The sequence below is a fragment of the Phocoena phocoena genome, chromosome 18, assembly GCF_963924675.1.
Source record: "Phocoena phocoena chromosome 18, mPhoPho1.1, whole genome shotgun sequence".
Lineage (NCBI taxonomy): Eukaryota > Metazoa > Chordata > Mammalia > Artiodactyla > Phocoenidae > Phocoena > Phocoena phocoena.
The window spans coordinates 9,049,608-9,193,786 of NC_089236.1; the positions used below are offsets into that span (position 1 = coordinate 9,049,608).

At 35.0% G+C, this 144,179-nt stretch overlaps 1 protein-coding gene across 2 annotated transcripts; it reads left to right on the forward strand.

Moving 5' to 3' along the window:
• The first annotated feature begins 1,550 nt into the window (after positions 1-1,550).
• Positions 1,551-121,188, forward strand: PDS5B (PDS5 cohesin associated factor B). Of its 2 annotated transcripts, none has more exons than XM_065895882.1 (34): positions 1,551-1,658; positions 4,682-4,885; positions 7,846-7,932; positions 8,042-8,139; positions 8,964-9,090; positions 15,817-15,897; positions 20,614-20,754; positions 22,939-23,054; positions 26,298-26,392; positions 30,850-30,995; positions 33,455-33,606; positions 34,854-34,967; positions 40,968-41,049; positions 44,381-44,429; positions 46,696-46,835; positions 48,593-48,708; positions 54,147-54,252; positions 56,669-56,829; positions 70,624-70,747; positions 73,532-73,690; positions 84,805-84,873; positions 86,292-86,428; positions 95,620-95,743; positions 102,524-102,728; positions 105,061-105,175; positions 106,963-107,095; positions 107,431-107,550; positions 108,571-108,633; positions 109,206-109,351; positions 111,324-111,429; positions 116,355-116,794; positions 116,888-116,995; positions 119,560-119,695; positions 121,153-121,188. In XM_065895882.1, exons 1-34 carry the CDS (start codon positions 1,551-1,553, stop codon positions 121,186-121,188), a joined length of 4,344 nt encoding a protein of 1,447 aa, XP_065751954.1. The 2 variants fall into 2 exon arrangements, with proteins under 2 accessions (XP_065751954.1, XP_065751955.1); XM_065895883.1 differs by having other exon boundaries at positions 111,324-111,423.
• The last annotated feature ends 22,991 nt before the right edge of the window (positions 121,189-144,179 follow it).

Here is a 144,179-nt window from a genome sequence, read left to right on the forward strand (position 1 = left end):
TTATTTCTCTTCTTCTGGTACTCCCATGAATCATAAGTTAAGCTATTTTACTTTTTCTTTTGTGTATTACAGTTTTATGTTTCTCTGTTCTGTATTTTTGGATAATTTCTTCGGACATCTTTTGTAGCTCATTAAGTCTCATAGCTTTTCTTAATCTGCTAATAAACTCATCCATTAAGTTTTTACTTTCAATTTTTGTATTTTTTCATTTTTAGTAGGTCTTTTTTGTTCATATCTTTTAATTTACTGTATAATTTTTTTATTCCTTGTAGATTTTTAAACTTATCTTTTATTTCTTTAAAATTATAAATGCATTTGACCCTTGAACTAATGGAGGTTAGGAGTGCTGATCCCCCCCCAACCACAGTTCAAAATCCATGTGTAACTTTATACTTAACCCTTTGTATTCACTGTTATAAACATCCATGGATTCAACCAACCATAGACTGTGTAGTGTAGTATTTATTGAAAAAGTTCTGTGTATAAGTGGACCCATGCATTTCAAACCGATGTTGTTCAAGGGCTACTATACAGTTGTATAGTAGTTTTATAATCCATTTGATGATTGTAATATTTGAAGTTTTGGGGGGTCTGGTATTTCTGCTGGTTCTTGCTCATTGTGCCTTGCTTGCTTAGATGCTTGGTTATTTTTGACTTGATAATGCTTATTGTCCTAGAAACATCATATGGGGATTATTTGAAGTGTAGCATGAAGGTGCCCTCCTCTAGGAGGGCTTGAATGTACTTATATTATGGGGGTGTTACCAGTTGAGGGTCACTGAGTTCTTGTATTGAGGTTCTCTGGACTACATAGGCAGCGTGAACCTCAGCAAATGTGTAGGCTTATGGCCAAACCTAATTAGCTGTTCCTCTCTTGTATCTGCTATTTGCTCTGCTTAATACCAAGGCAACCTTCTCTGCTGTCCCTGTGGGTGGTAATGGCAGCATGGGCACATGTTGACTTGGTTTAATTCTTTCCTTTGCAGGTATTACCTTTTTTGGGTTGGGGTAGTATTCTACATTAATGTCAGGAGGGTCTCTGATGTTCTTCCTTGACAGGACTCTGTCCTTCTTTTTCCATAAGATCACCAAAACTGAACTCTGGATTTGACAGGGTTGGCAGGTGCCTTCAGGGTGTAAGTGGATATAAAGTTCCATTTAGTTCTCTGGGTTCCTGAATTCCCTTAGATTTTGGCCCAAGTAATTTGTGGTGCTATTAAAAAAAATGCTGTGTGTATTTTATATATTTGTAAATAAGTAAGTAAATAAATAAATAAAATCACTTAAAGTTTTTTTGTTGGAGGGTCAGTGCAAATAACCTAGCTTGCCACTAATGGAAATGAAAGTAAAAATAAAATTTTAAAAATTGGGGAAATATTCAGTAAAATGATTTTCATTAATTAGATAAGTGAATTACTATAAATTAGGAAGTAGTTATAATTTTTTGTAGGGAGAGATTCCTTTTCATGTTTATTATGAATGTTGTTGATACTTATTTTTTGGTTTGCATCTAATAGTTTTCTCATTTTAGGGGTAAAGATATTTCCATCATGGCTCATTCAAAGACAAGGACCAATGATGGAAAAATTACCTATCCTCCTGGTGTCAAGGAAATCTCAGATAAAATATCTAAAGAGGAAATGGTGAGACGGTTAAAGGTGAGTAAAATTGGGTTATGTCCTTTGGACATCCGTTTAGGATAAGCAGAGCTGGGGGAGGACACCTGTGGAAATCACATAGGGCTGTATCTTGTTAGGGCAACTTCAAGCAAATCAAAGCAGAAAATGTCTCATGGCCAAAACTAATTAGCTGTAATTAGGAGTTAAGAGAGTGGAGTAGATAAAGAACTGTAGGGTTTCCTTAGCTATTGTTAACGGGAGTGCAATTAGAAAGGTGAAGCTTACATTTTCTAGGGCTGTTTATACTTGGGTATAAAGAACAAACCCACAATACACTTATACTCATTATTATCTTTAGAAAGTTGTCTCCTTCTCCTATATCTCATTTATCTTATAAAAGCAACCACTTTAATTTGAGAAAAGAGATTTTAATTCTACTGAATACTAAGGCTGTATTTTACTTTCTTGTATTTTGAAAGTAGGTTAAAGAGCTTTACTTTTAGCTCTCTGCTTCTGATGTACAGCAGTGAGTCAAGACTGATGGTGAACTTCCCATTCGTGAGGCAGTTACTGTATGGTTAGACTCTCTTCACATTTGTTTGAATAATATTTCATCTTTGTCTTCAAGGCAGTGATAGTCTCCGTGATTAAAATGGTTAAAAGAGCAGAGTGGCCAAGAAGATTGTTAAGCTGATTAGTTCAGATGGTCTTTATTTTTGAGCATTTTTTTCCGTTCAATGTTGTATCTACCTAGACATGTTGCTTGTTATATTATTATCAATATTTACCAGTATTTCAAGTGTAAAAGACTTACCTTAATTAATCATTGAAGGCCCAGGAGCCTTGAAGTACTACTTTATTGTTGCATGGTTTATTTATTAGAGGAAAAAGACCCTAATACTATTGTAAGTTTCACATAAAGTCTTAGTATTATATCCTGTGCATAAAGTATTAGAATGTCAGATATAAGGTGTTTGTTATTCAAAGCAAAAGACATCTTTGAGCAGATTAAATTTACCAATATGTGGATATTATATCTAGTTGGGAACTGTGTATATTTTATTAAAAATGGTTAAGCTACAGGGCTTCCCTGTTGGCGCAGTGGTTGAGAGTCCGCCTGCCGATGCGGGGGACACGGGTTCGTGCCCCGGTCCAGGAAGGTCCCACCTGCCGCAGAGCTGCTGGGCCCGTGAGCCGTGGCCGCTGAGCCTGCGCGTCCGGAGCCTGTGCTCTGCAATGGGAGAGGCCACAACAGTGAGAGGCCCGTATACTGCAAAAAAAAAAAAAAAAAAAAAAAAAATGGTTAAGCTACAAACTCTAGATATGAAATTTTTCATTTCTATGTATTTAGATTTTCTTGACCTATTAAGTTTTTAGAGAAAGAATACATTTATTTCCTCAGATTTGTTTATATTTCAGCAATGATATCATCCTTATTGTTTGCTAAGAAATGAACATTAAACACAGAGATATACTTACAAGCATTTAGCATTTAGTGTCTTTTATGGATGTTATTTTCTCAGACATCTTTTTTAATTTAGAGGACTCATATATGAGTTATTCGTGAGTTTTATAACACCATTTGAGTTGGTCACAGTATTGAGGAATTCCCATTATCTAGCCTTTGAATAAACTTTATTGATAGTTTTGGTGGAATGATTTCCACAGTGCTCACATTTAGTGCTTGTAGTAAGCTTTCATTATTTTGTAGACATTTCTGCTCGGCAATAATCTGGTTACTTTTCTTCTCTTTCTTTTTTCCTGATTTACACTGCCCACTGTTTATAGCAACCGTCTTGGAGAAATATAGGAAGGATTTAATGTGGGATGATGGTAATTTTTGATATGTACAAGTACAGGTATAAGTTTTATAAGTTATAAAAACTTGCTAATATGTAAAGTGTCATTGTTTATGTAATTTCTAGAATTTCTTATAACATTTTATTCAAAATATACTGAATCTCTCACTCTTGTGAAGCGATTCCAGGGAAAGAAAGAGTTCCTTGCATATAGCTTTTTTTTTTGTCTTTTTTCATAATACATCAAAGCCATCAAAGCATATATCTTAAAAGTAATAAAATCAAAAAGTTAGGAGAGTAGCCCTGGACATTGTACCCTTAAACTAATTGTAGTGTCAGACTGGAAAGATTAGTCTACTGATGGTTCTGGCCTCTGGTGTAGTAGAACTGAGGGTCTGTTCTGTGAGGAACACTGTTACCCACAGCTGCTCTGAGAATTCAGTAATACATTGGACAATTCATTACTCAGAAGTCTAACTCTACAGCAGAGTGGAAATCCATGCAGTTATGTCTCAAAGACCAAGTCCAGCCCTACTTGTTGATTAGTATTTGTAGCGCCACCTAGTGGATGCCAGGTTGTCACCTTTGCATTAGAGTTGTGTTTAAATGTCCCTGACGAGTTCAGCAATTTTGTCAAGTCTTATGTGAAGTAGGAATAGTACAGACTGAGCCTTCCTTGTGACTGCTGATACTAAAATTAGAGAAAGCTCTTCACAGAATTCAAACTATATGATTTTTCACCATTGTTGTTTCCATCCCACTTCTTTTATGTAAATGTTTGTTTTCTTCTGCTCACTCCATACATGCCATTGAGTCCTACTAATGAATTGTCCACCTCATATTGTCTTTAACTGTGGTACAAGAAATATTTAATTGGATGCTACAGTAGTTACTTCATGGTAGCTTTTTAATGTTTAGGGATTCATCTTTGTCATCCTTTCTTGAATCTGTTTATATATTCTTTTTTAGCTCAGTGTTGTAAAAGTGAGACTAGAAGTACTATGTTAAGCTACTTTTAAACTTTTAAAATCTGGTTAGCAGGTGTGATGGGTAAATGAAAAGTATTTTATTTAGTCTTTTAAAGAAAAGTTGTATTCGCCCTATAGTTCAGAAAGGTCTTGTTCTCTCAGATAGATACTTTTAGGGGAAACATGAAAGTGTATTTATTGGAAGTTAACCTTTGTAATTAATATGGCTTTTATTTCAAATGAATATATTTTTACATGGAGGATTTCATTATTTGATTATTTTGTTTTTATATAGATGGTTGTGAAAACTTTCATGGATATGGACCAGGACTCTGAAGAAGAAAAGGAGCTCTATTTAAACCTAGCTTTACATCTTGCTTCAGATTTTTTCCTCAAGCATCCTGATAAAGATGTTCGATTACTGGTAGCCTGCTGCCTTGCTGATATTTTTAGGATTTATGCTCCTGAAGCTCCTTACACATCCCCTGATAAATTAAAGGCAAGTACTGATTAAAAGAACTGCCAAGATTGACTGATACTTTATCTTTCTAAAATGGGAATTAAAGTATTTAGATTATTTCCTTAGATTCTTTGACATTAGCTGCAGCAGTCTTTTGTTAAACTATTGTACTTCTGTTTTCTGTAGAATTTCCTACCCCCCATTAGTATTTAATTTTGTAAAACAATTTCTGATATTCAAAATAAGAAGTTGATTAGTAAAGTGTTTTCTATACTTTTTTTTTTTTTTTTTGGCCATGCCACACAGCTTATGGCATCTGAATTCCCTGATCAGGGACTGAACCTGGGCCACAGTAGTGAAAGTGCCGAGTCTTAACCACTGGCCCGCTAGGGAATTCCCTATACTTTTTGTATTATGTCATCATTAGTGGTATTTCAGTATCAGTTGGGGACACTTGCTTTTCCTTTTTAAAAATTCATATTGAAGACCATGTTCATTATTTAAAACACAGTATCTAGTGTAAGTCTGAATTTATAATATATGAATCCTAATTCACTTAATGTAAGGTGTGATGTGAATTGTTTTGAAGAAAATACGATGAACAAAATTTTAATGAAAGGTAGAAAGCACACTTAGTACTTGGTTATGGTAGTTGTAAGTAAAGGCATGTGAATGAAATAATTTTTAAAAGATGAGAAAAGAAGGAGAATAGCATGATTAATCCAGTGGGTAGAAAGCATGAAAATAAGTAGAGCTGTGCAAAAATTTTTTGAATGAGGCAAGTTATAAGAAAATTAGAAAAGCCAACAATAATAAAAGATAATTGTGGAAACTGTTGGTTAGGAAATGAGTCCCTAGGAAGATTACCCAGTATGGAACAAAAAGACAATTTAGGTTTATTTCATTTAACAAATATTGATGTTAGTTATTATATGTCAGGAACTGGGTTTACCTTGGTGAAAAACAACCCAGACTCGGTTCTTGAACTCAGGGAGTTGCTTCTTAAAAACTGGAGCGAGGAACCTGCTCATTTGATTAAGTCAGCCAAGACTCCAGTAAGGAATGCCCAAACTGCTGTGGACATGCTTGTTTCATATATCTTAGGATGGGGGAGGTAGGGGACAATATTTGTCATCTAAAAGTAAAATTGAATTGTAAGATTTGAGAATGGTTAGAGACTTAAAGTAGATAATATGAGCTGGCCTGTGGAGTTGTGTACCCAGGTGTATATCCTGATTTCTAATTGTGAACCTTTAATTTGAGGTACTTAATTGGTTTAAGGAGTAATTGTATTTGGTTGACTGTGGGCTGTGGCTCTTCCTCACTAGATGTTTTGTTGGCATTCGCATGAAGAGGGAAGTCTAACTTAAGAGTGCTGCTACATGATTTCTTCTACTTCTCTTGTGGATTTCTCAGTTTGCGTTATCAGTGATCTGTCTCAAGCCTTTGGGGTAATGAAAGTCCTCCCAAAAGAATAGCTACAAATCTTTTCTATTAATAATAGGACAGTTTTTGAGAAGAATATTGAAGAGGTATGATTAAATTAGAGTTTTTAGAATCTAGTTAAAATTTTTAAGTATTTTATTTTTTCTGGTCAGTTTTTTTAAAAAATTAAATTAATTTATTTGTATACAGCAGATTCTCATTAGTTACCCATTTTATACATATCAGTGTATATATGTCAATCTCAATCTTCCAATTCATCCCACCACCCCTCCTCCCCCCACCCACTTTCCCCCTCTGGTCAGTTTTTTTGGTTCTTATTTTAAGTGCCACTTTTTTCTTTTATTGGGGTAGTATTAATTATTTGAGGGTGTTTCTGAATACTTATAGAATAGTTTTCACTCTGTTTTGGTTAGTATCAAGTTTGTATTTTTCTTTGTCTACAGTAGTAATAATAGAAAATTGTGACACTTTGATCCTTACCTTTCCACTGTCAGTTTGTTATTGTCATCAGAAAACTCTTTTTATATACCCAGCTTCATGTTTAGGTCAGTGCTTGTTAGAGAGATGATCAATGAATATTGTCTTTCCATCTCCAGGTGGATTCAGTACAGCAGTTGTTCTCTCTTAGTCGAACCAGAAAGGGTTCGTTCATGGAGGACATATTTTATACAGTACTACTAACAAAGTAACTGTACCTTTTTTTAAAGTAACCATTTTTGAAGGATGTACTTGTGATAGTATTTTTCTTGAAAAGCTACTCAGTAATCTGCATATTCTGTTTCTTCCCTTTTAAGAAACGCTTGTTTATCGTTTTACTTATGAGGGAAACATCTTTTTCTTTTTGATTGATTAGCATGCTTCCTTTGTAGAATTAGCTTTAATTTTAACCTTTTCCAAATTTTTCAAAAACGATCATCATAAAAATTTGACTCAAAGTGATATTGAACTTATCTTTACCCAGGTATAAAGGGGTGTGCAGTAAAACACCGAAAGCAAGAGATGGGGATAGATTGATAAATGGTAGGGAAGAGCAAGTAGTTATAATGCCAAGGTAGGAAGCTTGACGAGTTAACTTCTGTGGGTCTTTTTAAAATTTCTAAGCTTCTGCAATCTATTGTCTTCTCACTTGGTGATTTTATTTTGGAATTTCAAGTTTCCTAAACCATGTTCTTGCTATATAATTACCATATATAGTGCTATTCCAGCAAACCTGACCAGTTCAGCTCTCAGTCATTGCAACCTGTTTGTTTTAATGACAGCATAAATTTTAGTTTACTCCATTTTCAGGTCTTTTTTTTTTAACCTACAGTAAGGTGTTTTTCTTTCTCTACTTTAAGATCATAGTAAATGATTTACCGTTTTCCTTTAAAGGGCAGTAAGATATTTGGTGTTTTCATGATGATGCACATTTTAAAAATTCCAGCCAAGTAGAATTTTTTTAAACTGGTTCTTTACAATTTATCATGATAGATACACATGAGTGCTGAATTATCTTTAGGAATTTAGTGGATATTTTCATAATCTAAACAAAACTTTGTCTTTTTTTTTTAAAGGATATATTTATGTTTATAACAAGGCAGTTGAAGGGGCTAGAGGATACAAAGAGTCCACAATTCAATAGGTATTTTTATTTACTTGAGGTAAGCAATATATTCTATCTTGAGATGACATTTTAAACTGGGTTTTGTGCTTGTATATTTTTAGTAATTAAAATTTTACCCTTTTCCTTTTTTATATCTTATTTTTTAGAACATTGCTTGGGTCAAATCATATAACATATGCTTTGAGTTGGAAGACAGCAATGAAATTTTTACCCAATTATACAGAACATTATTTTCAGTTATAAAGTAAGTTTACTTTACAAAGAATATAATCTTTTTTTAAATGTAAAGAATTTTTAACTTACAGGTGAATCTGCATAAACTGTTAACTATGATGAATATTGGAAGGCTAAGAGTTATAACTTAAGAGCTCATTAACATAATTTTTATAGATGTTTGGACAGTGAATACAGCTTAATTCTGTACTGTAGAGAATAATATAAGAGTGGCATAAGGTGATCTATAGCCTCATATAATATATATTATATATATAAAATATTTAAAGCCTTATATAATATATAAACCTTATATAATATATAAGCCTTATAATATATAAGCCTTATATAATATATAAAATATTTTATATATAAAATATAAATAAATAATTATATATAAAATATTTTATTATAAATAAAATATTTATAAAATATATAAAATATTTTTTGGCTTATGTTATTTTCTTTTATTTAAATCACATATTACTGACTCCTTAATTCACGTGAATAGTTGAGTTCTTTGTGTATTCCTTAAATTTATCTACTAGAATTAACTTCCACAAAGTAGTTTGATTTTCTGAATTTAAGGCAAAACTAAAGTTGCATTTGATTTAATTACTTTTGATTGTGAGACTGGTAAAAATTAGGAAAAAGTAATCCTGGAAATGTAATTTAAAAAATATTTTGGATGCTATTGTAAGATTTGGAAGAGAGGGAAGCTTTAAATGAATATGTAGAATTTGATTTAATTAATACCTGAGTATCAGTTTGAAATAAAGTGTAGTGTTCTATGTTATGATTAAATCTTATAAATTTCAGATATACTTTAAATGAAATATCAATTTTGAATTTCAGCAATGGCCACAATCAGAAAGTTCATATGCATATGGTGGATCTCATGAGTTCTATTATTTGTGAAGGTGATACAGTATCTCAGGAGCTTTTGGATACCGTTTTGGTAAATCTGGTACCTGCGCATAAGGTAAGTAGCAATATATTTTGAAATGTATCGAAAGCTTGTTAATATTAGGGTCCAGAATTTGCTTACGTTTAAAATGCAATTTATCCTGCTTTATAGTTTTGGAGACTTTTGTTTTATCTTATTATTACTATGTTTTTTTCCGGTACGCAGGCCTCTCACTGTTGTGGCCTCTCCCGTTGCGGAGCACAGGCTCCGGATGTGCAAGCTCAGCGGCCACGGCTCACGGGCCCAGCCGCTCGGCGGCACGTGGGATCCTCCTGGACCGGAGCACGAACCCGTGTCCCCTGCATTGGCAGGCGGACTCTCAACCACTGCACCACCAGGGAAGCCCTGGAGACTTTTATTGATTAATATTAATGTACATCACTTGTGTTTAATAAAACATGATACACTTATTAGTCACTAAATGAAGAAATAACAGAGTTAGTACATGTGATAAAGTATCTGTAATAACTCAGTTTTGTATAGGATTATGTTTCAAGGAACACATTAATAGCTACTTTGATGCTGTTATATAACTTTATATGTTGGGAGATACACAACCAAATAAGGCCTTAGGTAAAAGACAGTGATAGTGTAGATGGCAGGGAGGGGTGAAATTAAAAGGGAAGTCTTGGGCTTCCCTGGTGACGCAGTGGTTGAGAGTCTGCCTGCTGATGCAGGGGACACGGGTTCGTGCCCCGGTCCGGGAAAATCCCACATGCCGCGGAGCGGCTAGGCCCGTGAGCCATGGCCGCTGAGCCTGCGTGTCTGGAGCCTGTGCTTCGCAACGGGAGAGGCCACAACAATGAGAGGCCTGCGTACTGCAAAAAAACACACAAAAAAAGGGGAAGTCTTTACTAACTTGGAGAAAAGGATATGTTGATGACACAAGTATTTTTTGCCTGGGTGATATTAATCAAGTTGTGTGTGTGTTGTGTGTGTTTTTGTATGTTTCGTTCTTCGAAAATGACTAACACTCGAGTAAGCAGTTGGAAATATGGTTCTGTGATTCACCAGTATAAAGGTCTCTGCAAAATTAAGACCTTTCTGGAAAGATATAACTTAAATTTATAGCTACACAGCATTCACAAATATAATGCTTCATTAAAAATGACCTCATAATCCAAAATTTCCAAACTTTTAAGAAGTCCGTCAATACTGAAAATCAGACACAAAGTAAAAATTCAGATAATATATTTATTGGATAAAAATATTAAATACCTTTAAAAGGATTAAAGATAACAATTTTATGTTTTAATCTCTAGAAGCATAAGAGTTAAAAAGTATGATAGGGCTTCCCTGGTGGTACAGTGGTTGGGAGTCCGCCTGCCAATGCAGGGGACACGGGTTCGTGCCCTGGTCCAGGAGGATCCCACGTGCCGCGGAGCGGCTGGGCCCGTGAGCCATGGCCACTGAGCCTGAGCGTCCGGAGCCTGTGCTCCGCAACGGGAGAGGCCACAACAGTGAGAGGCCCGCGTACCGCAAAAAAAAAAAAAAAAAAAAAAAGTATGATAGCTAGACATCTGAAAGGAGAAGAAGGTATGGTTAGGAAAAGTAGAAATGAAAAATGTTCATAGACATCAAAATATTTTTTGGATTATAAAAGATATTTAGAGAACTAGGAGATAGAGCTGAGGAAGTTGTACAGATACAGTGAGGTAAAGTTAAGGAAAACATAAACGATAGAATGAAAAGGTCCAGTATATTTAAAAGTGATGCAGAACCCTGAGTAAGAATGGAGAAGAGATGATATTCAAGTAGATATTTGCTTAAAATTTTCTAGAACTGACGAAAAGCGTAAATTTATGAGTTAGGTAACAAAAGTGTCATGAACAGAATAAATAAAAATAAATCCCAGTGTAGGCATATCCTGGAGAATTTGTAGAATGACAAAATAGAAATAATCTATAAAGCATCCAGAGGGAAAAGACATAGCCCTTAACAAGGAATAAACATTAAACTGATTGCTGACTTCTCAGTAGCAAGGATAGATGCCAGAACATAATGGACCTATATTTCCAAAGTACTGAGATAAAAACTGTATATGCTGGCACACAGTTGCTATCCAATATGAGTGAAATTAAGACATTAAATATACAACTTGTCAATAGATCCTCCCTGAAAGAACTACTGTTTGAGTACTTCAGAATAATGGAAATTGAACTTGAAAGAAGTGAAATGTAAGAAGTATTGGTGAACAATGAAATGCTCTAAATAAGAACTGATGTATAAAACAAGAACAGTAGCAATAATAATTATAATGATTAATTAAAGGGATTTTAACAAAATGGTCCTAAACCACTGGATAAAAATAACATGTAAGATTGAATGGCCTAATAGAGTCAAGGAGTGATATGATCTTGCTGATGATTAGGAGTATAGAGCTATTGATTTACTTTGAACTTTATTATTTTTTTTAACTTAATTTATTTTTGGCTGTGTTGGGTCTTCATTGCTGTGTGCGGCCTTTCTCTAGTTGAGGTGAGCGGGGGCTACTCTTCATTGCAGTGCGTGGGCTTCTCACTGTGGTGGCTTCTCGTTGTGGAGCACGGGCTCTAGGTGCGCGGTCTTCAGTAGTTGTGGCTCACGGGCTCTAGAGCGCAGGCTCAGTAGTTGTGGCACATGGGCTTAGTTGCTCCGCGGCATGTGGGATCTTCCCGGACCAGGGCTCGAACCCGTGTCCCCTGCATTGGCAGGTGGATTCTTAACCACTGTGCCACCAGGGAAGCCCTACTTTGAACTTTAAATGAAGTATTCATGTTAAAATTTTAAGGATTACAATGCAAGGAAGAATTACAATAAATGTAAATGGCACAAATTTACTACTTCAGGTTGTCAGATTAGATTAAAAATAATTCAACTGGTCATTGTTAATAAGAGATAACAAAAATACTGTCACAAAAAGGTTGTCACTAAAAAGATGGAGAAAAGATTTGCCATGCCAGGCACATAATAACTGAAGGAAAACTGAAATAACTTGTATTGATTTTAGATGTTATAGTCTTTACCAGGTAAAGAAGGGAGTTATACAATGATAAGTTTTAGTTCTCAGGAAGATGCCTAAACTTGTATTCACATAGGCTCAAAATATATAAAGCATACATTGGAAGAATTATAAGGAGAAACAAACTCACAATTTGGTGGCCATTTTAATACATTTCCAATTGATTATAAGTCAAATAGACCAACAGTTCTTGAGGATTTTAAAACAAAAAACTAACAAGCCTCTAGCGCACATAATTAATCTGTCAAAAGAGTAAATCATGATGGCTGTTATAAGAACTTTAGAAATAATAATTAAAATGATACATATTAAAACCTGTGGGATTCAACTTAAATGTTGTTTTAATCTAACTTTAGTTTTTTGTTGTTGTTTTTTTTTTTTTGTGGTGCGCGGGCCTCTCACTGTTGTGGCCTCTCCTGTTGTGGAGCACAGGCTCCGGATGCACAGGCTCAGCGGCCATGGCTCACGGGCCCAGCCGCTCCACGGCATGTGGGATCTTCCCGGACCGGGGCATGAACCCGCGTCCCCCGCATCGGCAGGTGGACTCTCAGCCACTGTGCCACCAGGGAAGCCCTAATCTAACTTTATAGTTAAAGTGTCCAGTTCAAGAAATTATAAAAGTATCGTTAGAATATACAGTCCGTACAAGAAAGTAAACCATGAAGAACAGAAATGAATGAAATAGAAAACATAGTGACATTTCAGAAAAACCTAAAGTTGGTAATTCAAAAAGTATATTAAATAGGCATACCCTTGGCAGTTTGAATCAGAAAAAGGGAGATGGTATTAATATACAGTTTTAGAATGAAATGAGGAACAGCACGCATTAAAAAGATCAAAAAACAATTCCATGAACAGTATTTTATGCTAACATATTTGGAGTTGGACAAAACAAATTTCTAGAAAATAAAACTTGCCAATTTTTCTCAAGAGAGAAAATCCTGAATAACCTTTAACCAATAAAAGAAATTTAATTGGTTTTAAAAACTATATCCATAAAACAAACAAAAATATTTTCTCCTAAACAACGATGACAGTAATAATAGCAACAGCAGCAGAACTCAAACCAACTATGAAGGAATTTAAACACATCACCAGGAGATTTCTATTAATCATTTAAGTGCCATATAATCCTGATATTCAGCAAACTTTTTCAGATTATAGAAGAGGAAGGCGTGCTCCACAATTCACATTATGAGCAGAATATAGTCTTCATAGGGAAAACTAGAGAAAACCAAGTTCAAGAAAGGAGGATAATAGGCTAATTTAATTTATAATACATTCATGTAAATCCAATATAAAATAATAGTGGACACTATCCAGAATGATATAAAGTAATATTGGTAATGAGCAAATTGGCTAAATTTTAGGAATTCAAAGATGGATTAACATTAAAAAATATTTGTGGAAATTAACAGAATAAAGAGAAAAAATAATCAGTAGATGTATAAGAAAACCATTTGATAAAATTCAGTATAACTTATGATAAAAAATATTATTAGCATATTTGAAATAGAAAGGAACTTCCTTAAATTGATAAGGTTATGTATGATAACTGCACTTAATGGTGAAATGCTGAAGGATTTTCTTTGAAGTTAGGAACTTTGTCAAGATGTCACTTCTACTCAGAAAAAAGTCAAGTATGCTATTTCGAATCGGCATTAAACTAGAAGCCTTAAGTTAGTGGAGTAAAACAAGAGAAAAGATAAAAGGATTAGAAAGAAGAGACAAAACTGAAATTATTTGCAGATGTTATGACTGCCTGTGCAGAAAACACAAAACAATGTACAGATTAGTTTCTGGACCAAATAAGAAAATTCTGCAAAGTTGCTAGATACAAGATCAATATATAAAAATCTGTTAGTATAATTTCAAAAAATTTTTATTTGTATCTTTAACAAAGACTTGAGCTACTTAGAAATTTATTAACAATGTGCATGACCTTAATGTTCAAAGTTATTACAGTTGTTGGAGAAGTGTAAGAGACGACTTAAATATGTTGCATGATTTGTTATAATTGTTTATGTGATGGGAAACTCAGTATCACAATAATTTCATTCCTCTACATACTAATAGATAACCTAATCAAAATAGAAATTGTGAATGTGTATTGCGTGTGTATATGTGCATGTGTGTGTAGTTTGACAAATTGGTTTTTGAAGAATAAGAAAGTGGGGACTTATCTTACCTGGTGTTAAGACATTATTTCCATATGTCTCTTTGACTGTAATCAGGCAGTAATAGACAAAGGGACATACGGAAGTAATGGAAAATTTACAAATGGTACATGGTTGTATAGAAACTTGAGAGTGTGAGTATTACAGGGAAGTCATTGGAGGGAATAATGGACTTGAATATCCATATGGAAAATAGTATAAGATTCTTATTTCACACCATGCATAAAAATAAATTACAGGCAGAATAAAGATCTAAATCTGAAAAGCAAATCTTTGAAATTTTATTTGAAAATATAAAACAACGAATTAACCTCAATATAGAAAAGAATTTAAAAAATATAGAGTGCACAAGCCAAATAGGAAAAGATTAATATATTTGGTTATATTAAAATGAAAACTTTTGTATGTCTTAGGATACCATAAGCATTGTAAAAACATAGGTATAGGCTCTAAGATATGTTGTGCATGTAATTGGCAAATGTTTAGTGTATAGAGAAACTCTACAAATAAGAACAAGACAAAACAGCTCATTTGAAAAATGGCAAAGGTAGTATTTATAGAAAATTATTTCTTATATGCACAAGGAGGCATGTATCAATACAAGACAGCTTAATGTCTATGAATAGGAGAATGAGTAAATAAGCTGTAGCATATTATATATGAAAATACTAAACAGCAGTTAGATATTAATGAAATGATACAATACAAAGCATCAATGCAGATAAATCTAAAAATACGCTGAATGTGAGTTTCAGGATATATACAATTTTCCTGCTGTCTGTAATATGTTTGAACTGGAATAGTGATTCCATTTCAGACCTTTGGTCATGATTCTTTCCATCATCAAAATCTCTTAGAAACATATATTCTTAAGATATTGTTTCTTGTACTTTTTTTCTTTTCATACTTGACTATGTTTCTTTGGGTTTTTTTTGGCAGTGCTGCATGGCTTGTGGTTTCTTAGTTCCTTGACCAGGGCTCAAACCCGGGGCCCCGGCAGTGAGAACGCTGAGTCCTAATCACTGGACGGCCAGGGGATTCCCTTGTTATGTTTCTTATATCCCTGGGCTTCCCTATGCTCTGAGATGTGCTTTGGGAAAATCTTCTTTCCCATAGCTGCCCCAAACTCTTGTCTTTCGCCACCTGAGGATTCCCCATTTCTGCCCGTACTAGGACCCATGATGTTTGGTTCTTTTGGTCTTGGAGTGAAATAGCCTGTATTTGTACTCAGCTGAACTGATTTGACTTTACAACTAGCTTTACAGTGACTCAGTATCTCCATTTCTGTCTAATAAACATTTGTTGACCTTTTCTATGTGGTTTACCTTATGCTGTGAATAAGATATGAAGAGAATATAATTATCCTTGCTTGGAAGGGATCTTAAGATCTACTAGACCAGTTAGTCTTAGGAGAAAAGTGGCTTTGCCGTCACCCTTTTATTCGAATTGAATCTTAAACAGTTTTCTCATTCATTGACTTAACAGTAGCTTTTTGAATACAGGTAATATTTCCTTTTTCATATTTAGTGGTGTATAATATAGATACTATTTTTTTTTCTTCAGAATTTAAACAAGCAAGCATATGATTTGGCAAAGGCTTTACTGAAGAGGACAGCTCAAGCTATTGAACCATATATTACCAATGTAAGTATTACTTGTCCAATTGGTTGTCAGAAAGATTAGCCAAAATTTTAAACACTGCTAGAAGCAGAATTTCGGCAAGTGATTCATACTTTAACATTTCGTATTGTTTTAATAATTAAGTGTATTTTCTTTCTCCTTATTTAAAATTATTATTGGTTAATACTTTCTAGAAAATTAGCTCTCATATTTGTTCATTCATTTCTCTCTTTCAAATTGCCTAGGAACTAAAACAGTTTTTATTTTGGTTAGCAAGATATACTGTTTCTATTCTTGGAAATGGAGTTAAATGTAATTAGATAAATCTTATGGAACTTATCATTATTCAGAGAAGTTGCTTACAGCTTTTTGGAAATTAAATTGATTTGTATAAGAAGATATGAACTAATATCAAGACATAAAAGTTAAAGGCAAGTATGAATAACAGCGGTGTGGTGAAAGTTGCCTATCTTGCTCTCCCTGGGGTAGATTCCATATAAATCTACCTTTTCTGAGAAGGGGGAAGAATTGCAATGAAATGAGCCCTTTCATTATCATCTCAAATCTACTTATTTATGGTTAACGATCTTCTATTTATTTTCAGAAGAAATGTATTTTATCTGATAGATTCACTGATAGAAGCTTATTATAAGTTTTAATTTTTCCCCCATAGTTCTGTTGAGTTGCACAACTCTAGGTGGCACCATTCACATTGTTTTCCATGTGAATGATACCTACTGGAACAAATCTAGAATGCAGTCTTGATGTTGGCCTCTGGAATTGTGTAGCTGGTCTGTCTCTCCACCTGCTTTCCAGTTTTACCCACATCTAAACATGTAAATCTGTCTTCTTGAAAAAAGTGAGAAAGAAAGCCTTTTATAATTACTTATGTACTTAATTTTCCTGAAGTTTATTGGAGAATTTTTCTTGAAGAAATACAAAATTTAATTTAGTATATAAAAATACATCATGAAAAGATGTACTTTGAAAATTAACATACTTTATGGAACAGTACTATGGTAAATTCCAGTTTTTGTTACTGGCTTATGACCTTAAATAGTTGTGAGCACATGATAATTTGGAAAAACGTATTTAATTTGTAAAGAAATTGTTTTGGAGGGTGGACTTTCAGAATCTGGAGAATTAAATTGTGTAACCTGTCTTAATAGCTCCAGTCAGATTGCCAGGGAATTCTAAATATTGATTTCTGCAAGTTTTGTGAGTCTTGGGTATTGGCTGCAGTAAATTGGTTAGATTGAGTGGATTGAGTTCTTTCTGTTATGATATAATGGCACTTGAAATCTGTAGAACCAGATTTAAGCATTCTGTTATTAAGTGCCCCTTCCCTTTTCCTTTGCTTCAAGTGCCTGTGAACGACTGTTTTCTGTGGCCATTAGATACACTTAGGTGAGCTCCTCCTGGTGGTCATTTATTTAAGTTGATATTGCTGAGCCAGATGTTTTTTAGGGGAACACTTGCCTTTTTCTGGCATAAAAATAAGAAATTAACACTATACTACGTTGATATATTTTCTAGGATTGGGAAAATAAATATTTGATTGGGTAATAAAAGAAAAAAAATCAAGATAGAATGAGGTGATTAGGTTCATTATACTATTCTCTCAACATCTGTGTATGTCTGAAAGTATTTATAATAAAAGTTAAAAGAAAGAAGGATGAAGGAAATACTTTTAGCATTCCCAGGTAAATCAAGGTAAAAACATTTCACTGTCACTTAAACCTCATGTTAATTTCCTGCCTTACCTACAGAAATAGACAGCCCCATCCATACTTGGTTATGTCTTTATCAGAAGCTGGGGCTGGGGGCAAGAGGCACAGGATTAGTAGAATAGTCTGAGCACTTTCAGTTATATATTTATTTATTCCCATTACTTGGTCATTATTTTCTTATCTCTCTCTGTTGCCCCTATTTTCTTGTCCCTTGACTTATTTGAGAGTTAGCTAAGAAGTCATTAAGAATTGCTTTTTTTTTTCTCCTCTTCTCCCTTATAAATCTACAGTTACATGTAAAATGCTTTCTGGTGAGCTTAATTCCTTGTGGGATTTTAGTACAGTGTAAAAATCATTCTCAGCCTTTTTGCATTTGTACATGTAATAGCCATTATTCATATATCTTCCTAGTAGAGAATTAGCAAGCAGAAATAGAGGTAGGATGTCAAGGTAATAATAACCCCACTTCTGTCTCTTTTTTACTTGTGTCTTTTTTCAGTCTCATGCATATAGACACATTCAAGTTTCCACTTCATATACAGTGTTGTTTACATATATAGAACTTAAGAAGTCACTGTGGCGTTACAGATTACTTTTTTTTTTTTTTTTGCGGTATGCGGGCCTCTCACTGTTGTGGCCTCTCCCGTTGCGGAGCACAGGCTCCAGACGCGCAGGCTCAGCGGCCATGGCTCACGGGCCCAGCCGCTCCGCGGCATGTGGGATCTTCCCGGACCGGGGCACAAACCCGTGTCCCCTGCATCGGCAGGGGGACTTTCAACCACTGCACCACCAGGGAAGCCCTAGATTACTTTTTAAAATAAATTTTTTTGTAACTTGATAACTCATGAAACTAAAGTGTGTGTGTGTGTGTGTCTCTCCCTCTCTCTCTCTCTTTCCCTCTCTCTCTCTCTCTCTCTCTCTCTCTCTCTCTCTCTCTCTCTCTCTCTCTCTATATATATATATATATATATATATATATATATATATATAAAAGGTACAACAGTATCAAAAGGAAAAAGTATATAGTGACAATTCAAAAAATTTCCTACATGGATCACTTCTTGGTAATATTATTTTTTACCAGATCTTTTTAATCACAAGTTTTAGGGGATAGCACAAAAGTATTTTGTTGGATTGAAAAAATGTATCAAGCTTGTCTTGATGTAGGTAAAATTTGGTTAATTTGCTTAATCTCACTTAGCCTTAGTTATTGGAGTTAATAACGCTTGGGGTGATGGTAGAGAATGTGTTAACTGATGTGAAAGCACTTTTGTAATTAAAATTGATCATTTAAATCTAAGGTAGAATTTCTTATCGACCTTTAACTTACTCCTCTTACTCTTTTCATTAGGAGGCAGTTGTTATAATTTAATTTGTTATGTGAAAATTAGTTACCATTTGTAAGTAAAAGACTAATGTTTTTTGGTAGGAAATACTTTATTCAAATCTATATCTGCTTCTTCACTGAATTGTATACCCTCAAGAAGGTTGTTTCACCTATAGTTGTATTATAGTACCTGTTACATATCATTCATTCATTTATTGAATCTATTCTGGATACCTCTGTCAGGCAGTGTACCATGTTCTTGTTGTACAGTGAAGACTGATTTGGAGATAGATGGAGATTATAAGTGTCAAATAAATGTTTTTGATGGAATTTGTAGGATGTTACACTGGGTTTTTGTTGTTGTTTTGTTTTTTTCCATTTTCAAATGAGTTTTCCCCAGACTGATAGAAGAAGAGGATGGTTTGATCACCAAGATGGCCAGATAGGAAAGGATTATTTTCTGTTAAGAAAGGTAGATTTATCATTTTTAAGCAGGAGAAAATTTTCAAATGGAAACAACGAAGCCACTTTATCTTCAACTTGAATGAGAATTTAACCTTTGGTGTCATGAAATTCTTTTCCCACAAAATTGATGAACATGGAGGACAGACGAGTTATTTTTAAAACCAATAAAGAAAGAATAGTAGAATAGAATTTTTTTCTTTTTATCCCTTCATGGCTAGGTGGTTGGTACAGGTTCATAGATCTAAAAAACTTAAGAACAACACAGGAACTAAAAGTAATCAGAGGAGACATTGAAATGTAAAGTCCTGACTGTACTTTCCAGATAGAAAACCTGATTAAGCCAAGTTGTTTGTTAACTGTCACAGAAAGAAGAGATCAGGGCAGCTTGTGTGGTGTAAAGAATCCTTAATTCCTTCTTCAAGGAGATAAAAGATACTGTGGAGAATATGTGGGATCTGCTCTGGGTTAATTTTTTACATATTTGGAAGACTTTAAATAGAAAGGAACTTGATCATTATGCCATGTATTTTTACCATTTTCAGTAGTAATATGATGAATGATCTGAGTGTGGAAACTAGTTAGTGCTGGCTGCTTATAGAAGAACATTGTTCACATTTGGATTTTCCTTGTGTTTGTATGTGCTTTTAATTGGACTTTAGTTAGTGCTATAATCTTTGTATGTATGTATACATTATCAGAATATAAAAGAAGATAAAGTATTAGAAAGATATTGTTTTGCCTTGTAAATATAAAATTACGTATTTTAAAAATGGAATTGGTTTCTACTATGAAGGTGTAAGGCTTTGTCTTCCATACTGTTGTCTCCCATACTGCTGTGGTGAACAAAATGTGATCCCTTGCCCTTAAGAAATTTATCTAGTAGAGAAACTAAGACATGTGTACAAATAACTGTAATATAGGATAAAATATGGTAAGTACCATAATGTGGAATAAAGTGTATTTGGTAGGTAGGGTATTTATTGATATGCTAATTGATGAGTCAGTACAAATTGCTTGTCTTTTAATATGTATGAGGTGAATTCCATGTTTTATGTTTTTATGTACCCAGTAGTGATTTCCCACCTTCTTAGAAAATGTTTTGGTATGCCTGTTTTGACTCTGTATAGAACGATAATGAACTTAATTGAATAATAAAATTTCAGAAAATTCACTTTATCTATGTTGTTTCTATTAATGATAAATTTTCTTTCTCAAAAGTTTTTTAATCAGGTTCTGATGCTTGGGAAAACATCTATCAGCGATTTGTCAGAGCATGTCTTTGACTTAATTTTGGAGCTCTATAATATTGATAGTCATTTGCTGCTCTCAGTTTTACCCCAGCTTGAATTTAAATTGAAGGTAACTATTCTAAAAATAATATGGTTTTATCAACCAGATTAGCAAAGCACATTACTTGTGGATTTTTAATCCTTACAGTGGTTTTAACTGAATGTTACCCATGTGGTGGTATTACTGTTATTTATTTACATGTTTGTGCCTTGCATATTTGTGTATCTCCAGTGCCTGGCATGGTGCCTAGCAGATAAAATCTGATGAATTAATGATTAGCAGAATGATATTTTCTTTCAGATGTTTTCCAGATAAATTCTGGGTTGTGACTAACTTTTGAGGTCATGGGTATACATCAAACTTTTACATTTTTAAGGCATAGTTTATAGTGGTTCCCAAGACCCCTTGATGTGCCATAAAAATAGTTTAGGATCTGTTATCCACATAGGGTGAAATATTTTCCCTTTATGAATATTATCTTGTACTTGCCTAGCCTATCTTGAAAGCTCCTTTGCTTTTCACATGGCTTTCTGGAATCTTTCGGTAATGTCCTTATTGCCTTGCCATTAAATTATGCCATAAAATTGAGTTTCATTTGCAGATTTGGGGCATGTTTTCTCTTTCAAATTATTACATAAAGATTAAATAAATCTGGTTATAATTAATACTGTTTGATGAGCCCCACTGTACCACCCAGAAAAGTTTTTAAATGATTTCTGTGTTGTATTTCTTGTTTCTAAAAATTTGAATTTGTCTCTTTGAAAACTACAAAATAAACAGTTTATGTTGGTAGTGTAAATACCCCCAAAATGCAGCAAATAATTATTCTCATTTTATGCTGGGGCATATTTTTGGTGTATTTCTCAAGTGAGACATTTGATTCACTGGCCTTCCTCTACCCCCTTTTTTCATGTAGTTAGCAATTTTGATGAGGCAAAAGGCAGTCATACCTTTAATTATTTGTTGCTTTGATTTTCTCTAATAAAAATGTTGAATACTGTAAGAAATACAAAAATAAGAATTATCATCCCTGCTTTCAGCAAATTTAACATCTATTATGGGAGGAAGAGGAAAAAATCCATATCTAATAAGAGGCCAAATATTATAAATATCATAAAAGATACAGACAGCATACAATTGAAGCAAAGGAAACAGCATGCAGAATCATATAGAGGTAGGAAGGTGCTGGGTGAATTTGCAGAACACAAAGAATTACAGTTGCATGGTAGCATAAACTAAGTTTAAATCATTCCTGGCTGCCCATTAGAATCTTCATCTGTGGAGCCTTAATAAACAAACAGATGTCCAGGCATTAACCCAGATCAGAATTTCTGGCAGTGGAGTCCAGACATGAGTGTTTGTTTGTTTGTTTGTTGTTTCTTAAAAGCCTTATAGGTCATTCTAACGTGCAGCCAGGGGTAAAACGTACTTTTTTAGAGGAATAATCAAATAATAGAGATGAGTCGGGTCATATCATGGGGGCTTTAAATGCTGGGCTTTGGCATTGGTTTAAAATTTAAAAGATCTGTACAGTGCCATCCAAGTACCTTGAATATTAGTGCTTTTAACAATCTCTGTCACATTTTGTGTTCAAGTCTAGTATTGTAGCTGGCTCATTCATTTAAATATTGTCATTTGTTGGAGGTACCAAAAGCAGTAATAAATGAGTTCTCATCCCCAGAGTACCCATTTTCTCTATAAAGTGGAAACTTTAGTTTTTGCATGTGTAAGGCTTCCTCATGTCGTTGAACTCCATTATGAATCTGGTGTATGTAGATGAATGGACTCTCCTGTTGGGAGATTTAGTGCATATTTATTTCTACAAAGGGCTTAACAAGTACCTTCATACATAAGTCTCTGTTTACTGTAGGATTGGCCTCTATCAGTGTCTATTCTTAAAGACCACGAATAGTTTTTCAAGGGTCCCAAGTAGGTTTGATGCAAGTTAGTTTTTGATTTTGATTTTGAATGGAAACAAGCCTCAGTTGTAGGAGAGGCCACTAAATTTTAATCAGACTTTGGGATGAATTTTCATGTAGGAGAGTACTCCTTTAACGTAATTTGAAATGATTAGAATATTTAAGGTAACATTTAATTTTATGAAAAATATATTAAACATTTTTATGTATAATTTTTCAGCTGAAGTTCATAAAAAGTTTTCTGTGGAATTGGAGATTAAGGGAAATCAGGGGAAAAATTATTCTCAGTGTATCTACCTCATGGTTTTAAAGCTGTGGTTATGTTTTGTTTTAGAGCAATGATAATGAGGAACGCCTTCAAGTTGTTAAACTACTGGCAAAAATGTTTGGGGCAAAGGATTCAGAATTGGCTTCTCAAAACAAACCACTTTGGCAGTGTTACTTGGGCAGGTATATGATTTTGGTGTCCTGTTTAAAAGTAATATGTGTTTATATCTACTTACTATTTTAAAACAGCACCCACATTTAAGATTGTTTTCTGAAATCATAAAAATGAGGGGTTTTATATTTTGAAATTCTTGAATGCTGATGGCGATTGGCCATATTTACAGTTTCCCCTTCTTATTTTGTCTTCAGTGATTTTTAAAAGATTATACATTTTAAAAATTATCTCACAAAGTATTATAATCATGAAATTGAGGTGTATTGTTACATAGCAGTGATTGATTAATTCCAACCAGAAATACATCATGGTGAGATACAGCCTCTCCACAAAGAAATTATATTTAATTAGATTATTTGGAGACATTGTAAAGATAAAAGGGTATCTATAGAATGAATAAATAAATGATTATGTATATTCCTCCTACTAATCTCCTTTCTACGTTTCTTATGATAATGAGGAAATGATAACCTGGGCTTCTTATATGCTTTTAATGATCCACAAACCTCCTGAAATCGGTTGCAAAATTTTGAATGTGTTTCTGTATTTTTTCTGTGAGAGGGGTTTATTTTATTACTTTTCTAAAGATACCCCGACCTTGAATATGTTAAAACCACTTCCAAGTGCCCTGGCTGAAACCTACTTTGACCCTGAGGATAGAGGAGGATTTTTTTCTCCCTTTTATAATTATGCTTATAACAAATCATGCAATTAAGTCGTAAATAAACAAGTAAATAGGATTGAGATTCTTACTCTATTTTCTTTGTATTGAAACATTTGCATTGTCATCACCACTTTTCTTTCCATTTTGTTACCAGAACTATCAATGATTATGATAAAGATAATCTCTTCTGGTCTTGTTTTTCTAATTTGTCAAATCATATAAGCCTTCATATGTTAAGCCCTAAATTCTTGCTCTGTTTTCTTATCTCTTATGTAGCTCAATAATATTTAACAAGGTGTGTTAAACTAATAAATATTAGCCCATTGTCATTTTGAGTTTGATTTCTAGACTTTTCCCCCTTAAATACAATGAGCAAGAGGGCAAAATAGTTTAATTAAACTGTGCAACTAAAATCAAAATCTGTTTTATTTAATGTGCTAAAACAAATACAGTTTTACATATAGACATTTAATATATCTTTAAATCAGGACTTGGATTAGCCAGAATTTATAGGATTTTAGGAGGAAAAATTCTAATTTAAACTTATTACCTTTTGATTACATTGTAATTTTTCCTTGTTTTATTAATGACATAAAACTTGCACATTATTACCAATTTTAGGGAGCTAGAGTATTTTTTAAAAGTATTTTAAAGTATTTTTTTAACTTTTAATGGTTATTTGGTACATGTTTAGTTGAGAAAGGTTAAAGTGTATAGGGATTGAGTACTTGGGTTCAGAACACTCAGGAAACTATATGAGACCAGAGACTAGATTTTTTTTTTTTTTTTTTTGCGGTACGCGGGCCTCTCACTGTTGTGGCCTCTCCCGTTGCGGAACACAGGCTCCGGATGCGCAGGCTCAGCGGCCATGGCTCACGGGTGCAGCTGCTCCGTGGCATGTGGGATCTTCCCGGACCGGGGCACGAACCCGTGTCCCCTGCATCAGCAGGCAGACTCTCAACCACTGCGCCACCAGGGAAACCTCAGAGACTAGATTTTATAGACTAGATTTTTTTGAGTGTACTTCATAAAGCAGTTTGTTTCCTAATAATAATCTTTTATGAGTAATTTGTTGCTCCTTCAGAAGACTTTTCTTCTTTTTGATGCTAAATTTTGTTTCTTATGGTATTAGGTGATACAAGATTTGGAGACTTTTTGGTCTTCGAGAATTAAGACATGAAAATGTCAAATGGAAAATTCTTGCTTCACTTTAACGTTCTTGTTGTTACTTAAGATTTAAAAAAAAAACCACTGCTTTGTAGTCCACAGTGAACTTATGTGTATAGGCTTTGAACATCAATGGTTTAGAGACAACTAGGCATCATGTGCTTCCTGGTGGAGGAGCACAATGCCGTTATCAAGTAGTCTTGCTAAAAAATGAACCTGAATATGATCAAGTCTATAGACCTGATTCCTAATGTGCAGGATTTAGGAGAGAGGGGAACCTGTTAATTGACATCAGAATGATAAAATTATCAAAATCTAAACTGTGGAAAAACACTACACACACAAACACAAAACAGGTGCTTCACCAGATTACAAAGGAAAAGAAAAAGATAGAGAGGGAAGATATGAGTAAAAGATACTTAAATGACTTACCAACCAAAGAGTTTTAACTTTTTAGAGATACATACTAAGGTATTTACATATACATGTAAAAATTTGCTTTGATATTAGTGGAAATAATTATGATAGATAGGAGTAATTTTGGCACAATTTTAGAGTCATATAAAGTAATACAGGGTTTAGTGCAAGATCTACCAAACATTTGTGAATGTTCTGTATTTAAGAAAGAATAATTTGAGGAAAAGCTTTCTTTTCAGTGTGGGATTTAATAATGTATATGTGTATTATGTATACACAATATACTTGCATAAACAGATACATTTGAAATTACAGGGCTTCCCTGGTGGCGCAGTGGTTAAGAATCTGCCTGCCAGTGCAGGGGACACAGGTTTGAGCCCTGGTCCGGGAAGATCCCACATGCTGCGGAGAAACTAAGCCATATGCCACAACTACTGAGCCTGTGCTCTAGAGCCCTCGAGCCACAACTACTGAGCTTGCATGCCACAATTACGGAAGCCCGTATGCTTAGAGCCCATGCTCCACAACAAGAGAAGGCACCGCAATAAGAAGCCTGCACTCCACAATGAAGGAGTAGCCCCTGCTCGCCTGAGCTAGAGAAAGTCCGTGCACAGCAGCAAAGACCCAACACAGCCAAAAATAATAATAAATAAAATAAAATAAATAAATTTATATATAACAAAAAAGAAAGTATACTATTTATAGGAAAAATTTTGTCATTCCAGTTCTTGTATTTGAGGCAAATGTGTACTGTTTAAACATCCTCATTAAAAGTACATAGTTCTCACAGGAGATTGACCTAGTATAGTACAGAGGTTCCAAAGCATTCTTACATACATAGTATATCAAAAACTTTGTTAAAATAGTCTGGTTCTGCTTTGAATTATCCTGTATAAATTGTTTTTTCTTTTAATTAGAGAAATAAATATAAATTAAGTGCAGGGTAAACACTTATCTCTCTCTCTTATTTTAAAGATCACTCTGTGACTTTATATTTTATCAGGTTTAATGATATCCATGTACCAATCCGCCTGGAATGTGTGAAATTTGCTAGCCATTGTCTCATGAACCATCCTGATTTAGCAAAGGACTTAACAGGTACTGTATACCCATAATGGCAAACATTCCTAGATGCTCTTTGGTGAAAAAAATTGGTTTTATATATAGGAAAAAAAACCTTTTTATTTTTGGTTGTTTTTTGTGATTATTCTCAGTGAAGTCTTCTTGTTTCAGTTCATCATCATGGTGAAGCTACAGTTTTTACCTCCTAGTACCTACATAGTACCTAGAAGCACTTACATAAAAAGTAGCATTATCAGAGACAATATTGGTTTCTTAATTTAAGAACAATTCTACAAGTATTTCAGGCATTTGGATTTGAACAGGTCTTGACTTTGCATAGATTATGGGACTTCAGTTGTCTTTAATATTTTGAGAACTTAGGTGAGAGTCATTAATTTATGAACTAATTTAACCATGCTTAATGGAGGTAACTTTTCTGAAATCTGTATATTGATGAGGTATTTCAGAACTTTGCATTTTTATAGTAATGAGAATACTGTGTATCTGACTGTTGCTGCTCTGTTAAGGTTTTTAAAGTTATGAAATAGTTTAGAGAATATGGATGAATACAGCAGCCACTGTCTTCCTCAGAAATGTTAGCATTTTGCTGTATTAGCTTAGGAGTTTAAAAAAAGAAAGTAAATTGTAGATACAGTTGAAATGCTGTTCACAAACTCCTCTCATTCCTACTTCTGTAGAGGGTGACCTCTCTATTGTTGTGCATTCTGTTCATGTTTTTCTATCTATGTCACATGTGTATCGGTACATAAGTTATATATAGTATTCTTATGTGATTTGAAAATTTTATTGAAATAATTTGAATTTGATATAGTTGAACTTATTCCCGCTATCTTATTTTGTGTTTTCTATTTTGCATGCCTATTCTTTGCTTCTTTTATTTCTGTTTTTCTTCTCTTCTGCCCAACTGATTAGTTTTCTTCTCATTTTTCCTTTTTTATCCATATGGGCTTGGAAGTTACATTCTCCTTCATGCTTTTACTGCATAGTCGATTAATAAAGTCTGAAATTAATCAGAACACTAGCTTCTTTCTGAGCAATCCAGGACCCTTGAAAGGTTTACCTCTGAGCACTACCTTCCCATCTTTCATATTATTGCTTGTTATTATTTAGTTATTTACTCTTTTTAAAATTTTACCAACTTATAGTACATTTTAAACTGCTTTTTCTGGGAGATATCCTGCTTGGAGAACCCTCTGTCTACCTGCTGACACTGTCTGGACTGCTCGCTGTGTGTGAGCTTCTGATTTACAGCATTCATCTTAAGATGATCCGTTCTTCCTCTCTCTTTTGCCTTCCCCCTCTCCTTCCCTTCTTTTCTCCCCCCTTCTGTGTGACCCTGAGTGTGTGTGTGCGCGTGCGTGCATGGGTGTGTCTGTGTATGTCTGTCTGTTTCTTCCTTTTCTCTTCCTCCTTCTCTTTTATCCTGGATGTTTCTTTTACTCTGGAGCACCCTTTTCTTGTGTTATGGGTGCAGTATTCTCTGAGAATACTAATGATAGTATTTTGGAGTTTTCTTTTTCTTAAAAATGTCTGTTTCACCCACTTGTTTTTCCCACTTTTTATTTGCTTTTGTCTGTATTTTCCATGTTAGAGGCTTTCCTCAAATGCTTGGCAATCCATGGCTGTCGGCTTTTATTAAGAGTGGGGGACTAAATTAAAAGCTGTTCAGAAAGCCCTGAGCGTATGGATGGGATTGTTCACTCTGAACTTCACTGTAGGGTGATCAGGGTGGGTTGTTTGTTGGAAAACCTTTAGTTTAGATACTTTCTCTTTGGCTATTCAGATTCCCCAGAAAAGAGTATCCTACCAGGAGTTTAATTTTAATTGCTTGTGTCTTTGGGACACCAGGTATTATTACTTTATTTTTTATTATAGAGTGGTATTTCATTGTATGAATACACCATAATTTGCTTACATCCATTTTTTTTTCTTTTGATGGATATCTGGGTTGTTTTTGGTCTGGGGTGATTATGATTAAGATTACAGTGAGTATTCTTGTATAAGTGTTTCTGTGGATTTATGTTTTTATTTCTCTTTGGAACTACTTAGGAGTAAAATTGCTGGTCATAGGGTAAATGTATGTTTAACTTTATAAGAAATGACCACGTTCTTCATAGTAGTTATACTATTTCCCACTTGCACCAGAAATGTTTGAGGGTGCAGTTGTTCAGCATCCTTGCCAACATTTTGTATGGTCAGTCTTTTTGGTTTTAGCCATTCTCATAGGTCTTGATGTTTGTTGTGATTTTAATTTGCATTCTCCTGATGACTAATGAGATTAGTCATCTTTTTATGTGCATATTGATACATATGTTCTTTTATGAAGTATCTGTTTAAATTTTAAACCCATTCTTTTTTAATTGGCTTGTTCGTCTTTTTTTTTTATTGTTGATTTGTAGTAGTTCTGTACATAGTCTGTATCTTTTTAAAGTATTTTTTCCATAGTCAGAACTTCAATGCATTGTTTACTCTTGGCTAAATAATAGATATTTTGTTTTTTTATAGCTGTCTGAAATATACTTTAGATGTGAATAATTTCACCAATAACCTTTTTAGTCCTTCTCATTGTTTTGAATGTTTTGCTTTATCAAAGGATAGTGTACAGTTTCATTTTTTATGAAACATTTATCTTGTTATGTATTTCCTAGTCTCTAGCCTCCTGGCACATTTTAATTTTTAGAGTAGGCTAAAAGACAGATTTGAAAAATCTAGGGGTCTAACTATTAACGCAGATTTTCAACCACTCCACTCCATATTTTCAGCTGCTGTCTTCATCTCTGCCTTTCTCATTGCTTGGTGCCTTGAATTTCAGGGTTCTTCTACCCTGGAAATGAGCTTGTCTATGGCTTTTCTTTCCCTTTTAGGTTTCATCCTTCTCTTTTGTCTCTGGGCATTTACCAGTCATCCATCTGCCAAAATTTTGGTGAGAAATCTCTTCTGCTATGATCTCTTCTCTTGTTACTTGTCCCTTTTAAAAGACATTTTCTTAGGGTTTCAGGAGTGAGTTGAAATAAATATGTTAAAAACATACATTTATCTTCTTTTCTCCATAGTGTGTTTGTGAGCTTCATCCTGTGCCTTCAGCCAAGTTTTGAGGGACGTAGCCATATTGGGAAGAGTATTGTTAGATGCTGCATCATGCTAACTGTTGAGAATTTCTTCTTTGTCCTGTTTTCTCTTCCTCTGCACAGTTAATATCTACAAGTTAATAGCTCTTGTGTATACCTGTTTAATATGAATGATTTGTTTTAGTGAAATGAGGATGTATCTGAAAATTGATGGTGTGTCATTGGTTTTTCCATTTTTTAGTGACACCTGAAATAATAATACATATTACATTTGAAACAAGTGCAGCGAAAGATAAAAACTCCTGTCTTTATCTTGAGGGGTAAATGAATTTGAGATATATTTAGCATGGGGCATTTGAAATCAATACTAAAAATAACCTTGTTTTCTGTGATACATAAAATAATATTTCCATTTCTTCAGAAGTTTTTTAGCGACATATTGTCTTAAACACTTTTTGAAATAGTTCCTGTTAGTAGAGAATGCTCAAGGTGGAGGGGCTTAGGACCTGGGCATTGATTTTATGAGCTTTTGCATTATATTGTTAACTGTTAATTTATTGAGAAGTAAATCCATTCACAATCATAAGCTCTGTTTGTTGTTTGTAGACATGGCTATGTATGTTACTCCAGATCCAAACAACGAAATTTTATCTTACTGGTCATATAATTAAAAAGCTGAATAATAATTTATGTTCACTTGTGGTACCTCTTCTTTAAACCTAATATATCATTACTGAAGATTGTTAATTTTTTTCTTTCAGCTTTCTCAGTGCCAGATCTGAACTTCATGTTTTTGACTTTAAGATTCTCCTCTAGTCACTCGTAATTGTTAAGTGTTTCATTTCTTCTGTCTTCCCTTTGGCCTTCCTTTTAGTTCAGTTAAACAGAATTGCCTTACGGTCTTTCCTGTAATCCTATTTCTTGGCTGCCATTACCTTAATTATACTCTTTCAATAACCTCACTAAGGGTTTACATAGTTAAGGGATAGAAACTTGAATTCTCTAGCCTTTTCCGATTAGAACCACTTGACTTGAATATTTTAACCATTTAAAAAACAAAAGTGAAATATTTAGCATTGATATACTTCTTGGTTCATTTATATGGTTTGTTGAATTAATGAGTTTAGGAACTCCTTAGTTAACTATCCTGTCTCACAAATGGGGAGGGGATTTACTACTCAGTTGCATGTAAACTACTGTATTTTGCCTGAAGGACTGACCTTCTTTCCTTCTTCCTTCTCTCTCTCCCTTTCTCTCTTACCTACTCCTAATGTTTTTGAAATACTGAACCTTCTACTTAGGTTTTGTTTTTGTTGTGGTTTACTTTCAAAGATCTTGTGCAATCTTTTCAAACGTTTTAGTTGTCAAAGTTTCATTTTAATCAAATAAAATTTTATCTTTCAGAGTATCTTAAAGTGAGGTCACATGACCCTGAGGAAGCTATTAGACATGATGTTATTGTGTCTATAGTTACAGCTGCTAAAAAGGATATTCTTCTGGTCAATGATCACTTACTTAATTTTGTGAGAGAGAGAACATTAGACAAACGGGTAAGTAGGGTTAATAATTATTAGTAGGTTTGCATTTTGAATACTTGAAGTTTAATAGTATTTCATTTGAAAAAATTGAGATTTAAATGTAATTAGCCCTTTTTGGGGGGGAGACATTTTAATATCTACAATAATGTTTATGAGAAGATTTTACTTTTTGTTACATTAAATTTTATTAGTTTTTCTTTATTAGGATTATTTGTTCTCATCCTCAAAATGGGTCAGCTCTAAATGGTAGAGTAATCAGATGTTTAACCTGTACACTAATTTTAGTAAGTGACTTTTGAAAAGGCCTCTGAACACAACTTCTCTTTTCTCTTTTTCCTTTCATATGGGTATCAGTTCATAGTCCTCTAGCTGATTGTATTATAATTTCTATGGAATGGAAAATACAAGATGTTTTCTTTTTTCTTTTAATTAATTAATTAATGGCTGTGTTGGGTCTTTGTTGCTACATGCATGCTTTCTCTAGTTGTGGCGAGTGGGGGCTACTCTTTGTTGTGGTGTGCAATGCTCTCATTGCAGCGGCTTCTCTTGTTGCGGAGCATGGGCTCTAGGAGCGTGGGCTTCAGTAGTTGTGGTGCACGGGCTCAGTTGCTCAGTTGCATGTGGGATCTTCCCGGACCAGGGATCGAGCCTGTGTCCCCTGCATTGGTAGGCGGATTCTTAACCACTGTGCCACCAGGGAAGTCCCCAAAACGTTTTCAACATGGCAAAGCTAAACCCAGCAGAGCAGCATGCTTCGAGCCTATCTCCCGTGACCCCAAATCTTCCTTCTAGAGCACTGAACAGCTCCACTCTTTAGTTAGTGGCTTCTGAAGAGGGCACTGTGTCTTACATTTGTATTCCATGTTGCCTAGAATGTATTAGGCACTCAGTAAGTGTTTCGGTGAATATTTATTCTCCCCTCCTCCCCTTTGCCTTTCCTTGATGGCATGGATTTTACAGACTTAGACTTAAGAGTAATTTTGGTGAAGGATGAAGATCTTTGGTGTATTTAGGGGTTAATAAGCAAAGAAAGTGGGAGGTCTCTTGGTAGATATGAATAGCTCTAACTAGGTAAAAACTTCACAACATTTTGAAAGTCACTTGTATGGTCAATTGTGCTATCTCCATCATTTAATTCTCTCTTTGATCATGTGGGTTGTGGATGGAGAATACATGGACAGGAATCGCATGGTTTTCCCTCCAAATCTATAGGTATTCAGAGCAACTTATTTTAGTTGATAAATTTAGACTTGTTGTTATTGGATATTTCAGTACGGTATTAAACAATGAAAAGGCCAAAAGCTCTAAAGAAGGAAAAGGAGGTTTGCATCATGGTAGGATAACAGCCTTCTAAGTGTTCAAGTAAACTTTTTCATAGTTAAACTTAGAATTTAAGCTAAGTATTTGTGTATTATTGGGATCATAATTCATGTATGTTTTTGATCATCATGGTGTGTTCATCATAGGACTGCTTGGTTCATTCATATAAATATTAATTGAGTACCAAAAAATAATTAAATATATTTACGTACTGACAGTATTAGAATATGCTCTATATCTTTAAATTTTCCCTAAAGTAGCACTTTCGGGAATTAGAGATAAGATAGGGAATTGGAGATAAAGTTTTTACAAACATATTGAATTCTTATTTTATGAGTAAAGCTTTTGAAGTCTTTTATTTCAATATGTATGCAGTGGATGGATGAAATAAGGACTATTGTTTACTGTAATTAATTGAAAGAGAAACCAAGAGAAAAATGTTGCTGTGAGTGACAGACTGCAAAGGAAAACTTAATAATCTTCGCAGATTCATGAAGTTCTTAATATTACTTCCTCCCTACTGATTATAGTGCTGTGTTTATGTAAAATTTAAGATTAAACTCATACCAAGATAATGTTAGGTATACTATAACAGATATGTATTTAATTTAGAAAATAGTTGAATATCTTTATACCTGAACGTCTTTGCCAGATATACAAAATGAACCACTGATGTGTCTTTGCATTCAGCATCTGATAAAGCCATTGTCATGTATACCTTTAATACAGGTATGCTTAATATAGACCATAATTTGGAAAAAACTCTATAAGGAATAGCTCACAGTTTATCCACTTAACTGTCTTTGCCTTTTTACAATTTGGTAGCATGCTTTCCCTCACTCATTCTAAGTGACATTAAGTAGATTGTGATTGAGTTTTGCTTTTTAGGGATTGGTAGTGGGTATAAGATATCAAAGCATTAAAATTCTTTATACACGTTAATAGATGTCTGTGCTTGACATAGTAGATATATTAAAATGATAGTTGTGTTTTTTCATACAGTCATTACAGATTGACATCCAGGAACTGAGGTATGATGAAAATAAATTGTGTAAAGTGAATAAAAAAACTGGGAAACTAGACTTTACTGAATTAATATAACGGAGGCATTTTTAAATTATGAGAAAAAAATTTTTTTTTTTTTTTTTAAGTGGAGAGTGCGCAAAGAAGCCATGATGGGACTTGCGCAGATCTATAAGAAGTATGCTTTACAATCAGCAGCTGGGAAAGATGCTGCAAAACAGATTTCATGGATCAAAGACAAATTGCTACATATATATTATCAAAACAGTATTGATGATAGGTAAGTTAAAGACACCACATGTAAAATGTTTAGTGCTTTTGGTATTATATAACTGTTGTTGAGCTATTGTTTTAGGCTATTTTCTTTATAACTTTAAACTCCCTCCTCAGTTTTTACTGCAAATTAAAGGTAGTGAGTGACTAGTTGCTTTCCTACCAAAGCCATAAATGAAGTAGTAATGTACGTATAACTTTAGGGATGGATACATCTTTTATGGTCATTTTCGTATACTATGTTTTAACAGAGTAATATTTGAAAGTAGGAGTGTATGTAATTATGATTTAAATTCTGTTTCATAGATAATTGTGTTATAAGGATTCACATTCATTTTTTCAAATAAAATAAGTATACAACCTTTGGATTTAGACATTTTAAATACAAACAATTCCTACTCAAGGCTAAAAAAACTAGTTTATACATTTTTATAAAGACACATTATCTGAATATAATCTTTGTATTTTTCTATTCCAGTGTGTAAGGTTAGACCTTATATGGAACCTAGCGATTTAGTAGTTAGTAGAACTGTAAATTCTGCTTGCAGTCTGCATTGATTTGATGAATTTTTAGTGGGGTCCAAATGATCTTGCTTATTAACAGGTGAGAATGAGAAAATTAAGAACCAGTAGGACATCTTACAATTTTAAGAGGTATGGGAAGCAGAAACTGAGTATCTTAGGTTGATATTATCTAAGAGACTTTATAGTTATTATTTTTAGAAAATTGACGTTTTTAAGCTTTTTGAGCGTGTGGCATCAGTGCACAGAGATTTGCATTATGGTTTCATAGCCCACCCCCCACCATTTAATTTTTCTTTTCTCCTTTTTTTCTTTTTTTTACTTTTATCTAGGTCTCTTTTCATGATATCACTACAAAAAGTCAAGAATCTTAAGCATTTCTTTATGGTTAACTTATAGATGTTTAGAATATGTCACTTGGAAGGTTCTGGTGTAGTTTTTTAACCCTTTATTGTTTAGCCAATGAAATTGAGTCCCTGGTATATAACTTTCCCAAGGTCATGCAGAAGTAGTTAATCTTAGTTAGGTATAGGACTGTTTCCAGTACATCCAGCTAAAATTTTTTCTTTGGCTCTTCTTCTTATAGAAAGAAATCTTTGATTTGGAAATCTCATCTCTACTCAGAAAGAAGAAGCTCTTTTATATGTGTTCTTTATGTGTTTTGGAAATTTACATACATATTTAATATGTACATTTAAAGAAATTAATACAGTACTTTATGTTTTTTCGTAGATTGCTTGTTGAACGGATCTTTGCTCAATACATGGTCCCCCACAATTTGGAAACTACAGAACGGATGAAATGCTTATATTATTTGTATGCCACACTGGATTTAAATGCTGTGAAGTATGTTTCAAATGTTAAACTCTGTTCTTTCCATCTTTTGCAGTATGTTGGATTTTATGGAAAAGAAAACTGTATTTTTAAATGTCAACAATTTATGTAATGCAAACATTGTTTAAGTGGTCAGACACAATAAAATACTGGGATAGGATATTTTTTCAGAAAGTACTGCTATTAACATGAGATTAACAAGGATTTTTGTAACTAATTAAAAAACAGAGCTGATTGACATGGAATCTTTTAGGATTTAGTTTTTCTCTCTCCAGATTTTCATATTGTTGTCTCAAGAAATGCTGATGTACCTTTTGTTTTTGTTTGTATTCCTTAAGGCATTAGAAAGGTCCATATTGTGAAATTAGTACTTTCTTATTTTCACCTGATACTGATTTGAATTATAGAGTAGGGCAGTAGGATACATATTTTTGTGCTGCATAGCCTCAACATGGTGTTATAGTTTGATATAAAGGTAAGCACAAATACATTTTTATGACCATGTTTCATTCAAAAAGTGCTTTTGTATGGCTTTGTAGGGAATTGGCATTTTATGGGAGAGGCATTACTAATTGAATCGTACTGAGGCTTAGGAAATTGAGGCCTAGAGATGGATATGCTCTAGGTTTCAGAAAGTTTAGATCATCAGTATTCCAGTGAATGTGTAACTTAATCCCCAGCTAATGGGGATTAAATATTCAGAAATTAGAAGTCTTTGGAGCTGTATATAATTTTCATTCCTACCACAGCTTAATGAGACTTTTAACTGCACTTCCCACGTGGAAATTATTATGTATGCTATTTATATCTTTCATAGGAATGTTGAGAAAAAGGGTTGTAGGGGGAGAAATGTACATTTCTTGATACCCACTGTACTTCAGGCACAGGAATATGTGTTAACTGTGGCTGCTTTTCTGCTACAATTGGCAGAGTTGAGTAGTTTCATCAGGGACCTTATGACCCACAAAGCTTATAATATTTACTTTCTGGCCTTTTATAGGAAAAGCTTGGAAACTCCCAGTATAAATGATTTTTTTTTTCTGTTTTACACATGATGAGCTGAATCCCACAGAGATCAATGAACTTGCACAAAATTACACAAGTAATAAGAGACAAAGCCAGAATATTTTTTTTTTTTTGCGGTACGTGGGCATCTCACTGCTGTGGCCTCTCCCGTTGCAGAGCACAGGCTCCGGACGCACAGGCTCAGCGGCCATGGCTCATGGGCCCAGCCGCTCCGCAGCATGTGGGATCTTCCCAGACTGAGGGCACGAACCCGTGTCCCCTGCATCGGCAGGCGGACTCTCAACCACTGCGCCACCAGGGAAGCCCCAAAGCCAGAATTTGAACTCAGTTCTTCCTGGTTCCAAAGCTCATTCTTTTTCCACTGCGTATAGTAAAATATGTTACCTCTATAATTCATTGTAAAACATAAAATTTTCATATGCTAGCATCTGGAATTGTAATGCATCCTTTTCTTCATGGTGCAGTTGATGGCCTCTTAGAATGGATGAGATAGGATATGTATATATCCCATTTGAAACAACCTATTTAAATCACACCCAATCTGGACTCCTTGACTCAGTTCAACTGTCATTCAGGAGTAAAAATGAATTAAAGACACTTGCAAGCAAAAAATGAGAGTTCACCACTCATAAATCCTACTTTAAAAAAATACTAAAGAATAAAAAAGGAAAATGAATCCAGAAAGAAGGAATAGGATAAAGTTTTCTTTACAAGGGGTTGGGGTCTGGATTAAAAAGTAGGTTATCATCTAGGCTGATATTGTGCCAGTGTACACCACTGCAATGATATGTGAACTCTCTTGAGAGTCCCTGGGATACCCTGCCCCATGCCAGGGTAGACCCTGTCAGATAACAACATGTTAAGATGGCAGGTAAAGTGTTCTAATGTTCTTTTGTCATATAAGAGTGAGGACAGACATGTTGATTAATTAGACCATGAATCAAGTGTGCATATTAAAACTTTGAGTCACCCCTAAAAAAATAGAATTCGAATGTATAACTTCTAAACCCATAGGAGCAAAAAATTAATGAAAACCATAATACCAGAAGTGGAAAAGAAAATAAAAAATAATTGAAAATAGAATACACAAAACATAAATAGCAGTTTCAAAACTAAATATTTTTATCAGATATCATTCATCACTTAAATGACAAGTCCATTTGATTGAATTAAAAAGAAAAAATGGTGACATAGCAGATATACTGGAAGATATGTCATGGAAAAGTTGAAAGTAATTTCCAATCTGTGGATCAATTGATTCTACAGAAATGGTTGGTGAGTGAATGAGTATTTATCTCTTTTAAGTTAAAATACTTGAGAGAGAGAGAGAGATAATGTTTTTAAAATTACTTTTTATTTTAATCAACTTCTTGGAATTAAGTGACCAACTATACACCTAATGCTTCTTAATATTTTATTACACTTTAACTTTACATTTATCTGTGATTATTTTCTCCAAAAGTCTTTACACTTATTATCATGAAGTATTTAATGCACACAAATCATGAGTTTTGAAGCATAGTAATAAAATAAAACTGTGTATGAATCTACCACCCAACTTGTGAACACTTCTCTCTTTCATCCTCCTATCCTCCTCCCAGAGGAAACCACTAGCTTTAATTTTGTGTTTCTCATTTCCTTTTAAAAAAGTTTTATCATATGTATCCCTTAATAATATATTTTTAATTTTTGCTTGTTTTTGAACTTTATGAAAACAGAATAATTGTGGGTATACTCTTCTGTGACTTGTTTTTTCACGCCACTCTATTACGTTCCTAAGCTTCATCTACTCTATATGTATAGCTTGTGGGTCATTCATTTTCACTGTGGTACTGAATTACTTTGTCATTAAACCACAGTTTTATTCCATCATCTTGGCATTGCAAATCTGAGTCAGTGCAAAGAATGGACATTTGTGTCTTTCCATTTTTTTAATAATACAAATAGTACTACTGTGAACATTTTTCAATTTAGCGTACACATGCAAGGGTTTCTCTAACGTATGGTTATGAATGGTTCTCAAATTTGGCTGCACGTTGGAATCACGTGGAGAGGTTTAAAAAATACTGACACATGAATCTCATCCTCAGAGTTCGTCATTTAATTTGTCTGGAGTGTAGTGTGGGCATTGGGGTTTTTAGGAAAGCGTTTCTGGAGATTGTAATGGGTAACCAGGGTTTAGGATCATTGGTATACAGCTATGACTGGAATTGCTGAGAATGCACATTTTCAGCATTATAAACTAGTCAAATTATTTCCCAATATGATTATACTAAATTATACTCTTACTCCAAAACATTATCAGGCATCTTATTTTTTGCCAATCTTTTGGGGGTCAAATTTTTTTCATTGGCCTGAATACTAATAATATTGATGTTTTACTTAATGTTTCTAATTTCACCACAGTCCTCTGTATATAATACTCTGTATTATAACACCTGTCCTACTTCATTCATTTACATTACCATTCTAGCCCAGAAAGTCATTTGAATTTTTGTGACCTCTAATTAGTTTGAAAAGTATTTTAAAATAGCTGCTTAGGGGGCTTCCCTGGTGGCGCAGTGGTTGAGAGTCCACCTGCCAATGCAGGGGACACGGGTTCGTGCCCCAGTCCGGGAAGATCCCACATGCTGCAGAGCGGCTAGGCCCGTGAGCCATGGCCGCTGAGCCTGCGCATCTGGAGCCTGTGCTCCGCGACGGGAGAGGCCACAACGGTGAGAGGCCCACGTACAGCAAAAAAAAAAAAAATTAGCTGCTTGGCAGGCAGTTCCTGCTAAGAACTTGTTTGGTAAGGATTTTTCTTATTTACTGAAAGAGCCATATATTTTATTCTATATCTGTCTTCTTTTGGGGAAGACAAAATACTTCCTATATTTTAGACTTTTTGATGTGTACTCACTTTTGGGTAAGTCCCTAGGTTAACTGTAAGTATACTGATTACTGGAAAGGAGAATAGAGGCAAGCTTGGGTACTGTCTGATCATGGTGTGTATTTCCACCTCCCCCAAGTTCCCCAGAACAACTGTCAGTGACAAGAGTAAGTGGTAGTATCAGGTGTCCTGGTTGTGATCTTCTCTTTCATTGATCAGGCTCTTATCTAATAAGACAGTTTTGAACTGTGGAGTCTGATGGGTAATTTGCCAGTTGGGAGTAGAAGGTTGGAGGAGAGTTTCTCTTCAACATTTGGACAGGTTTCTGACTGCAGCCCAATGGTAGTCGTCTGTTTCTTTGAACTGACGCAAACCTATGGTATGTTGGTGCAAACAAGGAGAAGCCATAGTGAGGGAACTAGTTGTCTACTTAAAATGTCACTTAACAAATGGAAGAGTATCCAGGCTCTATCCAGATTTTTCACGTTTATTTAGTGACAGCTGGAATTCAGGCTAATGTTAAATAAATGGATATTTGTCTTCCTATTGTAGTAATACTGCTTCTACTAGTACAACTTTTTTTCCTTAAGTACTGTTTAGAAAGGCAAAGCACAAGGACAAATTGTCTTTGCTGCTTAATATGACTTAATTGAAATGCTCAAGAGGATGCTCCCCCTGAATGTTATAATACAAATTCTTAGTCAGTGATGGTCACTTTTTGATTTAAGCTATAGCCATGATAGTTTATAATAAGCTTTAGAATTGCTTAAGATTTCATCTTTAAGTTAATAAACAAGATAATTTCTGCTTTATTTTTCTGCTTTAAGTGAAAGCAAGTTTCAAAATCCAGGGCTTTCAGAAGTTTTAAGTAGTGATAAAATGTATAGGTAAGGAGAGAATTCATTGACCTTGGAGTTCACAAGTAATTTCACAGATGACTACTCTGTTTCTTTGAAAATTATTTACAGTCCTCTGGATAATGGTCATTTTTGTTTTAATGTTTACATTCTTAAAGTGTGCCAGTTAAACTTTATGGAACTTTAGTAACTGGAAGACAGTAAAGTTTAGCTATTTCAAGATGAAAATGCCCCAGTACTGTTGTTTTGCCAGTACCATGTTGAAGGGACTACTATGAAGGAATTGTCCAAATCTAAGCTAATTTGTCTCCTTTAAAAAATGCAAAGATATTTTTAAAACATACTGCTGAGGAGGGTGAAAATATTAAACAATTGCCTTGTCTGTCAAAAGAAAGAGTGTGTTTTTATATGGTTTTATATGCTTCTATATTAAATTACTCTTATGGCAGTGCTTCATATGTGTGATAATGGAGGTTAATAGAAGTATGGATAATTGAAAACAATGAGAAGTATTATTTGGTTTTGGAAAATTTCCTTTTTAAAATTTTAAATGTGTGTGGTTCTGATATTCTATAACTTAATATTTAAATAACATTAACTGCTGTCTGTGATTTATGTATATTTTTTTGAGTACCTATATAATTTTTTTTAGATTTAAATTTCTGCCTGAGAACAATAGAAGTGTTATGGTGATCAAAATTTTTGCCATATAAAATGAATGTTCACTTATATACATATAATGTAATTTATAAATATTACTTATAAATAAAAGTATATAATATAATGTAAAATTATAATATTTTTGTTTCAGGAAAAAGTATCTCCATTCTCTCAGGGCTCAGTCTTTTCCGTTTGTGTCTTTTATTCCTTTTCATCCGGCCTGCTATTGAATACAGGACCTTACTCCATTAAATATTGCTTTATTTCTTAAGTTTGTAATCTCTGCAGTTCATTGCTATGCCCTTGCCTACAAACATGTTCCAGTTAATGATAGATTTTCACTATTTTTATACAAAAGAAAAAACAACCACCGCTAATCCCTTTCTTTTGATATAGCCATCTCCTCAAATGTTATTATCTCTTATATTTGACTTCTCTCTTTCTCTTCATGTATCATCAGTTGCTTAGTCCTGTAAATTTTACCCTTCTCTGTCATCTCCATTTGTAATTTGAACTTTTAGAAAAAATTAACATGGTTGGGATATTCTGGAAGGATGTTTATCCTGTTTTGTTATTTAAATTTATGTATGTGTTTTTCAGAGCACTGAATGAAATGTGGAAATGTCAAAATCTGCTCCGACATCAAGTAAAGGATTTGCTTGACTTAATTAAGCAACCCAAAGTAAGTTATCAACATTTTTGCTATGTGTTGAACAACTATTTCTGTGTGGAACACTTCTGACTCTAGAACCTATGATCTCTAACTTAGAACACTGAAATTTTTAAGAAACTTATTGCTTAGAAAAATTTAAATTTACTATATCTGCAAAAGGTGATACCCAATAGGAAGGAGAATGTGCTTCTGTGTACACAGAATGAAGCCTTTTTGGGTAGCTTTAAAATTAAAAAAATAAAACCAAACAATAGCTCAGCATTATTGAAAGCATAGAAAACAGTAAAATTACACTTAATGTTGCTACACTGAAATGCTGCCATCATCTTTACATAGTCTTGTGGTTATAGAAAGTTTTAATATCATGTAATTATAGTTTAGTATCATATATTTACTTACAATTAATATGGTAATTTTAATGTATTACCTGGTCTTCATAATTATAATTTAATGGTGGTTATTCATCCAGTTGATGTTGTTTGAGAATGTTGTATGTAGGCCTATAAAAAGTATAATTCATCTAAAAATCAGTGTGCCTGGTCATTTTAAATTGCATCCAGGGAAAACAGTGTAGTGTTTTTTTTTGTTTCTTTTTCAAGCACAGTGGACCACCACCACCCCCACCCCCCAACATACACCTCATGTTCATAGGACAGAGGTCAACAGAATGGAGTTGTTTCATCTAAGGGGAGAAAATTTCCAGTTTTCCTAGGTGTCAATCTTGCCGTTTGCTCTAAAAATCAGTAAGCTAACAGTAGTTGTTTGAGTGGTTTATAGTGACCTCACTTTTTTCTTAACCTCTAAATCACTAGTAATAAGGCATTTCATACCACTTGTTTGCCTGATTGAAGCTTACAGCTGAGTAGTATTTTTGTTTTATAGGCGGACAATGACCTCTTTGTTTATGGTTTATTGAACATAATTTAACCTTCTGTGATTCCTGAGTATATTGAACCTGCTAGAAGAAGTTGTTCCTTACAGTCAATGACTTAAAACTAATTTTAGAGATTCTGCTATTTCAGTACGTTCTGTGCGAAGGAGGAAAATTGGAAAATCCCAGTTAAGTTAGTGTGTTTTAACCAAATAGACGTGTGTTAGTCAGTGTTATAATGCAGTGTTGATGTGTTTCAGATAATAAGCTCTGGATAAAGTGCCCTTTTTTGCCACCTAGAGACTTGTTAATTTACTTCCTTTAGGTAAAGTTGCAAGAATGTTCTTATTTGCATGTGTATAAAATTATTCCTGATTTTAGGCATTATTGAAGTCATTAGCAGCCGAATAGCATAAGTGTGTAGATCATATGTTGAACAGTGTGATGTATGAGACGGTAACCAAAAATAACTTTGTTTTTGACTCTCACTGTCCCTTTAAATTTTATTTAGTGGGGGCTTCTGTCCTTTGCCTGTTCATAAAAACTTGGGAGGGTCTCATGACATTCCTGTTCAGTCTACATGAAATAAAATACAATCTCAATTCAGTTACAATGTTTTATTCCCTTCCACTTTGTGGTATTTTCCTTTAAATTATCTTAAAATAATTAACAAGTTTCCAAATCAAAGAGGGAATTCTCATTCATGTGTGGTGAGGGATGAAGAAGAAACAGAATGGAGGAGGATAGTACTCTAAAGTGGAATTCTAGTGAAAGGAGAATTCATAGTCTCTTATTAATATTCACTTTATACTGAGAATTGTAGTAGATATTATAAAGTTAGAAAGAAAATACAAAGCTGTGTTTAACTTTTGGCTGTTTATAATTCTGCCTATTTTACCAGGAAGACTCTTAGATATAATAATCAGTACATGTTTCATTGGCTTCCTCATTATTCCTTCTAATTAAGATAGTTTTTATTCTTTCTTAGTAATGTAGCCCTTCTACTTCATGTAACTAAATTGATTTGCTCAGTGTCACTCAAAGTGACTCTGTAGTTTGCAGTATTGTACTTTTCTTTTCTTTTTTTTTTTTTTTTTTTTTTTTTGCGGTACGCGGGCCTCTCACTGTTGTGGCCTCTCCTGTTGCGGAGCACAGGCTCCGGACGCGCAGGCTCAGCGGCCATGGCTCACGGGCCCAGCTGCTCCGTGGCATGTGGGATCTTCCCGGACTGGGGCACGAACCCGCGTCCCCTGCATCTGCAGGTGGACTCCCAACCACTGTGCCGCCACCAGGGAAACCCTGCAGTATTGTACTTTGTTGGTGATGTTTCTTTTTCATGTGGATCAACTTCTAGTAAGGCCAGCACCGCCTCTTTCCCCCCAAATTGAAAAACAATAGAAATCTTATGTTTCTAGTCAGATCTATTAAGTTCCAAATATTTGAGAATTAGCTCTTGTACGCTATTCTATTATTCTTTGTCTCTCCTTCCTTTTCGAAAGCTCCTTCTCAATAGGGACAGTTTATTTGTTTATTTTTTGATTTGTTGCTTTCACCCCACTGTTTCTCTAGCTCAGTATTTTATGTAGAGTTGCTCAGGGACTTTTTTTTTAATAACACCTGATGGAATGAATAACTAGTATTCTTAGAAACATCCTTTATACATGTGACTTTACAGAGTGTATTACGTGCACCACGATGTGATGAACACATTCATTCACTGAAATACTACCCTGATGCAACAAATAACTAGCACTCTTGGAAAATTTTTGTACCTGTCAGTGGCATCTTCATTGTCTTCATCCAGTGTCTTCCCAGTGGCTTCATGACTATGCCTTATAATCCTCAGGGTTAACGATTTTAGGAATACCTCAGTTCAATCAGAATTATATACTTAATTGTCAACTTTTTGTTTGAGATAGGCTAAACATGTGAAAACCAACATTTCCAGATTAGTTTCCTTTTTTAAACTTAGTTGTCCTGTTCTTTGAGTACTTAAGAGAAACAAAATATCTCTGTGTCCCAAAAGGTTGGTGTAGCAGTCATCTGTTTTTGTTTTGGAGGCTGACAAAACAGGACAAGGGAAGAGGCAACGACAGTGGAGTATGACTTCACTTCTACCTTTCATTTGGTTCATCTGGAGTTTAAACATGGCTAAAGAAGGAGCATATAGTGGTGGTCAGGGCGTGGGCCGAGAGCATGAATGGGTTATGATTACTTAACTTTCTAAAGAATACAGTGAAGATTATTGTTAGGAGATTTCTTTTTTTTTTTTTGCTATTTACTAATTGTTTAAAATTAAAAGACTTTTTTAAAAGAGTAGTTTTGGGTTTACAGAAAAATGAGCAGAAAGTACAGAGTTTACATATACCCTTACCCTCTCCCCATTTCCCTTATTATTTACATCTTGTTTTAGTGTGGTATACTTGGTACAGGAGGTTCTAATTTTGCATGTTTTTGTGTGATTTACAGACAGATGCCAGTGTCAAGGCCATATTTTCAAAAGTGATGGTTATAACAAGTAAGTTATTTCAAATATTATATGTAAACTTTAAGGTTTATTTGAAACATTTCTTTCAGATAATATAAAGTGTTTCTTGGAGTTCCATTTTAGGCTATGATAATATAGGAAAATATTAAAGTTTTTTGATTGATTTTTTTTTTTTCCCCCAACACGCTCAGCTTTCCTTTTTTTTTCTGATTTTCATTTATTTTGCATACTATACAGGATTATTTTGTGTGTTGATACGAGCAAAAGCTGGGTTTTATTACATAAATTTATTTTTGAGAATACATTCAAATTACTGTGTAACCTTGCTGTTAAAAACTGCATGTGTGCTTTGGTATTGCTTGGTCTAATGTGACTCTATCTGAAGCTAATTTCATCCTGAGCTGAATTTTACAGTGAAAGATGTACCTAATAACTACAAGAGAGCTTCTTTGAAAAAAAAGTTAATTTGCTTTTTTACTTTCAGTGATTTTAAATAAAATGTTATTTAATTGCCTTTAACAGTAAATACTAAAGTATTGTGTAGCACATCTCCTTTGTTCAGGGCAGGGGTAGGAAAAAGTAGCGGTTTTTGTAGGTTAATTGCTTTTCCTGTCACCTCAGGGATCACTGTGTATAGCATATGGATGGAGGGAAAATCAGGAACACCTGGAGGAATGCTTCTACTGAGCTTCCATGTGGTAGTAATGAAGAGTTCTTAGACGGATTTTTGAGACGTTAACAAATATTCCGAGATGTGTGTGGAAGTAATGCTAAGACACCAAAGAGAACAGTAACCTAATTCACTGGGTATTAGACTAAGTGATAGAAGTTTTAGCATGAGTAGAAATTTCCCCAAAAGACCAAAATGTCTTTTAGTCCTGAGCAGTTAAACATAAATTAGTTTTCAGTCCCTTTGGATAACTTAAAGCAAGTGATTTTGTGCTATTGCTTTTTAACAACTATTTCTCTGGTTGTTTGGCTGCAGACACTGTCCCCTAAAGGAGATCGTCTCCTATATTCTTTCTTTTTTTTAACCCCCTATCCATTTTCTTCCAACAAGTACAGTATTTCCCAAATTCTGTTGTGAAGAATGCCAGTATCCTGCAGGTGTTAATAGTATCATCAGAAAAAAGAGTTCCATGGTCTAGTACGTTTGTAGAATCCTGAATTAAAGGGGTTTTCTGTTGTTGTTTTTCCCTTCCTCCCTGTCTCCATCTCTGTCCTTCCCTCCTTTCTCTCCCTCCCCCTCCCTCTATCCCCATTTCACTTTCTTTTTGTTTTGTTTCTTAAATGGTATGCTTTATTGTAGCCTTTAATATGATGCCTATATGTTATGGAGGGGCTGTAAAGTGACATTTTCCAAAACTGTTGACAAACAGTACAGTAGAATTTTTGTATTCTAGAAATATGGAAATGTCATACAGTCAAGTAGTTAGGAGGAAAATTTGTTCTTACTGTATTCAGTCATCTAGCCAAGACTTAAAATGGAATTTCAGAGTTGTATATGAACTTGAAGACTGCATTTACTGTATTCATATTTTAAGATTCAACACATTTCTACTACTTTTATTAGAGTCCATAGTTCTATATTATAATTTCTGTTATTAGAAGGATCCTACCTAGTCTTGTTCTCCCTCACAGTTGTGAGTAGCCAGAAAAAAAAGATTCTAGGATGAATATTTTATTAGCTTTCATAAGTGTTTTGATACATGATGTATTAGGAGAGTAGTATAAAACTCATCTATGATTCTACAAGAACTCATCCTTTCTCATGTGATAATGGCCTACCGAGCAGTAACACCTGGAACGTGTTGCTCAGTATGTGTTGGTGCCAAGTAGCATGCGTGCGTGTGTGCATTATCTCTGGATGGTTTAACAGTAAACAGTGCAGTACAGGAAAATGGTTTCTTCTAGGTAAAACTGATTGATCTTCATCTCTTACTCTGAATTGCAAAAGAACAATGTATACAACAAGCTCAAGGGATAGTAATAAAATTGGTATTACTCAGGTAGACATGTAATGCCTTTAAGTATTATAAGGAGTTATTTAGAAATAGCCGGTTTGGTCTTTCTCTGCATAGATGGTCCTTCACAATGATCTTATTTTATGTTTCTAGGAAACAGATTTTTATTTGTTATTGAAGGTGCTCTACAATTTTTATCACATTAAATTAAATGAATTTGTAAGTTAGGATTATTCATCAAAGTAATAAAAAGAATGAAAAATGTTGATCTCATTTATTATTTTGATAAATTTCTAAAATTGTATTTTAATTGAATTTTAATTTAATTTAAGGAAATTTGCCAGATCCTGGTAAGGCTCAGGATTTCATGAAGAAATTCACACAGGTGTTAGAAGATGATGAGAAAATAAGAAAACAGTTAGAAGTACTTGTTAGTCCAACATGCTCCTGCAAACAGGCTGAAGGTTGTGTGGTAAGGAGAGAAATTTAAAAAGAGCTCATGTTTGGAGAAACCTCCAAATCTTTTTTTGTCCCCTTTTGTAATTCGTTACGTAAAATTTAGAAAATATCACAAAAATAACAATACAATTAAACTGTAATTCCTCTATAGAGACAGTGGTTAATATTATGGTGTATGTTTATATTATACATGTATCTTTGTACATTTTACTTTCTCGTTAATTAGTCTTTTGCAGTATTATATTTGTAGCAACATAGCACACCATTGAATACGTGTACCATAATTTATTGAACGGCCCACTTGCGTTACACATTTAAATTTTTTCCCAGTTTTTGATTAATGTAAAGAATACTTAATCTTTATAGCTAAGTAATTTTACACAGTCTTGATTTCATTTCTTTAGGATAAATTCGTTATTGGCCAGTTATCACTGTTGGGAACAAGCAAAACTCAAAACAAAAACATGATTATTTTGATAGGATTTGTAAAATTGGTTGCTAGTCATCTGACCATTTTTTCTCCTTCAGTATATTAGCTATTCTTATTTCTCTTGTAAATTGTGTGTTTTTTAGTCTTTGCCTGTTTTTCTGGAATATTTATCTTTATCTCATTTGTTAGTATGTCATGGCACTGTATGTTAATTAAGCTGCAGATATAGTTTTCTGTCTGTTGTAGTTTTCCCTTTTCATTTTATTTATGATGTCCTTTACATACTATAGTTTTGTTATCTCGCTAAGTCTATCAGCAGTCTCCTCAGGGTTTTTGCCTTTGGAGTCCTGCTTATGAAATCCCATGCTATTGCAGGTCAATGAAAATGTTAACTGATGTCAGTATTTTTTTTTTTAATATTTATTTATTTATTTACGTTGTGCTCAGTCTTAGTTGCAGCACGTGGGCTCCTTAGTTGCGGCTTGAAGGCCCCTTAGATGTGGCATGCGAACTTTTAGTTGCGGCATGCATGTAGGATCTAGTTCCCTGACCAGGGATTGAACCTGGGCCCCCTGCATTGGGAGCACGAAGTCTTAACCACTGCGCCACCAGGGAAGTCCCTGATGTCAGTATTTCTTAATTTTTTTTATTTTTTGCGGTACGCGGGCCTCTCACTGTTGTGGCCTCTCCCGTTGCGGAGCACAGGCTCTGGACGCGCAGGCTCAGCGGCCATGGCTCACGGAGCCTAGCCGCTCCGCGGCATGTGGGATCTTCCTGGACCGGGGCACGAACCCATGTCCCCTGCATCGGCAGGCGGACTCTCAACCACTGCGCCACCAGGGAAGCCCAGTATTTCTTAATCTGTTGCCCATGCATCGTCCTAAATTCTTTTTTAAAAAAGATGATTTTTGGCTCTACGCCAGGTTGACTAAATGAGAATCTTCACAGTGAGACCCAGGAATCTGTAGTTTTAATGGGCTCCCCTAATAATTTTGCTTGTTGAAGTTTGTGTATCCACTGACCCTTGGTTTTATTCTTTCGTATTTGTTTTCATCGTTTTGGAATATTTTTGGTGTAAGGTGTGAGATAGGGATTAACTCTGCTTTTATTCTAAATGTCTGTTCAGGTATTTCAATATAACAATATATTGAATAATCTACCTTTTTCCTACTTACTTGAAATATTACCTTTCTTCTATGCTAAATTCTTAGTCTATTCCTATTGATTTGTTTATTCCAGCACCAATACTATGTGGTTTTAATTATTATAGGTTCTTAACATTTTAATGTAATGAATTATTTAAAAATACTTTTTTAATATTTTAAAAATCTACATTACAGCGAGAAATAACTAAGAAGTTGGGCAACCCCAAACAGCCTACAAATCCTTTTCTGGAAATGATCAAGTTTCTCTTGGAGAGGATAGCACCTGTGCACATAGATACTGAATCTATCAGGTATTTGTATATTAAAATATTGAATTTTCATTACTATTAATTCATTCATGCTTTAGTAGTCAATCATTATTGGGTACCTGCGCTCATTATTGAGTAAGGCACTCATAGTATAGGTTTATGGATATACATAATGACTATACCCTAATCTGTAGATATCTGTAAATAGATCTATTCATATATATGTATATGTTTGTATATATACATACACTCCTCTGTATATATATATGTATGTATTTAGTTTTTCTTGTTATATATTTTAATTTAGGTACTCTTTCAACTTGGATGAGAATTTGTCAATCCAAGCCTAGTTTTTGTCTATTACTAGTATACTAGTTAGTTAGCTTGCATAGGTTAACTAATAGAAACAAATTGCAGTTCTGTTCTCAGGAAAAGAAAACTAAGTGAATATGTTGTAAAACAGCATATGATGCATTTTCACAGATATCTGAGAACTGAAAATGTTATTTTTAAAACAACCTTCATTTAAAGTTTCAGGTTTGAAACTTTATCACCTGAGTGTGATATCTTGGAAAATACTTTCTATTTATATCTGTACTTGGTTTTGTAAAATGTGGGAAGAGCTCTTTTCTTTTCTATTTATTTATTTCTTTTTAGTTTTTATTTTATTTTATTTTATTTTATTTTATTTTAATTAATTAATTAATTTATTTTTGGCTGCACCATGTGGCATGCGGGATCTTAGTTCCCTGTCCAGGGATCGAACCTGTGCCCCTTGCATTGGGAGTACAGAGTCTTAACCACTGGACCGCCAGCGAAGTCCCCGTTTCTTTTTTTTATTTTTTTTTTATAGCTTTTCCTTAAATCTTTCAACTGGTTGAAAAAAGAAAGTACTTATAAAATATATATATATAGCATACTGATTTATTAGTGATCAGTAGTACCTTTCAGAGCTTTATTGGATTCTAAAATAATAATAATGGTACACTCTATACTCAGTAAAGCCCCTTTGGGTTTTTTTTTTTTTTTTTTTGAGGAGGGCATAGGGTGTAGCTTTTCACTTGTGACCCTCCATAGAGTAGGGAGACAGACCCTACTTTGGATGCCCATTTGTCACTTTGGACTCCTCTTGCATCATTTTTCATTTGAAGAAAGGGTTCTTCAGTTTGAAAAACAAAAGGAAACAGAACAAAAAACCAGAACCTCTATATTAGTACAAGGAAGAATCTGAATCAGACTGAAATTCATTAATTAAATAAATAATCCCATGCCTGCTACAATATATTTGAAGTGATGCTAGTTAGATATTGGCAAAGCATATTTTCTGCTTTTCATCAGCCTTCTGTTGAGTAAGGGAATAGAGTTTTAATCAGGAAATTATATTATAGTTCTATAAAATTGGTGCAGATAGTGCTCAGAGGACTGAAAGATTTCTCAAAGGGGGTAGTATTTGACCTAAGAGGAAGAATGGGGTAAGATTGTATTTCTACAGAAAAGGGAGGAGTATTCTAGGTATTGAGATTAATATAAGCCAAGCTAACTGGCATAGGAAAGAACAAAGATATTTAGAAAATGATTGCCATCTATTTAAAGTACAATATGGAGAAGTGTAAAAGTGTTATGAGGTGATTCTGAAAAAGCATTTGGGGGGCTTCCCTGGTGGCGCAGTGGTTGAGAGTCCACCTGCCGATGCAGGGGACGCGGGTTCGTGCCCCGGTCTGGGAAGATCCCACATGCCGCGGAGCGGCTGGGCCCATGAGCCATGGCCGCTGAGCCTGCGCGTCCAGAGCCTGTGCTCCGCAACGGGAGAGGCCACAACAGTGAGAGGCCCGTGTACCACAAAAAAAAAAAAAAAAAAAAAAAGCATTTGGGATCAGATTGTGGAAAGGCTATAAGATCTAACTTTAGAGCTTTTACTTTGTTCTTGCTTTGTTGAGAGCCAGGAATGATTGATGATGGATAGGAGGAGGGAAGTCAAAAAGGTAGACTGCTAAGGTGTTGTTATAGTTGTCTGTGGATGGTGGTAGTGGGATGGAAGGGAAAGAACATATTTGAGGAAGGTTTTAAAAGAACAATGTAAAAAATGGGTCATCTTACTGGAAATGGGGAATAAAAGGGAGGAGTCACAAGTATACGGGGTCAAGTCCAGATGATGAATAGTATTACCATGAAAAGAATGAAAGGAGCTGGTAAGAAAGGATGCGCTGCTTATTTAGTTTTTTTTTAATCAAGGCAAATTAAATTTAAAGTGAAACTGTGAGAATAGATAGTTCCCTGAGCAAGATTATGTAGAAAAAAGCTAAAAAGATCAAAAGATCATGGACAGAACCTTGAAATTTTTTTTTAACAGTAGAAAAATTACAGAAAGGTAAGAAAACCAGGTTATTGCAGTATTTTGAAACTTAAGATAGAAAAAGTTTCCAGCAGTAATATGTGCGATGAACAGAAAGACTGAGGACCAAAACAGGTCTTTGACTTTAGCAGTTAGTAGGTCATGGTGTTACAGAAGAAGTGTTCAAACATAAATAATAGTAACAGGTAGTAGCTATTAGTGCTTATAATGTGCCTGGGCTGATTCTCTGTGTTTTACGTGTTTTAACTTACTTCTTAACTTTATAAGGCAAGAAATATTTTTATTCCCATTTTACAGGTAAGGAACAGTGAGCTACACAGGTGTTTGAGTAACTTTCCCACTGCTGGGAAATAGCTAGTGGCATTTAAACTGAGGAAGTCTGGCTCCAGCACCCTCTTGCTTTAGCCACCACACTGCAGAAAAATTCCACTTTTGTTCCCCACCAGTAGTCAATGAGTGTCCAATTCACCTAACTCTTCCTGATAGTGACTTAACCTTTTTAGTCTTTGCCTTTTTATAGGTGAATGATGGTACTACTTTTTACAAAAAACAGTGAATAAAATTGAACATTTTTTCCCTATGTGTTTTTTGGCTAATTGTGTTTCTTCTTATTCTTCTGTGAGTGGCTTAGAGGAATTGTCTTATTGATTATATGAATGCTTTATAAAGTAAGGCTAGTAACACAGTTTGATTACCTTCTAATTTGTGCTTGACATTAATAAATATTAAATTATATAATCTATTATTTGTTTCCTTTATGATTTCTTTCTGCCTTTGGTATCATATCAGATGGTTATGTTTTTTACATTCAGTCTTTAATTGGTCTGGAACTCATTTCGTTGTAAGGTGGAGATAGAGATCCATCCTTTTTTAAAATCCTGATAAAAGTATCAGCTCCATTTATTGAAAAATTGATTCCTTCCCATTTGATTCGAGATGTTCCCTCATTATAGCATAAATTCTTATATTTGGGGTCTTACTGGATTTTTGCCTTGGTTTCTTTGTCTTTTGAGGCTTTTATGATACATTTTTATCTCATTGAGAAAATTCTTTCATCCCTCCTCCCCTAAAATGTACTAGATGTTCCCAAACATTAATTAATTTTTCCAGATGAGCTATAGAATGTGTCTGTTGAATCTTGTCCTACACCAAGTTGTGTTCCTCTGAGATGTAGTGAAAAATACCATTTGTGTAATACTGTGTTTCCATGCTTGTCTTGATTTTTTCAAATCTTTATGCTCCCTTAATATAATTTCAGAAGTTATGTACAGATTCTGTGCATTTAAAACTTTTAAAAATAAGTTTATTCATTCATTTATTTATTGGCTGTGTTGGGTCTTCGTTGCTGCACGTGGGCTTTCTCTAGTTGTGGTGAGCGGGGACTACTCTTTGTTGCCATGCGCGGGCTTCTCATTGCGGTGGCTTCTTTTGTTGTGGAGCACTGGCTCTAGGTGTGCAGGGTTCAGTAGTTGTGGCTCGCAGGCTCTAGAGCACAGGCTCAGTAGTTGTGGTGCACGGGCTTAGTTACTCTGCGGCATGTGGGATCTTCCTGGACCAGGGCTTGAACCCGTGTCCCCTGCATTGGCAGGCAGATTCTTAACCACTATGCCATCAGAGAAGCCCCTAAAACTTTTTATTCCTAGTTATTTTGTATATTTTGGCTTATCATTATAAATAGATTTCTTCTACCTCTCACCCGCCTGTATTTTTTAGGTGGCTTTGGCTAATACAGAACAGCACAGTCGATATTTAGTGTTTTATTGGTGTCACCTCACTGAACTATCAGTATTTTGTAATAGTTTTTCAGTTGATTCTCTTTGGTTTTCCAGGTGGATGCTTTTTCTCATAGATTTTTTTACATCACTGGCTCTTGTTCTTTGGTTACTAGCTCAGTTGTACCTCTTCAGGAATGCCTTTCCTGACTGCCCTGGTTAACCAAGAGTCTTGTCTTCTTGTCTTGGCCTTCTTTCTAGTCCTATTGTTCCCTGATTTTAATGTATTTGTTTGCTTATTTTTGGCCTTTGGCCTTCCCTTGCTAGACTTGAGAGCTTCATGCTCTTACTCATGGAAGAAAATAATGAATTTAATTTTGGGTATATGGTATTTTTCATTCCTATGGGACATCTAGGTAAAAATAAAACCTTGGGACTGATGAAAATATGGAAGAGGATTCAGGCTGAAGATTTTTATTTGGGGTGGTTGGAGCTATGAGAATCAGTTAATCAGGGAAAATGGGCAGAAAAGAACAAAACATCCTCAGAGATACTAATTGTTAAGGGAATGATAAATTTAAGAGGACGCTGCAAGGAAGACAGGTATATTTGACTTGTAGCTTGACCTTAGATTTGAGTACATAATGTTTTTGTAGAAATGTAGATCTACTAAACATTTTAAGGAACATTGAATAATTGAATTTTCTTATATTTTGATATGTATTATGTCTCTAACCTGGTGTCTATTACTTGTTTTTTTGTAAAAAGAACAAATACCTACCAGAGTGAATGATTATTTTCGATAATAGAAAGTGCATTACAAATAATTATTTTAAAATTACATAAGCTTGTTTTTAGAAGAAAATTTCAAAACATTGTGTTTCCTTTTTGATATATTCTGAATGTTCTAGTGAGGATTTATTGTGTGTCTGTTATGTGGCATTTTTACACCTTTCAGGAGGAGGCCTTTCTGGCTTTTATAACAGTCCCAGACACGGTAATATTTGCTAGATGGTTTGAAAGTGCTTAATGTTGCATTTATCCTTTATTTCAATATACGTTTTTCTACTTACTGGAGTAATAATGAACTTTAGATAGTTAGAAAACATCTATTATCATTCACATGTTTAGGCATAAACTTTACACGGAAAATACAAGAATAAAAATATAGCATTAATAAACAGTAAATCAGATAACATTTTGACCTCATTTGAATGGACAAAGGAAAATATCATTTCAAAAAGAAGCTATATTTACTATAGCTTTCTGTTTTGCCATAATGGTTGGGCAACAGCTGTATCAAATTTTATGTGGTTTAGTTGTGGTCTATATAGAAAATATTCAGGATTATTTTTCTTAGACATTGCTAATAGAAGAGTTAAAAAAATGAAAAAAAAATTTTTTTTTCATGTTAGTGCTCTTATAAAGCAAGTGAACAAGTCAATAGATGGAACAGCAGATGATGAAGATGAGGGTGTTCCAACTGATCAAGCCATCAGGGCAGGTCTTGAACTGCTCAAGGTAAATATACTTAAGGTAAAATTAAGTGCCTAATTAGACAGTTGTTAAACATATATAGTTTGGATTTTTTAGACTTGAGATTTGCTTCTTTAGGTTTATAGAACCTGAAGTAAAATTTTCTTAATCATTTTTAGGTAATTTTGAAATTGCATGTTTATTCTAACATGTAAGCTAAATATTCTCAGGTTTAAATTGTATAATATAACCTAGTATTAATTATATTAAGGATTATAATTTGAAGCTTTCATTAGTAAACAAAGAACTTGCTTACCCCTACCACAGGAAGAACCAAAATTTTAAAGTCTGTTTTATGTGTTATTTTGTTAGCTAAAATATACTACTACCTTTTACTGATTACAAAGATATCAGTTAATTGTTGATAACATTGAAAATATAAACTAATAAAGAAGGAAACATTGAGAAGCCTATCATTCATAAATATCTTTTGTTTCCTTTTAATCTTTAGAAAAATGTACACTTTTATATAGTTGAGATCAGACTGAAAATACAATTTCGTATCTTGACTGTTTTCCCATAATAAATTATAAGCATTTTTCTCAGTGTTTTTTGACAGTATTTTTAAGTGTCAAAAAACAGATCTTATTTTAGATGTATGCTTTAAGTTAATTGCCTCTGTTTCCTCATCTATAATGGAGTTAGTAACAGTACTTCCTTCACAGGGACTAAATTAAATCATGTACTTAATGTCTTAGCAGAGTGTCTGGCTCATACTAAAAATAATAATAAACATTTTTTGATTAGTTCATTTTGGAGATATCATAGTGTTCCCAACTACTTTCATATTGTTGGATATTTAGATTTTTCTAATTTTATTACTACTAAGGTAAATAAGATCTCCTGCTAATGTCTTTCTTTCTTTTTTTTTTTTTTTTTTTTTTAAATACTAGAAGGACATTACTGGGTCAAAGAGAATGACCACTTTCAAAATTCTTGGATATATGTGTATTCAAATTCCTTTACAGAGAAATCGTACTCATACAGTATATGTAATTCAGTCAAGAGTGTATGAAGGTGCCTATCTCCTATCTTCACAAATTTGGAATAGTATAAAATTTTAAGAGTTTTACTAATCTGATAAGCGAAAAATAATGCTTTAATTTATGTAATTATTGCTAGTGAGATCCACCTTTCATATGTTGATCATTAGTATCTTCTCTATAGTGAATTCATTGCTTTTATCCTGTGTTCATTTTCTACTGACATCTCAATATTTTGTTTTTTTAACTGACTTAAAGTGTGCTTTTAACTTCCTTGGCTTTTTTATAGGACATATTTGATATATAAAAAAATAAAATGTATTCTGTTTAAGTTATAAAGTATAGTAATAAAATGAATACTAATAGAAAGTAAAAGGAATGCGAACTCAAATTAAATAGAATATTAATACTGTTGAAGTTCACTGAGTGGCTTTTTACCCCACATCTCCCAGGTCTGATTTTCCTGAATTTGGAGTTTATTATTCTCTTAACTATTCTGTATAGATTTTCCATTTATGGCTATATCTCTAAATAACATCACTTATTTTGCTTGTTTCTCAGTCTTATAAATATGGCATTATGCTCATACGTTTTTCTACTACTTGCTTGTTTTTACATTCGAGTCTAATTGTTTATTTTAAGCTTAAAAGTCCTGTCATGTTCAGAGGGGTTTTTATTGTTTGTGATTTTTAAATTTGAAACAACGCAGCTAAAATTTATTTTGAAATTGTGTATTGTAGGGGAGGGTCTAATTTGATTTCCTCCAAATAACTATCCACCTTTACCAGGACTATTTATTAAAAATTAAAATTCCATCCATTCTCATTTATTTTCTGTTACCATCTTTATAATCTATTACACCCTATCTTAAGTGCTTATATACGGTAAGCTCTGTTTATTGCTTTATTTTTTCTTATATTGTTGCTTCTAGTGTTAGTACCATGTTGATTTGATTATTGTAACCTTACAATATCATTTATTGTCTGGTGTTTTACCCGCTTCCCTAGATTACTTTTTTCCGAAAATGTTATTAGCTGGTCTCTTCTAATGATCTTTGTTTAGAATCATAGAGGTATTTTTTTAAAATTCTCTCTTCTCATTTTCCTTTTCTCCTACCTTCATTCTCCACTACCCCCCTCTCCAAACATTAACCAAATCCAGATTATTCTGAGTAGAATTATGGTACATGTAATTTAATTTTGAAGGTAATTGTTTCTTTAGACTGTACAGTCTTCCTACACAAGAACATTTCTGTTATATATTTAAGTAAGTTTTAAATTTTATTTATAGTGCTCTTATTGATTTTTTAGCATAATTATTTTTGTATTTACTTGGATTTGTAGTATTTCTAATATGTAACATTTCAGATTTATAAAGGTGAAAAGGATTACAGATCATTTTTTATGATCATTTTTTAGGTACTCTCATTTACACATCCCATCTCGTTTCATTCTGCTGAAACATTTGAATCTCTCCTGGCTTGTCTGAAAATGGATGATGAAAAAGTAGCAGAAGCTGCACTCCAAATTTTCAAAAACACAGGAAGCAAAATTGAAGAGGATTTCCCACACATCAGATCGTGAGTTGAGATTTTTCTGATAAATATTCTGGAAGACAGAAAACTACTTACTGTTTCTTGATTTATGTAATAGTTGGAATCTTTTAAGTTTTAAGGAAATAATGTCTGGGTTATCTTAAGTCTAAAATATTCAGTTTAGATTCTCATTTCCTGGGAGAAAGCATTGATTGGTTTTACAAGATTCATGAAAATGTAGGGTGAGCATGGCGTTTCTTTCTGAAGCATCAGTTTCGATTAAAGATTTTTTTTTTGAATTGTATATATACTTTTTAAAAAATTTATTTATTTTTGGCTGCGTTGGGTATTCATTGCTGCACGCGGGCTTTCCCTAGTTGTAGTGAGTGGGGGCTACTCTTTGTTGTGGCGCACGGGCTTCTCATTGCAGTGGCTTCTCTTGTTGTGGAGCATGGGCTCTAGGCACGCAGGCTTCAGCAGTTGTGGCATATGGGCTCAGTAGTTGTGGCGCGCGGGCTTAGTTGCCCCGTGGCACGTGGGATCTTCCCAGACCAGGGCTCGAACCCTTGTCCCCTGTATTGGCAGGCGGATTCTTAACCACTGCGCCACCAGGGAAGCCCTTAAAGATTTTTTTTTTTGCGGCACGTGGGCCTCTCACTGTTGTGGCCTCTCCCGCTGCGGAGTACAGGCTCCGGACGCGCAGGCTCAGCAGCCATGGTTCACGGGCCTAGCCGCTCCGCGGCATGTGGGATCTTCCCGGACCGGGGCGTGAACCTGTGTCCCATGCATCAGCAGGCGGACTCTCAACCACTGCGCCACCAGGGAAGCCCGCGCTTAAAGATTTTAATGAAAACAGTTTTACAGTAAAACAGTTCCTTGGCATATTATGGCACAGGATAAGTAATTCATGAAAATTTAAGATCCAATGGGAAATTCCAAAGGCATTTCAACAGGATTGTCCATAGCACTCTTTACTTTCTTCTGTGATATGAGTATTGACTCGAAAATTTTCAGAAGTATTGCTTTATTTGGCACAGGGAAACACAGAAGCATGGTATAAGCATCCTAACAGCAGTGTGTTATGTGTGTGTGTTTGTGTGTTCTAGTATTTCCAAGAATTGGAAATTGTGCTCTTATCCTGGTGATCTCTAATAGTGGTTGATTATTGTTCAAGATTCTCTAATAGCTCAAATTCTCTAATAGCTCAAAAAGAATAAGTCTTCATTCTTTATGAATCCCTGCTTACTTCTCTGTATGCATCTCTCCTCCCTGTTCCTGGAGAGCATAGCTGATAGTTGGTCTTGATATTGCCATAGTCACTGGTGGTTGGTTTTACTTCCAGCTCGTTACTTTTGGTCTAGTTAGTTGTGGTTGGGGTACTGTGCTTCTACATGTTGAAGAATTGCCTGCGGCTCTTTTCTTTAGAAAGAGACTTGGACAAAGCTAGCTTTTAGAGGCTCAGGTATACTTTCTGTTATTACTTTCTATTTGCATGAACTTAATCAATTCTAGAAACTATTGATATATAGGACAAAAGCATTATTTAAGTGATAATTGAAACATAAAATAATTTTGTAACAGTATACTTTTTGGCAAGGGTAAGAAACTTTATTGTTTAGAACTGGCTTCTGAATTTTTAAGGGAGCCTAGAACATAAATTTCCCTTTGGAATGGAGCTGTGACTCTCCTATCCAGATCAGAGATCAGAATTTGGAGATATATGTATACACACACACTATGTATAAACTGTATATAACTCTACCATATACTGAATGCCCACTTATTGTATTATCTCATTTAAACCTTGTTAACAATTCAGTGTGATTTGTAGGAATTATCCTAATCTTCCAAATGGGGAATCTAATGTTTACTTGAGGTAAATGGTTCTAGGTCACATAGCTAGCAAATAGCAGCGTGAAGATTTGAATATAGGCCTGTTTGTTTGCAGTGCTTATGGTACCATATCCATTATGGCACAGTTCCTTTCTTAATTGGAGCTTTAAACAAGTTTTAGTTTGATTCATTCAATGGAGGTTTTAGTTTTCATTCTAAACTGTCTTTCCTAGTACCCTTTATATTTTAAAGAAACATTGTTTGATATATTTGTAGAACTACGAGAGCAAGGTTGAAAGGTGGACATTTTAGAACACACGAGGGCATTTTAAAACACACTCTGCTTTAATATGGAACTGAAGTACTTAGAGTTATTTGATATATATGCTGAGTATATTTCGGATATCTCTCATGAGGAGAATTAATTCAGCTGATATTGAATACCTACTGTGTGTACACACTGTTCTCGATGAAGTAATTCATAGTATATGTCTTCCAGGAGATAAAATATGTTTGCAGATTTTATATTTTAAATTATTAAATTGGGTGAGTTGATGTTGAGGAAAAACGATAGAGTTAAATGAATGTTTATTAAATTATCTTCCCTTGAATTCCCTATAATAATTTAAAAGAAAAATGTATCTAAGTAGAAGCTACCACAAGCTGGACAGAATTGGTGCTAGATAAGCCATTTAGACTGAATTGAGTGTGAAAACATTGACAGTTGATAAATGTATCCCTGAATCAGATGTTTAAGGGAATGTATAATAAGTGTTCTTTCATTTGCTCATTTAGAGGGAGGAGTTTGAGATATGGGCAGCTTTGAGAGAAATAGGGAAAATCTAATTTCAGCTGGAATAGAGCTAAAGGAGAGACTTTGCGGTCATACCATTTTTCTCTGGGCTTAACAGGAGGAGCAAAGCTTACAGGTGAGGTAAGGCTTAGAGTAGAATTGTGAAGCAAACGTCTCACCAACTTTACAGGAACAGAAAAAATTATGTGCTGACCCACTAAACTAAAATGATGGTGAATTATGGGTTCCATTATGACTCAGTAAGTCTCTCAGGAATCTGGCTCATCCCAAAGTAGGCAGATGTGCCCAAACTGAGAGTCCCCTACAGCATAAGGTGTGGTCATAGTCCAAGTGGAGCTGGTTCTCAATTGGGGGAGCTTAAGCAGACTTAGAAATTACACAGAAAAAAAGGACTTGATACCTTTAGTCCCAGCTTCTTCCTCCATGCTGTTTATCCAGCTAATTTAGCAAGTGTAGTTTGAGTTGAGAGTTCTGATGTTAATCTTTTAAAACAAGTGCCCAATGTTCAGTCCTCAGGGAGACACTATCTACATTTTTGTTTAAATGGTGGAGCCAGAGAGAATTTCTCTTATTCAAAGATGAATTAACAGAATACAAATAAATTAACAAACATGAATCCTATGGGGATAATTTAGCACTCAAAAGATAGCTGATCAGCACTTTGGAAGAATTGTATTTTTCTAGGAAAAAAGAAAATTTTAGACAGTTGTTCTAAACTGCCAAGAAAATTAAACAGCCAATGACATCTGGAAAAAAAGAACAAAAATAAGATAACATAAAAAGAGAAATGGCAGAACTAAGGATAAAGAAGAGCAGGAACATATTTGTATTATAGAAAGTAATTTATTATAAACAGCAAGGAGCAGAGTAAACAATATTGAAAATGTAACCAGGAAGGGTTCTGTTGAACTTGAGGAAACTGCATAGAATGTAGATACAGTGGGCAAAGAAATGAAGGCAGTTGAGAGAATTGCAGATAGTGAAAAGCCATGATTAGTTTCTGTGGAGAAGACAACAGAATAATGGGAAATGGAAAACATTTAAAAAAAATAATAGTAAACTTGCTTAGAACGAATGAAAACATGAATCTGGAGATTAAAAGGGCTCATGTTTTAGGAAAGTATTGTGATGGAATTTACTGAATTTTCAGAGATTACAGAAGTGATTTCATAAACATCAATGGAAAGGTAATGAGGCTGACTTATTTCTTTTCAACCACAAAAGATTTCCGAAGTTAATGATTCAACAACTAGAGAGTTCTGATGGACAAAAAGAATGTATCTAAAGCATTTCCTAACTAGCCAAGTTGTGCTTAAATAAGGGGAAATGAAGGATATTATTTAGGATTCAAGGACTTAAGGAATGTATTAGCCCCTTAACGCGGGCCTCTCACTGTTGTGGCCTCTCCCATTGCAGAGCACAGGCTCCGGACGCGCAGGCTCAGCGGCCATGGCTCACAGGCCCAGCCGCTCCGCGGCATGTGGGATCTTCCCGGACCGGGGTACGAACCCGTGTCCCCTGCATTGGCAGGCGGACTCTCAACCACTGCGCCACCAGGGAAGCCCTAGCCCCTTTTTATTGTGAGGTCACTCTGTCTACCAAGTTGTGTGATTTTTTTTTTTCCCTTTGCATTCAGTTTAGCTTATGCCCCTAAATCAAACTCTTGTTTTCTTCCTGTTTGCATATCTCTGATTTGTCTTTTCTCATCATTTTACTTTCATTATTTAAGTTTTAGATGTGGCTATATCTATGTCTTAGATATTTGAAAACCTGAATTTTTTTTTAAGGGTGATGTAAATAAATAAAATTGGGTCAAGTAGAGGGAAGAAGAAAACCTAATAAACTATAACTATAAAAGAATTAGAGAAAATTACCCTCTAATAATAATAATAAGGGCAAATAAAAGGTGTGTGTTAAAGGAGGTATTTCAAATCTATATATATATTTAAAAAAAAACCACACAGGAATTCTGATTTATTTAAGTTGTTTAGAGCATAGGGGGAAAAAGAAAGCATTTAGATTACTTCTTATAAAGCCAAGGTAACTACAGGAATGCTAAAACCTGATAAAAGATATCCCTCCAAAAGAAAACTAAGACAAATCTTACTAATGTTGATGCAAAAATTGTACATAAAATATTATCAACAAGAGAGTTTACTACAGTAAAACAAGAATATACTATGGCCAAATGTGATCAATTCCAGGAATACAAAAAGGGTTACTACTAAAAAGCCTAATATTCATGTTATAATTCATTGTATAAATGAGTAAAAGGGAAAGGGCACACAATAGATCATTTTGACAGATGCTGAAAGGGCTTCTGATAAAAAAAAATCAGCTATTTATAATTAAACCCAATAAAATACGATTTAATGCCTTCATACTTCTCAAACCAGTATACACCATCATATAGTAAAACACTAGAAGCATTCCCAGTAAAATCAGGAGCAAGATGAGAAAATCCACTAGCTCTGCTATGATTTAACATTGTTTTGGAAGCATTAACCAATATAATTACATAAGAAAATAAGAGGTGCAGGTGTTGGAAAGGAGGAAGCAAAGTTATCATATTCTAAGAAAAATTCAAGAGAATGAACTGCAGAACTAGTAAAATACTAAAAAATAAGATGGGCAAAATAAGTATGTAAAAATCAAAAGCTTTCTTTATATACCATTAACAATCATTTAGAAAATATTATGCGAGTAGAAATCAGAAGATTCAGAAGTAAAGTGTATAAGAAATTTGCAACCCTGTACAACCCTATAATAGTGAGGGGTATAATATTTAACAAAGAAATTAGGAAAACTTAGATTATTGAGTAAATAATTGGCAAGCTGTTTTAAAAAGAAAAATTAATGTAGACTGCTTACTTGCTTTTACATATATTCCAGATGAGTCAAAGATTATTCATATATCTAAGATTTCAAATATATATAAAATTAATTAATAAACATATTGGTAACCAGTACATTTTTTGTAACTTCTTACTTTGTGGTGAAAGGGACACTGATGCCAAGTCACAATTGAAATACTGATGGGTTGGATTTTTAAAAATTCATTTATTGAAAAAATATTTGTAGAGCCTTCATTGTGTGTAAGGTACTTGAGGATGTTAAAATGAAAATGACAGGTTAAGTCTCTGCCCTTACATTTTAGTGAGGGAGAATACTATTTAGAGAAAAGCAAAAATCATGAAATAAATTGGAAACAGAACTGGTATGCTGGGAAGCTATTTTCAATATATATGACTTTATAAAAGGTTAATATTTGTAATGTATTAAGATTCTTAACAAAGGAATAACAGACATATCTCACAGTAGAATTCTAACATAGGGAATAAATAAGAAATTTACAAACAGGAAGTCCTTCATCACATTAGGAAAGGACATTTATGCCTGCTAAGAGTGCTGGAGGAAAATACAATACCCACGTGCTGTATAACCAGTTTTAGCTAGCATGCCAGTGCTGCTCTCAGTTGGAATATAAACGGATGCAGCTTTTCTGAGTTGGTAATGTGGTAATACTTACCAACTTAAAATGTGTGTGGTGTTTAATACTGTAGTTTCACTTTGATGTATTTATCCCAGAGATAATTAGAAAATATGTCTACATAGTGGTTATATGGTTCAGGGTCCAGTCAGAAGCAGAAACCATTCCAGGTATTTTAAACGTAAATAAATTAATTAATACAGATGTTTGAAGCTTGAAAGAGCAAAAAGTTGCTTTGGCAGCTCAGAGATCGTGATTTGCCGGAAGCAGTTACCACCCTTAGGGCTGGTGGAACAACTGGGAATAAGCGGTGTTAAGGACTGCCCAATGGGTGGAAGAGCCTGTCCACATTGTGCCAACTAACTGTCAGAGTAGGGGTGGCCTGGCTCTTGCTGCAGGGCAGCACAGCTACTGCAGAGAAGGCCTTAAAGAAGCTGTGGTGTCTCTTGTTGGAAGAACCTACCAGCTCTTGTGGGAGTCTGGGAAATGTAATTTGCAGATTTACAGCTCCAGGATCTCAGAGCAGATTATAGGATATAAAGCTCAGAGACACTAGATAAAGAGCTAGCACAGGGATGTTCATTGTTTGTTGTCAAGATTTAAAAAAAATAAAAAAATAAAAAAACCATCTAAATGTTCAGTGGTAGGAGATTGGTTAGATTAATTGTGGTATAGCCAGCCACTGAAGACCTGTGTGACCTTTTAAAAAAAAATGTTTCCAAATATATATTTTGTATTCTCATTTATTTAATATGTGTATGTATGTACAGAGAAATTTTAGAAGTAGTTCTAAAATATGTTAACACTAATTATTTCAGGGTAGTAGGATTTGGAGTTTTTTTCTTTAGTGTTTTTAATGTGTTTTTCAGTTTTGTTCGCAAGTGGGGCGGCAGGGGGGGTTTCCCCTTGAATTTGAAGGGGGAAAATCAATTTAATGAGGGAATAAAGGATTTCCTTTAATAGAAACTTATTAATATAAAAAGCAGTCAGAAGGTAGTCGCTTCATTTACGTTCATTAACTTCCCAGTCTGCCTAGGGCTTTAGAATTTTTTCCCTTCCTTATTGTTTTGGTTTATTTCTGTTTTCTGTTTAAATGAGAATGCAGAACATTGGATGAACTTAAAATTTCTCATGCTCTCTTTGAAAGTCCCACCGTAGTTGCTTCTTACTTGTGTGTGACCTGTAATTTTTCTCTTGATTACTAAGAAAAGGGATTATGGATGTTTGTATTGTAAAGTCTGACTTATGAGAAGATAGGTCTTCTCTGGGGACTTCAGTTACTGAAGTAACCAGAAAATAATAATTTTTCATTTCACAAGGAAGCCACAGACTAAAAAGAGGGCATTTTGGTGAGGCTCGAATTGTTTTTTTACATAGTTTATTATTGAAGTTTTCAAACATACAAAGAAGAGGTAGAATATAATAGTGAACTCCCATGTATCCACCAACCCGTTTATATATAAATAACTAAAAGCCACTTTGTTTAATTTATAATTCTGCCCACTCCCCACATTCCCCTTATATCTGAAAACAAATCCCAGACTCTATATTTTCATCTATACATCTCAGTATCTCCAAAAGATAAGAACTCTAAAAAAATGATCACAATGCTTTTATCGTAAACACAGTTAATAATAATTTCCTAATAATAATATCCAATTAAAACAGTAATTTTTTTTTTAACAGTTTGGTTTTTTTTTTGAATCGGGATCCAAGTGAGGTTTCTACATTGTTACTGCTTGATAGGTCTCTGAAGTCCCTTTTCTCCTGTAGGTTCCCCCTCCAGTTAGCTCTTCTCTTTGTGTTTGATGAAGAAACCAGGTTGTTTATCTTGAAGAGTTTCACATAAACTGACTTTTGATTTTTGCTAATTGTGTGCCTTTGGCATGCTTTAACATTTTCCTGTGTTTTCTGTAAAGTGATAGTTGAATCCAGAGGCCTGATTGGATTCTGCTTCAGCTATTTTGTCGTCACAGGACCACTTTGTAGGTGGTGGTATGCTCTTCTGTCAGGAGGAATGTAATACCTGGCTGTTTCTCTTTTATTATGTTAGCAGCTGATCATATTTAGTAATCAGTAATGATACTGTGTCATTCCTTTATCACTTGTTAGCTGAATACTTTTATAAAGAGGAACTTCTCATCTATTCTTTGGCAGGATAAGTGCTTGATACTTTTTTTTTTCCTTATTTTCTTTTTTTAGCATCAGAAGTTACTTATTCAGGCTTTTTTTCTGTACCTAATATTATTCGTTTTGCTCTAAGTCAATTAACTTGCAGAAACATAAACATTACTTTAAAGCACATAAAGAAAAATTAAAATGCTTTTTTTCATTTCATTTATCAGTTTATTTTAAACATCATGAATCTTTTTTTATTGGAGTATAGTTGCTTTACAATGTTGTGTTAGTTTCAGGTGTACAGCAAAGTGATTCAGTTATACATATATTCTTTTTTTTTAGAGTCTTTTCTCATATAGGTTATCACAGAATATTGAGTAGAATTCCCTGTGCTCTACAGTAGGTCCTTGTTGGTTATCTGTCTTACACATATGTAGTAGTGTGTATATGTTCATCCTAAGCGCCTAATTTATCCCTCCCCGCTACACTTCCCCTTTGGTAACCATAAGTTTGTTTTCCATATCTGTAAGTAGTGGGTGATTCTTTTATGTATTGAACAGAGTTCAAAATAAAGAGTGAGGAGTTTACTAGTATCCTCTGTTGTCGTCTTTTAAAAATATCATTATAAACTGATGGATTTACTCATATTTGTGTTTCAGTCAATTACAGTGGTCACTCGATGCTCACATTGTCCCATCTATAGGCTATTCAGATTGACTTCTGAATCCTTTTGAATAACTCCACTAACCTTTGTAATGTCTTTGCAACCTGGTATGACAAAATATTCCAGACCCATCTTGTACATGTCCTGCCCCAGACCTGGATTCAGCCATTTCTCTGAGGAGCCCTGGTTCCTTTTAATGGGAATAGTATTAAGAAATCAGAATGTCAATCTTGTGTGTACTAATTGCTAATGTGTGGGTCACTTTTCTAGGACAATTCTGTGCATACAGCTTAAAAAAAAAAAGGTTTTTTGGAAGATAAAATGCATTGTATGTTTATATTGATTATTCCAGTTCAAATTGGGTTTTTATTGAGCCTCTTCAATTTTACATTTTTATCTTTTCCCCTATGCCGAGCTAATACAGGATGATAAAACTATGATATTACATAATAACTCATTTGAATTATCCCATAATAAATACAGAACAGTCTCAGAATAGTAGTAGCACCACCAGTGTGATTCCTAAAAACAGCTGTTTGTTTGCCTTATGTAGTTCTCTTATGTATTTAGGGTTCATCACACTAGGGATTTACAGTCAAATTCTTGTGTTTTAAAGTTACTTGGAATGATTCTTTTTGTGGTTATGCCACCAAATGGATGCACACTTTCGTTCATTTGTTTCTTTTTATTTTTTGAGGTTACTTTAAAAAATTTTTATTTCTTAATTATATGAAATATTCACAGGTTTTAAAGACAAGCTGAAAAAGCAAGATATATTCTAAGAAGTCTAGCTTGTACTCGTCAACACTCTACCCTATTCCTTCTTACCTATAGATAAACTTAAAAGAAGTCTTTTTATGCATGTCGGTCTAGATATGTTTCAGTGCGTATGTGTATATGTTTGTGTGTTCACATGACCTCTTTGATAGAAGAATGATAAAAAGTACACTATACATGCCTTTCTCCACCTTGCTTTTTTTTTCTTTACATATACTAGCAGTTATTCCACATTGAAATATTTATTTTGTGGATATATCATAGAATAAATGCATACATAATTTTACTAGATATTGTTACAGTTCCCTCTGTAGTAGTTATACCATTTTGCATTCTCTCCAGCAGTGTACGAATGTACTTGGTTCCCCATAGCCTTGTCAGCAGACTATGTTGTTAATGAAATGTTTCTCCTTGTCCCTGGTTAGCTTCCTTGTTCTTCTGTCTTTGAGAGCAGATCTACTTTCATTTGTATTCGTGTTTGCAAGGCATATCTCTTTCTTTCAGTCTTTTATTCTCTCATTCTTTTTTTTTATTAACATTAAAATTTTATTTATTTATTTATTTATGGCTGTGTTGGGCCCTCGTTGCTGCACGCAGGCTTTCTCTAGTTGTGGTGAGTGGGGGCTACTCTTTGTTGCGGTGCGTGGGCTTCTCACTGCGGTGGCTTCTCTTGTTGTGGAGCACGGGCTCTAGGCACGCAGGCTTCAGTAGTTGTGGCGTGCGGGCTCAGTAGTTGTGGCTTGCGGGCTCTGGAGCGCAGGCTCAGTATTTGTGACACACGGGCTTAGTTGCTCTGCAGCACGTGGGATCTTCCTGGACCAGGGCTCGAACCCGTGTCCCCTGCATTGGCAGGCGGATTCTTAACCACTGTGCCACCAGGGAAGTCCCAGTTCTCTCATCCTTTCATTCTTCTGTTCCTCCCTCGTTCCCTCCCTCCCTTCCTTCCTTCCCTGTAAATGTTCCTGGGGCTTAATATTTAAAATAAATACCTTGTAAATATCCTATAGTTTGAGTTGGGTCTTTGTTTTGTTTTTGTTGGTTTGTTTTGATTTTGGTTGTTTTAATCCAATTTGACACACTCTTTCTTTCAATTGGAATGTTTATACCATTTACCATTTAATGTAACTGTTGATACAGTTGGGTTTAAAGCTGCCATCTTAATATATGTTCCCATTTCTTTCTGTTTCTGCCCTCTTTGAGGTTGACTATTTTTAATGATTTTATTTTATTGGCTTATCTGTGTTCAAATAAAATTATACCCCTTAATGTATATTGTAAAAATCTTGCAGCAGTATACTTCCATGCCTTCCCCCTCCAGGCTTTTGTGCTTTTGTTGTCATACATTTTGTTTCTATGTGTGTTATAAATGCTACAATATGTTACTGATATTTTTGCCCTAAACACTTTGATATATCTCAGGTTAACAATAGCATATTTCTTTGATTTGTACACATATATTTACCTTTTTTACCTACCATTCTTCATGTTTTGGATATCTATCCATATTTTCAGCTGGTATCATTTTTGTTCCTGAATAACTTTAATGTTTATTAGAGTATAATTCTGCTTATAATTAATTATCTTAGCTTTTCTTTGTCTGAAAAAGTCTTTATTTTATCTTCATTCTTAAAGTATTTTTGCTTGGAATAAGAATTCTAGGTTGAGAGTTCTTTTGGTTTTCAGTACCTGAAAGATGTCACTCTCTTATTTTCTGGACTGCATAGTTTCTGATGAAAAGTGATCTTTCATTCTTTGTTCCTCTATACATAATATGTCTTCTCTGACTGGTTTTGAGATTTTTTTTTTTTTATCGCTGTTTTCACCAAATTGATACTGATGTGCCTTGGAGTGGTGTACTTAATGTTTCTTCTGCTTGAGGTTTATTGAGATTCTTGGGACTGTGGGTTTATTTTCATCATATTTGAAGTTGTTTTGGTAATTCTTTCTTTTTTTAATGTTCTCCCCTTCTTGCCCCCTTGGTTTCTGGGACTCCAACTGCATGTATTTTTGACTACTTAATATTGTCTTAGAGATCACTGATGTGCCATTCTTATTTTTTTCCTGTCCCCCCCCCTTTGTTTTATTTTGCATAGTTTCTATTGCTATGTCTTCAAGTTCACTGATCTTTTCTTCTATAATATATATAATCTGCTTTTATTCTATGTATATATTTTTAATTTGAGGTATTATAGTTTTCATATTTAGTAGTTCCATTTGGGTCTTTTTAATATATATATATTTCACTTCTGTCCTCATCATGTTCATGTTTTCTTCTTACCTTCATGAGCATATGGAGCATATTTATAACAACTGTTTTTATGTCTTTGCTAATTCTGTCACCTGTGCCATTTCGGGGACTGTGTCTATTGATTAATTTTGTCCTGATTATATATCTGAAGGTCTTTCTGCTGTGGCTGGTGGAAACATGAATTGCTACCAGCCCTGTGTGTGGTAGGGAGTTTTTTGGCCTACTTCTTTCTAACATTCTTTTCCTGGTCTTAGGTAGTTTTTGCTCTTGCATGACGCTGATCATTATTCAGCCAAAGACTCAGGGATACCCCTCTTCAGGTCTACAGAACTCAAGCTCTCTTTCTCTCTTTGTAGCTCCCTCCTCTGTGGTGCTTTGCTGTAGAAAGTATAGCTCCCTTGGCCTCCCTGAATTCTCATTCCTGTCTCCCTCAACTGCATGCAACCACCAGGCTCTATTTGGGTCTCTACTTCTCCTTGTACTGCAGTCTGGAAACTACCTCCTTGCAATAATGGGGGGCAGATGTAGGGCTCTTCTAGTTTGTTTCCCATCTTTTATGGATTTTCGCACTGCACTTGCTATTGTCCAGTGTCTGAAACCATTAACATATTATCTTGTTTTCTACTTGTTTAAGGTAAAAGAGTAAACCCAGTCTCAGATATACTGTCCTAATCTGAAGCAGAAGTCCTCTGAGTATAGTTTTAATTTGTATTTATACATGTTTTTAAAGGAGTGAAGGTAAACATCTGTTCACACATAACTGGGTAATTTGTTTATCTTCTTTTGAAGAGCTTTCTACTCTTTTAAATCCAACCCATTTTTCTGTGATATTGTTGGTCTTTTCATTCTCTATTTGTAGGTGTTTACATTTTAGGGATATTAACCCTTTCTCTGTAACATGAAATGCAAAGTTTCCCTTCAGTTTGTCATTTATTTATTTTTATTATATTTTGCTGTTGGTATCTTTTCTGAGACTCTGATATTATTATAATGAATTATTTTATCTCTAATTTTTTTTTTCTACTGGAGCACTGGGTTGTTATTGGGGAAGGGGGAGGATTCAGAAGTTGCTTTCACTGTGAGATGTATTCATAATAGTTGAGCTAAGAGATTCTGCTTTATTCAGGATTTTAAGTTTTTATATAGTGGAATGATATGATACATAAATGTTCTTCCAGGTAGCTATATGACCCATTCCCTACCTCTTTCAGAACTCTACTCCAATGTTACTTTATAAGCACATCTATAAGCACTCTATTTAAAATTGTAACACTGTCACACACTTAGCCCCATTCCCTATTCCTGTCTTCTTTTTCTTCTTCTGCTTCTTATTTTCCCTTTACAGGAGTTACCACAATTTGACATAACATATGTTTTGCTAATTTACGTATAATCATGTGTTTTATCCCTAATATGCTGGTAGCATGAAGGCAAGGATTTGGGACTTTTAATAGTGCCTGGCACTATAATAAGTGCTCAATTTGTATTGGTTAAATGATCAAATTTCTGTTCATGTAGGTTGTTTTTGGCACAAAGTAAAAAGTGAATTGGAAGAGGAAGAGCCTGGAGAAAGAAGGTGTAAGGTGGCAGAAGCTTAGCTGAAGTGGTACCAGTGAGAATGAAATAGAAAAGGCTAAAGGAATGACGTTAAAAAGAAGAAATGGGTCACCATCCTTGTTTGTTTTTATAATTATTAAGTAAAAAGGAAAAAATACTTTATTTGGATTATATTTTTAATATAGATATTTATAAAGCGAAATTATAGATTGAAATGTCTGAGTAGATGTTATGACTTTTTTTGTTCTTACAAAACCTTACTTTAAAAATACAAGCTATCCTAGTGGAAGTCATGTTGTTTTTTCTGGTTAATTGTTTTTCTTTAATTTTTTTTTTAGAGCTTTGCTTCCTGTTTTACATCACAAATCTAAGAAAGGACCCCCCCGTCAAGCCAAATATGCTATTCATTGTATCCACGCAATATTTTCTAGTAAAGAGACACAGTTTGCACAGATATTTGAGGTAAAGAGAAAAGTTTTTTGTTTGTTTCATGTTATAGTTAAAAAACAAATATGAATGATTTTATAGGATGTTCACATTTGGAGATGTATCATTTTATAGTTTATTTTCAGAATTTGAATTAGTATAATCAATATTGATGGGTGATTAAAATCAGAAAATATCTGATTATTCAGGTGTTTAATGCTAACTCAGATTCAGAAATCAAACAGTTGTATAATATTTTTTGACATTACTTTATACATTTAGTATTAGGAAACTATTTTTCATTAGTAAGTAATTACATATAAAATCCTACTTATTGATAGTAGGTAGTAGATGATTATCAGTTTACAGATTTGAAAGTTAGATTTCTATATATGAGATACTACTGAAGTGTGGGGTTCTATAAATCCATACTAATTTGTAATGTAAGGTAAATAAGTATAAGTTTGTACTTCAGTGACTGACATAATTTTATGTCAGGTTAAAATGTGCCTTTTCCCTTGCAGAGCATTTGGTCCACACCAAAAGGTCCTTGATATTTTGGTGCTCTCCAGAATGTCTGTGGGCATATTTGGTCCATGCCAAATGGTTTTGGACAGGACCAAATATGAACAAATATCGAGGACCTTTGTGTGTAGACCAAGTGTCTTATGGATGTATTGGATAGGACCAAATGTCTACTGACCATCTTTTCAATATGTATTTTATATTATTTTTTCTGTACTTGGAATTACTATTACCCTTTCTAGGCATTGCAATTTCATTACAAGCTATTATAATCAGGGGCTGTCTTTAGCATTCTTCCTGCAAATAGAAGCTAAGCAGAAAATCTATAAAATCCTAACTTATAATTTTAGTTTAGGAGCTTTGAATGAAGTCAAAACAATTTGGAAATTATGCTGAAACTAACCCACCATAAATACTTAGACTTGTTATCTCTGTTTTAGAAATATTTATGCTAATTTTGTCATATTTTCATATATTACGTTAAAGACCTAAAGGGGGAAAAAGTTTTCTTTATTAAACAGCATCTTTGCTATAGATAGCAAATAGTAATATATTTTAAATTTGGGGGTGGAAATACTTTCTATAGTTTTTTTTTTAATAAGAGGATGACTTCAATGAACTCATGTTGATTTCTAGAAAGCTTTTGTTTTTCTTGAATAGTCTCCTTTTTGTTCCTTCCAATGATGATGAGGAGGATAATGCTGATAATAACTTGAATTTTTAGGGTACTTCTATTTTCATTTTTGATATCTTTTACTTATCTTTATGAGAACCTAACTGGTAATCCTTCTACTATGACATACAGGATTGGCTGGCTTTCTGAGAAAAGGTCTCATAGAAACATATGGCCTTTATGAGGTTGCTATTAATCGAGGGGCTGGCCATTTATTTTGCTTTTTCAGAAATGATTTTATTATCTTACTGTGGAAAATTGTCACACATTGTAATAAATGAATTGAAAAAAGTACACTATCAGGTATTTGTTTATAATGTAAACAACAAGTTATCACTTAGATGTGCAATGGAGGTACTGAGGGAGGTCATCAAGAATAGCAAGAAGTAAACTCATTTCAGTATACTTTTGACTAAACTAAGCCTCTCACATTGCCCCAGTGTGTTGGGAAGAACAGTTTTGTGTTGTTTTTCAAGCCTAGAATTCTTGGTGTTCAGTGTAGGAGGATAGAGCATCAATTCTGCATTAAAATGTGTCATTAAAATTTTTAATAGATAATATATTCACTTGCTTCAAAATCAAGAGATACAAAACAAATATCCAGTAATAAATACTAAAGAGTAAAGAGTTTTCTCTTTTGCTTCACCCCCATATCTCCAGCCACCCAGTTTCTTAGAGGCAGCCAATGTTATCAGTTTCTAATGTACTTTTCTGGAGAGATTTTATTCATATGCAAGTAATGTAAATACACAAAATACACACATATTTTGTCCCTTCCCCCTCTCCTTATGCCAATGATAGTATACTGTAGTCACTCTTTTGATATTCCTATTTAAAAAATTTAACAATATATTTTAGGTATCAATTTATGTGAGTATATGAGGAGCCTCATTCTTTTGTCATGGCAAAATGAATATTAATGGCTGGGTTTCCTATTAGAATAATAAAAATAATTTTATTAGTTATGGTACTTAATATTTGATGCTATAAAAATCCACAAAAATCCATGTGACTATACATAATAAAACTTATTTCTTGGTCCTGAAAAAAGTCTAATTGGGTGCTTTGATTGTATTCTAATCAGTGGCTTAGGCACACAGACCCTTTTTGACTAGTGGCTTCTCTTTGAGTCCCACTGGATCCTTGGTATTAAGACAGCCAGTGAGTAAAGAGAGAGAATGTGGAGAAGAAACATTGCTCATATCTGCCTCAGTACAGGCATGGCATACCTCACTTTCATTCCCATTCTGGTAACCAGAACTTATTCACATCCTCACCTAACTGCACATATAGGCATCCTTGAATGGAAGTGGATATTGGTGAGCCTTAGCAGTCTCTAACATACTTTTATATATGTGGTCATAAAATATATGATACATAATATGATTCTTCATGCTGAAATGTTCTTTACGTAACCTCTAAAATATAACTTGGGCAAAACTGAAAATATTTAAATATGATGCCTTCTACATAAATAACCTATAAAAGTTTAAATGTAAGCTTGAGCTACTACTTAAACCATGTATTGGAACTTTTGTAGTTTTTAAAATTTGAAGGTGAAATATGTGAACAGCTTATTTGCATGTTTATGGAGTTGATCATTTTCCTTTCCTCATTTTCAGCCTCTGCATAAGAGCCTGGATCCAAGCAACCTGGAACATCTCATAACACCGCTGGTTACTATTGGTCATATTGCTCTCCTTGCACCGGATCAGTTTGCTGCTCCTTTGAAGTCTTTGGTAGCTACTTTCATTGTGAAAGATCTTCTCATGAATGATCGGGTAATTTTTATTTTTTAGTTGTGTGTTCTTCATAATGCTATCTTCTAAAATTTTATGCATCAAAGAGAGAAGTGAAATGATGTAAATAACACTTCAATTTGGCTGACTTATTTTCGGTTTTCCTATCTTTTTAACATGCTGTACCTCCATTGTAAGTGAAACAACATTGAAACATCTCTTTAGTTGAGCATAGGACTATGACCTGGAATACTTTCCTTCATAAATACAGAATATTACCTGATTCTGTCTATTTTAACTTTATAGGGGTTTAATTTTTATAATGACATCTTTTTTAAAAAATGTGAAGACTGACAGGTTAGTTTATAATATGGTTGTTATGATAGTAGTTGTTGCATTTCATGCATACAAGAGAGAATTAAAAGAGCCTTGGGAGAAAACATTGGGAAAGAAATAGTGATTTTCTCTGTCTCCAGTATGTGAGTATTTGGGGTAGGGCATGACATGTTGGGTCTTAGAGAATTGACCCCTTACAGTTACGTGGAGTTTTATGCACGTCTTTGTGTTTTTAGATATATACACATATGTGTGAAAAGAAAACATTAAAACTAGGATTTTCAGAATGGTAAATGAGCTTTGGCTTCAGTTTGAAGTCACCAGCTGCATTAGCCCCCTAACAAGAGAGTAGGCCTGTCCTTTTGAAGCTTTGAAGCCAAGCATTCACTTCTCTCTGGCTATGAAAGTTCTAGACGGCATCTTCTTCCAATAGAAGATTGTTTTCTGCATTGAAAATCTGTTGTTTAGCATAGCTACCTTAATTAATGATCTTAGCTAGATGTTCTGGATAACTTGCTGCAGCTTCTGCATCAGTACTTGCTGCTTCACCTTGTACTTCTATGTCATAGAGATGGCTTCTTTCCTTAAATATTATGAACCAACCTCTGCTAGCCTCAGATTTTTCCTCTGCAGCCTCCTCACCTCGCCAGGCCTTCACAGAATTGAAGAGAGTTAGGGCCTTGCTCTGGGTTAGGCTTTGCCTTAAGGGAATGTTGGGCTGGTTTGATCTCCTCTCCAGTCCACTAAAACTTTCTCCATATCAGCAATAAGGGTGTTTTGCTTTCTTATCATTACGTGTTCACTGGAGTAGCCCTTTTAATTTCCTTCAGGAACTTTCCCTTTGTATTCACAACTTGGCTAACTGGCACAAGTGGTGTAACTTTCAGCTGATTGCAGCTTTTGACATGCCTTCGTCACTAAGCTTGATCATTTTTAGCTTTTGATTTAAAGTGAGAGATGTGCAATGCTTCCTTTCACTTGAACACTTTATAGAGGCCATTGTAAGGTTATTAATTGGCCTAATTTCAGCATTGTTGTGTCTCAGGGAATAGGGCGGCCTGAGGGAGAGGGAGAGAGATGGGGGAGTGGCCAGTCTGTAGAGCAGTCAGAACACACACATTTATTAATTAAGTTCACTATGATATGTGGGAGTGGTTCATGGCACCTCAGAACAATTACAATAGTATCATTAAAGATCGCTGATCGGGCTTCCCTGGTGGCACATTGGTTGAGAGTCCGCCTGCCGATGCAGGGGACACGGGTTCGTGCCCCGGTCCGGGAGGATCCCACATGCCGCGGAGCAGCTGGGCCCGTGAGCCATGGCCGCTGAGCCTGCGCGTCCGGAGCCTGTGCTCCGCAACGGGAGAGGCCACAACAGTGAGAGGCCCACGTACCGCAAAAAAAAAAAAGATCGCTGATCACTTATCACCATAACAAATGTAATAATAATGAAATCATTTGGAATATTGCAAGAATTATGAAAATGTGACACAGAAACATGAAGTGAGCAAATGCTGTTGGAAAAATAGCACTGATGGACTTGCTTGACACAAAACTTCAATTTGTAAAAAATGCAGTATCTGTGAAGCATAATGAAACAATTTTTGTCTGTATACAAAAAGTATGTCAGACAGCTGGGTCACAGTAAAAAAAAAAATACTGTATATTTGGAGTGTAATTAGAACTACAGCAAGAGAGGAAAGAGAATATGAAACAGAAATAGTATTTGAAGTGATAATGCCAGAAAATTTTTCAAAATTTATGAAAGACGTCAAAGCTATACATTCAAGATCAGGTAGAAGCCCCAAATAGGATAAATATAACACAAAGCACACCCAGATACATCATAGTAAAACTGGAACCAATCAAAATAGAAAAGATTAAAAGCATTTACAGCAAAAAGACAGAAAACCTTCAAAGGGACAAGACTGTCACTTGACTTCAAAAGAAAAGATAAGAAAATGGAATAATATCTTGAAATTATCGAGTGGAAGAAATGTACCAATCTAGAATTCTAAACCTGGAGAAAATATCCTTTAAAAAGGGAAGGCAAGGGCTTCCCTGGTGGTGCAGTGGTTGAGAGTCCACCTGCTGATGCAGGGGACACGGGTTCGTGCCCCGATCCGGGAGGATCCCACATGCCGCGGAGCGGCTGGGCCCGTGACCCATGGCCGCTGAGCCTGCGTGTCTAGAGCCTGTGCTCCACAACGGGAGAGGCCACAGTGGTGACAGGCCCGCGTACCGCAAAAAAAAAAAAAAAAAAAAAAAAAGGGAAAGGCAAAATAAAGACATTTTCAGACAAACAAAAACTGGAAGAGTTCATTAGCAGTTATCCCAGCTAAAAGAATTTCTACTTTAATTCTTTGGGTAGAAAGCAAATTATCACAGAGACAAAACAGAGTGAAAAACAAGAGAAAGAGGAAAATATGTTGGTAAGTCTAATTAAATATTAACTGCATAAAATTAGAAGAGTAATGGTCCTGTGTGAACAAGAGCACAGTAAGCATCAGAGTATAAAGGGAGTTGATGTATTTTAAGTTTTCTTAGAATACTGAACCTACTACTGTTCTGAAAGTTTAAGACAGAATTATTGAAATTGGCCTTCAGTAAGTTAAGGCCACTACTCTCTAGGACAACTACTAAAAGAATAGGAAAATATAAAACGAATAAGCCAGTAAAGAGGAGAATGGAATAAAAATATTTAACCAAAAATAAGGCAAGAAGAAGATGAAAATGAACACAGAACTGATAGAACAAACTGAAAAAACTTCAGGTGGCAAATTTTTATTTTATTTTATTTTTTGGCTAGTTTTTAAAAAAAACTATATTTGGCTGCCTTGGGTCTGTTGCTGTGTGCGGGCTTTCTCTAGTTGTGGCGAGCAGGGGCACTCTTCGTTGCGGTGCGCGGGCTTCTCATTGTGGTGGCTTCTCTTGTTGCGGAGCACGGGCTCTAGGCATGTGGGCTTCCGTAGTTCCGGCACGCGGGCTCAGTAGTTGTGGCTTGCGGGCTCTAGAGCACAGGCTTAGTAGTTGTGGCACACGGGCTTAGTTGCTCTGCAGCATGTGGGATCATCCTGGACTAGGGCTTGAACCCATGTCCCTGCATTGGCAGGTGTATTCTTAACCACTGGATCACCAGGGAAGTTCCTCAGGTGGCAATTAATCCTAATCACTATTTACATAACATGTAAGCAGAATATGCTAATTAAATACAAAGTTGACAGAAAGTTTGTCAGAACTGGGTTGTGTACAGTTCTATATATGACATTTAGAAGTCTTCAAGTATTCTATTAGTTACTGTTACTCTGTCTTTTCCCCCTGAGATTGGGAATGGGATAAAAATATCCACTATCACCACTTGTGTTGTTTTGAAGGTTCTGGCCATTCTAGGAGGAAGAAAGAGAAATAAAATCCATAAAGAATGAAGAAAAAAAAAAAGCTGTTATTACTATGAACGGAGAAAACCTAAAAGAATGCAAAAGTTAATAGAATTAAAAATTGTCTTTAACAAAGTCCCTGGATTCAAAGTCAGTATAAAAAAGAAGTAACTTTATATTTCTATGCCAATAATAAACAGTTAGAAAATAATTATTAAAAATTACATTTACAGTAACATCAAAAACAGTTAAATGCCTAGGAATATACGTAAGAAAGGTAAGCAATACCTCTACACAGATGTTTAAGAAACATTCCTCAGTGAAGTTAAAGGCCACCTAAGGTATATACTGTCTTCATGAAATGAAAAGGTCAGTATTATAATACCATGGAATGGGATGGTGATACTATAATGATGACAATTATCTGCAGATTTACAGTTCAATACAATATGTATCAAAATTCTAGCCAGATGTGTGTATATGTTGGCGTAGAGTGGTATAGGGAGAAGAGACAAGCTGATTGTAAGATTTCAATAGAAATGCAAAAGGCATAGCCAAAATCATCTTGAAGAAGAAGAAGAAGATGATGATGATGATGAAGTAGTTGTAGTAGGAGGAGGAACAGCAGCAGCAGAAGTCAACATTAAAGACATTTGGAAAACAAAACAAAACAAAAAGACATTTGGAGGACTTAAGCTACTAGATATCACACCTTGTTATAATAATTAAGAAAGTATGAAACATAATCGATTATATACATATGATTTAGAACAAAAGTAACAGTAACATCCTGGAGAATTTCCTAATATTGGATTTGGCAGTGTATCCCTACATGAGAAATCAAAAGCACAAACACTAAAAAAATAAAAACCAAAAACAGATAAATTGCACTTCATCAAAATGTAAAACTCTTGTGCATCAAAGGGCATTATCAAGAAAGTGAAACCATCAACAAAATGAAGAGGGAACCTACTGAGAGAAAATATTTGCAAATCATGTATCTGATAAGGGGTTAATATCCGTATTATATAAATGACACATATAACTCAATAGCAAAAAAACAATTTGATTTAAAAATAGGCAGAGAGGGCTTCCCTGGTGGTGCAGTGGTTGGTAGTCCGCCTGCCGATGCAGGGGACACGGGTTTGTGCCCCGGTCCGGGAGGATCCCACGTGCCACGGAGCGGCTGGGCCCGTGGGCCGTGGCCGCTGGACCTGCGCGTCTGGAGCCTGTGCTCCACAGCGGGAGAGGCCATGGTGGTGAGAGGCCCGCGAACCGCAAAAAAAAAACAAAAACAAAAAAAATAGGCGGAGACATTTTTCCAAAGAAGATAAACAAATCATCAACAATTATATAAAAGGTGTGCAACATCAGTAATCATCAGGGAAATGCAAATCAAAACCACAATAAGATAGGACCTCACTCCTGTTAGATTGGCTAATATAAAAAAGACAAATAACAAGTGTTGGTGAGGATGTGGGAATATAAATTGTTGGTGGTGGGAATGTAAATTGATGTAGCCACCATGAAAAACAGTATGGAGGATCTTCCAAAAATTAAAAATAGGAAAAAAAAGTTATAAATAGAAGTACCATGTGATCCAGTAATTTCACTTCTGAGTATTTATCTGAAGGAAATGTGACTACTAACTCAAATAGATACCTGCACCCCCATGTTCATTGTATCATTATTTACAATAGCCAAGACATAGAAGCAACCTAAATGTCCATCTATTGGATGAATGGATAAAGAAAAAGTGGTGTATATATACAATGTAATATTATTCAGCCATAAAAAAGAAGAAAAAATCTTGCCATTTGTGACAACACTGATGGACCTTGAGGGCATTATGCTAAGTGAAATAGAGAAAGATAAATACTGTGTGATCTTTCTTACACACGGAATCAAATCTGAAAAACACCAAATAACAACAACAATAACAAAACCCCCCAAACTCATAGATACACAGAACAGATTGGTGGTTGTCAGGGGCAGGGGATGGCTGATGTGCAAAATGGGTAAAGGGAGTCTTCTAAAGGTACAGTTAGAAAATAAATAAGTCAAGGAATGTAATGTACAGCATGGTGACTATAGTTATTAATACTGTATGGTATATTTGAAAGTTTCTGCTGAGAGAGTATATTTGAAAAGTTCTCATCACAGGAAAAAGAAATTGTAACTGTGTGGTGATGGGTGAAGACTAGACTTATTATGGTGATCATTTCATAGTATATGGAAATATTGAATCATTGTACATCTGGAACTAATATGTTACATGCCAATTATGTCTCCTTTTTTTTTTGGCAGGGGGTGGGTTATGCGGGCCTCTCACTGTTGTGGCCTCTCCTGTTGCGGAGCACAGGCTCTGGGATGCGCAGGCTCAGCGGCCATGGCTCACGGGCCCAGCCGCTCCGTGGCATGTGGGATATTCCCAGACCGGGGCACGAACCCGTGTCCCCTGCATCGGCAGGTGGACTCTCAACCACTGCGCTACCAGGGAAGCCCTATGTCTCCTTTTTTAAAAAAAGAATTATCAATTTGAAAAAAAAAGTGAAAAGTGAACCTACAGAATGGGAGAAAATATTTGCAAATCATATATCTGATAAGAGACTTTTATCTGGACTCTATAAAAGAACGATTACAACTCAACAAAAAGACAACCCAATTTTTTTAAATGGGCAAAAGACCCAAATAGTCATTACTATTAATAGGTGCTATTGTAATAGCCTTTTCTTTTTATATTTTTGTATTGTTTTGTATTTTGTAAGGTATGTTCATTGTTTTTTTAGACATGATGCTATTGCACATTTGATAGACCATGTTATAGTGTAAACATAACTTTTCTAAGCACTGGTAAACCAAAAAAATTGTGTAACTCATTTCATTGCAATATTTGCTTTCTTGTGGTTGTTTGGAACCATACCTGCAGTATCTCAGAGGTATACCTGTTTCAGCCTGCTCATGCTTCAGTTTTGTTTTCTTCTGACCCATCTTTGAATTTACTCATTCTCTCCAGATTTGTCTAATCTTACGTTAAACCTATAAATATGAATTCTTAATTGCAGTTTTAATATATTTTTATTCTGTAATTTCCTTTAGTTTTTAAATATAGTTTTTAGTTCCCTGCCGAAATTCTTTTTCTTATCATTTAATCCTTGAACATCTTTAATTATGTTAAAGTTTATGTGTGTTAGCCTCAATATCTGGATCTCCAGGGGCTCTTTTTCTCTTGTCTGTTTTTCGCTTGATTTTTGGTCAAGTCTTATCTTGCACACATGTTATTTTTGATTGAGCTGTAGACTTTGTGAACAAAAAATTGTAGAGATAATTTGAGGCTCTGGGTGATTTTATAATTCTTCCAAACAGCATTTATTTTTGCTTCTGACAGGCAGTTGAGCTACTGTCAGATCACATTCATTCAGTCAAGACTGCAGTGATTGGAAGCTAGCCTTCAGTTTTTGACAGGCTCATTCTTTTTCTGGTCACTTTTATGTCTAGGATGTTTTTATTTGGGATCCCCCCACAAGTCTAGGGTGTTTAACAAGGACTCTACTCTTTATTGAACTCAGAATTCCACTTTTTTTTCCTTCTACCTCTGTGACAGTGATGAAAACATTGCTCAACCTTTTAACCTTTTTCACTTTCAAAATCAGGCATCATTTATATAAGAAAAGCAGTTTTAGTGCCAGACTCAAATCTCTTGATTATTCTCCTCTTTTGAAACTTTGCCTGCAAAGATTCAACACCCATGAATTCTTAGCACCTGGTTTTATTATTCTCCAAACTTTTCTTCCTGTTTCTTTCCTGCCCCAGGTAACCACTTTGTTGAATTTTGGCTTATTATTCCCTAACTAAAACAAAACACCATTTTACCATATATTCATCTCTAAACATGTACTTGTTTAATTTTGCTTGCTCTTGAAGTTTGTAAGAGTTATTTTATACTGAATGTATTCTTGGGTGACTTGATATTATCATTATGGATATGTTTCTTAGAATAACCCTTGTTGTCAAATCTAGCTGTAGTTCATTCATTCATTACTCTGTATTATCACTGTGTGAAATGTCTCTTATTCTCCTAATGGACATTTGGAGTATTTCCATTTCTTTCCTCTTTTGAACAGTGCTCCTGTGAATTTCTTATAGAGGCCTTCTGATGCATATGAGCACAGATTTCTCCAGGTTACATTCACAAGAGTGATATAGTGATGAACATCAGTTTGTACACATATTTAACTTTTCACTTTATTGCTGAATTATTTTTGAAGATGGTTGTTAAAACTTATTTTCCTCTCAGCAGTGTATAACACAAATTATTGTCAGATTTCTTAATTTTTGCCCGTTTAATTAGATATAAAACAGTGTCTCAGTATAGTCTTAATTTGCATTTCCCTGGTTACTAAAAAAGTTTATATGTCTAGTCATCATTCATGTTGCCTCCTTTCTGAAATTCCTTTTCATGTCTTTTGCTTTTTTTTCTTGGGTTGTCTTTTTCTCATAGGTAGTCTTTACACACACTAATATTTTTTCAGGTACATGTTGAAGTATGTTCATAAAATGCATAAAATCTCATTTATGGTGTGTCTTTTTACTCCCTTCATTGTGTCCTTTGAACAAAAATTATTAATTTTAATTTAACTACATTTATCATTCTTTTGTAGTTAATGCTTTTATATCTTGTTTAACAAATCATTTCCTATGCCATTGTCATAAAAATAGTCTCCCATATGTTCTAAAAGTTTTAAAGTTTTCTTTTCACACATAAAAATTTTAATACATCTGGAATTGATTTGTTTGCTTTTTCTTGTATGCTGTGACTTAAGGATTCCATTTCTTTCTACTCTCCATTAGGGTAACCAACTTTCCCAGCAGAATTTATGGAATGGTCTCTCCTTCTTCCAGTCATCTGCAGTGCTAACATTCATATCATACACGGCCTCTATTCTTTCCCATTGCTTTGTTTGCTCATCTACAATTTTCTTTCATTAAAGTTTTATAATTTTCTCTGTAAAGAAAATTTCTCTTACACAACTTTGTTAGGTATTTCAGTTTTTAAAATTATTTTGTTTTGTGGTGGATTTGGGGAATTATTTTGTAGTTTTTAATCTCATATCATCTTGTCTTGCTAAACTCTTTTCTCTTTACTTTTCATCATAATTATGAGAAAGGCCAATTTTGATTTTTTTTATCCTTAAATATTTTATCTCTATGTATTTCCTTATATTTCTATATGTATTTCCTGTACTTACCTTTTTTCATCTCAGCTTCATCTGTCAGTTTTTGAAAGAGGTATATTCAAGTCTACTGCTGTGATGATGAAGTTTTCGATGTTCTTTTTTTAAAAAATCATTTTTGTTTTGGTTTGTTTTGATATTAAACTGCTAGTTTTACAGATGTTCATGAATTTTATATCTTATGTAAGATTAAAGAGAAGTACATCAATATCCTTTTTATATTAGTATCCCATATAAATCCATATCCTGTTTAAATGCTTTTAGATCTTGATTAGTGTATTTTTCCATTAGTTTTAGATTTTTTCTGTCTTTGGTTGTGTTGCATCTGTTGTGGTTTCATGTATTATTTTTGAACCTCTCTATTGGTCTTACTTATGATAACTTTTTTGTTTGAACCTGTCTGTTGGTCTTACTTACGATAACTTTTTTGTTTTCTATTTGTAATAATTTATGCTGATTGAATTTTCTTGTGAATTAAATATTTTAGTGGAATGCATCTTTGAATAATTTGTGCAAAATGGCTTGTAATTTGGAAGCTTTCTCTGTGATTTCTGAAAATATTTTCCTCCTCATTCTTGAAGATTAGAATTCTATTTTTCAAGTCACTTAGCTAACAGAAAATTCAGAATATTGTTTTTTGGTGTGTAAAGAAATCTGAAGTTGATATGGTTCTTGTTTCTTTTTTGGTAGGTTCCTCCATGCAAGCTTGAGATTTTTTGGATATTCTTAGTTCAGAAATTTCATCAGTATGTTTCTAATGAGATCCTTATTTCATTATTTTCACTTCACACTTTGAAGGCATTTCTCAGCTGAAGAATTAATTCTTAAGCTGTTTGTAAATAGCTCTGTTTGGGGAGTTTGCCTTCTGGATGTTTGAGCTACCTATCCTGTTGCCAAAGGGTTACCTGAGGTGCTTTTTTTTTTTTTTTTTTTTTGCCATATGCGGGCCTCTCACTGCTGTGGCCTCTCCCGTTGCAGAGCGCAGGCTCAGTGGCCATGGCTCACGGGCCCAGCTGCTCCGCGGCATGTGGGATCTTCCCGGACCGGGGCACGAACCCATGTCCCCTGCACCGGCAGGCGGACTCTCAACCACTGCGCCACCAGGGAAGCCCCCTGAGGTGCTTTTTGATTTCTGTTTCCAACTGGAAATTACTCTTGTCAGGTCGAGGTAAAAATGGGACCTCCAGTGTTCCAAGATTGGGTTCAGCTCTTTTGTCACCTTATTTAATTTCCTGGCTGCTACTGTAAATTCACATTTCTTAATACCTTCAGCTTATCATCTCAGGGTTATACTATGATTGTGCTGAAAAAAAAAAAAAAAAAAAAAGGCTTTTTGGAGGGTGTTTCCTTCTGTGCTTTTCTGGAGTTGTAAGCCCTCTTAGCTCTGTTAATATTTTTTTACTGTATATTTTGCTTTTCGAAATTTTTCTTTGGTTTTGGTTTTTTGGGGGGCCCCTTTTGTTTTCGGCCCAGCTAACTGGTGTGTGTTTACGTGCATGTGCGTGTGTGTGCGTGTTGCCATTTTGGTGGGATTTAAATAGGAAGACACTAATGTATGTTTTCTGTTACTTCTGCAAACCTTTATAATTGTTCCTTGCTCAAGATGTTTTGCAGATACCTTTTCCTTCATCATTTATGACCTATAGCTGACCCTTGAGCAACATGGAAGTTAAAGGTGCCAGCCCTTTGTGTCGTGGAAAATCCTAATGTAATCTGTACTCAGCTCTCTGTATGTGGTTCCTACCTATCCACGGGGCATTTCTGATTCAATCAGCTGTGGATTGTGTATTACTGTAGCAGGCGTACATTTAAAAATCTACATATAAAGTGGACCTGTGCAGTTGAAACTTGTCTTGTTCAAGGGTCATCTGTACACTTTTTGGCTCCATTGATTTTTATCTTAGTCCTTGCCAACTGCTTTAAATAATTAAAACAGTAGATTAAAGGGGATTGAGTAAGGAAGTATATATATAAGTGGTTAAAGTTGGGCCTATCTCACACCTGCAAAGAACCAGCTGGTGATGGATGTATAAGATTCATTTGTGGTGCTAGTGAAGACAGGCCTTTCAACCTTTTTGAGTAAGTAACAGAAAACATAGTCATGTATAATGACTGTTGTTGCAGAAGATAAAAATTTCATTCATTCACTAAATATTAATTACACATGAGAATGTGTATTTGTGTTTTAAAGTCCTTAATTTTTGTTTAGCTTCCAGGAAAAAAGACAACTAAGCTTTGGGTTCCAGATGAAGAAGTTTCACCTGAGACAATGGTCAAAGTGAGTGATATGCATAGATCTGTTGATTTTAATATATTTAATATACTGTATTATTATAGGTGTTAAAATGTCTGTTCCTGTTTTAAAGATACGGCTATTAAAATCCTTCAGGTTTTTATATTTATTGTATGACATTATCCTCTGTGCTGTGAGAGTGTAGGGCAATAATGAGAAACTTGAGGCATGTGGGCAGCTGCACATAATCTAGTTTGGAAAACAAAGTTTGAAAACTTTCTCCATGTTGCTGCTTCTTAGATATCCACCTTTTAATGGGAAAAGGCAGTGCTGGTTTTCTTAGGTACATTCTCCTATTCAGCAAAGATGGTCGTCCAGGTTTTAAGACTGTTCGTCTTTTCCATGGGATTTGATATACTGTTTTATTTTTATTAAAGAAAATTCAGCCTGTAATTTCTTGAATTAGGAGTTATGGGTAAAGGATTGCTCATCACAGCTGTAAAGTATTGCTTTACTAAAACTGTCTGTACTCCGTAATGTAGACCTCATATCAAGCCACTGCCCAAGGTGTAAAGGCCAGGAACAAATATATTAAATATTATTTTTCTAATTATAATTTCTTGCAAATCCTTTCGTTGTATGTGTATTTGTTTATGTTTCATATTGTGAACTACTTTGTCACATTATTGCAGCTTCAGATTCTGATACTATTTCTCCAGACCTGTAGGGCAGTCTTTCCTTTAGCATCATTGAATGATGCTTGGAAATTTTGAGTTCCAGTATAAACCTGTTTTCTCAGCATTGGTCTCAAGCAGCAGTTTTGTATAATTGGGCAGCACTGCACTAGAAGGCGGGCCGCCTGCGCTTAAGTTCATGGTTACAAAGTGGCCCAGGAAGAGGATCTTAAGACTGTTAGCCACATGCCACTGTTCAAAACCCATTTAGCTCTGGAGCCTCAGATCTGTAAAAATTAAGATAATATGTGAAAAAGAGATAATATGCACCCCTTTGAAAGGGCTGTTGCAAGCCTTAGAGGCAATAACAGGTTTTAAAGTCTAAGTACCTCATAATTGTCAAATGCAGTACAAATGTAAGGTGGTATCAACTCTTAGACACAAAAGATCGAATATAATTTTCAGTTGGGATCTTTCTGGACTAGGGAAGTTAGCACGATTTTACTGTGGGCTCTAAAGGGTAAAGTGTTTGTTGGGGAAACATTTTTTAAAAAGCAAAAAGAACCAGTTTTTAGATAAATCGTTCATTTGTCAACTACCTGGGGGTGAGACATCTTTAATTTAAAACATTCAAAAAGTTATCTTCACACATGCAGAAGAAAATAATTTTTTTCTTTCCTTTTCTTAAAAAATATCTGTTAAAAACATTTCTTCATTCTTTTTCAAGGCTGATATAGAATTTCTTTAAATGGCAGCAATGTTTTATTTGTCAATTTGTATTTTAAATAGATTCAGGCTATTAAAATGATGGTTCGATGGCTACTTGGAATGAAAAATAATCACAGTAAATCAGGAACTTCTACTTTAAGATTGCTCACAACAATACTGCATAGTGATGGAGACTTGACAGAACAGGGGAAAATTAGGTATGTAATTACAACTTCAGAGTTCTTTGGATTACACACTATTTTAATGTCTGGTGTAATTGTTGAATGATGGTTTCTTTTTTAAAAGATAATTAATATTGCTTTGTAGGTATGCATATATTTTTATTGTAATACGCTTTTGTATAGTGGTTATTTCAAAATGACAGTCTCATGTCTAGTGCAAGGTACTGCTGTGCAATCTTAAGTGTTTTAAACAATAGATGTTTACTGTTTTGAATATCTAATGTAAAAATGTTACTGTACCAATCAATAACTGATGTTTTACATTCTTGTTAATGTCTAAAGCTAAAAGAGCAGACTGGATAGAAGGCAACTTACTGAATCTGTTTCCAGAAGTATAAATATATGCAAATGTGGGAAATGCACTTGGTGCAAATTTTTAAAAATACGCATACCTTTTTGTTTGTTTTATTTTGTTTTCTTTGAAAGATGTATAGTACAGTGACTGAAAACATGAGCTCTGGAGCCCAGATTCAAATCCTGGTACCACCTCTTAGCAGCGAGGTGCCTTTCAGCACGTTACTTTAACCTCTCTGTACCTCAGTTTCCTCATCTATAAAACAGAGATAATGATTACGCCTGTCTCATCTAGCTGTTATGATAATCAAATAAGTTAGTATATTTAATGTATTTAAAACACTGCCCAGCATGTAGTAATTAGAAGTATTGATGGTGGTAGTGGTTATTATGTCAAGGTTAGCTAAAATTTAGAAGTTTGTCCTCTGTGAAAACACAAGTGTCATTTATTGTCTCTTATTGGTAGTAAAACATGTGAGAATAACTTCCCCCACCTTAACATATGTATCTAGCTTCAAGTCTTTAGGACAAAATATAAATGGTGATTGCCAGCTGCTTAATACTTTTCCATCTTTGTTTCTTTTCCTCTTATATGTTTTGCTCTTGCTGTATTTTTTGCATAGCATATTAACAGTAGCACATTCTTCTCAAACAAATCAAATAATAAGAAAACTCTGTAAAGCATTCCACATGTATAACTCATTTATTTACCTTCCTTCAGTCTAATTAGTTGTCTTCACCTTCTACTCTTACAATTACATGCTAGCGTTCAAGATTTACATAATAATTAGAGAAAAATTTCCTTAGTATTAATACGTTTTGTCTTAAATTTAATAATTACATTGTTTATGTGCATTTTAGATCTTACCTGTTTTTGTTTCTTTTTTAATCTATTTTTGGTTGCGTTGGGTCTTCGTTGCTGCACGCGGGCTTTCTCTAGTTGGGGCGAGCAGGGGCTACTCTTCATTGCGGTGCACGAGCTTCTCATTGTGGTGGCTTCTCTTGCTGTGGAGCACAGGCTCTAGGTGCGTAGGCTTCAGTGGCTGTGGCACGTGGGCTCAGTAGTCATGGCTCGCGGGCTCTAGAGTGCAGGCTCAGTAGTTGTGGTGCACAGGCTTATTTGCTGTGTGGCATGTGGGATCTTCCCGGACCAGGGCTTGAACCCGTGTCCCCTGCATTGGCAGGTGGATTCTTAACCACTGTGCCACCAGGAAAGTCCCTCACCTGTTTTTATCCATGTTATTCTTTAATAAAATCACGTGTGTACTTGAATTCTGCACATGTATTTGAATTACATTGGGTCTGCTTTTTTTTAAAAATTTTATTGAATTATAGTTGATTTACAGTGGTGTGTTAATTTCTGCTGTACAGCAGAGTGACTCAGGTAAACATTTATATATATATATATATATAATCTTTTCATATTCTTTTCCATTGTATTTTGTCACAGGATATTGAATATAGTTCCCTATGCTATACAGTAGGGCCTTGTTTATCCATCCTGAATATAAAAGTTTGCCTCTACTAATCCCAAACTCCCAATCCTTCCCTCCCCTACACCTCCTCCCCTTTGGCAACCACAAGTTTATTTTCTATATCTGTGAGTCTGTTTTTGTTTCATAGATAATGTTGATTCATGTCATATTTTAGATTCCACATGTAAGTGATATCATATGGTATTTGTCTTTCTCTTTCTGAGTTACTTTGCTTAGTATGATAATCTCTAGGTCCATTTGTGTTGCTGCAAATGGCATTATTTCATTCTTTTTTGATGGCCAAGTAATATTCCATTAATATTCCATTATATACACCACATCTTCTTTATCCATTCATCTATCAGTGGACATTTAGCTTGTTTCCATGTCTTGGCTATTGTAAATAGTGCTGCTGTGAAGATAGGGGTGCATGTATCTTTTTGAATTATAGTTTTGTCTGGGTTTATGCCCAGGAGTGGGATTGCTAGATCATATGGCAACTCTGTTTTTAGTTTTTTGAGGAAATTCCATATTGTTTTCCATAATGGCTTTACCGATTTACATTCCCACCAATAGCATAAGAGGGTACCCTGTTCTCCACACCTCTCCAGCATTTGTTATTTGTAGACTTTTTAATGATGGCCATTCTGACCAGTGTGAGGTGGTACCTCATTGTAGTTTTGATTTGCATTTCTCTAATAATTAGAAATGTTGAGCATCTTTTCATGTGCCTATTGGCCATCTCTTTGGAGAAATGTGTATTTAGGTCCTCTGCACATTTTTTGATTGGGTTGGTTGTTTTTTTTGTTGTAGAGTTGTATGAGCTGTTTGTATATTTTGGAGATTAAGCCCTTGTCAGTTGCGTCATTTGCAAATATTTTCTCCCAGTCTCTGGGTTGTCTTTTCATTTTGTTTGTGGTTTCCTTTGCTGTGCAAAAGCTTTTAAGTTTAATTAGGTCTTATTTGTTTATTTTTGCTTTTGTTTCTATTGCCTTGGGACCCTGACCTAAGAAAACATTGGTACGATTTATGTCAGAGAATGTTTCACCTTTGTTCTCTTCTAGGAGTTTTGTGGTATCTTGTCTTTAAGCCATTTTGAGTTTATTTTTGTGTATGGCGTGAGGGTGTGTTCTAACTTCATTGATTCACGTGCAGCTGTCCAGCTTTCCCAGCACCACTTGCTGAAGAGACTGCTTTTTCCCCATTGTATATTCTTGCTTCCTTTTTTTTTTTTTTTTTTTTTGCGGTACGCGGGCCTCTCACTGTTGTGGCCTCTCCCGTTGCGGAGCACAGGCTCCAGACGTGCAGGCTCAGCGGCCACGGCTCATGGGCCTAGCTACTCCGCGGCATGTGAGATCTTTCTGGACCAGGGCACAAACCTGTGTCCCCTGCTGCATTGGCAGGCAGACTCTCAACCACTGCACCACCAGGGAAGCCCTTGCCTCCTTTCTTGAAGATTAAGTGTGTGGGTTTATTTCTGGGCTCTTTGTTCTGTTCTGTTGATCCATATGTCCCTTTTTGTGCCAGCATCATGCTGTTTTGATTACTGTAGCCTTGTAGTATTATCTGAAGTCTGGGAGGGTTTCCTGCTTTGTTCTTTTTCCTCAGGATTGCATTGGTAATTCTGAGTCTTTTATGGTTCCATATACATTTTAGGATTATTAATTTCGTTCTGTGAAAAATGTCATGGATAATTTGATAGGAATCGCATTAGATCTGTAGACTGCTTTGGGTAGTATGGCCATTTTAGCAATATTAATTCTTTTCAATCCAAGAGCATGGGATGTTTTTCCATTTCTTTGAATCATCTTCAGTTTCCTTTGTTAATGTTTTGTAGTACTCACCATATAAGTCTTTCAGCTCCTTGGTCAGGTTTATTTCTAAGTATTTTATTTTGGGGGGTACAGTTTGAAAAGGGATTGTTTGTTCACATTCCCTTTCTAATATTTCATTGTTAGTGTAAAGAAATACAACTGATTTCTGTATGTTAATGTTGTATCCTGCTACTTCGGTGAATTCATTTATCAGTTATAGTACTTTTTGTGTGGAGTCCTTAGAGTTTTCTACATATAATAATATCATGTCTCCTTTGTTGAAGATTAATTGTCCATAGGTGTGTGTGTTTATTTCTGGGCTCTCTCATCATTAACATTATGTGTGTGTAACAATAATTTTACCTCTTCCCCACCAATTTGAATAGCTTTTATTTCTTTTCCTTCTCTGATTGCTTTGGCTAGGACTTCCGATACTGTGTTGAAGAGAAGTGGTGAGAGTGGGCATCCTTGTCTTGTTCCAGATTTTAGCAGGAAGGCTTTCAGCTTTTCGCTGTTGAGTATTATATTGGCTGTGTGTTTGTCATAAATAGCTTTTATTATGTTGAACTATGCTCCCTCTATACTCACTTTCATAAGGGTTTTTATCATGAATGGATGTTAAATTTTATCAAGTGCTTTTTCTGCATCTAGTGAGATGATCATGTGGTTTTTGTCCTTTCTTTTGTTGATGTGAAGAATCACATTGATTGATTTGCGTACGTTGAACCATCCTTGTGACCCTGGGATGAATCCAACTTGATCATGGTGTATGACCTTTTTTATTTGTTGTTGGATTCAGGTTGCTGATACTTTGTTGATAATTTTTGTGTCTATTCATCAAAAATATTGGCCTATAACTTGCTTTATGGTGGTGTGTTTGTCTGGTTTTGGTATCAGGGTGATGATGGCTTCATAGAATGTCTTTGGGAGTGTTCCTTCCTCTTTAGTCTTTTGTAAGAGTTTGAGAAGGATCAGTATAAGTTCTTTTTTGTATGTTTCGTAGAATTCCCCAGTGAAACCATCTGGTCCTGGACTTTGGTTTGTAGGAGTTTGTTTGTTTTCTCAGATTCTGTATCATTCTAGTGGTTGGCCTGTTCAAGTTATCTGTTTCTTCTTGATTCAGTTTTGGTGGGCTGTATGTTTCTCAAAAGTTGTCTGCTTCTTCTAGGTTCACAGTATTGTTCATAGTATTCTCTCTTTTTTTTTTTTTTTTGTATTTCTGTGGTATCAGGTGTGATTTCTCATCTTTAATTTCTTATTTTGTTTATTTATGTCTTCTCTCTTTTCTTCTTGGTGAGCCTGGCCAGAGGTTTGTCAATTTTGTTTACCCTTTCAAAGAACTAGCTCTTGGTTTTATTGATTTTTTTTATTGTTTTTTAATCTCGATTTTAGTTATTTCCTCTCTGATCTTTATTATCTCCTTCAGTCTGCTGACTTTAGGTTTTGTTTGTTCTTCTTTTTCCAGTTCTTTTAGGTGGTGGGTTAGGTTGTTTATTTGAGATTTTTCTTGTTTCTTAAAGAAGGCCTGTATTGCTATGAACTTCCCTCTAAGAACTGCTTTTGCTGTATCCCATAGATTTTGTATGGTTGTGTTTTCGTTGTCATTTGCCTCAAAGCGTTTTTAAATTTCTTCTTTGAATTCATCGTTGCCCTGTTGGTTTTTTAGTAGCATATTGTTTAGTCTCCATGTAATTGTTTTTTTCTCATTCTTTTTCTGTGGTTGATTTCTAGTCTCATGCTGTTGTGGTCAGAAAAGATGCTTCAGATAATTTCTATACTCTTAAATTTGTTGAGGCTTGTTTTGTGCCCTAGTATGTGGTCTCTCCTAGGGAATGTTCCATGTGCCCTTAAAAAGAATGTGTATTCTTTTTTTGGATGTAATGTACTGAAGATATCAATTAAGTCTAACTGTTCTGTTGTATCATTTAGGATCTCTGTTGCCTTATTGATTTTCTGTCTTGAAGATCTGTCCATTGATGTGAATGGGGTGTTAAAGCCTCCTACTATTATTGTATTCCTGTCAGTTTCTCTCTTTATGTGTGTTAGTATTTATGTATTTGGGTGATCCTATATTGGGTGCATATAAGTGGGCAAGTGTAATATTCTCTCCTTGTACTGATCCTTTTATCATTATGTAGTGTCCTTTTTTATCTTTCTTTATAGCCTTTGTTTTAAAGTCTGTTTTGTCTGATATGAGTATTTTGACCCCTGGTCTCTTGTCATTTCTGTTTGCATGAAATATCTTTTTCCATCCCCTCACTTCAATCTGTGTGTCTCCTTTGCCTTAAAGTAGGTCTCTTGTAGGCAGCATATTGTAGGCTCTTGTTTTTTTTTTTTTTTTTTTTAATCCAGCTTGCCACTCTGTGTCTTTTGATTGGAGCATTTAGTCCATCGACATTTAAGGTAATTACTGATAAATATGTATTTATTGCCATTTTAAACCTTGTTTTCCCATTGATTTTATATTTCTTCTTTGTCCCTTTCTTTTCCTTTTTCCTTTTGTGGTTTGATGATTTTCTTTTGTGTTATTCTTATGTTCTCTTTGTTTTTGTGAATCTCTTGTATGTTTTTGATTTGTGGTTACCCTGTTTTTCAAATACGTTAACACTTTTCCTATATCTCCTTGCTTTAGACTGGTAGTCATACAGGCTCAAACAAATTGAAAAAAAAATGTATGTTTTTTTACTTCACTACATTTTATGATTTTGATGTCCTCTTTTACATCTTCATGTTCACACTTTTGCTGTTCATTGTGGTAATCATCACTTTCACAGAAATTTTTTGATGTTTTGTTAATCTGTGTACTTGCTTATTTAAGTGATTTACTTTCCAATTATGACTTTCTCTTTCGTATGAATCCTTACATCTTTACTTAGAGAAGACCTTTCAGCATTTCCTTTAGGATAGGTTTAGTATTGCTGTATTCTTTTAGTTTTTGTTTGTCTGAGAAATTCTTTATCTTTCCTTCTATTCTAAGTGATAATCTTGCTGGGTAGAGTATCCTAGGTTGCAGATTTTTCCCTTTCAGGACTTTGAATATATCTTGTTATTCCCTTCCGGCCTGCAACGTTTCTGTAGAGAAATCAACTGATAGCCTTACAGGGGTTTCCCTGTAATTAACACTTTGTTTTTCTCTTGCTGCCTGTAGAGTCCTCTCTTTATCTTTAACATTTGCCATTTTTAGTATAATATGTCTTGGTGTAAGTCTGTTTGGGTTTATCTTGTTTGGGACCCTCTTTGCTTCCTGTATCTAGATATCTGTTTCCTTTTTTAGGCTTGGGAAGTTTTCAGCCTTAATTTCTTCAAATATACTTTCAATCCCTTTTTCTCTTTCCTCTTGTTCTGGAATCCCTATTATGCGTAGGTTGACATGCTTTATATTGCTCTTTTTTTTTTTTTTATTTGGGTTTCTGTCTGCTGTTCTAACTGGGTGATTTCCATTATTCTATCTTCCACATCACTTATTCCTTCTTCTGCAGTATTCATTTTGCTATTCATAGCCTTTAGTTCAGCTTTCATCTCTTCAGATGAATTCTCCATTTTTTCTTGGCTCCTCCTTACAGTTTCTAGGTCCTTCTTACAGTAATCTGCATCTCTGTCTATAGCCTTTCTTAATTCCTTCAGTATTTTCATTATCTACTTTTTGAACTTGGTGTCTATTAGATTGAAGCAGTCTGTTTCATTGTTTGTTCTTTCAGGGGAATTCTCTTGATCTTTTAATTGGGAATGGTTCCTCTGCTTCATTTTACTTATATTTCTCTTGCTCTATGAGTTTAGGAGAAACAATTATATACTGTGGTCTTGGAGGGTATTTTTATGTGGGAATGTCCCTGTGTAGCCTGCGTGGGTTTAATATTTTTTGGTGTGAGGGCTGTTTTTAGTATGGATGCCTGCCACCCCTTTCCTCAGTGTATGCTGGCCATTATCCCCTTGATAGGAGGTGTGACTGATGTTGTGGTGACCAGAGCCTGCACAGGATATTGACCAGGGCCTTCTCTTTGCTCTGTGGTTGTGATTGCCTTGTTGGGGCAGGGTCTGCTCCCTAGTTGTTGGAGTAGAAGCCCCGGATAATGTTTCTAAGCTGTGGTGCAAGGTAGGTGGGATTGGAATGCTCCCACTGGGAGAGGAGCCACTGAGTGTTCTTCCACTGGAGCTGTTCAACTGAGTGTGCTCTTTTGTGTCACCTTTCACCTGTTGTGCAGACTCACAAAGTACACTGTTGTTGGTACTGCCCTCGGCCCCACCTCAACTGTGGATATGCCAGCAGTCGTCCCTGGTGTCTCTCAGGAGTTGTTTCCACAAGGCCACCAGTGCAGATCCACTGATGTCAGGTCTCAGGACTGCAGTAGTCGTGCACCTGGACCCACTGTGGGAGCTAATGAGGCAGCTCAGACCCTAGCCCGGCCCAGCCCCCATGTGTACATGCCCACAGAGCCTGCAGCTGCTAAGACCTGACATGTCCCCGCTGCAGGAGCACTCACTGGGTCTCCGTTTTTAAACTGGGTCTTCAAAAACGTAGTTGTAAAGTATTATAATTATTTATTTAATTTATTTAATTTATTTTAAAAACTCCAACAAGAAAAATCAGACTTTCCTTAGCAGTGGTTGGGTGATTTACCTTATAATAACTACTTGGAATATTGCTGTTGATGAACTGAAAAGCACCTCTGGGACCTGTAACTTCAGAACCTTATTAATGTTGGCATACATTCAATAAATATTTTTACAAAATCCTTAGAAAGATAAGGGAAGAGTCTTAAACCAACTAGATCATTAGATCTTGGAAGACTGAGCTTTGTCTCTTTTAATGAGCTTTGTCTCTTTTAAGTCCCTCTCAGTACCGTATATAAAATTGACACATATTTGTTGCATGAATATTAAATAATAATCTTTTACTATGGAACTACGTAGGGGATCCTAATTAAGGAGTTACAGCTTCCCTCCTTACATTAGTCCGGTTACATTAGTAATTCATCTAACATGTCAGTGTATTAGAAAGGATTGTTTAAATATATTTACTAGTCAGGAATTTCCTAATTGTTTAGGTATGTCCCATTTAGCAAGAAATTTCTTTCCTTAAACTTAAGTATAGGCTCTTGGGGGTACTTCAAAGATTGAATACTAGCTAAAAGTAGTAATGTTTTATCCACTATACCTGCTTTCATTCCACTTCTTTTGTACTTAGCACCATAGTTTCAGTTGACCGATTAGGAACTTAGGATATTTTATGCCTAATGTATAAGTAAACACATATTAAAAAAAAATCTGTAGTGGAAGACTTAAGACCTAACAAGTAAACATACAAATATATTTGTTCTAGGCTTGGCTGAAAGCTGTTTTGTGTGGGATAAGAGAATTCAATGACTAGCATAGACTTATGTTCAAGAGAAGAATTTTGTAGCATTACACACCATCTTAGAGAAATGAAGGAAGCATAATATGGTGTTCAGTATCACTAAATTGTTTTCTGCCCTTTTTTTCCCTTGGCCAGAGGAATTTTTATAAAATTAAATATTCAAAGTAGGAATGTTTTTGTGCAGACATTTAGAAATCTAATTCACATTCTTTCTTGCTTATTTTTCAGTAAACCAGATATGTCACGTCTGAGACTTGCTGCTGGGAGTGCTATTGTGAAGCTGGCACAGGAACCCTGTTATCATGAAATTATCACATTAGAACAATATCAGCTATGTGCTTTAGCTATCAATGTAAGGAAAATGGCTATATAGAACATGACTTTCTATGGTCTTTGACTTTTAGGAAGGAGAAAGTCCACCATGATAAAGAGATAAAAATCTTGAATGTTTGTGTCTCCTCTTGGAAAATTTATGTATGTGAAACATTTCAGAGTTCTAAAACTGTCATTTGAATTGTGGGTTGCTGACATAGTACAGTTGATTCTTGTTACTTGCAGTAGAACACAACTTTGTTTTTTGTCTGGTTCTGTTTAATGGCACCTTTTTTAGTGTATAGTTGTTTCATTAACATTGAACTCATGGCCAACAGCGCTGTAACTCATGCTTGAATGAAGCTTATGTGACACAGATTTTCTCCATAAGGCACATACAGCCTTCTTGCCCTTAGGAACACGAAACAGCACTTCAGCAATGTGCATGGGAGCTATTTTAAACAACAAAATCACCAATAAAAAGTATAAAAATGCAAAAAATGTGGCACTAGAGAGACCACCAAACAGACATTTGTTTATGATAATGAGAGCTGAAGCAGGGAGGCAGAACGTTGCTTTGTTTGACTTCTGCTGGGATGTGTGTCAGGCAACTCAAACTTTTCGTATCTCTGTGCATTTACTCTTTTTTATTTTTTTTAACATCTTTATTGGAGTATAATTGCTTTACAATGGTGTGTTAGTTTCTGCTTTATAACAAAGTGAATCAGCTGTACATATACATATATCCCCGTATCAGTTCCCTCTTGCGTCTCCCTCCCTCCCACCGTCCCTATCCCACCCCTCTAGGTGGTCACAAAGCACCGAGCTGATCTCCCTATGCTATGTGGCTGCTTCCTACTAGCTATTGGTTTTACATTTGGTAGTGTATATATGTCCATGCCACTCTCTCACTTTGTCCCAGCTTACCCTTCCCCCTCCCCGTGTCCTCAAGTCCATTCTCTAGTATGTCTGCGTCTTTATTCCTGTCCTGCCCCTAGGTTCTTCAGGACCTTTTTTTTTTTTTTGGATGACGGACTCTAGGTCCATCCACCTTACTACAAATAACTCAATTTCGTTTCTTTTTATGGCTGAGTAATATACCATTGTATATATGTGCCACATCTTCTTTATCCATTCATCTGTCGATGGACAGTTAGGTTGCTTCCATGTCCTGGCTATTGTAAATAGAGCTGCAATGAACATTGTGGTACATGACTCTTTTGGTATTATGGTTTTCTCAGGGTATATGCCCAGTAGTGGGATTGCTGGGTCGTATGGTAATTCTATTTTTAGTTTTTTAAGGAACCTCCATACTGTTCTCCATAGTGGCTGTATCAATTTACACTCCCACCAACAGTGCGAGAGGGTTCCCTTTTCTCCGCACCCTCTCCAGCATTTATTGTTTGCAGATTTTTTAATGATGGCCATTCTGACTGGTATGAGGTGATACCTCACTGTAGTCTTGATTTGCATTTCTCTAATGATTAGTGATGTTGAGCATCCTTTCATGTGTTTGTTGGCAATCTGTGTATCTTCTTTGGAGAAATGTCTGTTTAGGACTTCTGCGCATTTTTGGATTGAGTTGTTTGGTTTTTTGATATTGAACTGCATGAGCTGCTTGTAAATTTTGGAGATTAATTCTTTGTCAGCTGCTTCATTTGCAAATATTTTCTCCCATTGAGTTGCAGTCCATTGAGTTGTTGGATTCTTGGTCTGGTATTTCTTAGGGTATTGGTGTCGGTTGTGAAGTAGAAATTTTTTTTTTTTTTTAAAAAGGGATGTATGAAAATATGTTAAAAGAGATGGGCTTTGTTTGAAACTCCCTGTGTGTAATAAGTATGTGCAGATCATTAGTTAAATGTCCACTACGTGCAAAAAGCATCCACACTTGGTAAGTTCTAGAGACTTTCTTTTCTAGCACACTATTTGTTTTATGTTACTATCTCAGTCACCAGATTCCCAAGGTCAAAGTTCAGATTACCTAAGTTTAAAGATTGTTTTGAAATTCTGACTGTGGAACATGTGTTAATGGTTCAGAGTTAATTATTAGCACATTTTCACAACTTACAAACATGAGATTACCCTATCCTGTGCAAAACTTTTTCCTAATTCTGCTTTTCCTTTAAACCACATGCTTGTCTCTTCTTTTTAAACCTCCAAACCTCAAGAAAGAGTAATCTGTATCTTTGTCTCTCTGATCCTCTCACTCCTCACTGCTCATATTTTGCCATTTGCCTTCACTGTTTTCCAAAAATGGTCTAATTAAGTCCCCCAATCTAATGATCTTAATTTTTTTTTTTTTTCTGTACACGGGCCTCTCACTGTTGTGGCCTCTCCCGTTGCGGAGCACAGGCTCCGGACGCGCAGGCTCAGCGGCCATGGCTCACGGGCCCAGCCTCTCCGCGGCATGTGGGATCTTCCCGGACCGGGGCACAAACCCGTGTCCCCTGCATCGGCAGGCGGACTGTCAACCACTGTGCCACCAGGGAAGCCCCAATGATCTTAATTTTTATTATACATGTCCTTTTTGCATCATTTGATACAGCTCATTGCACCTTTATTCTTGAAACGCTCTTCTTTGTTTTTTGTCTCCTGATCTTTGTCATGCTTCTTGACTACATTTTCTGGCCCTTGTCAAGTTTCCGGTCCCACTTCCAGTGCTAAACAGAAATTTCAAACTTTAATGTTCTGTGAAGGTAAGACTGAATCTTTCCCAAATCTATTCTTTCCTGACCTGCAGAGAGCCTCAATAAGCATTAAATAAAGCTGGTTGGCATTTCTTAGACCTAAAATCATGATTTATATTTGACTATTTGCTTGTAGTTGCACCTTGTTGCAAAAGTACAGATAATTCAGTCCTTTGATATCTATTATACCTCTTTTTATTCATACCTTCTTAACCATTCTTACTGCTGTACCCATCATTAGCTCTCAACTATGCTATTCTCTGTAGTTCGTTAAATTTCTCTGTTACAGTTCTGATTATGTTATTCCCCTGGTCAAAAATATTTAGGCTCTTACACTCGTAAGAAAGAAAAAATTGCATATATTTTACATTGCGATTCAAGCCCTTCTAATATTTGGACCCAAATATACATTTAAAAATTCTGTTTAGCACACTGCCCTTTACCCATGCTTATTTTAACAAAGCCGAACAGTTTTTTCTTTTATGTACCTGTGGTTTGCTGCCTCTAATTTTGTTTTCACCCTCTCATTTCTACACATCCAAATCCAACCCTTTCTGCAAATCAAGGCTCAAGCACAGCCTTCTCCACAAAACTTGCTCTTGTTCTTACAGCTACAGATTTTGTCTCTAGTCCTCCGGTACATACATGCATTGTGCTTAGTTATGTACCTGTGGTTTATTTCTCTTTGCTTGAGTTGAGATCTTTAAAGGCAATATTGTGTCTCAGTGACCTTTGTCATGTATTTGAATAGAAAGTAAATATAGAGGAATAGAAATTCAATAATAATCTTAAAATTATTTAATAATTACTTAGGTATTTTAGAATTTGAATGCAATTCATTAAAATTTGATGTGTGCTGCTATGTGCTATGCATTGTTCTAGGTTCGGTAAATGCAAAGATGAGTCATGGCTACAGCCCTCAAGAAGATAACCTCTTAGGAGAACAGAAAATATAAATAAGTGTTGATAACACAGTGCAGTACACAGAGTAATTGAACTATTTGCAAGATACTAGAAGTAGCTCTGAGGATAATTTATACTTAAAAAGTACACTTTGCTGTACAGCAGAAATTAACACAGCATTGTAAATCAACTATATTTCAGTTTAAAAAAGGACATTAAAATTTAATTTAAGATGCAGACTAAAATTAATTTCTTAGTAGTGAATAAAAGCTTTGATCAGAACTTTATCCTTGGGAAAAATATTTTGTAGTATTAGACACCATCTTCTTTATGTTGAACCAATTATTGGTTATAAGTATAACATGAAAGTATCAAGTGTGCTTTTTTGAGAGTGTATTTTTCCTGATAAAAATTGTATCACTCTGTCCTTTACTTCACATGCTTTTATAACCTAGTCAAAAGGGTAAATCTTTACTTCACATATTTTAATAACCTAGTCAAAGGGATAAATCTGTCCTTCATATTTTTTTTATAACCTAACGAAAAGGGTAAATCTTTGCAAAAAACAAACATTGGAAGACTTCCTCAGTTCCCAGGAGCACATCTTTTAATCTTTATTCACATGATTCTCTTTTGATGTACATACTGTATCATCATTGTGGTCAGTTTTCTAATCTTTTGTTGTTAAATGTGTCAGTTGCCTGGCATATGATTTGACAGTTCTTTTCTAACATCACTTTAATGACTTTTTGAAACTCTCCTACCTTTGCTATGATTCACAATTGACTTTGTAATGAATTTGCATTGTACTGTTGGATCATCGATGATTAATGAGAGAATGACATGGTCTATCCCCCTAGTGTATGTAACTAGGGGATAGGGATAGGGGGAGGGATATTTGAGTGCTATTCAGTGTTTCTGTTTGCTTTATTGAAGTATATTTGATTTACAATATTGTGTTAGTTTCAGGTGTAACCAGCTTAGTGATTCAGGTTGACTTTTGCAGATTATATTCCACTATATAGCTTATTACAAGATATTAGGTATAATTCCCTGTGTTATACAGTAAATCCTTATTGCTTTTCTATTTTATGTATAGTACTTTGTATCTATTAATCCCATACTCCTAATTTGTTCCTCTCCCTCTTGTTTAATATTTTAATGAATGGTCTGTTCATTTGTGAATATATTTGTGATATATTGACTTTTACTTACATAGTTTGTAATTGGGTATTTTTATAATAAATAATTGAATAATGAAAATTCCTCTCCCTATAGGAGTAATACTGAGGAAGGAATGAGATAAGTTTAACTTCCTTTTGTGGATTATGAGGGTAGATAATAGACAATATTTCTGTGAAAGCTTGACTACTTCTTTTTTATAATTGAAGTATAGTTGATATACAGTGTTGTGGTAATTTATGCTGTACAGCAAAGTGATTCAGGTGTGTGTGTATGTGTGTGTGTGTGTATATGTTCTTTTTTATATTCTTTTCCATGATGGTTTATCACAGGATATTGAATATAGTTCCCTGTGTTCTACAGTAGGACCTTGACCTTGTTGTTTTTCCATTCTATATATAATAGTTTACATCTGCTAACCCCACGCTCCCACTCCATCCCTCCCCCACCCCACTTTCCTGGGCATATGTCCGGAAAAGATAAAAACTCTAATTTGAAAAGATACATGCATCCCAGTGTTCGTAGCAGCACTATTTACAATAGCCAAGACATGAAAGCAACCTAAATGTCCTTCAGCAGATGAGTGGGTAAAGAAGATATGGTGTGTGTGTGTATATATATACACACACACATACATACAATGGAATATTAGCCATAAAAATGGAATATTAGCCATAAAAAAGAATGAAATTATTATTGTATCATTCTTTTTATGGCTGAGTAGTATTCCATTGTATATATGTACCACATCTTTAACCATTCATCTGTCGATGAACATTTAAGTTGTTTCCATATCTTGGCTCTTGTGTATAGTGCTGCTATGAATAAAGGGGTGCCTGTATCTTTTTGAATTATAGTTTTGTCCAGGTATATGCCCAGGACTGGGATTGCTGGATCATATGGCAACTATGTTTTTAGTTTTTTGAGGAACCTCCATACTGTTTTCCATAGTGGCTGCACTTGACTACTTTTTTAAAAGTGGGTATTTGGTATTGTAATAAACTGAAGTTTAAGTTAAATGAAAGAAGATACCCAATATAGGGATTTAATGGTAAGGGCAAGATGTTATGACCTAGGTTTCGAAGCAAAACAAAATTTATATTCTCGATAGAAGAAATAAACATAAAGTTGCAATAATATGAAACATACCACATGTTATGTTCATTGGTGGAGTGTAAGGTGTAATAATGAAAGTCTTTTTATGTCATAGAAGGTTTTTGTATGTCTCGTATATGACTCAAAAGTCATATGAGCTTTTCCCTATAGTTTAGAGAAAATTCTGATAATCTGTGTACCAGATATTGTGCTAGGTTTAGAGGCACAAAGAAAAATAAAGGCGTCATTCTCATCTTCAAAGAACAAACAGCACTGGGTAAGACAGATAAACCAGTTGTTTTCATACTGTATACTAAAGGCTGTGGTGGAGATAAGCACAGAGTGCTAAGGGAGCACAGAAGTGGATGCAGGATACAGATTCCTCAGTGATTTCTGAAAGATACAGGAGCTGTCGTTAAAGATGAGGTCTAGGAGAGTGGGGAGCATGAAGAAAGCCGGCACAGTGGCAATGAACAGATTGGTTCATTTATAGAACTGAAAGTAATGTGATGTTTCTGAAATTAGTAACTCTTGCCTTCAGAGTTGTCCATTATCTGAATAGTTTTTTAAATGATAGGACTAAAATATATAAATTGGACAGTTTTATCTTGCTCAGCAAATGAAAAAGCTAAATATTAGATAGTGTTCAAACTTTTTTTTTTTACACATCTCATTTATTTAAGTTAGGATGGATTAATATTTACTAGTGTTATCTGTTTTAAGATTACATTCAATATGTTCTAACACCAGGTAGCTGGTAGTTAGTAGGGTCCAGGTGGTCACTCCAGCCTTGATATTAACTTATCACATCTCAGTCTTGTGAACAGAAGCAGTGATTGTGGGTAAACTTGCTACGTTTACCCTTCTGGTTACTTGATATAGCGAATTTCATATCTAAAGTTGTTACTCTTTGGTACCATGTGGATAATATGTTAAATAATTGTGTCTTTCAGGATGAATGCTATCAAGTAAGACAAGTGTTTGCTCAGAAACTGCACAAAGGTCTTTCCCGATTACGGCTTCCACTTGAGTATATGGCAATTTGTGCACTTTGTGCAAAAGATCCTGTGAAAGAAAGAAGAGCTCATGCCAGGCAGTGTCTGGTAAAAAATATCAATGTGAGACGCGAGTATCTGAAACAGCATGCAGCTGTTAGTGGTAAGCGTATATGAAAATGGAAAGTGTACTTTCCCATCCTGCCAGTTTCACTTTTATAGAACACAAAATGATGTTACTGTTATTTATTATATTCTAACTTGCCCTCATTAAATAAGAAGTTGTTACTGTTTTCCAATAGCAGCTTTTCCTTTTAATAGGTCATTTTAAAATATAAATGCATGGGTATTTAAATATCAACCCATAGCTCTTTATGCAACTGACTAAAAGGCCAAGGGAAAAAAATCAGTGACTTTGGAGGTAAATAAAACAGTAAGCGGTACATTTATGTAGATTGTCTAAGTACTATCTTTTAGTTTAAAAAAGTACTGGTCTTTGATCTTTATTGGTTGTCCTCACCTGTAGCTGACATTAATAGCAAGTTCCCGTGTGCCTTTTTAAAATCTGCTCACTTTACCCCATCCACACTATTAGTTTTTGTGCCCCTCTGACTTCTGTGACTTGATCAACAGCATTAAAATCCATCCAGTTATGCAAGTCAGAAATCAGAGGCATTCTTCACGCCTTCTTTTTTCCTCTCATTGGTCACTAAATCCTCTTAATTCTTCTTCTGGATATCTTGAATATTTCTCCTCAACTCTCCTACACTGCTGTATTTCACTTGGATTATTTTATATACTCCTAACTAACTCCCTGTTGTAAATGTTCCCCTGCCTCTGACCCACCTCCAGCTGTGCTACACCACTGTCAAAATTATCTTTCTAAAACAGATGAGATCACATCACGTCCTTGCTTGAAACCTTTGTCGATTGCTTATTGCTCATAGGGTCAAGTTGAAGCTCATCAGCATGGCCCTTTTTAGTTTACCCTCAGCCTGAATTTTAAGCTTTCTCTCTAGCTACTCCTGACTATGAATTCTGTGCTCATTGTACTCTGGATTATTTGAAATCTGTATAGCCATCTTTTTTCTCTGTTGTCAACTCTGTCTGGAAATTGTGTCCCCCTTCTGTCCAAACAAATAAACAAACAAAACGAAGGAGAGTGGTTTGCCCCTTTTGAATCCTTTAAAATACGGTTTTGGTGTTACCTCATCACTAGGACCCTCTTTCTTTCTGTTCCTACCTCACCTTAGAAAAAATGAGGGCTCTGGAGTCAAATCCCACCACTGCCATTTACTGGTTGTGTTTGGGCGGGTCACTTGTGCAATCTGAGCTTTAGTTTCCTTTTTGTAAGACTGGTATAGTTTTACTCATAGCTTACGGTGGTTATGATTATGATTAAAAGGTTATGTGTATAAAGCACCTGGCATAATGCATGGTCCAAAGAAGTACTCAGTAGTTGTTAGCTATTCTTATTTTAGGGCACTGTCCACATTGAAGTATAGCTTCTGTCCTGTCCATGCTTTAGTATGAGGTTTTTATCTAGTCTTATGCATCTTTATATTTAAAATAGTAAGCCCCAATAAAAAGAAGGTCTGGAAAAGAGTAAGCACTCAATAAATGTTTGACAGACTTTTTCACTGACTTTTGAACCTTGTTACTTTTTTCTTCTATACCTACCTTGAAATGAATGATATTACACACAAACTTATTCTCTTTGAGTTCAGCAGTAGAAATAAAGAAAACTTGGTGCCTTATTGACACATACATTATTATACTCTAGATTGAACATCTGATTTAAAATTTTGAGAGTAGGAAATATAAAAAGAATTGTTCAGAATATGAATCCTGGTCTTTTGAGTAACCTTTATTAAAACTAGTTAGGACTTCCATTCTACCTCTAATGGAATATGCTGATCTCAGTCAAAATATTCAAATATTTGAATTTAAACTAAAAAGATGTTTGTTATTTAAAATGCCCTAGAAACAATGTCTATTCCTTTATGTCTGTTCTTATGTTACAAATAATAGCAAATAGTATCAACCGTTACTTCCTGTTTTTGTGTCATACTAACTGAAAAATTTACTAGTTTTTTTCATTTTGCTCTGCAGCTTACAAGGGAGTGTTGAACATAGAGTTACTAATAATAAAAAAAATAGATCTTATGTTCCTTAGTCTTGAATATAGTTTGGGTCACTTTTTCCCATATCTATTGAAAATTGAAATATTTGTCTTTGTAGCCTCAGCACATGGTGCATTTAGTAGGCAAATCAATATTAGCCATGATGGATGAATGAATAAACTTTAATTTATGATGTACCTCAGCACTGGACATTTCAATATATTTTTCTTCCAGTCATATTGTGGTAAACTATTGGGATGCAGGAAACAGTATCAGAGAGAGAGAGAAAGAGAATGAGTAAGATTTGGTTTTCTAACCTGGCTGTTTTTGTTTTGTTTTGTTTTGTTTTTTCTTTTTCTTTTTCTTTTTCAGAAAAATTATTGTCTCTTCTACCCGAGTATGTTGTTCCATATACAATTCACCTTTTGGCACATGACCCAGATTATGTCAAAGTACAGGATATTGAACAACTTAAAGATGTTAAAGAGTAAGACTTTTTCCATCCCATTTTCATATTTTCTGAAAGTTTTTTCCCTTTCTTGCTGATAATGGAATCTCAGTTATAATTAGTATATTAAATTTATTTCATTTCTTAGGAGTTTCAGGTTCTTTACCTTATTTGTTCTCTTATTTTTCTTTTTTCATACCATCTCTTCATGTTTCATTTCTTATATAATTTCCCAAAACAACTTAGCATAATTACTGTATTACTGACATATTTCTCTACCAGTCTGGCATTTCTTTTTTATTGAAGCAACCATTAAGAGTTTCCATTCCAGTTCTTATCTTTTCCTACTTTCTTCTGAAACACTGTATAGATTTTCATGTGGGGAGAATTAATATTCTCTTTTATTCACATAGTGAGCACATTTTCTTTGCAGTTAACTATCTTCCTCTGTAAGGAATAGAGAATAGTCTAATTTAATAATGGGCCAAGTTGATAACCAGGCAACTGATCCCACTTACTACTTCATTGGTGATTCTCTAATTAAAGTTTATGACAGTTAACAGTTCTTTCAAAGATTCTTGTTGAGAGGCCAGAAGACTATATATGCCTGGGTGTGGGATAGGGGAATATAACGGTATTTAGAGAAGTCTTTGTAAGACTACCAGAGTTCTTTAAAATATGGATGAGACCCTGTTTCTGTTACAATAAAGAATGACCTTTGTGGCTTGAATAAATTAATTTCTTATGCCTTTAGCTTCTTATTAAAGGAAAATAACTCTTGGTTTCTTGACTCATAGAAATATTTTATAGTTAAGTATTTGAGGTGCTTCAAGAGAATAAAATTAAATTATTGATAACTTTCTCATGACAAGAGAAAACGATTTTACCCTCTTTTTGCCACAGTTTCTATTTTTAAAAAATAAGCAGTTAGTTTTCCCAAAATGAATTCTGTGTTAGAGTGATTATATAACTAATGACAACTTTTAGCCACTCCTCCTTATCGGAACACATTAGTTTTTGAAATAGATAAAATATTCTTTGGAATTTACTAAACATTTTGGGCAGTATTTGTAAATTGCCCTAGTATAGCCATGAGTGATCACCATCGCAGCAGAGAGCCACACCAGAAGAACTTATCCTGTGCCTGAGGTCTCTAAGGTTACTTTTTTCCCTTCTAGAATGATACCTTGTTTCACATTTCTCTCTTCTCCCATTTTCTCCTCTGTGCTATCCCTCTGTCCCATTCTGTCTACATAACACAGAGACAAAGCACTTTCAGTTTTTTCTTGAGTAGAATTTAATGTAGTTAACTTTAAAACTGAGGTACTGACACTTTCTTTTATTTTTTTCTTCCTTTAAGCAAAAACAGTATGTAGAGTTGTCAGCCATGACTTTTTCCTCAGATTTATTGATGAAGATTCTTACTATTGAGTAAGGTGGTTAGATTTTCTTGAAGACTTCCATTCAGGACTACAGTCAGTCTTGAATATTTGAGACTTCACTTTATCTATGGCCCAGTTATTCCTTTAGGCAGTCTTCCCTTCCTGTCATAGCCAGGGATTAAGATCACTTCATTCTTTCCACCATTTCTGTTTCTTTTTAACCTGCCTCCCTAAGAAAGTTAGTGAGACTTTGAGAAGGGGTATTACGACCTCGCACGTACATTGCCGATATGTTGTGATATGTATGTGACATATTTTTTTTCTCTATTGATTTACAGTTGTTTCTTTTTAATTTTTCCTGCTCCTGGAGTTCATTATATTTATATTTAGAATTATATCTGTATTTAACAGTGATTTTTTTCTTTTTTTCTTGGTATTTTTTAGGTGTCTTTGGTTTGTTCTGGAAATATTAATGGCTAAAAATGAAAATAACAGTCATGCATTTATCAGAAAGATGGTAGAAAATATTAAACAAACAAAAGATGCTCAAGGACCAGATGATGCAAAAATGAATGAAGTATGTAATTCTTTGTAAATAGTTATGATTCCATGTTGATTTCAAGCATTTGAGTATAGGGTATGAAACTTCTGTAGACATCAGTCTTTTCTGTTAGTATAATAAATAGTTAGTAGTATTCATATTAGTAGTAATTAGACTTACTAACATAGAATTAATATAGAATTAGTAGTAATGCTGTTACTAGTAAACTAATGAAAATAATAGAGTAAGTCTTTTAACTTACGCTATTGTCCTGAAAACTGCATACTAAATGCATGTTCTAGAATTACTCCTAATTCTCAGAGTCTAGGATACTGATTTAAGTACCTAATTTTCTTTTAATACCATTGCAGAAACTGTATACTGTGTGTGATGTTGCCATGAATATCATTATGTCAAAAAGCACCACATATAGTTTGGAATCTCCTAAAGACCCAGTACTACCAGCTCGTTTTTTCACCCAACCTGACAAGGTAGCTATTTTAGGATTTGTTTGTATAAGTTGAAATAAAATGTATTCTCAGCACTAGGTTGTGGGAAGATCACGAAGAATCAGTATCAAGAAGTGACACACTACTAATGTCATGAAAAGGTTGCCGTGAGTCTTAACAATGTGGTTCAAGACCAGAATATGGGGCGAACTGGAGGACACAAATAGGTTCCGAGATGAGTTAGGATGATCTAGAGTTTGTATTCCAAGTTTTATGCTAGTCTAAGAGCACAGGTAAAAATGATCAAAGCTTGTAAATCTATGAGATAATGGCCATTGATCCAAAATGGGAAGGAGAATGCTGATAGAGATAGTCTGATAAGCCCTTGAGATTTCTAACTGGTATGAAGAAACAAGCAGAGAACTGACACTAAACAGGCCCAAGACCCTGGGAACACTACAGGGATGTTCCCAAACCACTCTCAGAAAACTCAAGTATTGTATGATACTAAAAAAGGTGTTGGTGTGTTTTAGAATCTCTCTTGGAGTTTTATAGTGCATCTAAGCCTGTTAAAGTAACTGAGAGGAAACAGCCACTACCTTTTTCTTTTTTTTTTTTAAAGCAAAATACCGGTTAACTTCTTACCCAGTGTACAGAGATCAGAACAGTCCTGTAAGTTCACCCAATAAAAGGGACTGTCTGCTTTTAAGCATTCACCTTTTTGTGATCAAGATAATAGGAGTATATGAAGTCTCTTCCCTGGAGAGTATTATTACATAAGCATGTGTTTGCTGATGATGAGCTCTTAGAACTCTAGCATATTAGAGCTCAAATATGTTGTGTTAGTACTAGAATTAGTACGAGGTTAGTTTAAGCTTATTACAGCATTTAAAATCAGTGACTAAAATTTTGTGTTTCAACTGACTGTTTAGTTTAAACAAATATGTATTTTATAATGTACTTTAAAGCAAAAGCTGCTCTATGCTTTGTTGGCTTTTGAATCACCTCCTAGATACAGTGCTTCAGTAGTCATTGACTATTATTTTTTTCCCTTGTTTGTAGAACTTCAGTAACACCAAAAATTATCTGCCTCCGGAAATGAAATCGTTTTTCACTCCTGGAAAAGTATGTTTTGAAAATTGTTTTAATTTTTATGTGGTAGTTTATTTTAGTGTGACTGTTGGCATAATTATGTTATTTAGTATTTCTTTAAAAATGATATATCAAAAGTATTATCTTCCATTTACTAGTAAGAAATAGTTATATTTACTATATAGATGCAAGCTGAGATATAGAACTTGTTTTTTAGCTTATGATAAAACCCTGGAGACGTTCTTTCAAATATCTTATCTTGTAATATTAAGATAAAAATATTAAAGTAAAAAGACATCTTCTTATGTCCTTCCCTAGCAAGAGTCTAATTATCAGTTTTCATTTTTGACTATACATTTTATGTGCTCTCATTTCCTATGTAAGCCTTTTACTGCAGGTAACTAAGAAACTTAACTATTACTCTGTTTATATAGTTTTTGTTCAGTGATATTCAATTTATAATTCTTATTCTTATTTTGCTTAAGGATAAGCAAGTTTTTCATGATTTGTATATGTAAATACTTGGACAGGTACTATTTATGATTCTTTACATCTAAATTCTTTTGGTTTTAATCAAATAGAAAGATATGCATTTTTCATTTCAGCCTAAAACAACCAATGTTCTAGGAGCTGTTAATAAGCCGCTTTCATCAGCAGGCAAACAATCTCAGACAAAATCATCACGAATGGAAACTGTAAGCAATGCAAGCAGCAGCTCAAATCCAAGCTCTCCTGGAAGAATAAAAGGAAGGTAAGTACATAAGAAATACCATACTTAACATTTAAGGACTCCATCAAGGCTATGAGACCTAAAATAACATCATTTACATTTAATGTCAGTGAATGAAAATTAGTGCATATCTGAACATTCCTATTTTAACACTGGTAGCCATTTACAAGTTAAATGTATTTGCTTACTCATTTAGGTAGGTACTCCATCTTAGCCTTTCATATTTTAGCTTGTTGTTGTTGGTAGACATAAGCTAGTTTCCAAACTAAATGTCTAGTTCATCCATACAATGGAATTAAAAAATGATGAGGTATGAGCTCATATGAAGAGTTTCCACAATGTATTATTGAGTGAAAAAGGGAAAGAATATAACAGTGTAAAGTATTTTTGAGTTTTTAAGAAGGTTTTGTATTTTCATTTGCTTGTATATGCATAGAAAATTTGGGGAAGAGTACACAACGTCTTAATAGTGTTTACAATAATCTAGTGTAGGAGGGAGATGATTTTATATTCTGGTATGGTTTGAATTTCTTTTACCATGTACGTATATAAACTTTTTTGTATAAAAAAATATTTTAAAAACGTACTTTTGAATTACGCTTTGCAGGAGATTTTTTTTTTCTTCTTAAAGAAAAAAGGAAAATCACACTTTAACTGGTTTTAGCATGGGGCTTAGCATACCACTTGTCAGCAGCAGAGCCTCGTACAAGGCTAAACGGCCACCATTTATTCATTTTGCTAAGTTATTATGAAAGATTATGTTGTCTTTTGCACAATTCATAACCAATCAGTAAAGAAGGGAGGAGACATTCTAAAATGTCTTATCAGTTTTCTTGTAATGAATAAATTATTAAATGATATATAGTATAATCGAATTAAAACAAAAATTACATCTAAAGTTCTTGTTTTTTCTAGATTCCTGTTTTAATGCATATTAGTGGCTGATACCTAAGTGACCATTCTTTACCTATGTCATTTAGACATTTTTCTACTGGATGGCCTCATATTTAATATGACCAAAAACATTTCCAGCAACTCATTTCCTAAATTACTGGCTCTTCTCCTTGAATTCCTGGTTATAATCAAAGATGATCTAATTCACCCATCTAGGCTAAGAGCCTCAAAATTGTCTTTGATTTTTCCCCTGTGCTAATGTTTTGCCAGTTATTTTTCTCTACGATGTTTATTTAATACTTCTCTTTTCTGCTATCATCATATTCATTCCCTTTCTTTAATTACTGTAGTATTTGGCTATTTCCCTTTCTTATTCCTCTGTCTTTGTATTGTATATCATATCACTGCTAGATAATCTTTTTTAAATGCTATGTTTTCAGGTTATTCCATTGCTTGGAAATCTTAATTGGCTTCCCTTGTTTGTTTTCAAGACCAATATATAGTTTTACCCAGTCCTCATCTCCCATTGTTTTTCACAACAAATGACTCGTAGTTTCCCTACTTTACTTTTGGTTAAACTTTCTTTCAGCCTTTGTTGCTTTTTTTCTCCAAATCCCATCGGTTCACTAAGATTCTTTCTAAGGGAATGAGCTAGGTGTGTTTGAGAGATCAATTTGGTTGGAGAGTAGGAATGAGAGAATAATGGTCAGGGATGAAGGTGTGAGGTACCCAGATTATGTTTGGACTTTGTGGGTAATGTAAGGAATTTGGGTTTGATTTTAAGTAAAACTGGAAGATGTTCTGGAGTCTAGTGGTCTAATTTGTGCTTTTAAAAGATTGCCCAGATTATTGGTGGAGTATAGAGGCACTAGAATTGAGGTAGGAAATGCCACTTTGGAGTCAGCTAATAGTAATCTAGGGAAGGGATGAAAAGGGAAGATGATGGAAAATAGCCAAATGGTGTTAAAAATACTAAAACGGATACTTTTTGAAAAGAATGAAACTTTTCCTCATAAAGTTATAAAGCTACACTAGGGAAAAGGAAAAACTTTTAAGGTTATTTGATTGTAATAACAATTACAAATGTCTATATTAAAAGGCTTGATAGCTCTGAAATGGATCACAGTGAAAATGAAGATTACACAATGTCTTCACCTTTGCCGGGGAAAAAAAGTGACAAGAGAGACGACTCTGATCTTGTAAGGGTGAGATATTTGGTTTGATTTTATAATAAGTACAATAATTATTATTTTTACTATGTAAATAATCATTTTTACACTGAAACCAGTTAATTTTACTCTCAAGTTTGACATCTGATTTTACTCACAAATTTGAGTTCATAATTATCCTCTACCATGTAATTTAAGTATATTGAACTTCTTGTGTTTCTTGTCATTCTAGTAAGCAATCTTTATTCTTTAGAGCTTTGGAATCAAACATGCCAGTTCCATACTCAGAACTGCTTGGCTTTTGTGCTTTTTTTTAAACACAGTAAATTTAGGCTTAGCCTTAAAGAAGGAGGCTAGAATGAGGGTCCTTAAAGTTTCCTTCATTTTAGTTGATTTCTTGAGCCTTTAATTACTAAATAAGTTTCTAGTAAATGTAGGAAATGCTACTGTTTTCATGAAGTCCTTGTTTAGTTTTAAAATCTTAATAGCAATGATGTTGATGTGTGTGTGATAGGCATAATTTATAAATGTCATTTGAAGACAAATTTGGTACTTTTAGTAAAGATACAGAATACAGTTGTGTATTGCAACACAACCTGATGGCATTAATAATTGAGCATATTTTGACTTTTGAGGTTAGCTCTGAACATTTCTTGAATAACCCATTAGGTTCCCTGAATGAGTTCCTTTATCAGTGAAGTGTGGATACTTAGCTGGTAAGGTTTATCAGAATAAATGAATTAGCCCAAATGAATAGTTGTTGCTGCTGTTTTGTTATAAAGATTAATATTTTTGATTAATGATTATCATAATAATGAAAGTTAATGTGTTTTAATCTACTCAATCAATAGAGGCAAAAGGTTATTAATAAAAACATTTTCTTTCTCTGACATAGAACTTGCATTCCTGTCTTCCACTGGCCCAAGCTTACATATCCCAAGAAGCTTAAATTATTTTCAGTTTTTTTCAGATTTCTCCAGTAATTAATTTTAGCAGATTGTTTCTCTTTCCACTTAAAAAAATTAAAATTCTAAAATTCTTACTAAATCCTAACTATACTATAAATTCAGATTTTTATTGGCTGTTTAAAATTTTCACCCAAACAGAATTAAAAATTGATTGCTTAGCCAGAAAGGAATCCTGTTATCCTGATTTATGGAAGAATCTTTGAGTTGGAAAAGGTATTTATGTCTTCTAGTCCTGCTTCTCACTTAGTGCAGAAATTTCTTCATTATCATTTATGAGAATTGGTGCTTGAAAATGCCTTAAGTGGAGAGCTTATAATTTCTCTCATTTGTTGGAAACCTCAACTAGGCTACCCATACCCACATATACTGCCTCCTTTCCCTCCCCATTACCCCCTTAATTAGGAAGCATGGTTAATATTTTGCTAGCCTATAAATTCCATATCTAGTTCTACCTTTTGGAGCGATGCAGAACGAAGTCTTTTTGTTTGTTTGTTTTTTGCTGTACGCGGACCTCTCACCGCCGCGGCCTCTCCCGTTGCGGAGCACAGGCTCTGGACCCGCAGGCTCAGCGGCCATGGCTCACGAGCCAAACCGCTTCGCGGCATGCAGGATACTCCTGGACCGGGGCACGAACCCGTGTCCCCCACATCGGCAGGCGGACTCTCAACCACTGCGCCACCAGGGAAGCCCTGAAGTCTATTTTTTATAGAACAGTTTTGAATTTCTGAGTTTTGTGATTTATTTATATAATTAATGAAGGCTTTTGGCGGTCTTTTGTGTAACATTGCATCCATTTTCAGAAGAACCTTATTAATAAGCTCATTTCAACTGAAATATTCTCAAAGAGGTGAGCATTATGAGACAAGTTCAATTTAAAGACCGATAGATTATGGTGAAAGAGTATCGTCTTTTTTTATATACTACGAGCTTCACGTTGAAATTTCACTGCAAAGGAATTATTCTTCATATACATTTGTATTGTAATATTTAGCTTTACAAATAACATATTTTCTCCATTTCCTGCTTCTAACCTCAATTTTATACCCCCTCTGTTCTGAAAACAATACGGTACAAAATGAAAAATTAGAGAATGTAATGCTTTAGGAAGCTTAGATTATTTTATGATATTCTCAAGAAAACAGACACTGAATTTCGGGTTTGCCAACAACCTTTTCCAGAGCATAAATGAATTCAGCCACTTTTTCAGATCTTTGGATGTCAGAATGAATTGTAGCGTTGAAAATTGGAGGGTTTAGTTTTAATTTAATGTTTCTCTTCCCATCTCTAAGTAATGACAGTTAATTTTTAATTTATGTATAAAACTCTAGATAAATACTAACAAATTAAAACCAATTATTTATAGGGCTTTATTTTCCCCTAGATTTCAAGGATAATTTAAATGCTAAAAAGAATAAAAAGCAAATCAACATCCCAAATAAAAATACTAACAAGATAATCTCAGATCATGCCAAGCAGACACAAATAAAATTTAGAATTCATTCTTGACAAATATGAACTCTTTGTAAATTAATACTAGAAAGATACTTAATTAACATGCTAAAAGTTTTATCTGTTTAAATCAGTAGTCAGTGATTTAGTCAAAATTATTATTCTTAAAGGCAAAATACTTGAAACATTCTTACTAAAAATCAGGAACAAAACAACCTGTTGTTTAAAATTGTTCTAGAATATTTGACCAGTTCTGAAAGACATTAAATAGGAGCCAGAAGTATGACAATGAAAAAGAAGAGACAAATTTATTTTTATACTCTTAAAAAAAATAAGGGAAGCAGTCGAAAAACTAAGAGTGTAGGCGTATGTATGTATATATGTAAGTATAATTTTACTCTGGTAATTTTACTTTATATCAGATGTACACTTGGGGGAAAGGGGATTTACTTTACAACACTAGCCATTACAACAACGAAATTAGATAGATGGATCTAAACATAACCTTAAAAAGAGGTAGGGGGAACCTATGTGGAGAAAATACCAAAACTGAGAAACAGAAGAGAGAAGACATGCCATATTCCTTCATGGAAAAAATGAGTTAAAAAGATGACAGTTCTTTGTAAATGAAGATATCATTGTAAAATTCCAGTGTGATTTTAAGTCCATGTGGAAGAATAAAATGGATGCAAAAAAGAGGAGTAATAAGATCAGCCCAACCAAACACAAACATACTTAGTTATAATTAGTAAAATATTGCACTGTTGTTACATTAGCCCAGAAACATTATTATTATTATTTTTTGTGGTACGCGGGCCTCTCACTGTTATGGCCTCTCCGATTGCGGAGCACAGGCTCTGGACGCGCAGGCTCAGCGGCCATGGCTCACGGGCCTAGCCGCTCCGTGGCATGTGGGATCTTCCCAGACCAGGGCACGAATCCGTGTCCCCTGCACCGGCAGGCGGACTCTCAACCACTGTGCCACCAGGGAAGCCCACATTATTTTTTGAAAAATAATGCAAAATAAAGGAAGCATTACAAATAAAGTGATTTTGAAATTGATTAGATGTCTGTTTGGCAGTGGAAGTAGGAAAAACAGTTTAGAACCTCAACTCAGCATCCTATTCTAAAACAAGATACAATAATGTCTTAGTCTGCTCAGTCTGCCATAACAAAATATCATAGACTGGGAGGCTTAAACAACACAAATTAATTTTCTCACATTTCTGGATGTTGGGAAGTCCAGGATCAAGTGTGGGCCAATCCAGTTCCTGGTGGGAGCTCTATTCCTGGTTTGCAGATGGCCACCTTCTTACTGTGTTCTTAACACGGTGGAGAGAGAGACAGCAAGATCTCTCTGGTGTCTCTTTTCATAAGGATACTAATCCCATCATGAAGGCCCCACCCTCGTGACCTTATCTCAACTGAATTACCTCCCAAAGGCCACATCTCCAAGTAGTATCGTATCATAGCACTTCAGCATATGAATTTTGTGGGGACACAATTCAGTTCATAACAAATAGGAAATAAAATTTAAATAAACACAAAAGTGTAGAATATTTAGATTAAAACTCAGACTTCAATAAACAGGTGGACAAAGGGCATAATACCAAGGATATAATTAGGCAGTTCACAGGCAGGAAACACAAGTGACTAATTAAACATATTAAAAAATTATAAGTAATTAGATAATTTTTGCACTGTTTTTTTAAGAATGTAAACTGGAACAAACGTTTTGGAAATTAACTTAGTACTATAAATATTATGTGTCTTATGTACATGTGTATACCTGTGGAGAGCATTATAAATTCATATGCACTATTCTTGGTTTCTTTGAAGAATTTCCTCAGTCTCCGTCTGCTGGTCAGTGCTTAAATTCAGTGAATGTAGACTGGTATTTTATTTTAAATTTGAAAGTCACTGATTTTTAAGTTATTTTTTTTGTTAGTTGTATCTGGGAAGAAGTGATATCTTTGATTCAGAAGTGTTTTCAGAATTTTTAATAAATGATGAATATGTTTAAATTTTTGTATCTTGCAACCTCCATTTATAAAATAAAAATAGTTCTTTTATGATGTGTATGCATGATATATATATATAACATAGTTGATATTTAATGTCTTATACATTGTGTGGTAAAATTAGGATTACTTAAATTGACTATCAAAACAGATCCATTATACTTTAGTATAGTTGTCCATTATTTAAGCATTCAATTTAGAATGTTCTTTTTTATGAAATAGCTCTTCACCAAAAATTTATAATGTAATCAAATACTGATCTTGAGGGGTTTCATTTGAGGCTCTCTAGCTTGAGGAAGAATAAAAACGTACCCTCTTACCCCCAGATAGTGTTTTAAATTAGAAAATTATTAATAAAGGCAAGTAAACAGTTATCGTTCTGATGTACTTCAGAACTCTATACCTTATTTAGATACATTTTTATGACTGAAGTGGATAACAAATTTTTTTTTGATTCTTAAAAATACATATACTAACAATGCATACTAAGTTTTATATTTGAAATTGTGGCTTTTATTCCTAGTCTGAATTGGACAAACCTAGAAGCCGGAAAAAAACACCTGTAACAGATTCAGAGGAGAAATTAGGGATGGATGACCTGACTAAGTTGGTACAGGAACAGAAACCTAAAAGCAGTCAGCGTGGAAGGAAGAGAGGCCATACGGCTTCAGAATCAGATGAACAGCAGTGGCCTGAGGAAAAGAGGCTCAAAGAAGATATATTAGAAAATGAGGATGAACAGAATAGTCCACCAAAAAAAGGTAAAAGAGGCCGACCACCAAAACCTCCTGGTGGAGGTACACCCAAAGAAGAGCCAACAATGAAAACTTCTAAAAAAGGAAGCAAAAAAAAACCTGGACCTTCAACAGCAGAAGAAGAGGAAGAAGAAGAAAGACAAAGTGGAAACACAGAACAGAAGTCAAAAAGTAAACAGCACCGAACTTCAAGGAGAGCACAACAAAGGTAAGTATGTTTGACTCTAAACTGCATACATTTGGTTACTATATTATAAATCATAATTTGATGCTATCCACATTTGGGTCTTCCCCAAAGCAGAGCAGAATCTCCTGAAACTAGTGCAGTTGAATCCATACAATCCACACCACAGAAAGGACGAGGAAGACCATCAAAAACGCCATCACCATCACAACCCCCCAAAAATGTGTAAGTTGTAAATAATATTAAATTTCAAACCAGTTTCAAATTATTTTGCAGAGGTTCATAAATTTCTAAATATACATAGGGCTGTATTTAAATCCCATATATTTAGCCCCATTACACTAGGTAACATAACATTTTTGTAAACTTACCTAGGTGATTGATACCCAGTCAACCTTTGGTGACATTTGTACATTTTTACAGGTTTTAGACAAAACTTTATAAATGAATACCAAATAGTTTATTATTTCCAGTACATACTTTATAGTACCTGAAGAGATGATGAAGTATTTTTAAATAATTACAGTATAGACCACGTTACCTTGTCATTCCATGCTACAGTTTTTCTTCATGTCTTTCCTCAACAGCTTTAAAAAATAGCTTTTACACTTTTGCTTTGATTCTTTGAACCATGTCGGAAAGTAACAGGCATCATTTTTCTTAAATTACATCTGTAGAAATTATCACATGGTGATCTCAAGTTTTTGATGTCTTGATTTTGTTTGTTTTCTAATCACATTAACACATCTGTATCTATAGATAGTTTTGGATGTTCACACAAGTACATGTTTATAGGAGAGTTACAGTAACAAATCTGTGTCCAAACTTACTAAAGTGACAGGGGCATCAGTGTTGTAATTTGTAAATTGGCCCTTTTTTCTCCTCAAAGTAGAAATAGAATAGCGTGTCTTCTACTAGAAATTTTGCAGTTTTTCTGAAAGTAATCCCATACTTGAATAGCTTGACTTTTCAGAGTTGCCAACAGACCTTGGTTAAATACTCAGTTACCTTCAAAGTTTTTCCTGTTCCTGTGTATTCCATAGGAAGAGGAAAAGTTACCTGAGTGTCTAGCCAGTACTTCCTACCTTTTTCCATATAATTTTTCCCTCAGATAAAAAGTAAAGGTAAGTACATTTTTGTGGCAGCTTCATAAATGTGTTTGTATTCAACCATGGAAAATCATTGTTTTCTCAATAAAAAAATATTCTTAAGGCATCTTAAATTCCCGTGGTTAATTTTATAACAAGAATATAACGGGGTGAATATCTTTCATGCTTGTAACTTTAATTTGTTTCTGTTTGGGCCTCATAAAATAAAGGGCTTAGATGCTTATCATGTTACCTCCTAAAATTACACAAGTTCCTCACATGAGTGTTCTAAATCAAACAAACATTTCTGTTAAAAAATCAATACAGAAAGAGATTCTGTATTCTGTCTTAGCAATCTAACTTCCTTTCATTGGGAAGCCCCTTTTTAGAGGTAATGTAATAACGTATGTTATGATTTATCTGTTTCCTTGTTCTGACCTCAGTGGAATTGAGAAAGATTCTATTATTTTCCTTGTATTTTCTTCTGTTAATTCTGAAAAACTGAATCAAGTACGTTTGAGTAATTGGTTTGAGTGTGGATTAAACAATATCTATTTTCGATTGCTTATAGAAATGATAGGCTAAGTTCTTAGTTAAAAAACAAATATTTATCAAGAGAGATACATTTAATTAAATGGTGACATCTATTACATATTTTTGAGTGTCTCCTGTTTCAGAGAGTACTAGGTGCTAGGGAATATAGTGGCACAAAACAGGCACGATTCTTATCCTTATAGGACTTACCATCTAAATGGGCATGTAGTCATTAAATAATCACACATAAATATGGAATACTAAATTGTGATATGTATCCTGAAGGATAAAGTTAGGGTGCTGTAAGAGAATGTAAGGACAGGGCTGGGGAATTGGGGAAATTTTTTTCTCTTTGGAAAGTGACCAGTTGGTTCCTTGAGAGTAGTAGGAGTTAGACTGATAGAGAGTAGGGAGAGGAACATTTCAGGTGGAGGGAACACTGTTTGGGAAGGTTCTGAAGTGGGAAAAATCCTGGCAAATTCAGAGAGCTGAAGGAAGACAAGGATATTGCTGTGTTGTAGTTGTGGGGAACTGGGGAGTGGAAGGAGATGAGAATGGACAGGTAGGCAAGGCCTGTCTGCAGCGCTTTATATACTGTATTAAGGAGGTTTATGCGGTTACTCTCAGTACGTAGGGGGCTCTCTAGGGGGCGTGGCATCAGCTGTTTTTACATTTTTGAAAGATTACTTGTAGAGAGAAGAGGCAAGAGATGAGAATGGTTTAGAAATATGTAGTAACAATGAAGATGGAGAGAAGTGAATGGATTTGAGATTTCTTTATAAGTAGAATCTTAGGGCTAGATAAAGAGTTGTAGACTATGATGAAAGACTCTTAAAATTTCTGCTTTGAGCAACTCAGCCTTTTACTGAGTTGGGAAAGATAAAAGGAAGAGTAGACTTTGGGTTATGTTTTAAAATCCTTTATGGTATTGGTCTCAGTTACACTGACTTGTTATTTGGTAGATCTTTTTATATGTAAGATTCTAGGATTAAGTGCTTGTTTAGGGTTCAGAATGTAAGAAAAATATTTCTTGGCTTACAAGGTAATTGAGAAGAAAAATGATAATAAATGAAAGCCTGTGAAATATTTAAAGCATTTCCTGTTATGAAGTAACCTACCACTTAAGGATCAGAATGTTCATTTTATTTTACATGTGTTTTACTCTAGCCGTGTAGGACGCTCCAAACAAGCCGCTACTAAAGAAAATGATTCAAGTGAAGAAGTAGATGTGTTTCAGGGTAGCTCTCCTGTCGATGATAATCCACAGGAAGAAACAGAAGAAGAAGAAGTTTCTGCAGTAAATGTATGTGTTTATGAAAGTGCCATGTGTAATAGTATAGAATATAGACTTAGAGTTGGTAAATATTTGGTCAGATCCATTTAGCACTTGCTGTTACTTAATAATTCTAAATATTTATATATTTTCTTCATTAGTTTATGGTGTTTCATGTGCCGGCTTAGATAGTGGAGACTGTGTCCTTTGTGAAAACCTGAAACCAAGTGAGAATAATAGACGTAGCCTAGTGAAAGTGTAAATGCCCAGTTTAAAACTGAATGCAGAGAGGAACAAGTGGCAGTCTGATGTCAACACTTTACGCATTTAAGTTCTTCCTGTATCTGTTATATATACTCTTGTTTCGTAAGTATTTGTTTGAGTTTCCCACTAGCTACTAGTAGTTAGTCGTATAGAATAAAATCATGTCTTTAACTAAAATTAGCTTTTGGAATTCATAAAATTGGTAATACGCACTTCTTTTACAGAGGTAGGAATGTGATGCTTCCTGAGATACTTTTTTTTTTTAAAGAAATGAATGGTTTTGTTGGTTACATCTCAGATTTTTTTCTCTTTGGAAGAAATATAATTAACACATTTAAGTAAGAGCTGTCATCTTCCTAACATTAATGCTGAATCTTTGGGTCAGCTCAGCCAGCCATCTTTGTTTGAGAAACCTGTGTTGTTTGATCAGGTCCCACAGTTGATCCCTGCCCCTCTGTTCTATTTAATATAATCAGCACTTCTATCTGCATCAGGGTGCATTTATGTGAACGAATTAAGACCACAGATAAATATGTTGAATTATGGTCTCAAACTAGTTGGGCTTGTTTGTAAAGGGTTTTAGGGGGGTGTAAAAATAAGGCTGAGGAGTTGTACATAGTGACTGATGTCTTCATCAAAGAAAAACTATACTGTAAATTAATTAAATTAAAATCCTGTTCTATTTGTATTCCTCTTGTTAATACTGATCTTTTTTGAACTAAAGTTTTATGCTTTCATTAGTACTTGCCAGTAAGTGGTAATATGTCTGAATTTCAGATTATTTATATGTATTTGATAGTTGTTATGAACCAAACTCAATAGCTGTTTTCTGAGAAAGACAGCTGTAAGCCTAAATTCATAAATATTAAATGCTTTCTTTTACTACAGAAACATAAGTAAAAAGGTGATATTTGCAATTGTTTTTCTTGCTGTTGGCATTGACTTCTGTTCATTTCTCTTTAAAATTATTAAATAGAAAAGTAAGATAGTTCTCTCTTTTGCTATCCTGGGAAAGGCTGTTTATGGGCATTCATGTATTATGTACGTCTAAATGTGTGATGTCAAGGCAGGAAGTTAACATAGGAGAAAGGTTTTGAGGAAAGAAAAGCAAAGAAAATCAAGAACATGTTAAGAGTAATGATTGGTTAAAAAATAATAATTACTGCTGTGTCTAATTAATATGTACCCATTTTAATTAAGCATCTGGTGATATTTCTTTCAAGGTACGGCGGCGAAGTTCTAAAAGAGAAAGGCGATGAACAAATGTCATTAATAACTATCTCTGTGAAAGCTTTGAAAAAAATAATTTTTTGTCAAGCTTCAGGCTGAGTAAAGCCTTTGATGCACAAAGTGGGACTGCTGAAGAGTGGACAGTTGGACCTTACTCTGATGACCTCATGTATTTGTGGTCACATGCTTTAGCCATGTGCACGGTATAACATTGACTATGGAGTCTTGTGAAAAAGTCTAATGTGTGATGGCTATGTAGACATAAAGAAGAAACTTGTAAATATATTTTTTCTTCTTCTTTTTTTTTTAATGTTTCTGACTTCTAAAGTGCTTGTATAGCTTTTATCTGTGGCTTTAAACTGACAGTACCCAGCTGTTTATTGGATCTATTGATTTGAAAAGAGTTTGTTAGGATAGATCTTAAGCAGTAATCTGTCAGTGTTTGTATTTGTATTCTCTGCAGTTTTACTGTGAAATTTTTTTTTCAACAAATGGTGTCATTTTCTTGATGTCACAATTTGTTGGAGAGTTAAAGTGATCTCTTTCCCTTGTGTATCTTACCTAGTGTTTACTCCTGGGCACCCTTAATCTTCAGAGGTGCTAAATTGTCTGCCATTACACCTGAACAATGCCTCTGATGGGAGGACGCCACGCAAACTGTGGAATAGTCCTGAAGTTGTTTGATTATTTTACACCTCAGTATTGGTCCCAGAATTTTCTGGCCTTTCATGGCAAGGAAAATTTTAAAAAGAGAGAGATTTAAAATATTATAATTTTAAAGAGTGTGTTATAAAAATAATGTACTGAGTTCTTTATCCCATTTTATCATCCCTTTTCAATTTTTATTAATCTACTGTATCAATAAAATTCTGCAGTTTGAATTAGTTTTTAATAGTCTAGAATGTTATTGTGTATAGATATTTCCTCTTGAACATTATGTTCAGAAAATGCAAATTATTACACTATAATATAAAATCTGATATATACACATTAGAAGTGTTTCAGTTCTCCATAACAGTGTAAAGTTAATCAGAAAGAAAAAAATTTTATTGATGCAGTGTGTCTTTATAAAGCTGTTCTTGAAAGCAAGTGTTTTGTATTTTATAGTGAGTTGCATGTTTATGAAAAAAAGTGCTGAAAATGGGATGTGCTCTTTTCTGTAAATTCGTATTTAGCCATAGTATATGATAGATTGCCCCATAACATAGTTTTTCATCAAGAGTTTATTATTGTACTTTATTTTGGAGCCAAAAATTGTTTCTGGGGGGGAGGGGCAGGGTGGGAGTGATATATCCAACTATATGAGCTACTGTAGGTTCACAATCTTATGAACTTCGAATGGAATTCCACTTTGTCCAGATTGGGAAAAGTGGAAATATATTTGGGTTTAGAGCATATCTTTTTTCTTTGTTGTAATCTACAAAATATAGAAACAAAGGCAGCATCCTTTATACAGTTTTATGAACTGTATTTTCAACCAAAACATATAGGTTACAACTTAATGCTTTCCTAAATTCATTTTAGTATTTCAGGTGCTGTTCTTTCATTTTTTCATGGTTACCATCAGAAAAGAAAATCATATTCTAACTTATTAAATTTATCACAATGGATAATGGAGCATTTTCATTTAATATGCCATTATGTTTAAGGTATATTTCCAAGTTGGTTATAATAGATGGGGGATATAATAAAGAAACTATTTTGGAAAGTGACATTTTACTATTTTCCAGTGTATATCACAATTGATGTGATTATTTTTCTTTTGAAGATTTCTTCATGTTTATGAAACGGCCTTTTATTTTTAAAAAAAAAGTTTTGAATTGTGTCTTGATCTCTCAATATTTAACTCTTCTTCATCTACAACAGTACTGACACCAGTGATTATGGGAGGCTGCTGTATATCAAGGCAGCTAATGTTGGACCAAGATACAGTTGGTTTTTAAATGTGTCATTAGCTCAGTTCTCCCAAACACGCTATTTCTATTTGAGCAGTACAAAGGCATGTTTTTAAATCTATAAAATAAAGAATAAGGGATAGCTTTGTATTTTTGTCGTTGACTAAATTGCACCGGAAATGTTTATGGGAGTATATCTGTAAGACCATTTTATAAAACAGTGAAAAAATGATTGTGGAGGATTTTTATTTGCATGATCATAGTTAACCAAATTTCACTGCACATTTAATTCTGTACATCAATTCACAAAAAATGTTCATTGTAGATTTTGTTCAATGACAGTGAGTCTGTGATTTTATAACTTGTCTGTTCACTTTTTGGGAGGATTATGATGTAAATTTTCCATTTTTCTGTAGAAAAAATAGGTGCAATAATGATCAAAGTTTTGATGTCCTGAGTCATCTTAGGGGATTATCTCATTATGTTGAAACTTAACATTTCATGTACTAACATTTGGAGAACCACATACTGTAACTAAAGTAAAATTAAGTATGTGTAAAACGTTAATTGCTAACAGTGGTTAGCAAACTCTTCAGTGATAATGTTCATTTTGAAAATATATACTGTATAAAAAAGTTAAGAAAATATTTAACTCACTGTAACAAGTTCCATTATGAAGATCTTATGATTCTTCAGTGAGGTTGTCTTGCTGCACTCTGTAGCAAATCTGTTTAATCTACACTATAATAAAATTTCTTGCTGCAGTGCAACAGGAAGCTTTTTCAGTGATCTCCACTGTATATGTAAATTACAAATGTGGCTGTAAAACTTGTTCCGGGTATTAAAGGTTACATTACTTTCTGTATTTTCTTATAACTTGTAAGCTTGATTTTTGATTTTCCTTTTGCCCACTTAAAGAATGTCAGGAATTTAAGAATTTGTTTAACTTAGGCATATCTCCCCTACCACATAGTATTATGTCACCGTAATGAACAGTTGATATTTAGATAGATAACCAGTTTTCAGACACAGTTTTGGATTTTCTGTGAAGTTGAATAAACATGAAAGCTAATATATAACTGTATTATTTTATTTATGTGAATCTATCTATATATATTTAAATATGTTTACTAAATGGAGGAAGGCACATTTTAGTGATTTTTAATTTTGGAGGCTTTGTTTCATAAAGAGGAAATATATTTCCTAGTAACATTTTTCAGACTTCTTGTTTAAACTTCTCATTCAACATCTTGGCTGGCAGAGACTTACTAAGTATTATTTAAAAGGTTGCATAACTGAAGAAAAGAAATGTGTAATATAAACTTTAAAAGTAAACACTAAGAAAATAAGTTACTGTAGTGACAGTCTTATTAATTTGTTCAGTGAATATTTATTGAGTACCTACTATGTGCTAGGCTAGTTACAGGAGATATAGTGTGATCAGGATAGAATAAGTCTCTGCCCTTGTGGAGCTTACATTCTCCACAAAGAGGTGGGGGACTAAGGAAAACAATAAGTAATATATAATGTCATACTGTGAAAAGTATGGAGATTAGAAAAGGAAAGCAGGATAGAGAGTAGAAATGATTGGAGGAGAAGCTATTTTATATACTTTGAAGCTGCATTATTCAGTAAAATTTAGGTTTGTTAATGTCTTTATGATGAAGTGACACTTTTATAATTATAAAACATCATTTGTTAGCTGTATGAATACTTCATGCCTACTTTGTCTGATAATTGATATAGCCATACCAGTTTTGTTTTAACTATTGTTTGCATGACAAAACTTTTTCTGTTCCATTATTTTCAACTTGTTTATGTCCTTATGTTTAAAACTGCGTGTCATGTAAACATTTTATACTTTGGTCTTGTTCTTTTATCCAATCTTAGAATCTTTGTTCTTTAATTAGAGTGTTTAGACTATTTATTTTTGGTATAATCACTGATACAATAGCTTTTATTGCTATTTTTTTGCCAATTTTTTCTTTATTCCTTTATTTTCTCCTTTCCTACCTTCCTTTGGCTAGGTAAGGTACTTCTTACTATTCCATTTTATCTCTTTTATTAGCTTTTTAGTTACACCCGATTGTATTATTATTTCAGTGGTTACCCTACAGATTATAATATCTGTATTTCACTTATTATAGTCTGCGCTATATTAATGTTTTTGCCACCTTCTGAACAATGCAAGGATTTGAAAACAGTTCAATTCCATTTGCTGCGCCTCTACTCTTTGTGCTATAGTTGTTATATATTTTGTGGTTATAAATGTCGGAATGTCTATGCTTTCAATAGTCAGTGTTCTTACTTGTTTATACATATTTTTTTCTTTGCACTTTTTCTTTTTTTTTGGTAGTTTTGTGCTTCCATCTTAATTCATTTTTCTTAAGCCTGAAGAACTTTTAATATTGCTTATGCTGCAGGCCTGGGGGCAGTTAACTCATTCAGCGTTTGTTTGAAAGGTCTTAATCACGCCTTCATTTTTGAAGGGTATTTTCCTTGGATATGGAATTCTAGATTGGCAGTTTTATTTATTTGGCAACTTAAAAGTTAGCATTCTTTTGTCCTCTGATTTTCATATTTTTTGTTGTAAGTCAGCTTAAAACCTTTTTGCTCTTTGTAGGTAATGTGTGTTTTTTTTTCTGGCTGCTTTTAGGATTTTCTCTTTATCTTTGTTTTTAGCAGTTTGACAGTGCTGAGCGTACTTATGTTTTTCATTTTATTTATCATGCTTGGGGTTTACTGAGCTCTTGAATCTGTGGGTTGAAGTATTCCATCAGTTGTGAAAAATTATCCATTCACATGGATAATTACTACTCTATTATCACTTCTCTCTTTCTGACACTACAGTTATAAATATACTTTACTGTTTGTGTCCCATGTGCTTTTTATTTTCTTCCCTGATCTTTCTGCTTTTTTTTTTCTCTCTGTGCATCTGTTTGGGTGTTTTCTGTTGACCCATCTTTCAGATTTATCAAGCCTGCCTTCTGCACTGTGCAGTCTTCCATTTAATGAACCCAATTAATTGACTTCAAATATTGTATTTGTTAGTTTTACAATGTCCAGTTATATTTTATAGATTTCATTTTTCTTTTGAATGTCTCTGTCTTTTTACTCTTTCCTCCCATTTAAAAAAAATACAGCTGGCAAACATTTGAATTATATAACTAAGTCTAACATCTGCATCATCTGTGGATCTGATCCCATTGCCTAGTTCTTTTTTTTCTTGATTACCAGTCACATTTTTCCTGGTCACACTTCTTTCTCTCACTTTATAGGGCTTTTAATTTTTTTCCCCTTCTGCAGGAGAATGTTTATAAAAGAACTGAAGGATTGAAGTTGATGTCATTTTTCCACCAGGAGAGAATTTGCCTTGTTTTTCTGTTAGGCATTTTAGGGCTTGATTACCTCAATCCATGGAGTTGGGCTTGGGTTGCAGCTTTTGTTAGACTCAAACTTGTTTCAACAGTCTTGGGAATAAGACTTGTATTATGTGACAGGCCTTGCAAGACTACCAGAGATGTCATTCAGCTTTTCTCTCCAGCCCAGCCTCTCAGCAGGAAGACTGTTTTACATAGGACAGGCAAAGAAGGTTCTTTGAGAAGGTGACATGTGATCATGGACTTCCATTAAGTGAAGGAATCAAGCCATATGGGGGGGAAAAGTATTATGGGCAGAGGGAAGAGTACGTACAAAAGTCCTTAGGGAAGAATAAGTACATCAAGGATTTCAAGAAGGCAGTGTTTCTGGAGTGAAAGTGACCAAGGGATAAAAGGGTAGGAGAGAAATTCGGAAGATAGCAAAGAATCAGATCATACCTGTATGCCTCTTGGGACTTTTGTTCAGAGTGTGATGGGAATCCACTGCAGGGCTTTGATGAGTAGGAGAGTGGCAAGATCTGGACCTGTTTTTCTTTCTTATTTTTTAATTAAAAAAAATACTTTGGACTTAACATGTCTAAAACTGAGTGCATAACCTTTCCTTCCTGGATCTGGTCGTCTTTATATACCTGAAAATAGAACTAGCATTCAGCTAGCAATGCAGATCAGGAATCTAGAAATTACCTCCCAACTCCTCTTCCTTATGCTCATATCCATTGTGTCATCAAGTCCTGTTGATTTTACCTTCTGATTATTCCTGGAACTTTTCTACTTTTTTTCATCAGTGTATTAAAAAAAAGTAGTTCTCATTTCTTTGTCTCCAAACTTGTCTGCTCACATTTGCTCTTGCCTGACCTCAAATTTATTTTCACAGTGTAGCCAGACTATATTGTGAAATACAGTGATCCTGTCAGCAGCAGCAACAGCAACAACCCTACAGTATAAACCCTCCAATCCCATAACACTACACCATTGCGTTTAGGATAATGTGCCCTACAAAGCTCAGCATCTTTGGTCAGTCCTATCTAGCCAGTCTTTTCTTCTTCGTCTCTGTCAGCTAGGCTATTCTTTCAGTCCCCTTATACCTAGCTGCCAGAGGTACAAGTTATTAGGGTGCATATAAAGGTATATAGACATTCAAAAGATAAAATAATAGTCTATTCATTCTGCCTGGAGCACTCTTCCTTTTTCTGCTGCGTCTAGTTGTTTCATACACTACAAGTAAGAATTTTCCCTAGGAAGCCTTTCTAGATTTCTGTGATCAGGACAACCCCCACTGTTATCCGCCCCCTTAGTTTACCTCTTTATAGAGCTTATTAGCACAGTTGGCATTTGAATTGTTTGATTAACGCTTGTCCTACTGCCTCCAACATTGTAAACTACATGAAGACAGAGGTGGTGTTTTTTTTTTTTTTTACTAGTTTAGCACACAGCACAGTGCCTAGTGTACATAGCACTCAAAAACGTTTGTTGAATAATCTAAATTAACTTTACTTTATTAAAATGTAGATAAATAAGACATTAAAAATTGTTTGATTTAAGACGAAGAAGTCTGTTAATTTATTGTGCCAGATAAACTTACTAAAAGCTTTACATACACTGTCATCTCATGTAGTCCTCACTGTAGCTCTGTGGTCATTGATGGTATGCCCTTTAACAGATGTGGGAACTGAGGGTCAGAGATTGTAATGGTTTACTCAAGATTCCTCATCTCTAACGTGATGACTGAGGGGTCGATCACATGTGTTTTACTCCAAAGCTATGCCCTTTCGGTACTACCTCAAATATTACTCATCAAACCAACATTGATTGAATAAATATTAATAAGTCTTAAAGAAGTAGTGACATAATTCTCAAATTATGTTGGAATTTCCCAGTCAAGGTGATAACCTAGCATTGGCCACATTTTATTGGATACTCTGTTACCTGTTTCCCTACATTATCTCCCATTGTGAGAAATGTGTATTATCAACATTTTATAAAGAAACCTAGACTTGCCCAAAGGTCACAGAGTAGAGCCAGAGTTGATGGTCTGAAGTAATACTTATGCCATTGGTTTGGACTAGAATTTAAATAACTTACTTAAACCCAGGCTGCTTTCTATTTATTGAAAGCATATAAAATGCTTCAGACAAATCTTAGATAGTGATGGATAAAAATGTAAATTTATTTACTTTACATAATTTACATTTACTTTGCAAATTTACATAATTTGGTGGATGGGTTTAACCGGTTCACTAGGTAGTCTTCTGCGTATGCCCCTTGGATGCCCCTAGTTATCATGAAAAAACTCCTGGAGAGGTGATAATACTGTTAGCCCCTTATAGATAGTATGTGGATGTTTGGAGCTTGGGTGCATACCACACATGTTCATTTGGGAAATGAGATCAACTTGGCTGAAGGGGAGAACTTTATCTGCGTTGTGGTTGGGTAGTGGGGAGATGCTCTTGCAGAAGTATTTTGGGAGAACATAGTTTAGGGCTTTGAGTTACAAAGCCAGTTAAGGGAGCTACCGATGGATTTTCAGAGCAAAAGAAGGAAGCTAGGAAATTATTAGGACTTTTCACATGACAGCTTTAGAAGGGTGTGTAATACAGTTTAAGGGACTACAATATGGTTTAAGGGACTACTAGCATAGTAGTTTGCTCTGAAGAAGCAATTACCTTGTTTTTAAGCCTCAAACTGTTCATAACTAGTAATTGTTAGACCTGAGTTCTGTAGTTCCATTATTCAAATAAACAGACAATGTTCACAGTAAGTAACAGCCAGCTGAACGTCGTTTTTGATTTAAAACCTTACACAGGTACTTCCTAAATCCTTTCCCATAGAAAGGAGGTAGAAACAACACAGGCATTCAGAGCAAAATATGAAAATCATCCTTCGTTTCACCTGATCAGGATTTCAGTCTCACTTCCTTGCTTATATATACCTGTATATCTTGTTTTTATGTAAGTGGGACCATACTATACCCTTCTACAACTTTTTCCTCTACTAAATGTTTTTATAAAGCTATCAGCACATATGAGTTTATTGCATCCTTTTAACAACTGCATAAGGTTCCTTGTATACATATGCCATGATTTATTTAATCACTGTTCTGTTGATGGGCATTTGGGTTTTTTACATTTTTCACTGTTACAAATGATGCAGTAAATGATCTTTCCTGTTAATGTCTTTGTGCTGAAGTGCCAGATTTCCTTGTTCATATTCTTTGCGCATTTTTCTGTTTAGCTGTTTGTCTTTTTATCGTTGTTGTTTACCTCTGGGTGAAAAGGAAGGAGGTAGGGATGGGTTGTGGACTTTAGCCACACCATGTTACATTTTGTTACAAAAATATACTGTAGTTTTTGGCTAGCATATATGCTAAAAGTGAGCTTATGATCTTTCCATGAGCTCTTTACACATTCTCACATTATTCACTTGCTTGTTAAGTCCGTGGAAGATATCTTCTAGTTAGTCACTTATCAATGAGCTTTTTTTTTGTTTTTTGGCCACACACCGCACAGCTTGCGGGGGATCTTAGTTCCCTACTGGGGATTGAACCCAGGCCAAGGCTGTGAAAGCACCAAGTCCTAACGTACTGGACCACCAGGGAATTCCCATCTTTTAAGGTTTTTTTTAGTGGTGTCTTCTGTCATATAATGTGAGAGTTTTTCCTCTTTGTGAGCTCAAATCTGTCAGTATTTTTCAATATGGCCTCTGAGTTTTGTGCTTACTACAAGATTTTGAAATTATTTTCCTGTTTTCTAATACGTACACTTTTTTTTTTTTAAACATTAAATCATTTACTCTACCTGGGGACTACTTTTGTATATTGTGTGTAATTATGGTCTAACTTAATTTTCTCCTAAGTGTATAGTTACTTTTCTTAACACAGTTTATTGTGTAGTTTCCTTTATCTCCACTGGTTTGAAATGCTACAGGTATCATGATGTAAATATCTTTACTACCTGGACCTGGTTTTGGACTCATGTTTCATTGATCTCTTTGTCTCTGCCTATAACCAATATATAATGTAATTACTATGCCTATATAATAAGTTTTTATATTTGGTCTGAGAAATTTTCCTAAATTTTAATTTTAACAGTGTCTTATTTGTTATTCTTGTCATTTTCTCTTACTCAAAATATCAACATCTTTACAATATTGAGTCTGCCCACTGAGATTTTTTTTAAAGTCCTTCCTTTCAATATAGTTTTACTATTTTCTTCATAAGAATAGGCTTTGCATCTGAAAAAATATAATTTATGAATTTTATTGTTATTGCTAACATTGTTATTCTATTTTCTAACTGGTTATACCCACTGTGTGTGTTTTCAGCCACTTTGCTGAACTTTTTATTAGTTGTAAGACTTCTTCATTTAATTGTCTTGGATTTGTTAGATAGATAACACTCTCTGCAAAGAGTTTTGTCAGTATTTCAGATGTTCTGATACTTATTTATCATGTTTTTCTGGTCTAATTGTGTTGGTTGGCACTTCCAGAGCATTGTTAAATAGAAAGCAGCCTTTTTTCAGTTTAAGAAAGTTTCTATTACTGTCTAATCAGAGTTATTAAAAAATAAAATCTGGAATGTGTGTTGAATTCCATGTTTGCATGGCAGTTTATGTTTTAAAAAATATATAATTGTCAGTGTAATGAATTATATAAATAGATTTCATAAATAGAATCATCCTTGCTTGCTTTGGTAGGATTAACCCAGCTTGGTCATGCCATTAGATTCAGCGTGGTAACATTTTACTCATTATCCTTATATTCATGTCGGGTATTGAGATTGGTTTGTGATTTTCTTTGTTGTGTTCTCTTTACTCCAATATTGGTATGAAGGGTTTTTCCAGCCTTTAGAATTAAGTTGGAAAGGTCTCTCTATTTGTCTATGAAACAGTTTATATAATGTAGGAATTACTTACTTTCTGAAATCTTGATAGAGCTCACATTTTACATTGTACATGGTGCTTTTCTTAGTTTTATTTTTTCAATTTTCAAGTAAAAAATATTTCCAGCATCCGGGAAATAATGTAGCAGACCATCATGATCTCATTCTCCAAGTTTAAAAGATGTTAATACTTCACCATATTTGTTTCAATTCTCGATAACTCCCCCCACCCCAACATGCACGCATACACACACACATGCACGCACACACGCACACACAGGCACGCACGCGCGCACAGGCACGCACGTGCGCGCACAGACACACTTTGCTCCCTCTGCCAGTGAGCAGTAAAATCTCTCAGGAATGTTTAGGAAGCAGTGTTTCTTTATTGTGTTTTAAGAATAAACATTCCATAATTGTGTCATAGATGATGTGGAGTGATTGCATTTGTGTCTGTCCTTTCATGGGGAGGAGAAACTCACTTTATGTAAAAACTACATTCCTGTTTTTTTTTTTTTTTTTAAGATGTAAAATACTAAAAGGTATAGTTAAAGCTTATAACCTGTTTTGATTCTTACCCCCCTTCTTCACTAAGCAGTAAATATCCTGATATTAATGTGTATCATTCCCATGCATGTTTTCATCCTTCTTTTACATGTGTATTTTAAAAAGTGCATAGGAGTATTTTGTATATTTTTAAATTTTATGGGAAAAAATCCATTGTATCTATAACTTTGAAACCTATTTTTACTCAGTACTGTGTCTTTGAGGTATAGGTATAGCCATGTTTGTTACATGTTGTTCTATATTTTCACGATTTAACATCTCTGAAATTAGGATGCTTCCTAAATCACGATGTATTAAATTTGATGAAGTTCTGTAAATTCCTCTTAATTGCTTTTGTAAAGTATTCTATTGTTTGACTATACCACAGTTAATCCATTCTTATAGCAGTTAATCATTTTTCATATTTTTTTTCTTATTGTCAGATTGTTTACACTTTCATTATTACAGCCAGGGCCAAAGTGAGCATCCTTCCTGTCTCATAAATGGTTATTTTGAATGGGAATGTTGAGTTTAATGAATATGGGTATTCTACTTCCTAGGTATTGACAAATTACATTCCGAAGTGGTTGCCTTACTTTATACTCCCACCAGCAGTGTATAAGAGCTGTTATTTGCTTTTAATTTTTAGATTGGAATCCCTTTGAAATTAACTTTGTGTGTGGTGTGAGTTAGGGTCTTACTGTATCTTTTTCTAATGCATAGCCATTCACCTCAGCACTATTACTTACTACATAGTTCATTCTTTCTACTTTGATTTAAATGCCATAGCTGTCATATACCAAGTGCTTTATATGTTGAGAATATATTTAAAATAATATAATATTTATGTTTATAATGTTTCTAGGCTCTCTTTTGTCTTCCATTAGTTTATGTAAGTACTCCTGCAACTAGTATATTTTCATTACTGTAGTTTTATAGTAGGGCATCTCCCTTATTACTACTGTTCAAAATTGTTTTGGCTATTTTTGTCTTTTTACACCTGCACATGAATTTAAAATCAGGTTGCCAAATTCTGGGAGAAGTCCTTAGGATTTTTACTGGAATGGCATTGAATTAAAAGAAATTTTTTTTTGGAGAGAATGGTTATTTTTATGATATTGAAATCTTTCCATCCATGAATTGGGTTGGTTGGTGTCTTTTATATCCATAAGTAAAAGTTTACTTCACAGCAATCTTGCAAACTCTATTTTTCTTTAAAATTACTTTTTCTCATTGTTGCTGTTAGATAAGGAACACTGGCTTAGTCTATCCTCACTCCTTTACCCTTACTCCTTTGGGGCCGAAAAGCTTTTTTAGGAGCTGAAGCTTTTATTATCTTTTTAGCTTCTTTTTGGTTAGTTAATCCAAGTTTTTCAGTCTTCCTGAAGTGAAATTTTGGTAACTCATGTTTTCCCTAGCAGTTGTGCATGTCTAGATTTAAAAATTTGTTCAAGTAGGCTACTTTATTTCGTAAATCTCCTCTGCAGCATCTCTTATATATTTGTTTTTTCTGGGTTCAAAAAAAATTTTTTTATCTTTTTTTTCCCTCTATCCTTGGATTTCCTTGACTAAGAACCTGCTTTAGTTTTTATTGATTGAGCATTTTGTTGTTGTTACATGTTATTTCTGTAATTTCTGCAATAATCTTCATTCCTTTTTTCAAATTTATTTGAAATTATTAATTCTTCTTTTAGTCTCTTGGGGTATATACTCAGTTCGTTTACCTTTAGTCTGTCTTTAATAATATATACATTTCTCTTCTGACTATGGCTTGATTACATTCCAAAGGTTTTGTTTTGTAGTGTTCCCCATTATTATTCAATTTCTAAATAGCTTATAATTTTTCTTTTGAGTCTTAAGCTTAGTGGGACTTTTAAAAAATTTTGAGTAGATAGGGTTGGGCATAGTGGTGGTGATTTTGTTATGTTTTTGTGATTAACTTCTAATTTAACTGAATATAGGCTAAGAATGTCCCTTGTGTAATTTTACTTCTTGGTCTGTATTGAGGGATTTTTGTTGTCTGTATCCATATGTGCCTGAAAAGAAGGTTTATTTAGGTTTATTCGCAGTGTTTTGTGTACCAACTTGTGTGTATGTATGTGTGTTTTAGATTGAGCTTGTTTATTGGGTTATTTAAATTTATATATCTTGGTTTTATCATCTGTCAAACCTGTTAGTTTAGGAGATAGTTCTTTTTTTTTTTTTAACTTCATATGTTTCAGAGTTTGGGTCTTAGAAGTTCTGTGACTGATATAAATATTTGATACCCCTTTTTTCAAGCTTCCCTCTGTCATTTTGTTTTATATCTGATTTTAAAACAGCGTATAGCTATCTTTACTGTTTTTTTTTCCCTTCATTTTCTCTGTTCTGTTTCTGGAATTCTTTTTAGATATTTAGAGTTTTTCGAATTGTCTTCCACATCTAAACTTTACCTTTGCAACGCTATTCTCTAGCATGTGTTTTGGGCTATGGTTCACTTACAAGATTTGTTTTTCTTTCCAGAATTTGCCAAGACTTTATGTTTCTTTCTCTTGTGGATTTATCTGGAGTATGTGTGTGTGTTCTTATCCGCTTTCATTTTATGAGGGAAGATAGTTGCCAGCACCTAATCTTCTGTCTGGATCCAGTGGAATTTCATCTTCATTCCAGCACTTATGTTGTGTCCCTACCCATTTTCTTTTTGTTTGCTGGGGAAATGAAAGTTTCTTAAGCTTATACTTAATGCATCATCTCTGACTGAGCCTTCCAGGGCCGCTTTAAAGAAAACAAAACAAAAACTATCTTTAGCAAGTCTGGTTATGCTACTGCTGCTTATCACTGTAAGTTGGAGTCACTTCAGTTCCTCGGGGGCTTCTGCTGTCCAGTTTTACAGAATTGTTATTGTAGGTCACCAATGACCAAATCCAGTCCTTTCTTCTCAATCCTCTTTCTCCAGGACTTCTCTATATCACTTGCTTTTTGACTGGCCCTTGTGACACTGTTGGAATAGGATTTTCTTCCTACCCTTCTGAATATCTGTTATTTTCAGTAGTGGTTTTTCTTTTCACCCACTCCTTAATTGGCATTGTAACTTAATGTAAGAGTTATGAACTTTCCTCTTTCTAAAGGCAAAAAAGTTTTGCTGAATTCTGCACAGTAGAAATTGTACTTTCAGTATCCATTGAGAAACTTTATATAAAGTCATAATAAGTAGAGCCACATCACAAATATATTTAACTTACACACTAATTTTAAAACCTAATTCCCCTGAAAGATATGACTCTACTAGCTTCTTTCATCTCCTCAGCAGCATATAATAAGGTTGAATAAGTGGAATTCCCCAGTGGTCCAGTGGCTAGGACTCCGCGCTTTCACTGCCAAGGGCACAGGTTTAATCCCTGGTTGGGGAGCTAAGATCCCACAAGCCAAGTGGTGTGGCAAAAAAAAAAAAAAGAGATTGACTAAGTGTATAAAATGCAAATATTTAAATAAGATGAAGTAAATATTGCAAGAAGCAATATCTACCTATTTTCCATTCACCAGTGTTTTCATAGCTATCTTAAAGGCAGAGTTGTTTGGATACCCTGACATCCTTTTGTGCCTTTCATAGGTTTAGGGCATTGATTCTCAAATTTTAGTGTGCATGGAAATCACTGCTTGGGGTTAAGTATATAAAATCATGGGAGATGTAAGGGATTTTAAGGGTACTTTCAGCTATACCCAAGTTTGTATGGCAACTTTAGATTTGCCACAGTCAGTAAGTTTTTATTCCTATCTACATACATTTGAATGATACTACTACATATATGGAAAATACATTTATTGAAACTTTATGTAGATGTAGGTCTGTTCAGTCCATGTGATACTCCAGGTGTAAAGGAAAGTGTAGACAAATAGCTATAACAGAGCTTTCGTTTTACTGGCTCTGCAGATGTAACAGATGTATGATCTTAGGCAAGTTATTTTACTTGTCTGCACTGCAGTTTCCTCATCTGTAAAACGGGAGTAAATAGCTTAAAAAAAAACCCTCAAAGTATAGTCAGTCAAATTATTTAAAATAGTGTGTGTGTAAAAAAAAAGAAAAAGATCTGTGGATGATAAAGTCCTCAGTTATCAGTAATTCAGTTATTGGGATCTTTACCCACTTTTGGACAAGAGGGTAATTGTTGGTCCTTAAAGAAAATACATTTAACTGCAAAAGCAAGATACAGTCATGGGGAACTGAGAGTTCTATGTAAATGTGTGTATATTAGGGTATCTATATTATATTTACTGCTTTGGAACAGAGGTAGGGAATATACAAACTATGTTGCCGTCTTCTGTCCACCTTCGGTGGTTTCTCAAATCCTGACCATTGCTCATTGTCCAAATGATAGTTCATCTTGTGCACTGATCTTGTTGGATTTTTTTCCCAATATTTAAAAATTGTGGAAAAATTCACTTAACAAAATTTACCATCTTAACCATTTTTTAAGGGCATAGTTCGCTGGTATTGGTTACATTCATAGTGTGCAGCCAGCACCACCATCAATTTCCAAAACTTTTTTTTTGAAAAACAGAAACTCTATACCCATTAAACAATAATTCCCCATTTCCCCCTCCTCCCAGCCCCTGGCAACCACCATTCATCTATCAGTGGACACTTGAGTTGCTTCCACATTTTAGCTATTGTGAGTAATGCTGCTGTGAACGTGGGTGTTACAATTATCTCTTCAAGATCCTGCTTTCCGTTCTTTTGGGTATATACCCAGAAGCTGGAATCTGAGTCATGTAGTAATTGTTTAAAAATTTTTGAGGAGCCTGCATACTGTTTTCCACAATGGCTGTGCCATCTTACATTCCCAACAGTGCACAGGGTTCTGGTTTCTTCACACCACTGATTCTGTTTTGATTCCTATTTATTATATCTGCTGTAATCCAAACCGAACCTGAATCTGAGACTAAGCCCTGTGCCTTCTGCTTATGACCTGTTAAACTTCAGCTTTTCCTTTTAAATGGCCCAACTTGATACCTTGGGTATAGACCTTCATGGAATCTTATTTATCCCACTGTTTAAAACCAGAAGACTTTTTTTTCTTTCCATACCAGTGCAACCATTGAAAAGGATTAAAATAAGTAGAAAACAAGAAAACTTCATATTGAGTTAAGCAAAGAAACAGCCGTAAGTGTATGCCACAAATTACAAAGAATATCAGTGTTATTTTATATTAAAATAATTTTTAATTTTTATAAATAATGTACATAGTTGGGAAAATCTAGTATTATGGAGTGGCCTTCAATAAAATGTCCCAAACTCTCAGAATAATAAATCTCCTGAATCCCAGCCCCAGCCCCACCCCCGTGCTTTCCCCTGAACCTCTCCCTTGGCGCTTTGTCTTTCTGTGCAGCTCTCATTCTGGATTTTCCTTCTCTTAGAATCTGTTTCCTAGATCTCATGTCATCCTCTTAGATTATTTCCTTACTTTGCTGGAATTCACCTTCAAGTAAACTCCTAAGAAAGAAAAGGTTATGGGAAGGAAACTTTTGAGTATTTGAATGTCTGAAAATATATTTATTCTACATTCACATTTGTCATTTGTCCTGAATACAGCTCCCACCTCTCATTGGAGAAGTGTCAGTGGCATTGTAAGATGAGCCTGGGAAAGGGATATGTATTGGTGTGGCTCTCCAGGAAATTCCACTGGCCACAGTGAGTGACTTAGCAACAGGTGTGCTTGCCTCTTTTAGTTTCTGGTTCCTCCTTCATTGCCTGGCATTGGTTCTCAGTTCCATTTTTCCTGTGAGCTCTAGAGCTTTTGGAAACGTTGACCTTTCCAACCGCTGATCCTTAGCTCCTATTCCATGCGTGTCAGTTTTCCTCCCCTTGGCTTTCTTTTTGTACTTCACTGCTACCTTTGGTCCACATATCCCTGACACTTTGATATGCCTGTAGAGCTTAAGTAGGAGAAATAACGCTCGCAGTTACCGTAATCCAATCCAAAAGCCAAATGCACCAGAAGCAATCATCCCTCTTTGCCTGTAAAGTTTTATATTTCCCCTGTTCTCTACTTAAGTCTACAAAAGTTTCTGCTGCGCAACAAAAGCAAAAAAAATCTCGCTACAGCTAGAGCATTCAAATGCAGAGTGACTAATTTAAAAGAAAATGGTTTGCATCTGAAGGGGCTTATTTTCTTGGCAGGATTTCAAATGTGGAGCTTCGGACTTCCCTGGTGGCGCAGTGGTTGAGAGTCCGCCTGCCGATGCAGGGGACACGGGTTCGTGCCCTGGTTCGGGAAGATCCCACATGCCGCGGAGCGGCTGGGCCCGTGAGCCATGGCAACGGGCGAGACCACAACAGTGAGAGGCCCGCGTACTGCAAAAAAAAAAAAATGTGGAGCTTCCTTCATAGATTGATGTGTTTAGACATCAGTGAGTAAGGTGCAGAGCTGTTTAGAGCTCAAGGATGTGGAGCCACGACCAGAGGAAGACTAAATAAAATACAGACTCCCCCCTCTCCCCACCCCCGCCCAGAAGTGGTGTTGCTGTGAATAGAATGTGCGGTTTGAGAATTGGTCAGAAAAGATATAAGCGATCTTACATATAAGGGAAGATGTAAAATAGCTGACTGTGTGGGGAGGAAGAGAGGATTGATTTTCTCGGATCAAAAGCCATGCTTTGAGCACCACCCCATCACACGCGTTGTGAGGGGCTTGCTGGGGGTCCTAGCCCAGGCTAGGGAGCTGAAGAGGCCCAAGACAGCTGGAGGGAGGCTGTGCCTGGGCAGTGCCTGAGAAGTGATACCCTCTGGTCTGCTGGCCTGGCTGGTCCACAGCACAGAATCCTGCGCACCAGATGTGGAACTTGGGTAAGGGAATAGCTTGGGGTCATTTTTTAAAAAGAGATTTTGTCCAAGAAAGAGGCCTGCCAGGGTAAGGACTGCTCATCAGTCAGAGTTTTGGGGGATTCCAAGAGCCAGAGGTGACGAGGGGAATCCGGAGAGCACCCAGGAGTACTTTATTATCTCTTGAGTCCTCCTGGAAACTGTGGTATCACTACTATTATTATCAACATTTACAAATGAGGTAACCCACCGAGACTCAGGGATTCTGATAACAAATGTACCAAATTTATAATCTGGTTCAGATGGCCTCTGGTATTGGCACCCCGGGACATGGGGGACCCTGACCACAGAAGAAGGTGTCCCGACGCCTTGGGCTCCAGACTTCACTCCTCCCTCAAGGGCCCTTCGGGAAGGATCCCTTTAAGGGTGATCACAGACAGGCTCCTTTTCACCTTGCAGGCCCAGTCCCCGTGCCTTGGACTCCGGATACCGAATTCCAGGTACCGCCGGGTCACACCATGGTCCCCCTGACCTCCCTGCCTCCCTCTCCCCACTTGACTTGCAGAGCTGAGTGTTCCCTCCCCACCCGGCAGGGGGCGCGCGCAGAACCACGGGTGAAATCACCGTCTGGGTGCCTCCTGAGTGGGCGCTTTTCATCTTCTGCGCGGGTGTCACGGATTGTTTTGTTCTTTCGCGGAGCCCTAGACAAAATTCCAGGACAACTGAAAGGCATTTAACAACCCATTAATCTTGGAAGTGCCACACAGAAAATGACAAGGCTGGATCTAAATTTAGGTCTGTCTGGGTCCCTAATCTGATCTGTCTCTCTCTGTTTCTACAGAGATACACACATTGTCTGTACATATATGTGTATGCATGGAATAAAGTTCAAAAGGAAATTCGACATCTTAACCTTGGTGGATAGGTATTACTGTTGGTGGTTTCAAAAATAATTGAGCAGAAAAGTCACAAAGTTTTTTAATTGATAAAACAGATACATGAAGAGTCTGTGGAAAATGATCAAAGCAAAGGTGGAGATGATGGGAGTAACTGACTTTGGAAGACAGAGTCAGGTGTTTTCAGACAAGAGTGTTATGCTGAGTGAGCTATGGACCTGTTGTCCTGCATCAGTTTCCATGTAGCTTTGACTTCATTTGACATGTAAAACCATAAGGAACTCCTTTATGTTAGATAAAGAAAAAAATAATTGAAAATGTTTTCTTAAAAAAAAACACAAATTTTATTATTGATTTAAACGCTAAAAAAGTTCATTTCTTCCCTGATATCAGAGTGAAACCCATGCTTTAAAAAATACTGCATTGAAAATTAAAGGGTGGAAAAATATACCCAGCAAATAATAACAAAATGAAAGCTGAGCAAGGTATATGAGGAAGAGATACCTTAAGACAAAAAAGCATTATCACTACATAAAAAAAAAAAGCATTATCACTACATAATAATAAAAGGATCATTTTACTGGGAATATATATTCTAAATTTGTGCACTAATAAAATAGCATAAAAAATATAAAGACTAAGGGACAAATCCATTTTAATAGGTCAGTTCATTCAATTATTAAGTTAAACAAAAAATCAGTAAAGATACAGAATATTGAACAAAACAATATGTTGGTCAATTAGTGTGATGGGCCATAAACTTTGATAATACACATTTTTCTCAAGCACACATGGATACTTTACAAAACTTGACCATGTATTAGCCCATAAAGCAATTCTCAGCAAATTTCAAAGAACATATTATGTGAACCACATTTTGTTTTCTGACTGCAATTCCATAAAGATAAGATTAAAATTTCCATACATCTGAAGACTGAGAGAATATATCATAAGGGAAATTTAAAATTTTAGTATCATCCATGATGATAATACATATCAGCCATTATGAGATGGAGCAAAAGCAGTACTTAGAGCTTTATAGCATTAAATGTTACATTAGAAAAGAAGTCTGAAAATTAGTAAGTGAAACACCTAACTTATTAGAAAATAAAATAATTCTTTAAAAATTAGAAGGAGGGCTTCTCTGGTGGCGCAGTGGTTGAGAATCTGCCTGCTAATGCAGGGGACACAGGTTCGTGCCCTGGTCTGGGAGGATCCCCCATGCTGCGGAGCCACTAGGCCCGTGAGCCACAATTACTGAGCCTGCGCGTCTGGAGCCTGTGCTCCGCAACAAGAGAGGCCGCGATAATGAGAGGCCCACGCACCGCGATGAAGAGTGGCCCCCGCTTGCCACAACTAGAGAAGGCCCTCGCACAGAAACGAAGACCCAACACAGCAAAAACAAATTAATAAACTCCTACCCCCAACGTCTTCTTAAAAAAAAAAAAAAGGAAGAGCAGAAATCAAAGAAATAGAAAACAAACATATGACAGACTTAACAAAGCCAACAATTGATTCTTTATAAAGAATCTATTGATTTTATTAGATACATGTAATGGAAAAGTCACAAATAAGGTTAGGAATGAAAAGGGGGACATATGTATAGACACGGAAAGATTTAAAGATAAGAATACTATGCACAACTTTATGCCAATTAAATTGATATTCTAGATAAAATTGACGAATTTCTTTAAAAAAAACAGAACTGAGGAAAGAAGAAAGTAAAGTTTGAATTATAGAGAATCAGTAAAGATATCCCTAAAAAGAAACGACCAGGCCCCGATTATTTATAGGCAAGTTCTATCAAAGTTTCAGGAGACTCTGTAGAGAACAGAAAAAGAGTTTACTCCCTAAATCATGACATAAGCTATGACACTGTTATAAGTTAGATATCAAAACAACACAAAGATAGCAGGGGAAAAACCCCAGGCCAATTACATTTATGAACGTAGATTAAAAATCCTAAACACTAACAACTGAATCTAGCCATATATTTTTAAAAAGAAGAAAAAACTAATGGGGTTTCTATAATTCCTGGGTTTATTCCAGGAATTCTTTTTAATAGATTAAAAGGAAAACACATGATCATTTCAATAGATTCAGAAAAAGCATTTGGTAAAACTAAACACATTCTAAATAAAAACTCAGAAGAGAACTGCCTTAATCTGATAAAGAATATCTACCAATCACAAATATGATTTTCCATAAGGAATTATTAGAAACATTTCGCTTGAAAATTAGGAATAAGACACATACGCATATGTGATAAAACCATATATGTATATGTAAAAAAGCAAGGAAATGAGAAACCTGACATTCAAGAAAGGTTTTGCCTGCTGGGGGCACAAGGCTGGGATAGGAAAGGTAGTAGTGGGTCTATTCTACTTCTTAAGTCGGGTGGTTTTATAACAGGCATTTCATGTATTATTATGCTGTGTGACACATTACACCTATTCTTGTTTATGTAGTAAGAACATTAAAATGAGATATAGAGGAGAAACACATGACAAATGCTTGTCCTAATTCTGGACTCTGATGTCTCTGTGTGTATCTGGTGGATTGGGGTGGGGTGGGGGGGAGTACAAGAACCCAGTGTGTTGGAGTCAAGGCCCTTCAACCCAGGAAAGAAGAAGGCAGCAGCCCTCTCTCACCCTGGAGTCTTGGTTTCCAGAAGGAGAGGCCTTCTAAGCAGGGCTTGTAGTTTCTCTCACTTGATCAGCTCTTGGCCCAAGTCTGTGTGCTAAAGAGAGGCCTGGAAGTAAACAGCAACAGCTCTGTGACCCAAACCCTACAAGTCCCTGGGAGAAAAGCTGCCCCGATTAGGAACACCTCTGACGGAATGTCACCTAGAAAGGTAAGGAAGCCATTTCCCCGTCTTTGCAGAGCTCCGAGTGCACTGCGAGGGCTCCGAGGAGGCGGCGATGGCAGACAGGAGGGCGCAGGTCCGGGGAGGCGGCCTGGTGCCTCTTCCACGAGGCGGTGCCCCTTGGACCCTTAAGGTGTCAGTGGATGGAAGCTCGGTGCCCCGGGAGCCCACGTGAGAGCAGACCTGTGTGTCCACAAGAGCAAGAAGAGAGCCTTGGAAATGCCTTGCAATACCTGCCTGGTGACAGTTATTCCTCTGACCTCATCTGTATCCACAACCCGGATGATCTTTCTCTTTAAGAGAATGAGATTTATAAGCTGCTGTATTTTTGTTTCTTGGAACATAGTATCAGCATTAGTCGTATCTCTCTGTCTCTGCTTCCCTCCCTCCCCATGTCCCTGCATCCTTCCGATAGGCATACCGTGCAAGTGTTACCGACCTTTCCAGTTGGGGTCCAGCAAGGGTCCTCCTGCCTGGTGTCACTCGTGCCAGTAGAACGAGACCAAATTTGGTTCAGAAGCAAAGGAAAGTTTTGTTCTTTTATCAAAGAATGGAGAGCTGCAAGCTCTACCCCAGGAGGCTCGCTTTCTCAGACAGGCCGAGGCTGGGACTGCTTTATGGGGATCCCGACAGTCAGCGGGGCGGGGGCGGGGCGGGGGGCGGGGTTCCCCTGAGGCCGCAGAGCTGTGCTGCTTCCGCCTCAGATCAAGGGCCGGTGCGCAGCCTCTCTGCGCACGGCTCGCCGCCGCCATCTTGAACTGAGGTGGCGTGTGCGGCGCTTCTACGCACAGCCCGGGGGGCTGAGGTGTTGGTGCAGTCGTTTCGCGTCAGGTGCCGGGTGTGACACCCCGTCATGCAGCACCCTGTGAGCCAGTGAAACTAAGCACAGAGGAAAAGGAAACAAAAAGGTTAGTCTTCATTTTATTACCCAGACTCTCTAATTTCCCAGGAATTGTTAATGGGCTTTGCCGGTGACTCTAGCTCTAAGCACAGGCCGCTAGTTGATACGGTTTGTTCTTACAGGTGTTTCTAAGTACTTTTCCAGAAATAAAGAGGAGAGTTCCCCAGGAAAAGTGCCAGGGTGCCTGGCCGTGCGTGGCTCCCTCTCTCCCCCTGGGGCTAACGAGTGAGCAGGATTCCCTTCTGCGGGATGCACTGCTGCACACTGCTTTTGTTTCCAGAGCTGTTATGTGAACAAGGCTGCGTTAGTGCTTTAATTTTGTCCTTTCTCCAGCACTGTGCTTCTTAACTCGAAACATTCTAAACAAATCTCTTAAGAATCTTTACGTAATTGTCAGTGTTTTATGTGTAAATGCCAAGGTTGACAAACTGCTCTGAGAAGTTTAATTAAAAACGTAGTAAGCTTATTTGGAAACCGAGAAGTGGCATGTTATTTGCTCTTAAGTATATTTACGCATCAAGAGACTATAATAGGATGCCAGAACCCAAGAGATACTGAGCACGTATTAACTGATTCCCAGGGCAAAAGCGTAAGTGAAATCAAATTATGACGATCCAAGCCAATTGAACAACTCAAATCTCAGCATAGCTAACAGTTGTCAAGCCCTAACAATAGTCACTTATGCCAAGCAATAGTCTAACTATGAAGCTTTCAAAACACTTCTTAGAGATTTTGCAATTGTGTTGTCCTACAATGTAAGGATTATCCAACGGACACCATAGTTTTCAGTTAAGTTTTCATAGATCAACTTGTAATGAGGTTGCCAGATCAATACATTGACACATCAAAACGGCAGTCTCA

What these genes read in the sequence shown, in the direction of transcription:
- PDS5B (XM_065895882.1), top strand. Translation starts at nt 1,551, where the DNA reads ATGGCTCATTCAAAGACAAGGACCAATGATGGAAAAATTACCTATCCT. An exon ending in CATCCCCTGATAAATTAAAG is followed by an intron (nt 4,886 to 7,845) that starts GCAAGTACTGAT and finishes TTTTTTTTAAAG; the next exon opens with GATATATTTATGTTTATAAC. An exon ending in GGTATTTTTATTTACTTGAG is followed by an intron (nt 7,933 to 8,041) that starts GTAAGCAATATA and finishes CTTATTTTTTAG; the next exon opens with AACATTGCTTGGGTCAAATC.